This window comes from Zonotrichia leucophrys, chromosome 2 (genome assembly GCF_028769735.1).
Source record: "Zonotrichia leucophrys gambelii isolate GWCS_2022_RI chromosome 2, RI_Zleu_2.0, whole genome shotgun sequence".
NCBI classification, from domain to species: Eukaryota; Metazoa; Chordata; class Aves; order Passeriformes; family Passerellidae; genus Zonotrichia; species Zonotrichia leucophrys.
In genome coordinates this window covers 97,879,806-98,023,984 of record NC_088171.1, presented here as the reverse complement: position 1 = coordinate 98,023,984, position 144,179 = coordinate 97,879,806, and positions in this window count along the sequence as shown.

The following is a 144,179-nucleotide window of genomic DNA, read 5'->3' as shown; positions in this document are numbered from 1 at the left end:
CTGAAAGTAAGTTTTGCTTTCTTTCTAATAGCTTTATCAGACTCATTCTTCTTCCTTTTTTTTTTTTTTTTTTTCTAAATTCATTCTTTAAGTATGGTTTGTGTCATAATCAAAAGCAAACTTTTGCTCAAATGCAGGTCTGGATGTTCATGCAACACATGAAAAAATCATGGACTCTAATGCACTTTTATTAGCTAGTTCATTCTTTTACTGTCTTTCAACCACTGTGACCCAAATAAAAGTTTTATTTGAATGGTTTCTGAGTCTCATTTCTCTAGGCTCTGGTAATCATTTTGCTTATGATACCACAGCCTTATTTAGACAACTTAGACTGTTCTCACTAGGTGTTCATATCAGAATCTTAATCCTTTGGATTCTATTGCCATAGGTTCAACTAATACAATTTAAAAAAATGTTTGGACATCTAGTAGTAAATTAAAAATTACAGACAGAAAAAATAAATTGTTGCAATATTGGTTCAAAATTACTGTTATTATTTTCCATTTATCTATGTAATATCTCTGTTTGGACTTTGAATCGCTTGCCGATTAAAACACTTCTACATAGCTGGATATACTGAAAGCTTAGATATAACTAAGAACTGATCTTTTTTTCATAGGAAATGCATGTATAATTTTATATAAACCACCTAACTGATGAAGGACACAGTCCAAGTCAAGCAATTCATTCAGCTAAGCATGACTGTAGTATTCCTAAACTCTTCAAGATAGAAATAACATTTTAAATATGTTAAGTGGCAAAATTAGTTGTTAGAAGTGTATGGGGGAAAAAAGAAAGCAGAATGACAATTTTAGGCACAGAATCTAATAGTTGCCAAGAAAAAGAGTGGTAGAGGGTTATAAGTTGTTTTGAATATTTTTGTACATTCACATACCTGTTTATCAAAGCGAAAGAAACTAACAATTAACAAATAGTGAATAAAATGGGAATTTTATATCCATTAAAGTTTCCAAACACCATTCATTTGAACTTGAACAAATTGAAAAGATGTTAGGTGATATATTATGAAAGTTTCCGTTTTGTAATTTTTACCATAGGAATTCACAATACTAGACAACTTTTTCTGAATTTATATCAGACTTAATAAGGAGAAAAAAATCTATATCACATACATATAATACATTTAATAAACATTTCCTTCTTCTTTCCTGGTAGGAAGAAGATGACAGATGAAAGTGAATAAAAGAAGATGAAAGAAACAGAATAATTTTCATTATAATGCAGAAAAATTACTGTATTTGAAAGACTCAGTGTCTTTCCTGAGAGTATGCCAAATCCTTGCATATCTATTTTCTTAAAATCCAGGTTTCTCTCCTAAGATTGATTCTTTAGTACAGGGACTGATACAGCAAGCACTGGTAAGACACACTGCTGCTCAGGTTGGTTTACTTCTGAAATTTTTGTTTTCCAAAATCTTGGACGATAATTTAAAACATGGGACAGTTAATAAGAGGAAGAATAATTATTCAGAGGCAAATAGCTGGGAGGATCAGATTTTTCCAGGACTTTGTTGTCATTGAACAGGCACATTTTTTCCCCTTTCTCAATGCAAGTGCAAGTCTTTCAGCCCCAGATTACTGAATTATACAGTTCTGTGTGTGTGTTAATGCACAGAGCTTTCTAGGATAAGTGGGATATCTAGGAGGGAAGGCACAATGATACACTTCCCCACCACAAACAAAGCAGTGCCCCTCTGTCAGATCCATACCAAACATGACCAAGGTCTTCCAGCTCTTTACGCCCACATGATTTGTCACTAGGGAGGGTGGTGTCGCCTACTGCAGAAAGAGTCCTTTACAGGATCATAAAGGCACTCCATTCACTGTCAGGAAAGCATGAATGCCTTTTTTTTCATTTTAAGCAAACATAAATTCCAAACGTATATTTTCCCTGAGCGACTGAAAGCAAGAATTCAGTTCGGATGACCTAATGGCTTTTAGCTATTTGTAATATGCATTATCCAGGCAAATGTTCTCAGACTATGACAGTGTTTTTGTGGCTCGTATTACTGATTCCTTTTAGAAGATGATTTATGTCAAGATAATGTTATGCTTTAACATAGAGTATTTTATTCTGAGAATAAAATTTTTAGACTGTATTTTAACTCTGTTTATACATTTGTATATGGCCCAGGTACACATATGATGTAAAATAAAGGGCTTGTTTCCATAGTTTCCATAGCTGTAAAATGTATAGGTACATAGGCAGCACTCAGAAGTGCAGATGGAGAGATCACAGAAGTTTCCTTATATCTTCATTGTTCCTCCAGTTCCTCTTCCTATCAGCCATACAGCTATTCACTTATCAATCCTGCCACATTCAACTACCATGTTCTTGAAGTTTTCAAGTGATCTCCCATCTTCTCTGGCACCTATTGCAAATGGAAAGATCAGTACTTTACTATGTTTTATAAATGTTTTTCCATCTAACTAATCTCTCCTAACAAGAGTTTGACAATAAGTGTCAAGAAAATAGTTAATGCTTGTTCTTGAAGCCTTCTGAAGTTTTCAACAAAGTAAATATGAGTAGAAGAAGAGTTCTCAATATGTAGCACTTTTCAATAGGAAAATTATATCCTTAAGCCTGACTTTAAGAGCAGTTTCAGACTGTTCTTCAAGCATTTCTCTTGAATAAGCTGTTTCTTTTTGAACACTTGCAATTCAGTAACAACAATAGAAATAGTAATGCAAACCTCTTACACTTCAATTTTTTCAATGTTTTATTCAATCATCTCCAATTAAGACCCATATATATTTTCAAAAGTGTTAGTTAATTTTTCTTGGTTTTGAAAGAAACAGAAGTTGGGAAATCTTGCCTCTTCATAATAATTCAGGTTTTTAAGTAGAGTTGTATTCTTTTTACTCTGGGATTCATTCTCTTCTTTGCCCCAAGAACTCTATTTTTATTTCAGTGACTTTCTTCTCCAGTCATTCAGCTAGAGTTTAAATAGCTTCATCTGGTAAATAATATTGAAGTCTGTAAAAGTCATGGACGATTACAGAAGAGGGTATTGTATAGATGGATCATTGTAACTATATGTCTATTCTCAATGAAAGAAACTTTTAAGCAAAAAAAGTGCATATGGCACAGTATATAGATGCTTTGATCTCTTTTCCACAAAAAATACTGCATATGAAATTCAGGTAGGTCAGCATTTGATCATACTGTGGATCATCACTTTGTAGCCTGTAACATCATCCCATATTAGCCAGTGTTAAAATGCAGTAAATGGAGTAAAAATGCCCATTCACATTCTCCTTCTATTCACCTTTAGTCTTTTTCTCAGTTACATTGCCTAACACAAAATATGAGCTCCAGCTTTTAAAGTTTGTTTTTCAAACCCTGCTTGTTTCTTTGCAAACATAAAAAGTTGACTTTGAACAGTGACTACTACAGGACTTTAAGGTAAAAGTTGATGTTTGGCATTGTTGTTTGCATATCCTAGTATTATGACTAATTTCCTATATTTTCTGTAATGAAATGTAATGATTTGCTCTGCTGTTGCCTCCCTTAAATCAATAAAATGATGATTCAGAATTAATGCACTATATAGTATAGTTAAACACTTAAAGCAAGAAATAGGCCTTGAGCACTTTGGGACATAATCCAAATGGTTGGACTTTAAATGTGAAATAATTACACTGTGAAAGGCATTTTTTCCATAATTGAGATAAGCCCATAACTACACTTCAGTCTTATTATGAAGTTATTCTCAAGAGGGAAAAAATGGATGTGGTTAAATAACATTGTGTAATATGGATTAAAAAAAAAAAAGAAAACTGTGAATTTTCATTCCACACAGGAAATTGAATAATCATTAAGTAAATGCCTCAATTTCAAATTAAGTGATTACTTGTAAGAGTCTCTGAGAATTCATGAATGAATCCTCATTAATGGGAAGCAGGTGGAAGTGAAATTCATTAGCAAGCAGTCTCCCTCATAGTTCTTCATGGTATAGATGTAGGTCACAGCCTAACTGTGCAGTGCAAGAAGAAACTGAAACACCCTTTTGAAAACTTCAGAAATGGATTGCAAGCAAACAAGGTGGAAGAAAACTGATTGTCCATGCATGAATTTAGAAAAAACAAGGCTGTGAAAAGGGCAGAGAAACTTTTTTATCAACATATGCTCATTGAGGGTAAAAACATGGGAATAGAATTTGTAGAATAAATGAAGGGGGAATATCACCATTTACATTGAATCTTATTGTGCCTTCTATGTATTTGTGTAGATGTTGAATCTCAGTGCACTTAAGGATTTCTCTTCCCAAAAATATGCTATTATTTTATGTCTGATTTTTCCTGTGATCACAACATAATCATATATGGGGAGGAATAACTTCAAAGGTGATATCAAAGAATATCCTGCTAACAATCCTTTCAGAACTATTAAAATGGCGTTATATAATAAATGGGGAAGGTAGAAGTAAAGGAAAACAGTCTGACAAATCGCAACGGTGTAGGTTTTTGCAAATAACTTATAGCTCAAGACTTTTAATATTTTTAGTGTTGCGCTCAAACTTTGGGAATACTTATAGCAATGGTTGTGTGAGTCATATGCTCTTTTTTATACTTTGTGTTTCAATAGCAACTATTTCAAACATGAAAATAATACCTGCCTAATGATGTAAAATGCTGCACAGATTATTAACTTTCAAGTAAACATTTTGAAAAAAAAAAGCAACTCAATAAAGTCATTACATAAAAAATAGCACAGCTACATTTTTAGCAGGACCTATTTATTCAGAATCAGACCATTTGCTCTTTCATTTGTCAGTTCTGTAAAATAATATTTCAATATCTTTGCTCTATGTAGCATGCAAATTTTATTTTAAAAAGTCCTGGACAGCAAAGAATCATGGATTTAATCAATTTAGAAGGGACCTTGAAGGTTTAAAGACCTTGGAAAATCAGAGCAAAATAGATGAAATTGCTCAGGAGCTTTTCAGGTTATTTTATTTATCTCTGAAGATGTTGGCTTCACCACCTTTCTGAATCCCTCCTTCACTCTCAGATTGAACAACCTCATGAATAAAACCAAGTTGCCTCTGCCTCTCCTAGTATAATATGTGTTCCAGTCCCAGTTGTCACTGTGGTGCTCCACCAGACTCACTGTGGTATGAAAGCATCTTTTCTTGTATCGGGATCTCAAAAGTAAAAAAGAACAGCACTCTGGATGCTGCTGACATTCAGTTTGCTTTTTACTATGACTATCAAGTCCTGCAAAGGTCTTTCTGATCCTTGTAGAGTTACTCTGTCTCCAGCCAGGGCCCAGGCTACATTTGGTTATTTCAAACCAGAAGCAGAAGTTTCCATCGGTTTTTGCTGAGCTTCAGGGTGTAGTTTCTATCAGCCTGTTTCACCAGGGTCAAGGTTGCTCTGCAGCAGTCCTGCCCTACAGAAAGTCAATCACTTTTTTCTCCCACATCCACAATCCATATGCAGTTTGGTGTCAGCCTTAAAAATTCTTCAGGGTGCACTATCTCTCTCCAGCTGTGTCGTTATTAGAGACACTGAACAGCATTGACCCCTGAGGAACACAGCTTATAACATGCCACAAGTTTGACTTTTTACCACTCGTTGACTTCAAGCACTAGAGCCCAATAATTTAGCACATTTTTGCTGCATTGCCAGCCACCCTTCCCAAGCTGTATTTGACTGGCTCTAAAGATAGAATGAGAGACCAAGTCAAGGCAAACAACATCTGCTACTCTCCCTTCATGCACAGGATCTGTCATCTCATTGTAGATGTTAGGTAGACACAAACTGCTGGTTGCTTCTCATCACTTTCTCTTCCACTGGGTACCAATAAACAGCTTTTAGGAGGATGCATTCCATTATTTTTTGGCTCAGATCAATCATGTCACCTTTAGTTCTCTGGATCTCGTTTCATGCCCTTTGGAAGATGATATTATAGTTTTCTCAAATATATACTTTAGAGAAAATTTATTTATAGTACTAACAAAAGCAGTATTAAATAAATAAATTATATATTTATACTGCAACAAGCCAAATATACTTAAAACGTGGGATAATAATACTCTCTTGGTATTTTGAGCATTTACTTGCTAATGTGTGGTGCTGGAGTAGTGACTAAAGATTCTGACAGAATCCATTCTGAAAACAAGAAACAATTTCTACACCAAAAAACATTAGTCAAACCTATTTAGTGTCTACAACTGGCAAAGTTTCCTCTTAATGCTAAGTATAACAGCTCATCCAACATAATTAGTCATTTTAAAGTACCTTGACACCAGAAAGCAAATGGAAAAAATAAAGCTAAATAATTAAGCCTTGCAGTGTACTCTTCCTATTAGATAAGGGAAAAAAATTATTATGGCTATAAGTTCATTATTATTTTTTTTATCATTACACACAGGTTTGTCTCAGATTATTTAAAAACATTTCTTTATCTTTTATAGCTCAAACAGCTATATTTTATATTTTATAGCTCAAACTGCAATATTTTATATTGCAAATAAAAATTGGTAAATTTTTAATATAACATACAAACAATTGTGTAACATACAAACATCACAATATCTTCATTCAAAGAAAAAAATATGGAGGTTAACCCTCCGTATAAAGTGTCTAAGTGTCCTATTCAAAGTTCTGGCTTCTACATCAGCATAAAATCTGCTCAGAGAGTTACTACAGCTTATAACAACTGAGACTCTTCCTGTTGGTAATTAAATTCCTGCTTGGTGGCATAGTATCTTTAATTGTGAGGGGAAATTTTTCAATTTCTAGCTACACAAAGTTTTAAACGTATTCATTCTTACTGGAGGTGAGTGAACCCATAGAAACCAACCTTATATTTTTAAAATCTTTTATGTCCCATTTCTCTCTACGCACTGTTTTACTTTGTTCTCTTAAACAGGTGTCATTAAGTGCATATCCAAATGGTGTTGTCAATCTGAAACTGTTTGTACTTATATTGACTTTTTATATTGTGGAAATTATTCAGATTATAGCATGAACAGAATATTGCACCAAGATGGATCAAAGTGCTTTTTGAGCCTCATTCTGATTGGAGGAATATTCCAGGAGCTGGGAACTGACAGAATGAAGTTATGAACTCCAATTATTTTTGAAACAATTTTTCTTGAGAAGTGAAGTAATATATATCCTGAATTATATATGCCAAGTAAAGTATGATGCTGAATTGTTTGCTTGTTTCCTGCCCTATAATTTTTTCTTTGTTATTAGTAAATGTGAAAAAGAACAGTATATTACAGTTAGTTTAAAATGTAGGAATTGTTCCTGTAGCACGTAATGCACAAGATGTTCTGCCAGCACAGGAGAGTGATATGAGAACCCTAGGGGGGATTAAAGTGTTTTCTACTTAATTTTTGTTCTTTTTTGATGTCTCAATCCTTGTTTGAAGTATACTGAAATATATTGCAAGTAATTTTCAAGCTGTTTGTGAGTCATACTTAATAATATTTTGGAACAGAATTCAGAATGTAATATCCCAAACTCCAACTGATACAATAGTAATCATCTGAGAAGTTCTGCAAATCACTAATTCTGTCATTAGAACCAGCTGTGGACACCCAAATGTCAGAAAATTAGATTCAGTCCCTGCAGCTTATAATGAAGTATCAAACTATTGCTATAGCTAAGTTAGTAGTATAAGTTTATCAGCTCTTTTGAAAGACTCTTATAACCCAAAGGTTTTCCAACCATTTACACATAGGTGTTTTTCCATATATAGGACAGTTTTCAATTCAGTTGTATTTTTGGATATTCTTATTGCTATTCAAAGAAATAAATATAAATTACACTATGATAAACAAAGGAATGGTAGACTGCTGTAGGGAAAGGAACCCAGATCTTCCCTATACTGAGCAGCAAAAAGACACACACAAGATTTGTTCCCATATACAGGGAAATGTTTAAACCTGAGGAGTTTTACCTTTCTTTTAGACACAACAAAATGGTGTTTTATGATGAAACTCTTCTAAGCAGACAATTTATCAAATTTTCCTATTGGGTCTGTTCCTGCTTAGTTTTTCTGATATCACCCATGCCCTTCAGAGGCAGTATGTTTGCTTTTTCTTTACTTATTGACAGCTGTGAATTGTCTTCCTCTGGTCAATGAGGAGCTTAAGGGGCACATTGGCTCTGTACTGATCCTATGCAAAACCTGGAAGCTTGTACATATTCTTCTGAGCACCAGCAGCTTGTGGTCTCACAGCAAGGCAAGCTAGACTGAATGATGTAGCTCAACATTTCCACGCATTAATGATGCTGTGGTATCTTTCACCTTAAGGATGAATTTGAAATCTTTAAGTTGGTAATGCAATGTTTTGAGTAATATTGCAACATTTTCCAGTATTTCTAGACTTGAACTTTTGGCATGTACTCCAGTATTTAATTCTGGATTAATGGTATTTCCAAGATTTGCAATTTTGTGTACCACAGTGTATTGTAATATGGAAGTACTTCACCTTCTCCAAATGAAGTTCAGTTCCAAAATTAGGTTTCAAGCGCACATTAAGAAGAACAGAAATTAGAACATGAAATTAATGTTCATTACAAGATCTTCACACAAATCAGTGCCACTGACAAGTTTTGAGCAGAGTGAGACTGACAGGACTTTTGAAAGTCAGGCAATTAAATTAACTGGAAGAGATATATGATGGAATTTATACAGCCCTTTCCAGTAGATTTGAAACCTCTAATGCTTATCTCTACCATAAAAAGCACAGTTCATTTAGTTTATTTCAAAACCGTGTATTTATTTTACACAAAACTAAAGTGCAGAATAGTTCATTTAAATATGCAATTTATTTGTTGACATGATCGGCCTCATAAAAAGTAACTAATATTTAACCAAACTTATAAAAGTTATAAATAAATAAAAGTGACTGTAGTCTTAGTCGCTTATGTAAAATATATCACAATTACTTTTCTCTCTATTAACAACTACAGAAGATACTTGGGTGATTACTTATGTAGTGGAAATAGCAAATTTGGATTTGTAATACAAAAGATTAAAAATCTAAAGCAAGTATTCCTGAAACAACCTTGAGATTTATTATTACTTTCTGCCGACTAGAACTGCCACATTAGAATTTCACTACTGAAATTTTTTGTGTCTATACATATTGCAATGTATTTATTGCAAAATAAGAAATGCTGTATGTTGTATGCCTTTAGGTTTACAAAGAACTGTTGCTGTTACTAGGGCTTTATTTACAGCTCTTCCTCTAAAAGGTTTTTTTTCATACATAAAAAATAATTCCTCACACAGATCACGTTGGCATACTGTAGTGGCATATACATTAGGAAAGGTACGTTTCTGGAATCTTCTTTCCTGGGGCTGCTGATGGTACCCAGAACACCCACTGAGCCTTGTCCATTTAGCTGTTCTCATGCCTTGTTGGCTGCCTGCTGATAATGACTGGACTGTTTGTCCATACTTTACTGGTCACATCACTCTCTGGAGAATAAATTTATTGATTCATTGATGACCCTTTTAATAATGCAATTACATTTCATGCTGCTTAACTGATTCACTGCTTCCGTTGATTGTCCATTTATTGATTTCATTTGCTCAGCTAATTTTTAATCCTTTAACTTTGCCTGTTTAATTTCACTCCATTACCTGTGTATTTTACTTATAATGAGTTTTACAACCTAATTGACTCTGTACCTACATGATTTTCCCACTTAATTAATTGTCTGTTTATACAATTAATTGCATGGATTATAAACCCCTAATTAATTGATTACTGCTTAATCACATAATTTCCTGGTGCTGAGCTGCAAAGAATTTGGTGGCCATAGTCACATTCTGCCAATATTTGCCCACATTTAACCATGTCTCCTTTGTCCTCCCTACTTTTCCATCATCTATCACCATCCACTCTACCTTTTTAGTGACACCATTGTTTCACTTTTACTTCATAATTTTAGTTAAATACTCATTAGTCTCTAACACTGCCAGAACTTCTCTTTATTAATTCCATAATAAGCTTTAATTAAATTTTTATTTAAATTTTTCTGCTTTTAATTAGAAGCTGGAGTATGCTTCTGCAAGGAATCTGGATTTAATCACATATTATCATATATTATTCTAAATAAATCCTGGCAAATTAATTTAAATCGTTCAAGAAAAGCAAAACAAAATAAATTTGGAATAGATCATAGGCCCATGATAGCATAGTCAGGAATCCAAGTGTTTTTCCATACAGAACTACCCAGAGGGAGAAAAAAGACTGCTATCTATTTACTCCTGTGAATCTTAAAGGGAGTTAACATTACAGAAAGCAATCTATACCACAGCTCCTCAAAAATTTTGTGAGAAAAATAGATATGGCTTTGAGTGTCTTGAGGAGAAGACAGGAGCCAAACTTTTAGATGTCCTCTAAGTACCTCTTCTTTTTTCTCCCCTTTTTTTTCTTTTCTCTCTACTTGAGGGATCATAAACATCAATGCTTCCTTCCCAGTTTCAGAGCTTTTCACAGTTATGCATCTCACTTCTGGACTGAACCTAGTCTTTGAAGCCGAAAGAGATGGAAACTCCTTTATGTGCAGAAAGAGCTCTACTTTTTGTGCAGACTGCTGCAAATAGAAAATGCCTTGATAATTTGGATGGACTCTGTGGATGTCCCTTTCAAGGTCTGTAGTGTATGGACGCAACATTTCATGCTTTATGAACCACTTTGGTGCAACCAAGAAGAGGTTAATAAGCAGCTAAGTAGACTTGCTGAGTGTCTCTGAGCAGAAAGATTTTACTGGGAATAACTGAAGGGAAATTGAAAAGAATTTGATGAATGAAGAATAAAATTTGTCCTTCAGAGAGAATACTCTGATGCTACTGTGCTTCAAACATCTTTAAACTTCTCTCACCTGCTCTAGTGGGCTAATTTAAAGAGTAAAACTCTTAAATAGAAATATTAGCTGGTGGCATGTCTTCCAAGTTACAGATTCTGCTATCAAATTAAAACTTTTGTTTCTAATTTACTTTAAAAGTATTGTAAACAAATATAGCTGTACCAGCTGGCAACATATTATTTCCCCCACATATAACATGGATAAAATTGACATTTATAACATTGTGCCAATAGGGATGCACACACAAATCTTGTATTATTTACTGAAAAAGGCTGAAAATTGGCATTTCATTTTGTTTGTTTATTGGTAAAAATTATGGTGAAGTGGGCAGACACAATGAATTTGTTAATTTAACATAGAGGGAATTAGGCTAGGCTAAAGCAAAAGGTTCGAAACTACACAAATACAATTTTTGGTGTCTGGCAGGCTCTGTGAAATTTAACTTAGAATACTTAGGGAGATGAAGTGGCTGAGCTTAAGCTTAAAGTCATGTACTGTTATCTTTGAGAAAATTATGAGGAGAGCTGAAGAACCAAGCTTTTGGAAAAGCAGAGATACAGTGTTTAACCTTAAAAAGTGCAAAGCTGTAAACGTATAATCCTAAAGATAGTTTTCTCCATAGCGAAAGAAATAATTTAGATACATCTAGAAGGCAATAAGGAGACGTGTGAAGGACAAAATATTCCAAAGAATCTCTTCTGTTTTTTGTAAGAGGATAAACGACTGTGGATAGAACAGTACAATGATATCATGCATATTGACTTAGCTATTAATACATAGCTCCATAGTAGCACTTTTGAAAATGTATCTCACATGTTTGCATAAGTATATTAGAAGCACATGGATTATTTGAAGTCACTACTGACCAGTATATTTTAAAAATATATTCAAAATAATTTTGTTTTTTTTTTCCTGACAAACTGTGCAGATATAGAATAATTTAGAATATCTCCTATTCTAAATCTGATACCATCAAAATGTCATGAATGTTTTTAAAGACTTGGTGGTGTTTATATTAAATCGGCAAATGATAGTGAATCCTTGTAGGCTTAGTGGCAGACAGGAATAGTCTTCAGAGAGGTATCCATACACTGGAGCAATAACATAAAAATATAACTACAATAAGATTCAGTATCCTACGTGTAATAAAACTATTTTAATGGATGGATTGAAGATGACTGACACCAGATTGTCAAAAATTAACTTCAGGTCATATTAGAGTTAAATTTGAGTATGAAACAGTATTGCCACAATGTTATGAAAAAGACAAATAAGATACTAGGTTATACAGAAAAACTCATTATTTGTAAAATTGGCAATAATCTTAAAATGTTTGGGGGTTTTGTTTTGGTTTTTTTTTTTTTTTTTAAATAAAAAAGTAAAGAGAGTTCTGTGACCAACTTGAGGTATGAACTTTACAAGAAGGCCTAGAATACAGTGAGAAAAATTATCATTCATCTATAGAACACAACTAAGGAAATCATGTGAGACTTCAAGTTTTTAAGTCTAGACAGAGTGAATCAAGGCTCTTAGTTCTAGATCATAAGCTACTCTTCATGTGCTCGACTGAGAGTCCAAGAAATTATGGTTTTATATTATAACTAAGGAAATTTAGATTAGATTCAGACATAGTTTTTCCAATTAATGCTGGAATATTAAAAAAAAATTCTATTATCTAGGATTCAGTTTAGTGCAAGACACTTTTTGGTCTCACTAACTCACTAAAAAAATTGTTGCCATTTTTAGATGAGAAATGGTCATTATAATGGAATTATAATGGAAAAAATTGGAAGTGTTTTGTCAAAGAAATACTAGTCACTCAATGTATTCTTCATTCTTCACTCAAGTGTAATAATAAAAAACTACTTTTCACTTCTAATTTAATGGGGATTATAAATTTTTTGTTTGAGAATATCTAGAGCAGACAGCCTGTGTAAAACATTTTCCTCCAGGCCAAAATTTGAAGTGCTTACTTTTTTCAGCTGACAAGCAAATCACCATGATCTTTTGAAGAAGCAGTCTTACAGAAAATGCCTGGGTACTAAACAAATGCTTTTTAAATTTCCAAGATCAAACAGAGATGGGCAATATACTCTGAATGCTTCAGAGACCTGTCCATGTATTTTCTAAGCCTGTCTTTCCCAGCTCCACTTCTAGCAAAATCAGCAAAGCTTCGTATTCTACACAGCTGACTGGAGAAATGTAATAACAAATCAAGGTTCTAAGAAAAGTGTTTGGGCAAGAGAGGGGCTGGGGTTTTGCTTTCCTGCAGTCTCACAGAGTCAGTAAATTGAAATGCAAGCTCAGAAAGTATAAGGACAGCTTCAAAGACAAAAAGTATTTAGGGAAAGTAGAAAATGACCTTGCATTTTCTCGTGTAACAACATTCCTCCCAGTACCTGCATGCAAAGAAACATGTTAAATACACTTTTTTCTAGTTAATCCATAAAAGCTTGGAACTTGCCTTTGAACACTGCTGAAATCTTTGCTCAAAAAATAGAAAGCCTTCAGGATCCCTTTATAACTACTTAAAAAGTCCAGAGTAGTTTGGATTCAGAGTGCAAATCCATGCAAGCTCATGCGGAGTTTTGGTTCTTTGTAGATAGCAGAAAATATTGTCAGATTATGAGATGGAAACAGCCAGCAGAGTTTTCAGTACACAGAGGCCTGAGATAAAAACAAAACACAGTATTGTCATTTCATAACAGCTTTAATCACACATAGCAGTTTGTTCTTATGAATATGTATGAGACACTGATGAACATGAATGATTGATATTTATGATTTGCAAAGTGAAGAAGCTTATCTACATGCAGATTAAGTACCTCCAAGAAAACTATTCTTTTCTTTCTCCCTCCTGTTTTGGCAAAATTCCTGCACCACTGAATGTTCAAAACTTGTATCTTGCATCCAAAACCAGCTAAAAGCTCATAAGAAAAACAATCTCATCTATTCTTTTCAAATCTTTTACTCCAAGATTTCTCAGAATAATTCGGAAGAATGTATAAAAATTGCTATGCAGAACATTATTTTAAGGTATTAGGGAAATACAGCAAGCAAGGGACAAATGAAGTATGACCGGTTTATCTTTATATTAATTTTAATATATTTAACAGAGCTAATATTGGAAATAGAAATATTATGCAAAAGCATTGTGAAATAATTTTACTAGTTATGATAATGAATACATATATATTGGCTTAAAAGTATTGGTTAAAGATACCTAGCCTTGAAGAAACTGAGCCTTTCCCTGAAATTTCCCTTACACCACATTAATCCATAAAAAGCATAAAATTTGGCCTCTGAAAAGCCCCGAATTTTGCATATTTTATATGACAAATTTGTGAGATTTGTTCATATTTTCCATGTGATGTGGATCTTAAGTTGCCTCTCACACAAGTGCTGCAATTATCATATAGTGCCAAGCTCTGTCTATGATTGCATGTTGGAATAGAAAATGAGAAGTATATTGAAATATTAAAGTCATAGAGATTTGTATTTCAATTAATACATGATAAACAACAGAAAAATATTGGAGGCAAGAGTAAAAAATATTCAGTGATACCATACTTTCTTTTGGAAATAAAAACAAAATTACACCTTGTCTGTACAAACAAGAAAATACTTTTTAAATTGAAAATTATGTGTAATGGTAAACCTTTTTAAATGGCATCATAATAGCAGCTCATTACCTCTTAGCATCTTTTGAATGCCAGCTCCCTCATGGTTTCAGCATTTCAAGGCACACTCAGCTTCAGGAAGCTGGATTAATAATGTAATGACACAATTAAGATGAAAAGAAAGGGACCTGCTGTTCAGGTGATAGGGACTGTGCGTGAGATTCTGCTGCGCCTCAAGATTCACAGGTATTTCTAACAAAAGTTGCTATGTCCTCAAAGTGTATTTTGCCTTACACATGCCCTATGAATTCATCCAGATATCTGAATTAGTTTCCAATGGCACTTATCTTAACAATTAGGCATTTCATTTAGATCCATGTTCTGATCCAAGTCTATGAATGAACTTTATAAAAATGAAATAATGTGTGAATGTCCAGAAAGTGCCCATTTATAGCTGTGAGCGTTGATGAAAAACTTTACAGGCTTCTCGAAATATGATCAACAGATATTTCTTCTAAATGTAGTGGATATTAATGCAGATGTCTTTTACTGAGTGAACAGCTTTTGGTTATCTTTTTAAACCTTTTAGTCTTCAGGTGCAGATATAATGTTTTTACTATAGGCTGAATAATTTCATCTCAAAAATCCCACAAAAGTCCCTTCTGAACAGCACTTTTAAGCTCCTCTGGTTTACCTTGATAATGGTCTAAGAAGTCTTGTACTTGTCAGTAACAAGCATTAAAGTTTGAAGAAGTGCAAGGAAGGCTATTAGAAGTGCAAAAAGAAAAAAGGTGTGAACAAAACAAAACAAGAGCAGTCAAAACCCGATTATCATCAGAGCAAAGAAAGCAGGATGGAGAGCTGAAAAAGAGGGAAGGAGTTCTATTTGCTATTGGTAATGACCTACTAAAAATTTCCATACACTGTATTCAGTACAACAGTTGCAATATTCCAGTCTATTACACTGAAATGGTACTTTCCTTAATTAAAAACAATACCAAAAGCAACACTTTGTTTTTTCAGATTAATACCCCTGATATACCATAATGAAACAACATTATTGTCATCTTCTAAAGCTGATTGTGATTAAATTAATATACATTACATTTAAAGTAATTTAGCACTCAAGACCTTTGTTGTAGAAGTGATCTTCCACATGAATGGTCATTTGCTTAAAAAAATTTAAATATTAATATTGAATGAATGTTAAAAAATATATGTTCCTAATCTAATTGATGGGAAAATATCAAAGGATGGCTTCTTTCTTTTACTCTATTTTAAGGTGTTTAATTACTTTCTGGAGTAAATGATATGGTAGAATTGTAATTTCTACTATTACAGGGAAGAACTATGAGTTCAAGAAGCATTTGGACAACACTCTCAGGCACTTGATGGGATTCTTAGGGTGTCTGGCACATGTACAGGAATGGGATTAAAGAATCCTGTTGGGTTCCTTCCAACTCAGCTTTGTCTATGATTTTATCATTCTATCATTCATACAGTTAATTAGCAAAGCAAAAATATCTAGCTTTTGACACAGAAATATGCTGTACACTTTCAATCAGAAATGTCAAATACTGATTCATATAGCATGTTCAATAAAAAATTGAGGACTATTTTTGATTACTTTTTTATTAGATAAAAAATGGTGTTATGTTAGAGATACTACAAAAACTGTGTATCCGAAGAACACCACTAGGAAGAATAATTATTCAACAAAATAGTTCTTGGCTTTGTTGATTTTTTTATATTTCATATCATGTTTAAAGATTATATAAACATTCTAATAGCTAACTAGGATAATATTTTTTGAACAGGCTTTTAAGCTTGTGTGTTGCAGTTAGTTATTGCATAAAGTATTTCATGTCTTCATTCGATTATTCTCTAAAATTGCATGTGTATATATATATATGTATATATGCATACACCACTGTACTTCAGTCTTTCATGAAAGTTTTAATAGGGCCAGATGGAGCAAAAACACAAGAACAAATTTTCTTTTAGTGAGGAGGGCAAAGATTTAGTGTATAGTGAAATAAGAGTTAAAAAGCAATTAGAGAAACACATCTTAAGTTTTTATGATGTTTGCATTTCTCCTTTTGTATATATATATATATATATATATATGAATATAATCAAAATCTCAACACTGTGTTCTTTTTACTGAGACAAAATTGTGCTTGATTTAAGTTTAGAATTCTTCAAGTAAATTGGTCTATTGTAAATACATTTAAACCTTACAATAACCCACATCTTCAAGAGGAGGACAATCTGAGTTAATATTTTCAGTCGTCACTAATATATTTGTATTTAAGCTGCAATTCCCTGTTAGCCCGTTTTAAAAACAATCAGTTCCAGAAAAGCATTCCCCAGATTTGGCATTTTGATGGCAAACTCTGTGTTTAAATGTGCTCTTATTCAAATGAATATAAAAGTTCTTGATAACATAAAGAAAAAGGGATTGATCATTGGAGCCATTGTTATTACTTCTGTTTTTAGATGCCATTAGCTTTGAATCCACTAATTTTTGTAGATGAACAAAGGATAAGGAATTGGGTTCTCAATGATTTTTTAAATTCCTATGAAAATTGAAGAGTTGTTAATAGGTTTATATAAAACACAGGAATGATCTATTTCTTATGTACATTTGTTATATCAGAGTGCTTTTTATCTGTGAAATGATTAGGGTACCCAAAACCACTGTAGGAGAAACAATACAGAATCTATTTTTCATTTGAAGTAATGCCAGTTATACTCCTTAGGAAGAAATTACCACTAGTGTATAGATTACAATTAAAGATTAAGTTACTTAATTTAAATTTAGTTCTGTAATATCCCCCTGAACTTTTGATTCAAGTGAATAGATTCAAGTAGAATGATAATGGGAAACCTAAGACCCAGACCCATAGATGTTCCAGCTTTTAAAAATATGTAATTTTCATGCAAATATGAAATTAAAAAAGAATCCTGTCAAGTCACAAAATTATTAATTATATTCTCATATTACAAAATATTTACATGACTTATTAACTGGAACAGCATCTATATAAGGAAATTATCAGGGTGCGTCAAGAATTTTTCATTTTTGCAGGCAATATTGTATTAAATATTTTTTGCTCTAAGTGTTCCTTATTCAGCAGGAGATTATATATACTGGAAGACTTGCAGATATTGGTCATTATCATGTATTTCCATGTGATTAAGGTTCTTCACCCTTAGCACATTATAAGACATCCTTGGCTCGTAGGCAGCACTGTATAAATTAGAGGATTCACCAAGTGTGAACAATAGGTCTTAAAAACTTAAACGACCTTGTCTTCACTTCAGACTTGCTAGCAGTATACATTTAAAGCTTGGAAGAAAAATGAATACATATAATAAGGCTAACATCTTCAATGACGACATGAAAAAAACAGGAGAAAATAAATGTTTCTTCTTTTTCCCTTCTCAATGTGGAATGTGAAACCAGCAAAAAAATAACTTCTTCCACATATTACCCACATAACAATAACCCTATATTAAATTTTCCTTAGACAGTTAGTTTGAAAATTAATGGTATGAGTATTGAAACATCAGGAAGATATTGTCACCAATTGTACTAAATAGTATAACTTTCAGCTAGATGTCCTTGATATGCTTCAGCAAACATATTTCATTTTAATATCAGCTTTTAAATCAACCTCCAAGTACATCTCAAGATAACAAAGGTTATAAATTAATTTGCATAATAAAACAATAATCCTGGTGCACATTCAGAATTGCAGTGCATATTTTAATACCATTATACATGTTAGTTTAAAACTTATCATTTCCTGTTCTTTCTAAACAAATTAGTTACCTAAATTAATATGAAATTTTGAGAGAAAAGTACTCTTTTGGCAATATTCTGATCATTTAATACATTTTATGGAGAAGTCAATGATGACTTCATACAGAATACAGTATTATGACTCATATATACAGTGATGAGAAATATACATTCATGAGAAACTATTTAATGAACAGTGCCTATATTATGCCTTTATAACTGAAGTTATTCAATAGAATTAAAACTCAGTTTCTATTTATTTTTCTTCCATACTTCTTAATCTTACTAAAAATTCACAAAACTCCCTGTTTTAAAAACAAAAATATAATCCATAAAGCTCACATACATTGTGGCACCTCTTATGTCTAATATTTACCATGACAAAACTCACTCATTCTATAATAAATTACTTCAGATATAAATTTGGCTCCAACCTTGCCTTTAACAACCCAAAAAACCTCAGAAGAAAATACTGTGAGTTATTCAAAGTAATTATTTTCTTAATTGATTGGAAATAATTTTAGATAGGTTTCCAGATTTTTTAATTAATTTATTCCCTCTGTATCTCAAAATTCAAAGCAAGAGCTTAATATATCATACTCTTTAGGAGATTACTCATGCTTCACCCAAGCAAAAAAGCTATTGAAACAATTTATTTATTTGGTCAGCTAATAAATCCCTTTCATAATTTCTAATTATTCCTGGAGTTATCATAGCCCATGAGACTCTAGGAAAACCAGAATTTTTCTCCTGTGTACTTTCCCTACTCATAGCTGCTTCATTTGTCAGCTTTACCTATTTTTGCCCGAGTGTTAATTGGTAATTTTATTTCATATTTGTGTTTTTACACAATCAGCAGACTTGCTAATATCAGTCTCAGTGACAGTGAACAAAACACTTTTCTTTATTGTTTAAATGTTTTAAATTATTCTTGCTAACACTTTTACAGAAAAACAAGTACAGATTATTAAACTGAAATAAGCAGGTATTAAATAATTGAAATGTGTCTGAAATTATGGTTTTAAAAATAGTGCATATGTCACAGGCATCTTTTCATAAAAATCCTTTCTTTAGGATTTTTCCTTCTGGGAAGCTGAGGCCCCAGAAGAAGAAGGTAAACAATGGTTATCTGCTGCTGTGGAATGCAGCAGGTGCGCCTGTGGTTGGCCCATGTTGGATGTGTACAATTAAGGGCCAATCAAAGACCGAGCTCTCTCAGGGGCAGAATCAGAGAGAGCTCCCTCGTTATTCATTCTTTCTCTATTCTTAGCTTAGCAAGCTTCTGAGAACTTTTCTCTCTATTCTTTGTAGTATAGTCATAATGTAATATATATATCATAAAATAATAAATCAAGCCTTCTGAACATGAGGTCAACATTTCTCGCCTCTCTCTTCACCCTGAAAAACCCTTGCAAGCCCTGTAACATGCATAGACAAAATATAGCATACCATTTCCTGGTTACACTGAAAAATTTGGAGGAAATCAGATGTTCATCTACATCTCAAATAGAAATGCACCACTGATGTTGAGAATTATGCTAAATTTAAGTAGATTAGGCTAATTAGACTAATTTGAAAAATGAGAGGGCTGTTACCTATGGGTGAGGAGGATGATGTGGAGGCAGAGGAAAGGGTGATATGATTGTTAAATGTTATGGGAGAGAGACAAGTAGAAATCTATCAGTCCTGGAACATTGAGCTATTAGATGAAAGTAGGGAAATACTACGGAATATCTCTGCTTGTCACTATGAAACCATGATCTTCATGGATTTTCTCAGGTTCATCTTTTAAAGTGGCCTAAGTGTTTAGACATGGAAAAGCTCTTTGTCAAAACCATTCTAGCATTAACTGCATGTTTCCATTACCTTCTTTATCTTAGGCGTGAAATCTTTCTAACATGCAGATCTTCTGTTCCACCTATATAATTACTAGGCAAGATCAATTTTATCCTGATAAATGTCTGTATGACAACCAGCAATTCAAGTTTTTTCTGTTGCTTGATGAGGGGTAAAAAGGAGATTACTGAGATATTTTCAGGGCATATAAGCCCTTTCCCAAGAACTTGCCAACACAAAACATGTGCAAAATCAAAAATCTGTATCATCTGATATCATAAAGGATATTCCCCCTTCCTGCAATGTTTGTCTTGTGTACAATGTTGTGCTAGTGTAGCTATAAGAGCAATGGAACTACCTACCTTTAAGACACACCTACCTTTAAGACATTATTCTAAATAGAATAAAAACATTTTCCTCCATCCTTCTCTTTTTTAAAATTCAAACTATTTTGACAGCTGTTTTAGAAGAAAGAGTGCAAACCACTGAAGCACTGATGTAACAAAACACCACATTATCTTCCTGAACAGATAGAAATATAATCGTTATACCTTCTTATATCCCTGGGGCTATTCTGTCCATATTGATCTTTAAATAAATGGAAACCAATTTGTCTCTATAAGACAACATTGTTCTATTCCCTTAAGGGAAATAGCTGACTTTTATTTGTTCAGTGTGTAACAAACTGCTCCTAGATGGGACAGAGACTCTGGCTGTCTCACTTTAGAAACAAATGTCTGAACGGCAAGAAGAGAGACAAATCTGTGGTCACAAATGCCTTGCTTGACTTTATATCCAAAGGGAAGAGAAAGTTTCACAGAACTCGTCTAAGTGAGAAGCAAATTTCACAGTATGTCCCTCAATAATTGAGCAAATCTACCAGAGATCAGGTATAGCAGAAACACACATGAGGATATACCTTGCAGTTAAGAATCAACCTCATAGCACTGATGAGGCTGTAAGCTCTTTCTGAGTGCCTGAATGCATGGCTGGAGATTAAAAGTTAACATGTGGAAATGATCATACATGATCTTCCTACATGACTGTGCTGAAATAGGATTTTCAACAGTTGGAAGCTAACGAAATATTGACACCTTTTTGCCATGTCCTACATCCTAAAATCATAGCACATTTTTGTTTTGAAGAGACTTCAAGGATCACGTAGTCTTACCATTCTTATAGTCAAGAATTTCTTCCTAAAAGCTAACCTAGACTGACCCTCTTTCAGTTTGAAGCCATTCCTCCTTTTCTTGTCGTTGCATATCCTTGTAAAGGGTCCCTCTCCAGCTTTGTTGTAGGCCCCCTTCAGGTACTGAAAGGCTGCTATAAGGTCTCCCTGAAGCCTTTTTTTCTCCAGGCTGAACAACCCACAACTCAACCTGTCTTCATCAGAGAGGTTCTCTAGCCCTCTGATCATTGTTGTTACTCCTCTGGCCTGGCTCCAGCAGGTCCACATCCTTCTTATATTGCAAGACAGAGCCAGACAGATTGCTCCAGGTGGGGTCTCAGCAGAGCAGAGTAGAGGGTGGAATCAGTTCCCCTGCTCTGCTGTCCCTGCTGCTTTTCACATTGGCTTTCTGAGATGCAAGCACACATTGCACTCTCGTTCCAAGTTTCTCATCCATCAGCACCAAGCCCTTCTCCTCAGGACTGCTTTCAACCCATTCTTCATCCAGACTATATCAGTGCTTGTGAATGCCCTGACACAGATGTGGGACCTTAGACTAGGCCTTGTTGAAGTTTGTGAACTGTCAAATAGTTGTGGTTCAGCAAATTTTTATGCAAATGGAGAGCAGTGAGGAGCATTGTTCCTCAAGGTTGGTATTGGAATTGTCACTGTTGAACACTTTTGTTGAAGACATGGACAAGAAAACTGAGTGCACCCCCAGGAATTCTGGAGGTGACACCAAGCTGAGTTGTGCAGTTGACTCCCTGAAGGGGTGTGATGCTGTCCAAATGGACCTTAACAGTCTTGAGACACAGGCTTCTGAAAATCTCATTAAGTGCTACAAGGTCAAATGTCTTACATCCTTGATTTTTTCCAATAATATCTGTTTGAAGTAAAAAATCATTGCGCAATATAAAATAGGTTGTAGACTAAGGAAACAAGCAGCAAATTAGGGCACACAGATGAAGCCCAAAATTAGAAAAATTCCAAATCTTAGTTCACAAGAGAGAAAATGAGAAAGACAGCCAACTACTCACAATCTTTCATATTACTGTAAGTTCCACCTTGCATTTACAGTCATTTATTTTAGAAGATGTATAAACTGTCATTACATCTAGTTGGGAGAAGATGAATTTCAGTAGTTAAAGGGAGACAGAACATCCTAGGTTTAGTAAATAGGAATCTGTGAGATATTATTACTGGAAGAATTTATTAACAAAGCCTATTTCCTTTTCAGTAAACTGAATATTTCTTCAAAATCATTTTTAATTCACATTTGAATGACCACTATATTTTATCTGTGGAAAATATGCCTTCTAGGAAATTACTTTGCGATGTAGACGTACATTGTTCTGATATTTCAAAGTGAAGCTATTTAGAGAAACCTTAACTTTCTTGTTTCCAGCTTCCTTTGTCTTCCTCTTACAGTTTTGATTTTTTTCAGAAATATTCTTTCACACACAGAGCTTCATACCTGTGTGGGGTGTGTGTCTGTGTGTGTGAGAGTGAATGACAAATGAAAAAAAATTCATGGGAATAGGTTAATATTAATTTATTAATCACTCTGTTCTTAAAACAAATATATGTGAGTTGAATATTTAACAGGATTGTCACATATTTTTCGCTGCTTTATACATGGAATAATTACTTATCTCTCACAATTTTCTTGGTGGAAATAATATTATGACAGTTTAAGTCCAGAATTTGCTCAAATGCAGCATTTTCAAAATTCTGTAGGTAGTCTGACTATGTGGATTGTCTTCTGACAAACCATTCTTTGACATGAAAATGTAAGCTTCAGCATTACTATTTGCACATTTTATACTTAGTCTTTGCATAATTAGTATATTTAAAAAAAACCAAAAAGCCAAAAAAACCAAAAAAGCAGATAATCAGTGCAGTAATCAATTAACATGATCTTTACTATCTGAAATCACTTTTTTACTGCATTATGGTCTTAGGAGTAAATGCTATTAAACACTGATTATAATTTTCCCATTAACTTCTTTCCCTTTGCAATGTGTTAATATAAACAGAAAGACTGTGCAGCCATAGATCTAGTCAGTACATCTTACTATACGCTTTTTATATTTTTCTATTAGATATTATTTAACCTACTAAAATCCTAGGTTCTATACTTAAACTTACAAGCTTGCAACAACTTACAAAAGTAAAAATATTTTTTTCTGTAGAAACAGACAAATTATTTTTAATCTGTATTCCAAGACCCCCAACTGGATTATATTATTCATAAAATTATTTGTGGTCAATAGACCTTGGCTGGCTGGCAGGAGCACACCAAGCTGCTCTGTCACTCCATTCATCAACAGGACAGTGGGAGAAAATAAAATTAAACTCTTCTGGGTCAATGCAAGGACAGGAAGATTACTTACTAATTAACAACATGGACAAAACCGGATTTCTTCCTCTATTTGAGGTAGAATAACCTGATTTGTTGTCAATTTCTTGTAATGGAGTAGGGTACTCTGACATACTTAGAAACATAAAAAAAACTAAACCCAAATTCACCCATCCTTCTCTTCCTCTCAGATTTGATTTTCTCTCTAATTCTTTTACCTTCTTGACCCCTGCTATGCCTTCCATGTCATCTGAAGCAGGAAAGGTAGCTGTGCTTAGTGCAGAATTCTCCATCTATTCCACTCTTTTCTCCTCATGCTTTTCCCCTGTTTCAGCATGGGATCCCTCCATGGGAAACAGCCCTTCATGAAATGCTTCAGTTTGGGTCCCATTCAAGGAAGCACAGCCCTTCAGGAGGATGCTACTCCCACATGAGGCTACAGCTACTGCTAGAAAACTTCTTCCTCTGTGGGCTCCTCTCCACAAGTCACAGTTCCTGACAGGTGCTTGCTTCAGCTTGCAGTCCTCCATGGACTGCAGTGTGGATATCTGCTTTGCCACGGTCCTTCATGGGCTACACGGGCACAGCCGGCATCACCATGGTCTGCACCATGGACTGCAGGGGAATCTCTGCTCCCTGTCTGGAGTACCTCCTCATGATCCTCCTTCTCTGACCTTGATGTCTCCAGGGCTGTTTCTCTCACATTTTCTCACTCCTCTCTCACAGCTGTTGTACAGCATCTTTTTCTGTTATGCTTTCTTTCATATGTTATCACAAAAGCACTACCAATCTTATTGATAGGTTCCTCTTTGGGCACTGGTAGGTACTTCCTGGAGATGGCTGGAACTGGATTTTTCTGACCTGAGGAAAACTTATGTGGTCTTCCTGGAGAAGCCACCCTGAAGTACCCTCCTCTACCAAAACCTTGCCAATTAAACCCAATGCATTTTAGTCAAGAATTGTAATTGCGTACACTCCTTCCAAAAGAATAATGGAAAATTCATGATTCATGTTCATGGAAATTGGAACAGAAAACAGATTTTGCTCAGAAAATTTTCAGACATAAAAACTCCAACTCAGAACAGGAATCCCAGCATTATTCTGAATTCAGTACTTTCCTTCCTTTGTTGCAGAAGTACAGTTTCATAGGCCTTGTTTTCTACAGATTGTTCAAAACCTTGTGCAACTCAAGGTGTGGAGACAAATAAAGCTTGAACTGTGTGTAAAGATGCTTTCTTGCTTTTCAAATCCAACTCTTCTGTAATAAGCTTGCTTGCTTTCACTCCTAATTATGAAAGTTGTTTTATGCCCTGCTTCTCAAGTGAAATTGAAGCATTATCAGAGAGATAGACTCACATGTGCTTTCACACAATTCCCAGATGCTATGATATACTCTTGTATATTGAAAAAAGGGGTAAGACAAGATAATTTTAAAAAATCTGTTAAAAAAAACCCTCTTTCTGGGTTTAAAGTGTGTCTTCTGGCTTTATATGTCCAAGGAAAGAATATTTCTAGTTTACAGATTTATTTTAATAATTTGAAAAAGATACCAAAATATCTTTTTAACAGTTGCAATTGTGATACAGAGAATCTTTGTTTTAAATTATTAAAAAAATATATCCTTGCTGTTTGGACAATAAAAGGCTCAGAAATTTTCACAGCTTATTGCAGGAGCAGTTAAGAGGAAAGGTTAACTTAATGCACAAGGCCACAGTATGGACAGGTAACAAGCACAGGGGAGGCCATCACTCCTAAACACTGAGGTAGCAGGAGCATTTATTTAGCCTTGGTATGTGAGAGAGGATTAGGTCTTAAATCAACTGATAAAATCCTCTCTCTCCTTTCTATTCCAATGACCTTTTCTTCTCAGCCTGTTTCTCTTTATGTTATTGTCAAGACTCTGCAGGCTCCTGCCTTCTGCTCATCTGTGCTTTGGACAAGCTGAGCCTGCAACAAAATTATCCACTGCAGTTCCTCAGTATTCCACCTTTTCTGGCTCCCTCCTTCATTCACAGAACATTCCTAAATAAAAAAGATAAGGCATGAGTCCATTTTAGATCAGCAAAGGGACAATTAGGAAAACACCTCTTCTGTAAACTTTTAAATATGGGAAAGAAGATAAAATGCATTTAGGCAAGTGAGGTGTAATAGGCATTTTACTGAGTGTACTAAGTCCATATCACTTTTTAACATTAATTATAATTAATAAAAATGAGAAGTCAGGAATACTGATGAATCAATCTCTGATAGAAAAAAATGCAAAATTACAGTCGCATAACTGAAGACATCACATTCCGGACTGGCAATGCTCACACTTCACACTAATATGGTGCCCCATATTAAATATATATAACACTTTCTTATTTGTCAGGCTACTAAAGAAGAGAGAGAGAGAGAAATATCTAGATTTAATAAATCTGCAAAATACAGGTAAATCTACTTGCGCATGTATTATGTATCAGAATGAGGAAGGTAATAAGACACAACAAGTTTTTAGCATTACTGTGTAGAATGCTGCCTGCATTTCTGCAGCTAACACATTTCATTATCGCCTGTTTAAGGTGATTATGCTTCATTTAATATGAATGCAAAGTGTATAATCCTGAATAGGTTTAAAACATTCGTATCATTTTGATCCCACAAAACAATTTATTGCAACACAGATTTAAGAATCTTTTCATTTTCAGAGTGAGTTTAACAGCTGAATGAGAAAATGGAGAAATACAGAGTTTTAAGTTTAATTAACTGTTTTGAGTGACATCAAATCTGATGCTGGCTGCTATGTCATTTTCTTATGTCATCATGAAATACCCATTAGAAATTATTTTATGAGTGCAAGACTTCAGTTGAATCATTGTTTCTAAATTAAACAAGGAAAAAAAAGATACTTAGTGGAAATCAACAACAATTATTAAACAAAGCTACAATATTAAATGTACAATACTACAATTATACTGTGACATAGACCTGTCCTTTTTGTCACAAAGGTATCATAACACAGAAGCTAGAAAAAACAGTATTTTCTTGGATATGCTCAAATTGTTGAAGAAAATGTACTCATCTTCCCCTACAGTTCTTAATTTCTTTACATTGTTATGTCTACATCTGCCCTTTCTCCAGCTGTGCAGCTCCATGTATAGGTCATAAAGTTAGTGTAGCCCAAAGAGAATGTGTTCAACAGGCTCTCTCCCAGTGGGAACAATTATTTTTAAAAAAAGCAGTGGGAAACAGGAAGGATAGAAATTCCCTGGATGTACACAAGAACTTTGTTGCCATAGCTAATAGGGCATTTCAACGACTGACAAGTGGGACACATTTTCTGTTGAACAGAGCCCTAAATTAAATTCAATTCTTGTCTCCCAAAAAATTTTAACTCTTGGAATATTTTTCTTTTTCATGTAATGAGAGGAAAGCATAGGTAGGAGTGCAGAACAGCCTGATTCCGTGTTCGCTCAAATTTTCATCAGGAGGAAATCCATACCATAGCATAAATCAGCTATTACTTCAAAAACTGACCTTGATTTCCTCAGAATAAATGGAATAGCTCAGTTTTCCTGCTCTCTCACTATTGAATATCTCACACTGATTATAGATCAGGCAATGACAAAACCCTTTGGCTTGTGAACTGAGAAGGTCTAGATATATTTTAACCATCTGTGTCATTTTTTGTAACTTGTAGTTAGCTACAGAAATACTTGTAGATGCAGAAATACTTATTCCCTAGCACCAGATTTCAATGATATTTCCTTCCATACAACTGAAAACCATTTTTTTTTTCCATTATTAGCCATTGGGGAAAAAAAAATCCAAAATCAAGCAGGAACAACAAGAAGAAAGGATTTCAAGACTTCCAAGGTGATTTTATCTTATTTAAAATGTACTGCCCTCAAAGATTCTAGAAGCAAGTGTATTTTCTCTTGTCTTTCACTTAATCCATTTATAACCCCATAGTAACAATGAGGAAAAGTTAAAGTCAGACAGTGGGGCAAACCTCTTCATGCATCCTTCGACCCCCACCAACCCTTACAACATCTGTTAAAGCATACATATTTTTCGATGTTTCCAACTTACTTATTATTTTATTAGAAAATTTGTCTTCATACATTTTTTCTGTTGGATGGTTAAAGCACCCCTCCTCTTGCTTAGAGAGTGATTGTATTGCAGACTATTGCATTTGCTCAAAAACATATCTTTACTAGTCATTCACCTTGTCAGCTGGTACTCTAGTAATCAATACAGAACCTTCATAATGACACATATGGTTTCCAAGAGTATTTTTACATGCTTTACTCCAGAAAAAACAAACAAACAAGCAAACAAAAGCCACTAAAAAACCCAACCAGACAAGGAACATATTAAAGGTAAACCCAGGTGAATTATTTCAAATTGCAAATAGTTTTAATGCTATTTTCCTCATTGTTATCAAAGATGTTACTTTTTCATTACTACTTAGTTTGAAATAAGAAGGGAGGTCTTATTTGCTTGAAAGCAGTAAAAACAAGCAGATTTAAAATTTAATTTCTTTTCTTTATGTGTGCAAAGGAGACTGGGTTCTGAAAATAGGTCTGATAGTTAATTTGTCTCCTAACCTCTAACACTAAAATACTCAAGGCAGTTTTCATTTGAGTATATAAATTTGCAAGCCTTACCCTTCTGTAGCATCTGTAATTTTGGGACGCTGGATGCAAAAAGTCGCACTTATGTAACTTTTGGACTGAGAATGTGTATGACGGAAGAATTCTGTCTTGGTACTTGAATTGCTGTGTGTACTTACTAAAGAAACCTTTTACATAGAGAGTTTCCCCTTTGGAGAGGAACACACAACCAATTTCCAGGCAATCTGAAAAAACACATTAATATAGGAGATAATAAAGACCTTTACTCAAGAAAAGCCCAAGATTAGTTATTTTTATATCCTAACTAAAATGAATATAACATCTCGTTCCCAAGTGTAGGCACTTCTGCATATAAGTAATTGAGGATTAATCATCATTACCCCAGAGACTTCGATTAGCTGCGATTTACATAAACAGAAAATCTGTGAAATATGTGAAAGTCTGACTTTGTTCTCAAGGTTGGGAGAATTCCAGTTACCAAAACTGTAAAATCAGAAATATAGAATTTTAACTGCCATGTTGGAAATGAAATAAAGCAGATAATCAAAGTAAATACAGTAAACCCCCAAACATTTACTGCCTAGCAGGACTTATCAACAGTTTACGATGTTGGAATGCTATATACCATGCAAAATTATTTGATTATGCATTAAATGTTGACTGAGGAGTTTACAGTAACTGAAGTAGATTGAGAATTACTGTGTCTTTGAGATTTATGTAGAAGATTAATCTCCAGATACCAAAAACATTGTGAAGACAGAAATCTTGGGGATCATTTTGTCTTGAGCTTTAGCAAAGGACTTGAAGAGCATCACAAAAATACCTTTGGTATGCCCTCATAGACACATTAGTTTTAAAACTACTCTTCTATTTTTTCTCTAATTTTTAGTTTTGAAAAACACTTTTCTAGAAGAACGAATGAGGTTTTTTTTGGTTTATAGAATTCTATAATCTTCACCTGATTGTTCCAAACCTGGAGATGTAACATGAAAGTCACTATGACAACACAGTACTCCCAAATTCTTTTCATCTTGTTAAGAGGAAGCTTATTATTTAAGAGTAGCATATTTAGCTGATTCAGGGATAGAAATAACACAGAGCAGAACTCAAAATCTGCACTATAGATATAATTAACTGACATTTTTATATGTGTGATGTACTGCTTTTACACTGACAATACTTCTAGTCAGTATAATATTTTTTCTAAACAGTTCAAACACGATTGTATTAAAAATTAAACTTTTTATCATGAAAAAATTGCATGGCTTATCCCATTTCCCCTTACTTCTGGATTCTGTGGGAGTAACAGAAGAGTATATGCACTCATGTACATGTATATGAATGCAAGCATTCACCAGCAGAATAATTAAAGAACTGGTGTTGTCTATGTCTTCTTCAAATTTGGGACTCCTTGTGTTTACAGGCAATGACCATTGATGGACCTATTTGAAACGCACACTACTATTTGGCAGTTCCATAAGCTGAATGAAAAAGTAGAAGTAATTACACTGTTCCCAACCCACTGGATCTTTTGGGTGGACATGTCCAGTCCACGCTCTTAAAATGCAGGAAGGAAATAGAAGACAGCTGTATGGATATTCTTTGTTTAGATGGATATTATCATCAACTGTAACTTGTAACAACCTGAAGAGCAGGAAAGTTTTATCCAGAGCTGTAGTGGAAAGAGATATTTCAGTTGTTGCACAAATGCCTTTTCTTGATATCTCTGGCTTCTAAAAAAAATCAAGAGAGGGACAAGGATAATCAAAAAGAAAAGCAATACAAAACGGTTACCTGAAGTGACAAAATGGTCTATTTCTGTATGCTGGTTGTTTCCATAAGACATAAACATCCCTCATGAGGTTTCCATGTGCTCACTTTTTTGAGATTTTCCAGGTCCCTCTGGATGGAATCCCTTCCTTCAGATGTCTCTGCTGCACCACTCATCGTGGGGTCATGTGCTAACTTGTTGAGGGTGCACTTGATCCACTACTCTATGTATTGATGAAAACACTAAACAGCAAGTGGTCCCAGTATGGATCCCTGAGGGAAACCACTTGTCACCCTTGTCCCAGTGTGCCCATTGGGACATTGAACCATCCACCATTACTCCCTGGGTATGACTGTCTAACAAATTCATTGTCCACTGAACTGTCCACCCATCAAATCCTTCTCTCTAATTTAGAGTGAAGGATGTTATGGGGAACTGTGACAAAGGTCTTACAGAAATCCATACAGATGACATCCATAGCCCTTCCCGTGTCCACGATGCAGTCATTCTATCACAGGAGGCCAGTAGACTGGTCAGACAGGACCACATTTTGTTTTGTCAGGAATGTTGCTGCAAGGTCAACTGTCACAAAGAGTCTAACAGGCTCAGCAAATTTGTCAGCAACTGGGTTTCATCTCTTTGGAAGCCAGCTCAGTAATGAACACTCATAAAGAGGAATGGGAACTTGTGGCCAGTAGTAGCTCTACAAGAGTAGTGAAACCACTCACCTCTTTCATACTATCACTTATTTTCCAGTCCCTTTTCCATGTTGTTTTAGGGATTGAGTCTGAAAGTATTTCCAATATAGGATTTAAATGGACAGATAGGAAAAGTTCAGTTCAATCAAATGGATATACTGCTGAGAAGACAATACAGATTTGATTCAGCAAATATCAGGCTTTCATTTGAACCTCATTTCAAGCAGTTCTCTTGTTTAATTTCAGAAAAAGCTAGAAACTATTGACACGATGTAATGAATACATTACATTTAATCACATCACTAACACTGCCTGGCACAAGTTAATGAGCATTCATTTGAGATTTTGGACTCCTTTTTATTTTAGTCATTAAAGCAAATAAACATTGCTATCAGCAAATTGTCTCACTCGAAATAGAGAAATTTTGTGTACTTGAGCAGATCTAGCATTTCATATACAATTTGTGATCTCAGTATTGCTTCAGACTTATGCAAATATTACACCTATCTGAAACTAAGGAATTTGTTCACCTGCATAATATCCTGAACTTCATCATCACAGATTTCAACTTCATTTGCATTTGATACTATGATTTTTCAGTTTTTATTTGCTCACAAGCAACAACATTGTCCTGGTTTTGGCTGGAGTAGCTGGTACTGTGCTGTGTGCTGAATTCAGCATGACAATGATGTAGGTACACACTGATGTTTTGGTTGTTGCTAGGTTGTATTTACCTGAAACCAAGGACTTCTTTTGTGTCTCATTCTCTGCCAATGAGAAAGTACACAAAAAAGGCTGGGAGACAGGTGACACAAACTGAGCAAAGGGATATTCTGCACCGTGGAATGATACGCCCAGCATATAAACTGGGAGAATTACTTGGAAAGGGAAATGATCAAGGCTCACGGATGGGGTCTGACATTGGTCAGCAGGTGGTGAGCAATTGTATTGTGCATAATTTGGTTTTTCTTGGGTTTTATTTCTTCCCATAATAATAGCAATACTAATAATTTATTATTTATTCTTTAGTTTTGTTTCCATTATTAGACTGTTCATTCTTATCTCAACTTTTGATTCTTCTCCTCATTACACTGGGATTGGGGGTGAATGAGCAGTTGGTGCTGCATTGCTGGCAGGGCTTAAATCACAAAAAATGTGAAATTCAAGTAACTGAAAATTAAATTTTTGTCTAATTTCTATGTATTTGCTTTTATAGATCATTATATCAAACTACTCTGTACATATGAAATTTATTTAAAGGAAATTTTCTGGTTTTCTATTCAGTGAGCTGCAACACAGCTTGCCCTAAGCTCTCATGTATGACAGTGTGAGATTCTAGTTTAAGATGTGTTTTAAAGGAATTTCAAGTATCATTGACATGTCAGGTCTTCTTTATTCTTTTAAAGAACTCCTGACAGTGGTCTTCTTAGTGGTCTTTTATTCTTTTAAAAAAGACCACTAGCAGAAACATTATGCTCCTAGTATATACAAGAGCATCAAGTCTAAGCAAAATTTTTATGTTAGGGAAGATTTACAGTTTACACTATGCCTTTTTTTTTGCCCAATATCATTGGTTTAATTAAGTTAAGCAAATCTGTGAGACACTACACAATAGTCATATAGGTGGTATGGTACAATAATAGTTATAGTATTCCGGCAAAAAAAACCCGTTCTTCTCAAGAAAAACCATAATTTTATTTAATAATAATGATTTATAAATAATATTTTATATCTTATGTTATAATTTTCCTTATCAGGACACAGAAAAAGCATGAAAGGAAATTTTAAATAAAAAGTCAGTCTGTCTGGGACAAATGCAAAATTCCTTAAATCTTAGGAAAAATCAAGTAACAGACTTCTCTGTAGGTTTCAAAACGGAGAAGGAAAAGCCAAAAAATTATCATAAAGGAATATTTCTGTTTTAAGAAAAAAATCCAGAAAACCAGTAGGATTCAAGCAGGGTTTTGCAACACCTTTATATCATTGAACTTACAAACAGTCCTTTAGTATATGGAATATTTTTACTTATTTGTTTCTCTACTTAATGAGCTTGGATTATAATTACCTAGGTGTAAACATGCCACTACATTTTGAATAAATGGAAAGGTTATTCTCCAAAGTGAATTCCTTCCAATATGCAGTTAGAAATAATCTATAAATGTGGACTTCAGTGCTGGGTCCTAATTAAAATAATTTCAATAGTAGGGTGAATGTTAGGTCCATGTATTTCTTTCACACATTGTTTATTGGTTAAGCACTGGAGTGGAGAGCTCTCACTAATAATCAGTAAATCATTGCTGATGCCCAAAAAGAGTCCCATCCTTTCCTCTTGCCTTCCTCAATTCTCTCTTGTTATCTTCACTTAGGATGAACAAATTATCAAGGGACATCTCAGGCTGCAAACTCATTATCTCTTCTCTAATTATAGACAAACACACACACACACACACACCCACACACAACTACCAGGCGTTTGTTCCCACTTACGGGATTTATCTGTGTAAGTTCCTGAAAAGGGTGACCTAGCAAACTTAGAGCAGACCTGACAGATTCAATTCCTATGAGAAGAAAAAACAGGATACCTGTCTAGCAAGATTCAGAAGACTGGATTTTTTTTTAAGTGTCAGAGATAGCTAAGTAGGAAGAATTATACAAAGCCAAACAGTTGAGACCAGCCCCTCAACCCATTCCAAAGGCAAAACAAACAAAACAAAGAAAAAATACAGCTACTATTCAACAAAAAATTCCAAAGAGGTGTAAATCTGAAATTTTCCAAACTAAAAATTCTAATATAGACTATTGCACAACTATTCCTAAAATTTTTGCTACTGAAAAAATTAAAAATGGTAGTAGTGGAAACAGCCATCAGACATGGATTCAGGAAGAATTCAAACAGCCAGTAACTTGGCGTTAAGAGTTCAGTATCAAGACAATTAGATGAAAATACATTTAAAAAGAAAAAATAAAAAGAAAAACGAGAATAAAAAATTAGTCATACAGATCTATTATCTAGTCAGGAACTGTCTATATAGGTATTTTAAATAATAATTCCCACCAACAAAACAGCAGTCTTACATGAGCAGTCACTTAGCAAGGTAGATTCAAGATTATTTACTTTTTAAAATTCTTCTCATAAGCTTTTCAATTAGGGATGTTTAAAGCTTAGGTTATTTTGTGGATTAAATGAAGAAGTAAGAAAAGAAGAAAATATATTTATGTGTACTGTGAAAATTGTCAACATATGTTACCAAAAGAGTTCCAAAAAGTTCTATGTTGAGACATGAGGCATTCAACACAAATCTATTAAAAAACCCCACAACAAATAATGAAGTTTTCCCTGATACAAATGCTGAATTTAGGGTGAGGAAAACAAGTGGTTACTATAGAGAGTACACAGATGTATGCAGTAGGGGGAGTAAAGTAGAAGAATTAAAAATTGAGATGAAATCTCATTGCAGTTACAGAGAAATGGTGTGGTAGCTCACAGGACCGGAACATTTTCATGTATGGCTCTGCCCCTTTTAGGTAAGAGAGGTGAGGTGATAGACTTGCTCTTTATGTGAGGGAGCATCTGGAATGCCTCAAGCCCTACCCAGGGGCAGACAAATTAATTGAGAACCTATGGGTGAGAAATAAGGGACTGGATAATATGGGTGATAATATGACTGGATAATATAAGTGGGCAGCTGCTATAGGGTGCCTGACCAGGAGGAGGAAGTTCATGAGGCTTTCTGTGGAAAAAATTGCCCAAGGAGGTCTTGGAACCTACCTCTCTGGAGACATTCAAAACTCACCTGGACACATTCCAGTTTAACCCTTTCTAGGTGGCATTCCAGAGGTCCCTCCCAACCCCAACGATTCTGTCATTTTGTGATCTGTGACACCAAGTTTCCACAGGCAGAAGAAACTATCTAAGCTAAAAGCCAAAGTCACAGGATACACTTGCAACAGGGAAACACATCTGGGACACAGGTGATTGGCTGTCAAGTACCTTTTGAATATTCAAACAGAAAAATATCTGCAATTTAAATATCTTGTTAGATTTAATAACAGTTGTCAAAAAAGCACATTAACATGCCTAGGGGATTAATTCCCAACTTCCTCAACTGCATCTATGTGACTAAGACAAGATTCAACATGTGCTGTATAGTCCCAGATGAATATATTTCCATGTTTTATGCAATGATAATTCAAAACTAGCTGAAATATTTTAAAAATATTTTCCAATTAAAAGACATACTTAAAATATAGAGAAATGGAAATTTTGTACGTCATGTTCATTCACACAACAGTCTGCAAATGTACCAAATCATAACATTGTTTAATCAAGCCCAGCCAACAAACTTCCTTTTGACTGAAGTTTCCCCTAAATTTCCCCTAAGATCTTTGTAAAGAAGTTGATGAACTGTGAGCTGAATGAGAAAGCAGTTTGCTGGGTTAAAACTGTCTGAATGATTGGGCTCAGAGGGTGGTGATCAGATATATAAAGTTTAGTTGGAAGCCAGTAGCTAGCGGTGTACCCCAGAAATCAATATTGAGTCCACATCACCACAAAAAATTGGAGTGCAGAGTTCATCCTCAGTTTGCAGATGGCACAAAACTGACAGAAGTGACAGAGGACCTGCTGCCATAGAGAGGGTCCTTGAAGAAATGATCTGAGAGGAATGTCCTCCAGATCAGCAAGGGGAAGTGTGAACTCATGCAACTGGACACCAAGCTGAAAATGAGCCAGCAATGTACCCTTGAGCCAAAAAACAAAAAGTTAATGCTCTCCCAGCATGTATTAGACAAGGTATTTTCAACAGGTCAAGAGAAGTGCTCCTTCCCCTCTATTTAGCACTGGTAAAATCACATCTGGATTGTTGTGTCCAGTTCTTGCTTCCCCAGAACAAGACAGACATGGATGTACCAGAGAGAGTCTGACAAAGTGCCACCAGGATGAGGATGGGACAGGAGCATCTCTGTCCTGAGGAATGGCTGAGAGAGTGGGAAAGGCTGTTCTGCATGGAGAAGGTTTGGGGGAGATCTAATTACTGTTTATAAGTTCCTGAAGGGAGGAATTGCAGAAGATGGAGCCAGGCTTTTTTAATTGGTGCCCAGTGTGAGGACAACAGGCAGTAGGCAGACACTGAAACACAGGAGGATTCTTCTAAACATCCAGAAGAAGTTTTGCAATATGAGGGCAACTGAACACTGTTGCCTCATAAGTTGCCCACAACAGTTGTGTATTTTCCAGCCTTGAAGATATTCAAGTCCACCTGGACATGGTCCTGGACAATCATCTGTAGGCCTCCCTACTTGAGCAATAGATTGGACAAGGTGACTCCTAAAGCTCCTTTTGAACCTCAACCATTTTTTGATTCTGTCACTGAAGTTTTATTATCTCCCTAATTTTTAAAAAAACACATACAAGATGTAGTGTGTGCGACTAATGAAGTTATCTCTCTATCATAATTTGCTTTTTCAAAAATTTTATTTAAAAATTGTTTTTTAATTTCTTAAATTTTTCTAAATTTTTGGAGAACAGATGAAAGAACAGTAGATTTGACTTTTTTCACAGTAGCTTGAAAGAATAACATGATTTTAGGACAAATAGTAAGATATCCATGTTGGTCCAGGTTGTAAACCATGAAAACTGACATAGCCTTACTGAAGTGGAAGCATCTGACCTTTTAATGCAGCTAATATTTTTAAGGCTAGGTAAATAAATTAAGAAAATAACTCAGAACTAAAGTGTATGGTTGTTCTTTTATTCAAGTACATAACTGCACAGCCTGTGACAGGCGTCAATCACTTCAGGAAGAAAACATAATGGGATCATAAGGACATGCAAAGCAATGTTCAGCAGAACAGAAGTTAAACAGAAGCCTGTTCTACAAAAGCTAAACATCAGCAAGAAAGGCAAATTTTGTAGTTTACAGAACTACAATTACATACATTTTCATGAAAAAAAAAAGATTTAAAATTTTGTACTTAGATTTTGGGTTGTATTTTTTAAAATAAAATTATCATTAAAAACACACAAAGAGGAAAAGTTAAAGACCAAAGTTTCAAGCATTGATACTAGGAGGGTTATTTTAAGTGGTTGGATAGATAGCACTGTTTTCTAGACTAGTTTAACAAATAAAGTTTGAAAGAAGTACCTAAAAGGCATAGAAATTGGTTTGGAAACAAACTATTGACTCAAAGATGAAGATTTAGTTTAAAATAAATAAAACCACAACAAAGATGGAAACTGAAAAGAACCTGTGTCTTTGCAGGTACTGCAAATCTCACTTTTGGTGAGGTGATCATGAAAGTTTTACTTTTGTCACAGAATCATAGAATACTTTGGGTTGGGAGAGACCTTAGAGATCACCTATTTTTTATGCCAGATTAGTTGTGTATCTCTTAATATTTGCCTTTAATAACTGCAAGATGCTTCATATGTACATTTTCTCATGATGACATTATCTACTAGTTTCAATATTTCTTCTTCCTTCCTGGAATTTAGCTTTCATATGCATTTATAGAGAGAAACCACAGCTGTTTTCTACTTTTGCTCTGCCATACAGAAGAAGCCAAATTTTTCTCATCTGTTGCTTTTTAATGATGAGTCTTTTCTTACTCTAAGAATCTAAATAGCACTACTTGGACTTATTTTAATTTACCATCTTGAAAAGAAACAGGTGAGAGTACACATAATCCTGCAATTTAAATTTCTTCTGTGACTATTATAGATCATGAGTATTTTCCAGTCTCAGTGGAAATAGCTTTTCTTTCTTATGTAAGAATAATCAATCATAATATCTAAGAAGTATAGCATATTATTTAAGTAAGATTATTTTGCAATAAGCCATATTAGATTTTATTTCAGCTTCCATTAACTTCATCATTGTAATTATTCCTCTGCTCATTTTTTCCCCTTAATATGTCTGTATCTGTCTTACTCTCTGGGTATTTTTTTTATTTTCTGATATTATTACTCCTGATTTCTCAATTTGCAAAAACTTAACCTAGTTTTTCACATCAATTCATGCAAAATTATAGAATAAATATTTTAAACTCTACACTTTTCAAGGTAATTTTCAAGGCCTTCAAAGAAATGCCTTTCAATTACTTCAGTTAGATTTTTCAGAACCTTTCTGCTATCAGCCAAACTGAATAACCCTCAGTTATTAGTTTCTCTAATAGAAACTCTATTAGTTTCTTAGTTTCTCTATTCCTACAGGTTACTTTTAGCTGCATTTATTGAAGCTTTACTGTTTAGTCTACTCTTACAGCACACCAGCTGTATCTTAAATTGAACTTTACCCAGTTCAAGAACCTTCTTCTATCTCCTTCAGCGTCTGCTAGATATAAAGTCAGCATGTCTTTCAGTAAGTCTGGTTTTATCCCAAATCCATCTGTTAATTGCAAATGGATTTTTAAATTAGAAATATGTTTAAGGATAGAATTTGAACCATTATTCGTCTTGTTCAGATGTCTAAAGTCTAGACAGAAATCTGAAATGCCTCACTTTATTAATTGGAATGCTTATAATGGATCCATAGTAATCCATACAACATTCTGTTTGCAAGATGGATCTCGGAGCTTAGACTACATGCAGTAAATTTCACAGGACTAGAATTATATAAGGTTTCCATTCAGCTGAATAAATTAAAATGTATTTCTGCAGCCTGAAACTAATGCCAAGGATTTATTTTAGAATTTAAATAAAGCTCAGTTTTTACTGCCATTAATTAAAAAGGAAGATATTTTTGTTTATCTGAGATTCTTTAAAGGAAGGCTAGCAAATCAAGCCAGAACAAATAGATTTATATGTGAGCACAAGCACTCAATTATGGAATTGCTCCAGCCTTCATTTCATTTGGTCAAGGTTCTCTTTCCCCTTGAGCAGCAAAGTAGTCTGCTGGCAGCTAATGAGGTGAAAACAAACAGACATAATTAGAGATTGTGTAATTAACATATTTACCACTATAAATACTGATTTGGTGGAAATTACAATTTTGACAAATTTCCAAATTTTAAAGGGGAAAATAAGAAGAATATTTAAAGGAAAATATATCTGATTCTATAGGGTATAATTTAATCTTTATTTTTAATTTATTACTCCTGAAATGTAGCATTTTATGTAATATGTTAATATCTCACCAAGAGATAGATCAATGCACACTGTTTTACCCAGTGTCATAACATATTAATTTTAAATAATTCAGTAATTATCATTATGCTTTTCAGCATATTTTGTTCTTCCCTTCATTGGGAAAATATAATCAAAACAGTCAAACTATACTATAAACATCGCATACAGTCCCTCCAACTCCCATGGGACAGTACATTTACCCCCACACCGGAAAATAAACATGACTCACAGTGGCTCCTCAATGTTATCTTGAAAAATATTCAAAGGTTGAATTTAACAAGTTAAGGTTTACTTTACATCAGTGGAGACCTACAAAGTTCTGAGACCTGAATCGTCTGTTGGAGATGCTCCTCATTTTATCTCAGTTTATGATGTATGGAGAGCCTGGGACATGTAAGATATTAATTTACCTTCCTTCAGGTCACTGAATGGTTCTTGGGCCAAAGGTAAATAGCATGTGGGATATATTATTAACTCTACACAAGACATCCAGGTTTGAAACTTCTTCACATTTAAAAACTGTACAATCAAAGTCTTGGCATTTTTTTCTCTACAAGAATACCCCTGAGAGTTCAGGTGGAAAATTTTAATTAACTCAGTAGGTAACTGCATTTTTTACTCTGATCTTCATTAAAGGCCTCTTGATTATTCTGCTCTCATTGTCCATCTGCAGGACCCCCATTGACAGAGACATGAATATTGCACAGGGAAATAGTGTATGAGGTGATTCTGTGGGGGGGAATGAGGAAATATCCTGCAGATGTAGCAGACTCAGTTCTGTTTCTGCAAAGGCTGATACAGATCTGGAGGAAAGAAGAAGCATGCTGTATAAAATAAAATAAACTGGGTGTATTAAAAAAAAGAAACTGAATGTATTTCTTCCATACTTCTGACTTTTAGTAATGTTACCACAATGATTTCTATAAGGTGCTAATGGCAGAGAAAGTAAAAACTGGAGTCATTGCTACTTTTTAGGGAGGGATCATGAGAGAGAGAGCATATATAAACCCAGCCAATGGCTTTTTAAAATCAAAGTGGATTCGGACATAGTATGGTCATAAGTCCTCACAGAATAGCAATAAATGCCAAAATCAGGTAGGACAAAACATATTTTTGGCTTAATTTTTTTGTCTTTATCAGTTAGGTTTAGGAATTCCTAAAAGTAGACTGTGTCCACATTACAGGAGTGGGGTATTATGCACTTGTGAAAGAGGCATCAGGGATAATCCCCAGTCACAGAGAACTACTGGTGTACAGGTCTTTGACTCTGGTACATCTCTGTGACATTCACAGCCTTACTTTATGCTATGCCTGCATCCAAAAAAATAGTAATTACCTTCTATTTTCCTATGCTCCCTCCTTGACCCCTGCCCCAAGTTCTATTTACATTGCCATCAATACAGTCCAACAAAATCCATGAAAATCTCTTTGTCAAAGAATACACTAAAGACCAAGTAAGAGCAGTCTAAGCCATTTCATTTGAAAGGGACAGGCGTTATTTCAGAAGCTAGATTTGCAAACCCAACTGTAATTCAACACTGATGAAAAACAGAGGAATTGAAGATTGAACAGCAATAATCTGGAAATAGGCCCAGCAGAGAAACATCGTTTTAAAGTAATACATCAGTGAGGGACATACATTTTAATGAGAAAATCCAGAGGCCCAGAGATTAACCTGCAAAGAAATTCAGTAGCTTTCAGATAAGATTTCAAGTCAGACCTGATTTTCAGACCAGACATCTAAATACATCCACATTAATTTGATTTCTTTAAAAAGATTTTAATGAAGTCAGAAGCATTGTGTTTACTTCATACATCCCTATGAAGAAACCCATCTCATATTGCACAGAGCCCTCCAACATTTATTAAAACTTAAATAACAATCTGAACAAGAAATAATCCTTCATTCTCATAGAAAATGAAATCTAAATAATAATGGGAAAGTACATTAACTTGACCTCAAATTTTACAGTTATATTTTTCTACTAAGCCAAGTATAACAATTAGTCTCCTTGGAACACATTGACAGCACAGAGAACAAAATAAGACTCTGAATGGTATCTGATTTATTTTAGCAGGACATTTAGTTACAGAATTTCATAACTCAACATTAGGATTACAAATAATACATGTAAATAATAGTGATGTTATAGTTGGTGTTTGTATGGGCCACCTAACCAGAAAGACCAACCAAATGAGGCCCCAGAGATCAGGGGAAGAGGCTGAAAGAAAGACATAACCTAATGGAAAAGGTTCAGTTCAGGAAATACATGGGCTAATGGGACACACATATAATCTATGGGGCCTGATGCAATTCACCCAGAAGTCCTATAGGTGCTGACTGATGTCATTGCAAGGCCACTCTTGATAAACTTCGGCTGATCGTGACAGATGAGAGAGAGATTCTCAAAGACTGAAGGTTTCCATAATATATTTCCTACTTTCATCTTTTCTGAGCTGTTCAGTGAGGAATATACAAATCTTAATTTATTTATTGCAATAGGCATGCTGAAAAAAAAGATATTTAGAATCAATATAATGTGTCTTGATTCAAGTACTTCCATTCATCTTTATGTTTAAAAAGATTCTACAAAGGCTCTCACAGTTAAAGGCAGTGGGAAGATCTTAACAGTTATCAGTTCTTAGAGGAAAATATATTGCTAAATGAAAGCAAGCACTGTACCTTAGACTATTAATTTCTCAAAAGGAGCAATCATCTGTGGAACAAATATACTCCTTTGATGATTTTTTAATGGCAATGGGTCATACAGATGAAGATTCAATTTTATATTGTTATTAACAGTTGCAACCATTCCACTTCCAGACAATGCACTTTAATCTGGGACTTGCTACTCATTTACATCTCATCTTGGCACAGGCATACATGGAACACTGAAGGAACAATTTAAAATTTATGATGGTTGAGATAAAAGGTGCTCAGACCTTAAAACAAATTTCTGGTCTTCCAGCTGTAAAATCTACCAAATGAATATGCTTATTGCTAAACTTAATATTACACATATTTCTGCCCTGCTCTGTTCATTTATTTCACTCCAATCCCAAAGCAAGAAAAATAATTCTTTTTATTATTATCACTTTTTGCATTTACTTTTGAAAAATTGAGTTATTCAATAAGGAGACACTTAAAGTATAAACAGTGTTCAGAGTCCTTTGATGTTCCTTTCTTGGACCATGTCAAGATTCTCATGCTTAAAAATTCTTATTTTAAGTTAAAAATGTATTTAGACACTTCTGATAATATCATAATACCATATAATAATCCTCTACAGAATATTTCTAGGCCAATTTAAATTCCTATTCACTCTAAAATAAAAGGTGTTTTAACAGCTGGACTCAAAAATACATAACCTATATTATTATTACAAAAGATATTACACTGATATAGAAAGTATATCAAAAGTTTGTTCCACAGAAATTCACAACAAATACAAAATCTTATTAATAGTGATGACTTTAGCCACATAAAATTCTCAATACAGATATAAAAAGAAATAAAAAATAATCTGCTCTTGAACTAAAATTTGTCATAGACCATCAACAGCCATAATTTCTTCTACTCTGAGACTTTGAGACATTCAGAAGATTATTAAAGCAGTATTTATTATTGAGCTTATCTAATTGACCTCACAAGCTGTATTCATTGATAACCTAAAGTAGTATCTTTATTGACAATTTTAACCTATACTAAATCTGACAGAAAATTATGTTTAGAATTTAGTTCAAGGGTGGTTTTGAAAAAAATTCAGAAGAATATTTGTCCTGTGTTAAGGAATCCTTGAGTCTTTCTTTCATGAGCAGGAGCAAAAATGTGGCAATTTTTAAACTCTGGAAAGCCTTTTCTTTCAGATAATGAGCCCTTACTTCTTAAGAACAGAAAAAGGCTGGTGTCAAAAAACCCCCACAAACTAAAAGCCTAAAGGACACATACTGCAGACTCTGATTAAATAGTGTGAAAGTGATTTTTTTGTGGTCATGTCTAGTGAAATTCTTGATTTTCAAAATCCTATATGTAAAAGTTATTAATCCATCACCTTAACTCAAAATGTTTAGTTTTGAAATTCATCTGCTGAATTCACGACTCTTACTGGCATCATGTATTTTCCACATAAAATGCCCCAAATATTCTTCATTCTGTTTGGAGATTTGACATCACCACTTTTTAAAAAAGGCTATGGGATGGCCTTTTCTATGTGTCTGCTTGCTTGCACAGCCATGCTCTGCTACACAATCTCAAATCATGCCTTTGTAAAATGTTGCAGCAATCACCACTTTCTTTTAAAAGAACAGCTTTTTCTTCTGTTCATTCACCAGCTCCATTCAGAGCTCCCCTTGATGTTCAGTTCTTTTCTCTCCCTTAGAGGAGTTGAACACCTTTCTTCCTTGATATCATTCAACTACACCTAGTGATCTGAGCTTCTATGTGATGGGAGGGCAGAGCATACTACTTTTTTTGTGCCATTTTGTAGTAAAGAATAAAATAATTTTTAGGTTAACAAAGCCTGTAAACAAAACCTTAATGCAGACAGCTCCTAGTGGGCAAGAAAATTACTATTTGATTGCAACCTGCAGATGTCCAGTATCCAGATACTATTGCAGAGGCTGAGTATATGTTTTACTGAGAATGAAAAAAGTTGTTTTGTCTTTAAACATATATACACACACACACACACACACATATATATATTTTTCCCCAGAGTCCCTGATGTAGTCTGGCAATTTTTTAGTTTTGTTAACTGTGAATGCACACCTGATTAACAAAAGTGACTGTGAAAGAGACCTGTAAGGGCAACTGATCCCCTATGGTACAGACAAGTTGTAGGTTGAATGGATTACTTTTACTACTCTCACTGCAAAGAAGAATTCTGCCCTTATAAGAAAAAATCTTTCCTTTCTGCTTTTAAACCAAATTAGTTTGCTACTGAGGATTGGCCAATTAAAAATGCCATTGAAGACTCATGTTAATAACAATTAATGAACAGCAAAGGAAGATGTAAAATAAATGAGTTACACTTCAACCTTGGACACAACTTTCTTTCCTGTATCAGATACAGGCATTCTGCATCTCAAACTGCATCTCAAACTATTGCAAGGAATTTTATTCACATTTTCAGCTGGTTTTTTCACAAATTTCATCTCAGCTCCTAAAATCTAGTACAAGGTGGTTTTTTGTTTGTTCATTTTTTGTTTGTTTGTTTTGGTTTTGTTTTCTTTCTTTTTTTTTTGTCACTATCTGCTATGGATGTTGGCAGAATTCCTCTGCTGCCTGCTCCATTTTCTAGGGAAAGCACATTTGATCTCCATGATTTTTAAACACTGCTGTCTTTTTTTTACTGAAGAAAATAACACAAAGCAGGAGTTTTCATATAAGCTTTTTATTATAGCAGGCATTTCATATTTATATGTTTCATTTTCTCTCACTAGATTGCCACCAGTCCAACAAAAAAAATTCAGAGTAGTGTGTGGTTTTTAAACTGATAGCTTCGCTACAGACAAATATGCAGCTTTTCATAAATTAAAAGAAAAAATACCAGGGAGTGATACTTTGTTGTGGTGGTTGCAGTGGTAGGAAAGTAAACAAAACTACAGTGCACCAAAAATCCAAGCATGGTAAAGTGGATCATGATTATTAACACTCTCTGCGCAGCAACAAATATCTGTAAGGGTTCTTTTACCCTTGTAATTCACATTTCTCATTCACAATCCACTTTCAATAGAAAAAAATACTCTGTTATTCCCAAGCCATTATTCTTTCATAACAGACTGTTAGGTAAAACAGGGAGACAGTATGCAAAAAATCTCCCTCTCTCCACTTGTCCTAGCACGGCAGCCTAGTTAAGGACTGATACAATATTAGTGTAAATCTGAAGACTGAGTTTTCCTTCACATTAGAAAATAAGCACTGGTAGAGAAATAAATTTTCTTAAGCAGCAAGAACTTATCACAGTTTATTTCAGCAAGTAAAGTTTCTCACAGGTGCCAAACTCATTACTGCAAATAAAGACACTGCAAGGCTGTTCCAATGGCAGACAGGGCATTATGCATTATGTTTAGGCTGTGTAAGAACAAAGACTGTGTTGACAGTATGGAAAAGAGGAGGAGGTGAGAATTAAGGAAAGTTCCAATCTTTTTCATTGCCATTAATTTTATAAGTGAGTACAGTAAATATTCTGTAAGTATGCTGCATTAGAAGTTGTTCAATAAAAAAGGAAAAAGAGCAGATAGAGACTTTGCAGTCTCTTCCTGATGTTTCAAACAGTACAATATGCTTTGCTTCAGGCACACCCTTAAGCAATTGTTTGGCAAAGACTGTCCAACTCTATTAACAGACCATGAGCTCATTACCATGAGATACATGGTAATAACCCCAAAGAAATTTTATTAGGACAACAAATTATCCTATCTTTGCCTAAAAAATATTCTTGCAGGAGCCGAGAAGAGGGAAGATTTTTATTTATGACTATCTACTTGAAAAGATCAAAACAATAAAAGTGTTCATTAACACATAAAAATCATAATTATCTTCCTTGTAAAATACCCTTTAGCAGACTCAAATTATAAGAATTGATATAGCAAATTGAAACAAGAAAAAAAAATTGCTGTGTTGCTTATTTTGGAATTATTTTCTTACACCCATTTCCTCTTGGTGTCCGGCCAGTTGCATAATGGATCTTTCTAGTGTATGTTATCCATTTCTCCAATAAATCCTTCTTTTATAATGAGGCTGGCATCACTGAATTATGCAACTTAAAAATATTTTCCTTTCTCCTTTTCTTTTTCATGTTTGACCTTCAATTTTAAAGGGAGAGAAAAGCAGGCTTATACACAGTAACACTAAAATCTGCTATGAGTTAGAGGTCTGAAAGGTTTTATATTCATTTGTACAATCTAACTCAATGACTTCACAAAACCTCATAGTGTATAAAAAGAATTCTGAAAAGTCTGTGGATATTGAAATGGCATAATCTGTGTGTTTGTGGTATTGCTAATCCAACTGGAGAAGAAAAGCGCTGAAATCTATTCAAAAACCCATGGGGTTACACTGTGGCTTCATACAATGTTATATCAACTAACTCTAGTTAGCTTTCTTCTGATATCTGTGACTGTGTCTATCTTCTGTCTTGGATTTCTAAATTATTCAACAGAGGCTTCTTAATGCATCTTGACTTTCTAAAACTATCATGTTCTGCCCTTGCATGTACATATATATTTATATATCTATATATATAAATTTATTTAATTTTATATACATAAAATATTCTTAAAACTGGATCTGAGCCCACATTTTTTTCACAACCTAGCTCAAATAATTTCCTCATTATTTAGGAGAGATTACTTCAGACTCTGAATTAGAATATTCAGCTGCATATGGCATACATTCTAAAATTCATTTCAGTTGGAACAAAAGCAGAAAGCAAGGGTGTTTATGTTTTATTTTGTGGGTTTCTTGTTTTGTTTTTGCTTTGTTTTCAAATGGAATATGCAATTCAATGCCATGAGGTTGTTAGCAGTACAAAGTGAATTATTTATTGCGTGCTTTTGCAAATCGATTGGAAATTATTTCTAAGCAAGCCAGTACTGAGAATTTTAAGAGGCAATCACAAGTCATAACAACACAAATGTGAAGAAGTAATGTGACTGATTTGAGATGTCATGCTGCCTTCTTCCTTCTTCCAAAGGTCTTGGAGACTGAAAGTTTAAAAAGCTTTTAGTTGTATCTGTCTTTTGAATATGCCCGTGAGCAATTTCAAAAGTGGTGCCATTAGTGCATGGCCATTTTCTCATGGCCATTACATTCCAGGACTTCTCATTGTGGAGTCTGGAAGATTTTTTTTTTCTAAAATCAGAGAGTTTGGAGCTCTTAATTCTTGCTCTGACCTTTAGAAGTAGAACAGGAGGTACAGTCTTGCCACTAATGAAGGATTTTTAGCAACTCAATTATTTCTCCAAGCATCCTTTAACGATTTTACCGCAAGGGAGACCAACATTTCTTTGATGAAAAAAAAGAAAATAGATATGATGTGTGATATATGTTTGATATCTTTTCCACAAAGCCCCCTCTTTGCACCTGAGAATTACCTCATGAGATGAACAGATTCTTCTATCTAAGAAGCAGTTATCTGCTAATAACTGTCAAGACAATCGGAATTAAGGTGCTACTTCGATTCTCTGATTCAGAAAATTGCTTATGTTAGTGGCTATGAAGTTTCTTTTTTTTTTTTAAGTAAAGAATACTTTTTTCAAGTCTTGTATACTCTAATTGAAGGAAAGTTTACCAAAGTACAGCTCACAATACATATAAATGAAACCTAAGTTGGAAGAACCACTGCACTTCAAGAAGAAGCTCCAGTCACTTATATATGCCTGGCAGAGAGGTTTAGTTATGTAAATTATGTATAGGCAATCATGTATAAACACACTTCACAGTAAATAATTTCACAGCTTCGTAGCAAAAAAGACAGATGTAAAACCAAAAATGAATACAAATTAAAAAGTTTAATTAAGCAGAATATGAATAGGGGAAATATCTTGAAATATCACTGAACATATCAATTACCAGAGTAAAATTCTTAAGTGCCATTGAAATTGGGATTCATATCGATCTCAACAGGATTTCACCTTCAGAGTTTTTCTCCAAGACACCTTTTTTTTTTTTTTAATTAATACTTTCAGTGGTAAAAAAAAAATGAAACTGAAATATATTTTATCTGGACTCTACACAAGGAACTTTCTGGCAGCAACAAGCATTACAAGACTTGACAGGATGGATTTTTAAACCCGACAAAATCATATCAATCAGAGGGCACCAGCCAGAGCAAAACTTAATAACCTGCTGCCTCCTGCATTGATGACAGCAAAAAGAAATCCATAAGCCAGGCAGTTTAAGGCAGCTTCAGTTCTTTCCAAAGCCCTTATAAGAAATACAGGTTCCACTACAGCTGGAAACCAAAACAAGATGCTATGAAGAAAAACTGCACTATATTTTAAATCAGCTAAATGGGTATTGCAAAAAGCCCTGTTCCATGAGAGCTAGTATGAGCAGCCAAAGAAAAATAAAAGTAAACAGCAAAGACCAAAAAATTTGGACTGGCTTATTTACTAAATATAATTGAAAGATACAGGGCAGGATAATTCTCTTAGGATAATTGCCCCTTTCATGTGGAGAATTTGTCAGAGAAGAGCAATACAATTCCTTGTGAAGTGTTATTCTATGGTGAAAATGGCTGGAGTACTGCAGAAAATTGAGGGACACCATTGTCCAGAACATATTTGAAGCATCTACCCAATAATATGTGTTTAGTGATTCTTATTCTGAATTCTAACATGGTATGAAGGGCCATTTGGGGGGTTGTGCATTCCTTTCTCATAGCATTTTGAAACAAAACATGGTCGAAACACTAAAGGCACAAATAAAGGAGTACCACCTTGTCATGAAGTCTCACTTGTCTTTCCAAGATTACTTGGCAAGTCATGCAGTTTTAAATGGAAACTCTGACTTTAGACATAATGCAAACTAGATCTGTATTAGTTTGCAGATTTTTAAAAAGAAACACAACTCTAGACTTTAACCTATGCTTGCTAATTGACAGTCATATGAAAAAAAAAAACTATTTAAGACTCAACAGGATTAAACATAAACTTTATGCAAATAAGAATCATAAGAACCTGTCCTGCCAATATTATAGCATTAAATATCACTTTCAAATCAGCAGCATTTATAGCTGCTCAATATTACATCAAAGAATAGGGACTTGAAACTGCAATCAGAGCTGCTTCCTGTGCTACTGTAAAATTACACCTGTACCTGTCCCGCTCACAGAGAGTCAATTTGTTTTTACTGGCAGATACAGTCTTGTGTTTTAGTTCTAGGATGAGGCTAATGATAATGCACTGATGGTTCAGTTACTGCTGAGCAGAGCTTACACAGAGTAAAGATCTTTTCTGCTTCTCACCCCACCCCACCAGTGAGGATGCTGGGCATGCACAAGGAGATAGGAGGGGACGCAGCCAGCTGAACCCAACTGACCCAGGGGTTATTCTGTACCATATGGTAACATTCTCTGTATAAAAAGATGGGGGAAGAAGAAGGAAGAGGGGATTTTTAAATTTACAGCATTTGTCTTCCTAAATATACCTTGGACATGGTGGATCTGTGCTGTCCTTGGGATGGCTGAACACCTGCCAGGGTAAGTGTTAAATGAATTCTTTGTTTTGCTTTGTTTGTTTGTGTGGCTTTTCCTTTGCCTTTTAAGCTGTCTTTATCTCAAGCCATGAATTTTCTCATTTTTACCTTTCCAATTCTTTTCTCCATATCACTGAGGAGGAGTGAGCAAGGGGCTGTGTCAGGCGCAGTTGCTGGCTGGGGTTGAGGCATATCAATATTCACTGAGATAATACCATAATCAGTCCCCATTGCAAGACTCTAGAATCTGACTGTCTCAATTAAATAACTGCAAGACCATTCTGAAAGACATATTCTCCCCAGAGCATTGCAGAAATGTAAAATGAGCCAAGTGAATTAGCTGCAGTATGTAGGTGGCCTGCTCTCTGCCTCTAGGTATAATTTTAAGAATTTCTAAGATCTACTCAATCAATGCATTCCTTTTGTGGCTCATAACAGCAAAAAGTACCCTTTTTATTTTGTAAAAGTTTTCTCTCATTTTATTGAAAAATATGTTTTAGACTTAGCAGCTGTGCAAGAGTCATGATTTAACATAAATTAGAATATTAAGTAACTAGTTATACTAACCAGTAATTATAAACTAGAATATTAAGACCTGGATTCTTGCAAATGCAAAATTGGTGCAAATACAAAAACTCAAAACAAAACAAAATAATGAGGAAACAACATTCGGTTTGAGATCAGGAGTAATCATTACTTAATGATGACTTAATGACATGGATGAAGAATACTCTGGGGATTTTGGTGTAATGTTAACACTTGATAATTACCTTTGAGCACATTTACTTTTATAGATCAAAAGAGTGCAATATATCCATAATTAATTGCAGAAAAAGGTATCAAATTAGTCCGGATGCTGACATTCATATCCTACTCTCTGGTAGGAAATGAAGCTTTGAAGTTAAAAGATTAGGGTCCCTAAACATTTCTGACTAACCTCTAGAAATACTGCTTTCACCTGACCACATGATGCAATTCCTTCCCTACAATTATTTAAGCAGTGATTACAGCCACATCTGCAAAACGCCTTTATTTTATCACTGTAAGTTATTTGAATACACCTCAGGCATTCAGTCACCTCCATTATAAAAGCACTGTATTGTAGCATCCCTGGGTCTGTGTTAAGAATAGTAGTCCTCCCCTTATTTTATTAGGAATCATTCAAATGGTCACTATATATATATGTATATATATTGCCGCTCCAGTATTCATAGTTTTGTTTTGTTATTAAATTTATTCTTTGATGCCAGAATGAAAAGGCATATACAAAATTAGTGTATAAGCAACTATCATTATTTCGGAAATTAAATACATGAAAGTCAGGAAATTAAATTCCTATTGTTAAATTTCTGTATTAAACCAATTCATTTGTGATCATGTGTGGAAAAGTGATTTCAAGAGGACATCAATTGTACTTTGCCCTTGGTACAATTATAAGTAGAACTACTAAGGTAGTTTAACATTTCATGTTAGAAGAAGCAGTTTTAGATTATCGCTAACATCAAACTTGAAATATACCAGCTTGAATATGTGTTTTAGGAATACTTCTTTTGTGCTCAGTGGCTTTCATTTATCAAGGAGAAGATGAAGACAAAGACAAAGAAGAAGGAGGAAGAGGAAGAGGAGGGGGAAGAGGAAGAAGCATGAAAGGTGACTTAATCGCAATTTGTAGTCACTTCCATAACAGATAAAGAGCTCTTCAGGGAATGGGACAGAGCAAGGACCAATAGTTAGAAGGTAAAACTAGGCAAACTCAAACAGGAAATAAGTTTTCGGTTATTTTAAACTGAGTAATTTATCTATAGAAAAAAACTACATTTGAAGTACAATGACATCCATATTTTTAAAGAAAGGAAGCATGCTATCTTTTTGGAACAGGATTTCATTGCACGGGTTCATGACAAATGCTAGTGAAAAGCTATTTTACTTGATGACCTGAGCTATAAGAGAATGTAGTCTGCAAGTCCTGAGAGGCTGAAGAGCACTCAGCAAATTGCACAGCATGAGTGAAAAGGCCCAAGCAGAATAAGGCAGTAACTAAAGTAATGAAATTCTATCTGACTAACAACATTGATGCAAAGACTTAGAGCTCGCTGGATTTAGAAGGAAAAGAAAATTATATATGTAGTCTTGTAGCACATCTGTTCTGCAAGGTGTGGCAGTCCTAGGAGCCTTCCAGTGTAAGCAGTTTGGCAGGCATGCAAAGTATCTCTGACATTCCCATGCTCTTCCTCTAAATCCGTTGTGATCTTAGCTCTGAGGTTCTACTCAGCTGTCTGTGACTATTATGACTAGTTCATAAGAGCAGAGATAAACTATGATTTCTGAACTTTAAGTATTTATTTTTCTTGTTGATTGTGTTTTTTTTTTTCTCTCCACAATAAAATCACTACAGTTCTCTTCTCACTGCCTGCATTTTCTGGGGATGTGCCTGGCATTTGAAAGCCAAGTTTTTAATGCTAATACTTTTGTTTCTGATAGCAAGCCCCAACATAAATCGACTGTTCTATCTACTAAGTGGACATAATGCTTCAATGTTTCATAGAATGTAACTTCACTTATTTTCATACTTCCTTTAATCCATTTAATGAAACCAAGCAGCATGGTAATGGAAATTCTTTTCAGGTGTAATGAAAGCTGTCAAACATCTGTTCACTCTCCTCAATACTCAAGGTGTTGGACTGCATGCAATCCGCACGACAAGTCTAAACGTCTTCTTAAAAACTTTTCAGACTGTACCCTGAACAAGTAAAAATTCAGAATTCAGTAAAGTTCTGTCTTATGTAGTAACTGTAGGGTACAGCTAAGAAATCCTGCGATGGCATGTGGACACCAACCTTGCTAGAAAGCTACAAGTTGAACTTGTACAAGAGTTGGTCCATAGATAGCTCAGAAAAGTGCTACCACTCTTAGCAATACAGCCACAACATTACTGTGCTTGCATGCATGACAGATCCTGAAGTCCCTGAATACATTCTGTTTGGAATTGCTGAGGGATTAGGATGAAAGAGAGAGGGAAAGCATATGTGCATGAATGATTGTAGGGATAGGGAAAGATGTAACAGGAGCAAGAAATAACAGAATGAGAGTAAAAAATTGTGTCCATAGTATTTTTAGGGCCATTTCACTGTCCTCACTAAATCTAGCCCTTCATAGGTGTGGAGTTTTTTCACCCCTCCCTTACTATTAGTGAATGAATGTGACCATATTTTTTCTGCCTGTTGAGCTTTTCAGTACCTTTCAGCATTTTTGTCTTTCATTGGTAAGGCATTTTTAAATTTCACAGTACTTGATAAAAAGAAAAATTTTTGTTGACTCCATTTTTATTTTCAACTTCTAGTTTATGCTGCTTTATGATAAAGTTAAAATTCTTCTAGATCTCATGCTTTCCCAACAAACAGAGAGATAAGCAGTTTCACTATCTAAGGAAAATAAAAAATAAATAGTTTCTTATAATGTGAATGCAAGCTTACTGTATTAAAAAAAACCACTTGTTTTGATTAGTAATGATACTTTCATTAAAGAGCAGAAATAAAATTCACCCACACCAAAAATGATATATCTATACATATATTGTTTTCCAACACACCTATCTTTCATTTTTTAATCTTTATGTTCTGCACCAATATCAACATTCCATATTATCCACTGTTTGTTTTTCTTTTGTTACCTCCTCATACCTAGAATTGTGCCTGGAGCTTAATTTTAATTCACAGTGCATAAAAAAAGCGCAATACTTTTGTCTTGGTTAATAAGTTTTCTTTGAAGATCATCTAAATTTTCATTAAAGTTATGTTTACAGCATTTTTAGCTGTTTTTTCAAGGAGTATTCATATTTTAGACTTCCAGGGATATTTATGAATCTTTTAATCTATTAATCTTAAAATCGCATCAAGGCTTCTCTGTACGATATGGGTGCAATCAACACAACTAATGATAAGTTGGAAATCTCAGATATAGCCTATCACATAGTATAAATGTGCATATTGACAAAATTATCCAAGTCTTCCTAAATTGCTTACTGCTTGTTATTGCTCAGTGTGTTACATGGAGCTGTGATCACAAGAATAATTGATAATATTTGAAAAATGTCAAGATGCTGGTGGCATCACTTTCAAAATAAAAAGCTGTATAGTGCTTTCTTTTTGCTTTCCTGATAAGAACATTTGCTTTATCTTTAGGAAAAAATATTGTAAACAAAAAATGCTGGAAAGATAATGGAGTCCCATATTTTTTCTCAACAAACTAGCCTTTGATTTGTAACTATGGAAGAACATAATTACATTGAATACAGCAGCATTTTTCTTAACCCTTTAAATGACATTAAATATCATATAGCTAATAATAATGCAATAAATCAGTGAATCAAAATTAAACAACGGTTTTCTGTTGAACACCTATAATATATTTATTTTCTGGGATTTTTCTTCCGGCCAGTCCCAACAATATTCTTGCTTAAACTTTAACATTTCTGCACACAGTTTTGTTGAGATCCAGAAGTACCAATCCAAGCTACACACTGACATCTTGCAATAGATTGAATTCTTCACATGTCTCTGGGTGACTCAGCCCTGGCTGGCTCGGATCAGAACTTTCCCCCCAGGAGCAGAGGAGGCAGACTTGCCTGGGGTTATGCTGCTGCCAGCTTTGTGGCCCAGGCTAATTCTGGATGTGTTTGGTGCCAAGTGTGTCCTGACAACTCTGCTGCACACTGACAATGCAAATTACTGATGCCTCGATGTCCAGCCAGTTCTTATGCCTTTTGGCACTTCAAACTGATGATTATAGCAGATTTGAAGCATTTTCATGCCTTTTCCTTTCCTTGTTTTCTGGAACAAAACTGCCAACAACCTGACCCTCTGATCTTTCAGCTGATAATCACTATGTCAGCTTAGTTTGCTTTTGGACAGTGCTATCATATTGAATTAACATTGTCCTTAGAGAAAGTTTGTCATTTTCTGCTTTGCCATATGAGAGGCATGAAAGCCATTAATTGTAAGTGATTTTAAACATGAAAACCTAGATAAGTAATATCTTAAAAGTTTTGCAGATACTTTCATTAGAACTTCTGTGGAAGAGCAAAATCATTAAGTAATTTTATACTTAAAGACACTATAAAATGTATTACTCTAGAAGTTGAAGTTAACTGGTGGTTTTGACTCAGTTACACTCCGTGATGTTTATAGTCTAATTTCAGAAAATAGTATAATATTTTAGATTCTGTTATATTTAATGGCCACAGTAGGAGCCCAAACTCAACAACTTTATTTTTTTCCCAAGTAAGTTGTAATTTTAACTCACAAGTCACAGTTTGTACCACATAGACAACCAAAAAAAGGCCTCAGCAGTTAAAGTTAAAGCACAGAAGTCATCTGTGGACCCAATCTTTTGTTGTCATAATTCTAGATCTTGGAAAGAAGATAAATTCCTAACAAGGACAAAAAAACCCCTACATTATAATCTTTACAAAGCACCTATATGATGGTATATGTGCATAATGATATCTTTATTATTTTCAGTATTATGTCACAGAATTTATAGGAGAGACAAAAAAATAAAATTTAAAGCAAACACTGTCACTTGATTCCAGGTAAATAAGCTGCATTATTTACTCAATGTTTGCCCTGCTTGTGCCTGAGAGTTGACTGAGCCATTGTGTAATATCAAGAGTTGTCTGTGCTGTTTACAGTGAGGAGAAAATTCATCACATGATATCCTATATACTACTGCAAGACATGACATGACACTCCATGCAAATTTAATACTGACAAAATCTAATACTAACAAAATTTCTCAACTAAAGGGGAAGTAAATGTTAAGTATTAAAATTTGTTCTATTTGACTGAGATAGAGCCCAGTTTTTGACTTTGCTGTTTCATCACTACTATTCACAGATAAGGAGACATGTCATGATTTATAGTTTTTTAAATGTGGAGAATTAATTCTTCTTTTCTTTAATCACCTAGCAATCAAATTTGAAGATTAACAAATATATTTTCATTTAACATACAATCTCAGACAAATAAAGGAAAATGTCTCTAACAGATTCTGAATATATGTTCTTCTACAGACAAAAAAAGTATTGATTAATTGACAGATACAATTTGTCTTAAATACAATTGCTAATTTTTCATAAAAAATTCTTTAAGCTTTCAGTGGATGATAAAATAATAGGCTAGAAGAAATCTTTAAATAAGTACATATAGCAGCTGTTACGACCTTCCCCTGAACTTAAGTTCTTGTTAATAGATCCCTTGGGGCAGATTAGAATGAATAATTGGTGTTTCTAAATATATTTATAGAACAATGTGGTTATGATGGAAAACAAGTATGTAACCATTTTGGTTGTTATTATTATCTATAGTGATATAGAACTACAAAAGCATAAAAATGGCACTCAAGAAAATGTGTAAGGAAAAGAAAGAAAAGGAAAGAAGAGACAAGAGTGGAAAGATATAACCACCTGTACTTGATTGATAGCCATTGGTTGAGGTAATGGTCACAGTCTTTGCCCATCAGGGGTGGGGATAAGTCAGCAAAAAACAAAGTTCAGTGGGTTAATAGACATTTAGATGTGGGTGGAATACCCAGATACCTCTCCTGGGCATGAGGGAATTCTATGCTGCCTTTGTAACATTGTGATTCTGTTGTGACACTGTGGACTCATGGGCAGTCATCTGGTGGAAGGCCTCAGAAATGGGTCTGGGGCACTTCAGAGTGCTGTGATGGTTTATGGCCCCTTCTGAGACATGACAACTGCCTCTCATGTCAGCAGAGCCGTGTGAGTTATGTCCCATCAGAAGGGATGAATACCCTCATGGCTGTGTGTGACTGAGAATGTCCTCTGTGAATGTGACCTTCCCCAGGGAACGGGCAGGGAAAGACATTGGCACAACAAAAAGCACTATCCCACCTTGCAGGCTCTGCTTTTTGTCAGGCTTTTCCTTTATCTGGCTCAAAATAGTCTCCTGTGGTGGGTGCTCACTCCCTCTGTCTTATGCGGATCAGAGGTTTCGCTGCCACACACCCAAAACTCATCTTCTCCCCCTGGGATGTGCAAACATGGCCCCAGCAAAGCTGCCTGCTGCATCTGCAAATGGTTGGTCGTTTTGAGTCATTAAACTTTCACATTTCACTCACTCAAAGTTGCTTAGCATAAAAACCAGCTTTGTCTTTAGAAAATTATATTATTCCTATCCATCTGTTCATTCCATATAAAATGGATAAGCTAAATGCTTTTCACCCCATACTTTTACTGAAAAAAAAAAAGAAATTTTCCCATTAGAAATTAATTTCACACTTTAACTGTATCTGGATCCAAACCAAAATGTGCTGTTTCTGTGAAGACATATAAGTAGAAATTACTTCAAAATCAGCTAAAGGAAAAAAACCCACATTGGAACACTACTATCAGTCTTGAAGAAGAACATGTCATCAGAGATGCAAAGAGCTGATAAAGGGGTGGTCAAAAAAACTCAGACCTGCAGAAGGCATGCCTGAATCTTGACTCAGTGTGGTTAGAGGTAAGATGTCTTTGGTTTGTTTCCTTCAAGTTAGAGTAGGAAAAAAAAAAATATCAGAGCAGTGAAGCAGAAAATAGAAGAGGAGAAAATAGCCCCTTAAATAATGAATATCTGAAGTAATTGACCCCATTAGGCTCTTGGGTGTATCAGTAGCACTTTGAAAGATAACAGTTCTACATCTGTCTTTTGAAGTATGTTTGGTGTGGTTTGTGCTCTGTAGGCAACACCCAACCAATATCACTCCTAGCAGGCTGTGCTTTTATTTTCCATTTGTTCCCTGTTCTGTAGCTTGTGCAGCAATTCAGCGGGACTTCAATCCTGAACACTTACTGGTATTCTGACTTCAGAAGTCATAAACCATCTGTGGGCAATTTTGTTCTAAAACCACTAGCCCCAGTACATCTATTTGTTTTTTTACAGTGACTTGAAAAACTTCTCAAAGCACTATTGACAAAGAAACCAGTTTTGCTAAAACTTTCACATAAATATTCTAAGTGGATCAATAGTACAAAGGCTTGATCAAATAACGAGCAATCAGAAAGTAAGCATAGAACTACTGATTTCTGTAGAATCTGAAAAAATAGCATTCTCTTGACATACATAATCCTTCTTTCTAAAAGATAGATAAACATTTTCATTCTAGTTGAAAGAACCATGGTATACATAGGAGATTCTTACAATACTTCAGGCAAGAGTATGAAAATCTTTTTTTTCCCTTCCTAATAGAAAGTGAATTCTTCCAGAAGTTTGAAAAGTTATAAAGATGCTTGCAAATAGTTTTATTTCCTAGTTATGAGTCACAGGGTGCATTTCAGATTTTCTTTACTGTTTCTTCTGTTTAAAGTTTCTATTAATGTTGAAATTCTACATCTTTTTTTAACAGGATTTCTGTCATGAATGGCAGGAGTGTCTTACAGAGATTTCCTCAGAAAAAATAGTCTGTAATCATCACTCCCCTCACCCCTTGTAGAAGATTTCTAAATCAAGAGCTTCCATTTAATCCCAGCATCATGATGTATTTTATTTCAGCAGACTTCCATGTATAATGACTGTCAATGTCATGCTGACCTTCCCTGTCTTCTACTTCTACCATGGGAGAACAAAATCCTTTATTATTAATAGACTATTTTGAAATCTTCTGCACATCTATCTTGGAATCACAATAAGTCAGTATTCAATGATATATGCTGCTCTGTCTGTCATTTTTAATCACAAACTGCACACTCCTTGTAATAGTTATAGTAATGGTGAATGAATCATGCACCTTGATAATAATAAGGTCTTTCCATGCATCTAAAATAAATGGGAATTTCCCCTGAATTTTAATGACTGTATTTTAATAACTGTCATTCTGACATGTAGTTCACTTTGCATTAGTAGATAGCAGTTATTAGTGGGCATACATAGATTTTTGATTTTAAGGAGATTAGGATCATTAGAAACCGACCAAGCCATTAAAAAATTTGATAAAATACATCAGGATTTTGCAATCTAAAAGTATTCTTTGTGATAAGAATTACAGTCAATTCTAAAAGAGAATGACAACTTGCAGAACGCTGAAGGATATGATGGTTTCCATTGATTAACCCTTTTTTTAGGGGGGAGTTGGAGTTGTGGGGTGTCACTTCATCCCTTCTGGATTAAACTCTTTAAATTAAACAAAATTCAAAAGTAAAATAAATAATTTTAAAAACTCCAACAAACCAAAATGAAATAACAAAAAATTGCAAAACCCAATAAAGATATCCAGTAAAAAAATCATCACTTATCATTTATCTTATGAAAACATATCACAAATACTTCAATTTTACTTAAGAGACCCTTAGCATATCCCAGTATTAGGAAAGAATGTAAAAGAATATCAATTATCTCCAGGTGGAAGTCTCTGCCGATTCACACTGAGCCTACACCCAATGTTATGAAACTGAATTAATGTCAACCACAAAAAAAGAGAAGTATAAGCAAATTGTTAACGCACATTATAGATTGTATAAGGAAAATGTTATATGCATTTAGAAAACAATAAAATAATTTCTATGTTGTTACAGATGAACATGAACCTCATTGACATCTACATATCTTAAAAAGCATTTTTGTTGTGGTTTTAGTGGGGTTTTTTTTGCAAAATAAATTAAAAGCAGTGTAAGAATGGAAAAATCTAAGATTTATTAATAGAATAAAAAGTGAAAAAATATTTCAAGAAATAATTGGTTCGGTTTGGTTTGGTTTTGTTTTTTTGTTTGCTTGGTTCTTTTATAAGCATATGCTTGTGAAAGAGACTATAGGTTTTATAGACGCTATTTTTGGGGAGGGGAAAATGCAGGACACTCCTTCAGAAGATATGAGACAAGAGACAAGTGTTAAGAGACAAGAGGCGAGAGGAAGCATCTTTTTCCTTTCTTACAAATCTATGTAGATAGAATAAACCTGAAAAACCTTTTGCAACAGCAAAGAGCCTTTTGTATTTCTGGTGCATTTTACCAAGGCTTGAGTTTAATGCAATGTTCCTTTTCTCCATTTGGCTTCAAAGGTTTCACTTTTGGACTTTGGAATCATGAAAATGAAGAAATTGGATAATGAAGTCATAATTCATCAGAGAAGATTGTGGGAACCCAAGGCACATGGAATATTTCTCTGTCTGCTCTGAGAGGTCCTTACCCCCAGCGAAACACTGACTTTGATTCTCATTCATGGCAAAAGCTTCCAAGACTTCAAGATAGACTAGAGTCCACAAAAGTGTGAAATGGATTATAGAGAGTAGTGTAGTATGCCGCTTGGGTGAGAAATTTAGGTTTTGGTACTTTTAGCATGTTGTAGATGGGAACAAGATGGAGGGCATAGGGTGTGGTCCCGAGCTCCTTCTTCTTCCTTCTTCTTCATGGGTTTGGATGATGTTCTGAATTGGGCAGAAAAGTCTGAATTGTGGGCTTGGAGGGATCAGTTATAGGGTTAAAAGGGAAAATTATCTAGGTGTCATTTCTTAATTGGATAGTTTAGTCTTAAAAGACCTTGTAACAAGAGACTGCTAGCCGTTTTTGTGGTGTTTTTCCAGTGTGCAGTCTGGTGTAGATGGCATGAAAAACTTTAGATAACAATAAATAAGAAGCTGAAGACTGAAAAGTCCTGTGCATCTCTGTTTCCTGACATAGAACTGCTCCAGGAGGAGCAGGGTTTCTCCTGATGGGGGAACCCCCAGAGAGGGGCCCAGCGTGAGCCCCAGAAACCGATAATGATGAGTATTTGCATGCATTTTAATGAAGACTGTACTTAGACTAGAATACACTTGAATGCTTTGTAAAGCACAGACAAACCAAATTTATTTTAGGATAAGATGGTCCAACATCCAATGTAAATCTTCAAAAACATGGATTATGTGCTATTGATCCTTCATGATGATCCCAGCTCGTGTGCTAGTTTTTCCCACATGTTAATTATACTTTTTAACAAGCCCAGCTATGAGATGATATTTTATATCTGCAAGAGTTTTCACATTATATATCTTACATTAAGTAGAACCAATAATATGCTTTTTGAACATTAATATTTAGGGTTTGTGATAATGGTTGGTTTGTGATAATGAAGCATCTTTTGGTCTAGCTCTAAATCTCAGTATTTATATGTAATTTAATTATATCTATTCCTTATAAATAAGGTTAGGGGAACAAGACTAGATGCATGTTATTTGATATTAAGAATAAGTCACATTCCTTCCTAGCTGCAGGGTTAGTGAGGCAAAGCTAATTAATTAAACTATGAAGCTGAAAACTAATAAACCTCCAGGAGCAAAAAGTATTTCTCTCATAATTGAAAACATGAGCTATTTGTGAGCCAATGGCAATCACACTACAGAGTTCAGTGAATAAAGCAAAGTCCCTAGAAGATTGGAAGTATCAGGTATTTAGCTTCAGAAAAGAAAGAAGAGGGGAAAGATTTACAGAAGAGTATATTCATTACAGAGTATAGTCAAATATGCATTTCAACAATGCCATATGCTGAAATACAAATATGCTTGAATAAAAAGGAAGCATTTATGTAATTGATCTTCTATAACTTCATAATTCTATTTGCACCTTACTTAGGTTCCTTGCATTCCAGAAGATGTAAAATGGATTTCAGTCTGAAGCACTGCTGAGGACAGAAATCCTTGTTTCAGCTGGGCTGTGTTGTACCTATGTCTAAAGAGCCAGTTAGGTTTCTTCTTGCTTGGCTCCAAGGCCATGGTCCCAGAGTAGCCACAGTGATAATGTACACCTCTGCCTTGCTTTTGGAAAAGTCAAACTCACCCCTGTCAGCACTCAGGCACAGTCCCTATGGCCCATACAGCCCACCACTGCATGGTCCATATCTAAAAGCCAGCAGGGAGCTGCTTGCCCCAGCTTGGCTCCTCTGAAAAGTTCAACAGCACCATCCACCTGCACTGGGCACGCAAGGCACACCATGAGTGTCATCTAATCTAATGGAAAATAGGAACTTCTCGGGCTCTTTGCTTCTGAATTTTTCCCTTTATGTTGTTTAATATATTATTAGAGTACAGATTTTGGAACTTGAGGACAACCAGTCTGTATCTGTTTGCTGCAAAGTCCAGTGTTTAGTGTTAGTTTACCACCCACAAAAGCAAAGATACTGTCTTCACAGCAGTTAATGACAGGTTTAGAATTGCAGTTTGAAATACATAGGGAAAGATGTAAAGAAAGCTGAAAGAATGCTGCCAAAGTATAGCTGAACTCAGCAGATCACCTCAGTTAGAAACTACTAGATTCTGACTGCAAATAATTTCCATTGCTGTTGCCTGGACACTTTTCCTTGACAACAGTGAAGAGAGGATTAAAGATGAAAATTAAAATTGAGGATTACCATAAGATTTTTTATATATTTCAGGAGCATATGACCAAGAAAGAAGGATCAGCAGCTAAATAAAAGTTTCAACATGCTGTCATAATACTGAAAGAAAGCTGGTCAAAGGGTAGGGTTGCCAGGGTAGGATGTTTACTTAAAAGTAAGCACCTATGGCCTGTGCAGATGAATAGCTTCCTATACTGAGTTGTTTACATGTCCACAGAATATTTAAACTGAATTCATTGTCTTAATTTCAATGGAATCCAAATCCTGCCATCATTTGTATCCAATAATTTTTTTGTCTGATACATGTTGGATTTTTTTTCCCCCAAACAATTATAGGGGAAAGTGAGTGTGGTGGTTGAGTGTGAGTTGAGTATGATGGGGAGCATGAGTACAGGGAAAGAAAGTGATTGCTGTGGATTTTTTTTCAAAAAAAAAAAAGGGGGAGCTACTATAACAGTTGTCTAACCTCGCTTCAGTATTTTTAAAATTTCCTATATGATCATATCCTAATATGATTAAGTTTACAATGAGATTAAATAGATTAGTTAATGTAATAGGAAGGAGCTCTCACTATTTCATGGGATGGAATCTTCACAGATAGGATGGCAACTAAAATTTTCTTGTATATAATGTTTTATATTCTGTTTTTCCACATCAGTGAATCTTTTTACTGTAACAAGGTCAAGTCATAGGAAGGGAACATCAGCATTTCCCTTGAGACTGAAGAGTTAATGTGGCTATTTAATTTTGTTTCCTATAAAATTAATGTACAGTTTTTAATGCATATGTATTTTAATCTGTCCTTATTAGCAGCATAAAAGGACATATGAGTATAAAAGAAGCTCATATTCCACTGCATCCACTGGAAATGTTTCATACTGTACTCCTGTATTTATTTTCACTAAGTTTTCTAGAGATAAAAGGAGATCAAATGTCCATACTCCCTGTAGAACAGAAAGAAATTGTGCCAATACATTTAAACTAGTATTTTTCACTTAATGATTTATGAAATAGTTGAAGTTTATGAACCAACATCCACCAGAAAATCACAAAAAATCCTTCCTTCCTTCCTTCCTTCCTTCCTTCCTTCCTTCCTTCCTTCCTTCCTATCTTCCTTCCCTTCTCTCCTCTCTCTTTCACTCTTCCTCTCTTTATCCCTTTCTTTCTCATTTTGGCAGCTTGGTGGGGATGAACTTGCAGGTTCTTGTGGGATATCCAATGCTATGTTGTCAAACAGCCTTAAAATAATGGAAATATTGGGTGAAAACCCACCAATTAAAATTGATCAGTTGTTCTGCATTGGAAAATAAAATTAAGGTTATTTGACTGAAACTGAAAACTTAAGAAGTAGTTCATTTAAAGACACAGTGTTGGAAGAAGAGGAGAATAAAATGTCTTTAAAATAGCTTTTTCTTTTCCAGGTTAGATATCAATGTATTTTTTGTTCTTTCCCTTAGGATGGTAAAATCTTCAGTAATCGTTAATCCAAATACAGGTAAAAATTCTTTAGAACAAAAAATGCAAACATTTTTCTAATTTTTGTTCTTAGACTCAAAGCAGGCCCTATTTTCATGCATTTTCCTAAGTTTTTTTACAGATTGTAAGTTTATCCTGATTTCTGAAGCGTTCATTCACAGTAAACTATTCAAAATCTTTTTTCTCCTTTTTTTTTGTTTTTTTTGAAGTTAGAATATTCTTTGTGTAGTTTTAGCCACTCTTGTAAGGAAGTCTTCAAAATTTCTCTGCCTATTAATTCTTTAATGTGTTTAATTGAAAAGCAATAGGATAACCCTGTATTAAAGGAGTTCACTCAGGGCAAAACCTTCAGGAGTTCTCCTTAAAAATAGAATACCTCAACAAAACAACAGAGTAAACACAAAAAAAGTCAGTATTTTACTTTACAAGCAGTGTACCTGTGAAAATAATAATAGGAATCATAGTGCTGAAAAGTTCATAAGAAACTGCATTTGGAGAAACACATGTTGGAAGAGATTGCCTCTCTTACCAGTTTTGTTTGGGCTAGAAACACTAAAACTAGCTGGCAATACTAAAAATTTCAGCATCAACTGAAAACTTCCTTTATATTTACTAAACTTAATGTTTCCTACTATGATTATTTCATACAAACTACATTAAGTATAATATTGGAAAAGCAGAAGAACCAACCATAGAAAAAGAAGCACTTTTCTGATGCTTGCAGTAATGTTATACAGTCGAGAAAAGGCTTTTCTTCATCCATTTTTTCTCTGTTAAATCTTATTATTTTTTTCAAGAGATATCAAAATAATTCTCATGTAAAAAATGGAAAATTAATTTCCTAGCTATATGGTAGAAATTTTTTCCAGTCTTTCAACAAGTGGTTATTTATTCTTAAAATATAATAAACTAATTTGATATTGTTGATTAGAAAGAGAGGGAGGAGAAAATGACACATCATTTTTGCCTCATTATATGACAGTTTCCAGGGCATTATTTTATTCTTTCTGTTTTCATATGTAATGGTTTAAACAAACTTCCTAAAGCCCTCAAGATGTTTTTTTTAAAAGAGAAAAAGAAACCCATGCAATGAGAAAAAAAGCACCTGCTTGCATATTACAGATTTTTTTTTAACCATAAAAATTTATCAGCCATGTGATAGCATCTGAAAAGCTAGCAGGTATCATATGCTTAATTATCCTAGCATATGGTAAAAGAGTAGCTGCAAGAAATTTCTAGGAAAGAGTCTTGGCAGCATGGGAAACATAGCCTCCAGACCAACAACAGTGGAAGGAGGTTAATTGCTCGCTGCAGTAATAATATATGGTCATTGCAGTTCTGGGCACTTATTCTGTTGCCCTCTAGAAAATTTTAATTTCTGTAGAGCCCATACAACTTTAACCTCTTTAATGTAAATTAATATGTACAGATATACAAATAACTAATATGCACAGTTTAGTATGACATACATAATTTATTACAAATAATTTTGTATACATACATAAAGACATACATACATATCTACATGTATACATACATGTGTTAGTATGTATTTGTATAAATACATACAGACTTATGGCTGAGAACTAATATTACTTAATACTTGTTCTTCAGGATGAAAGTAGGAAAAAAAAGATAACACTTGAATGAAATACAGGAAGGGATAAAGCACAAGAAGAAGATAATCAAGGGTATAAATAGAACATCAATGATGTCACATTGTTTGATATCTGAGTCATTTTATCTTTTACTATTGAGGATCTCCTAGAAACTTATCTTAAATAATAGTATTTCATAATTTTTTACTGTTCTCCAGTCATTCCTATGATGATGAGAGCATTTTTAATTTACAAGCAACTTTCTTCTTTTATTCATGGGAAGAAATGGAAGATGGGAGGAAAAAAATTGACGACTTTGAAATTCTTCAAGACAAGTTACTAGATATTTCTTTTCTCTGTTAAAATTAAAAGTTTGCTATATGAAACAGATACACTACTTTTTTATTCAGTTAAATTAAACATTTTGATAGAGCTTGGAATTGAAACTATGATGGTGTATTTGCTTATACATCACATGATTTCTGCTGCCTTTATTGTCTATTGTCTATTGTGCTTTCACTACACATATACACATGGTCTTTGTTTCCATAAAGATTCAGATGACTTGACAGCTCCCTTTAGAGAAGGAGATTTTCTGGACCAGATATCAAGATCAGAAATTTAAGATGATCAGAAAGTATTTGTTGAAATTTATGTGAAGGTTTTCTCTCTCCTGTTAGAGACCTCGTGAACAGCTGCTGCAAAGACTTTTTGTGGTGTAATATTTCTTGAAGAAAGAAGACTGCTATGAAATCTGTCTCAAAAATCATTCTAATGCACTTATCAAAATTTTACTTTATTTGAAAGTACCAGCAATGTGTATTTTATATTTGCATCAATATGTACAGCAGCACGTCACCAAAGCCATGTACCAGTTACAAAACATTGTGTATAAGTCATGTTTGTTACTTTATGGAAGGAGATTCAGCTCTGCTATCTTTCATGGGTCAGCTGTTGACACTGGAAAATATTGTGGACAATGCAGGGGCAGAAGAAATATTTACTTTGTCCTTGCTAGATTAGATTGTTCATATCCCACAGAGTTTTGTGTACTATCGTTCCTTATTTGGGGGTTGTAACATATGGGTCTCCTTCCTGATTTTTAGCACAAATATTTATAAAAATATTAATCATAGACACATTTTAATTTATGGTTAATAATTTTTTAAAAATTAATCAGAGTAAAGCAGAAACCGCCTTCTCCTCTCTTCTCAGCGTTGTATGTAATAGTTTATTTTTGTTAAGAAGCCGCCTATGAACAACTGTGTAATTAGGCATAATGAAATAAAAGAAACAACATAGGTAAAAGCTTTTCATGAGATTTTTCTGGGTGATCTTAGCCCATGTGCTAATTAGTATAACGTAATTCATCATTCTTGTCTTTCTAGAAACAGCTCAAGAATCAATGAGTAAGTCATTACTGGTTCTAGGTTCTGAAAGAGGAGTTGCTATTTCAATAGTAACTCCTCTTTCAATAGTAGAGAGATACAAAAATAAAAGCGACATTGTTTTCTTTTTTCTTTCTCCAGTGCTCACTCTCATTGCTTCAACCTATTCTCTATGTCTGCTCCAAGTCAATTCTGGTCATCTGTAATCCAAAGGTTTTGCACATGCATAACTGCTGGCTGCATTCATCGTGGTTCCCACCAGTTTATAGAAAAGGATTGTAAAAACCTAGGTTTTGCCAGCTATATAAGGGTTTGCATGCAGTGTTTGAGAATAAGCCCTTGCTTATTATACTGGGAGACAGAAAACGTGGGTATATGGGACGTTTTTCAGAAAGGATTTGCTGGACATTGGAAGCTCTCTGAGCTCAGCAGCTTTAGGCCTCTCTCAGGTGTGAACAAAAACAGTAAGCAATTTCTAATAATGACTGTGAACACTTGATAAATAGTAAAACAGCACAACACACAAATGCAAAAAAAAACCCACATTTACTAGTGCTGAAAACTTCTGAAAACTTTTTCTGCTGAAAACATAAATTCAATAGATAGGCTACTGAAATAAACAATGAGGTAAAGTACCTTGGCTCAGTTCTTTATCACAGGCACATATGCTTTACTGTAGGACACAATGAAAACTGCAGACAAGACTGAGCTCCATATTAATCTTTGTGTCGAAAAAGCTTCAAACATGTGTATAACCAAATATGCACTAACACACCTTAATATGAATTCCCTTAAACCATATTTTCAGTGAGCATCACCTTCTGATTTCATTTCAGGCTAATAAGGACAATGTTCAATTTCAGCCCCAAAGCAGCCTGAAATGCAAAATGTTTTGCCATTTTTTAAATTCTTTTTCCTGAAAAAGAAAATCAGAAGGAAATGGATGAAAGATTTCTGGTTAAATAAATCTTTGACTTATTTCCATCCTGTACTCAACCTGCTGGAAAGGAAAACACTATTAATGGCAAGACACACAGATAGGACAACAATCAGGATTTTGAGAAGCATGGTTTTATTATCCATGTCAATACTGACAGAATAGTTACTCATTTTTCTTACAATATGTTTGAAAGAAATATGGTAAATATTTCCTTTAGACAGTTCTGGACTGAGGATAGAAGTGAATCAGAATGTGGAAGAGTTGACAGTCAAAAATAGCCAATGTCTTCCTAAAATGAGACAAGGACAAATAGCAACAATAAATGAATTACATAATTTCTTTATTTATTTTCATAAGTCATGGCAGGGTATAGATAGAATAACTCTTTAATATTAGTCTTGACTTGATTAGTTTATCAAGATCTCAGTATGATGTGCTAAGTTTCTCTGTGTAGGCAAATGAATAACCTGCAGAACATTATTACTTTCACTTGCTATTGAGTTGGGCTGACTTTGAATGCCATATTCAATTTATTCCTCCCTAAGCAGCCTGTCTGCAATGTCAACACTTTTCCAATCAGCTTGCATGAAACTATGGCAGGCACAATGATTTGTTAAATATTTCCTATAAGCAGTTATTACTGTGCTATCAGCGTGCATGTACTCTGCATTACTCATGCAGAATGTTTATAAATTACATTGTCATCATGAACCTCTTCCATGCACTTTGTTTGTCCTTGCTGTCTTAAAATACGCATTGGTTATCAGTCAAAACTGTAGCAAATATTCTACAAGGTCATTCAGTGCAAAGCAGATGTTCATGTAATTTATGGAGATAAACATGTGCTTGTGCTTTATTAGTTTAAATATTAGATAATAAATTAAGAGAAATATTGTCTTGCAGGGGTTCATCAACCTAACTATATGTTCTGCAATTTATTTTAATTTAATTTCAGGATCTTAAATATTTTTTGGTTTTGGCAAGTTGTTAATTTAATACACACATAGTAGTCTATCTGCAACAGTATTTTATAACTTCCACTATAGCTGTAATAAAAGGCAAATGTTACACTAACTGGGATTATTTATCAGGACATTAAAACAAAAAAAGTGCTGACAGTCTTTCATGTGTAATATTAGAAAAGCAAATTTTTTTCTCCATTTCCTACCCTAAATTTTATGGAAAAGTTGAGTACGCAGTAAAAATGTATTAATATTCAGAATAAGTTTCAACTTCTAGGTTCTAAGACTCAATTCCCACTTCGTTGTAAAGAAACCCCTCTCAAAGACCTATATTATTTGGAAAATTAATTATTTCTATTATTGTTCGTTACGAAATTTTTCTCAAAAAAACCTAAAATACACAAAGTCCCAACAATTTATGAGAAATCATTTGTGCCATTAAATCAGGGTTGTTAGTAAGTTTCCTCAAACTAGTCAGAGATATGAATAATAAAATTATTGTTATTCATATCTCTGACTGGTATGAGGGAAAAAAACTCCTCTCTAATAAAATTATCATGTGACATTTTTTTCAAAATTAATAAGAGGTAACTGTTTCTTTTGGGGCTTTTTTTGAAAGAAGTCTTGATTTGAATTCCAGTGCCTGATGATTGCTGCATTACTCAAGTGGAAGAAGAACAGGCTGGTGCTGATGTTCTTTTGGTCTCTTGCATTTAACGAAAAGAAGGGACATTTGATGTGAATCTCCCTCAGGATCATCGAAAGCTTCCAGTGTAAAACACCCAGTACAGCACTGCAACAACTGCAGGTTCTGACATTTCTCCTATAAAGTAGCAAATACCAGCTACTGCTGGATTTTCTGCTTTCTCATGTCACAGTGAGAAACTGAGTTGGGGATGCAACCAAACTGGAGCAAATGCACTCACACACATGAGTGTCTGCACACACAGTTGCACTCACACAATCTTCAACACCCACTTGTTGATGACTTATAGGCACGGGACCAAATATATCAAGTCAGAAATCATAGCAACAAATTCCAGACTTACCATGCCAAAGCTGATCTTTTCAACAGATGAGAATCTTCTTAGTTTGTATGTAGAAGTTGAACAGTTCATTTTTGCCTCGAAGTGGAACTAAGATCTGACTTACAGAGTGGAGTGCATTGGCCAGATTTATCTAGGGTATAAGGGATTGCTCCAAGCAAAATTCACACTGTAACAGACTCTGTGAGGTGAACACAGAGGGCTTTTGACAAACTCCAAATAAATGTTCTCATCAGATATTTTAATTCCCAGTACAACTATTCTTTCACGAGAATTTGTCCACTTTTAAGGCTTTGATGTACACTTATGCTGTTGAAATGAATTTTAAGTATTTGGGTGAAGGAATTAAAACACAAATAATGCATAAAAGCCAATCTTTCAAATTTACTCTGTCTCTGTAAAGACAGCAGCTCCTGATGATTTCCTGTGGGCATTTCAAATGCAGCCTTTCTGTCCTTACTGTCCTATCAAAGAAAATGGTGATGTTCAACATATAATCAGCCAAATGGCTTACTGATTGTTTCTCAAAAGCATGACTATGTTTTATGAGGATAAACACATGACTCAAACACCTTACACGAGGATTAATCTGTCAAGTGGAGTCAAAACCTATTTTTCCTTTCTTTGTCACTTTGTACTGCATGACAAGTTATACATACAGGGACTTTTGTGCCATTGCAAGTTAAAGACACACAACAAAAGGATTTTCTATTACATTATTGGACAGTTTTCTTCCACTCTTTTTGGAGATGTAGCAACAATATTCCCAAACTCTTACTCCCTTTTTGTATTTAGAGGATCAAATCCAATTTCCAATATACAAGAAAAAGGAAATAAGTTTTTAACTTTCTTGTACCCACTAAGTGAGCTCTTCAAAGTCACCCACTATACACAAAGAAACCTGGTACAGCTCACAGGCCCTTCTCATAAAGTAGCTTCAGGAGAGCACCTAGACATGAAGCATCTACTTCAGTTTCTGCTTGTTCACTAGGGAGACACGTTTCCACTCTCACTCACTTTCAGTCTTTTCTGTACACAGTACACATCTGTCTTCAGTAATAGGAAGACTTCATTTTCACCTCTTTCGTTCTGAAATGCCTGGGTGAATTTGCTCCAGAAGCATAAAATATATGTTTTACATGATGGATTATGATTGGACATATTAAAGGTACTGTCAAGAAGCTAGAAAAATAATGTTCATAGACCTGCCAAGTACCATTAATTTTCAATGAGTTTCTATTTTACAATGATTTAGGATCATTTGGAGCAATTTGGGGTATACAAAATGATTCATAATAATTTTTGAGGCTCCCTTGATAACTAACATCTTTCTAATCTTATCAGGACTATTTTAAAAGAATATTTTGATGCATCTCATAATTTATTTCTGCTGTCCGATGACATGTTGACTACTTTCCCAGTGTGTTTTTTTTATTGTGCTTTGCATAGGAGAGGTACATGCACTGACACAGAGTGAAACCAGACAACTACCTGAAAAAGTTAAGGTAAATTGTATTCTATAGAAATTTACTAATATCCAGAGATTTTCCTCAGCAATGGCAGGTAGGAAATCCCATTTCTATCTTACCTGAGCATCTGAAATCTTGAAAAGAAATCAAAAGGAAAAACAGAAATTATAAAAGGATCAGAAAACCCAGCTGCCTGACGAAAGTCATTGCATAATGCAAATAATAATACTGTTAATTAAAAGAAAAATAATATTTATCAAAATTTCCCAGATTAAATTCTCTGGAGTTGATTTCCTCTTTCCTTTTGAATAATAAGCTATTGTTTTTCCTTTAAAAAACTAAAGATCCCACAAACAAATGGTGGTGTGTGACGGTGGTCACAAGGGTTTCAGGATGAGAGAGACGAGAATGTTGATTTCATGTTCAGAAGGCTTGATTTGTTATTTTATGATATATATATAACATTATAACTATACTAAAAGAAATAGAAGGAAAAGTTCTCAGAAGACAAGCTAAGCTAAGAATAAAAAGGAATGAATAACAAAGGAGTTGTGTCCCAGCAGAGAGTGAGAGCAGCTGCTGTGAGTGGGCAGTAAATCCAAACATCCACAGGAGACCAATCACGGATCCACCTGTTGCATTCCACAGCAGCAGATAACCACTATTTACATTTGTTGCTGAAACTTCTCAGCTTCAGCAGGAAAAATCCTAAACAAAGGATTTTAATGAAAAGATGTCTGTGACAGTGGTGGAGTAAGCCAAAAGAGTATATCACTTTTCAAAAGCTTCACTCTCTTGGTTCTTAGGAACAACATTACCAGTATATCCCTTAATCTGTCACCTCAGTAGTACCTTTATCATATGAAGCAGTTGATCTTAAACTTTATTTGCATACAAGATCTTTTCTACATTTCAATTACCTACTGGTGAAAAACCAACATTTTCAAATCCAAAGCCCTGTCATTCATTAGCTTTTCCACTTCCACAGCCCTTGCAGTTAAAAGATGAAGATTGTGTTTGAAGCACTGACATGGTGTAAAATGCCAACATCTCAAAAAGAATAATGGTGTTCATAAATCATTGCCTGAGTAGTAAACCTTTAAGAAGAAAATCACATTTTCATTGTTTTGTTATTCTTATAATATTTTCATAAATTATCAATGATCTTTACAGAAGAATTTAAGAAAAAGTTAGCCTATTTTCAGTATGTGCCCACAATGAAAAAAAGAGACAGGCAAAACTAAGATTTACTCCCATATTTAAAGTAAAGCTAATATATTTGTTCAAGGGATAGGATTTTTTTTTTTTTTTTTTTTTTTTGATGAGTGGACAAGCATACAAGAAAGAGCTTGTTTGGTTTTGTTGCCAAAAATTATAAGCAATTCATCTAGACAAATTACACCTTCAACATTGCATTTTTTATTTTCTCTGGAAATTAAATGCAAACTTTGAACTAAAAAATCTGTATTGTTTAATATCACTGATATTTCAAGAACTATCAAAATAATTCTTAAAAATAAAATACTGGTGTGATATTTAATCTCAAAAATTATAAAATAAAACTAAGCAATTTATATCACACTATATAGAGGTTGCAAGTGTTGATCAAGTAAAGAAGGCAGAGTACAATCTACAGTACATGACTGAAGTCCCATCAACTGATCTTAAACTATAATATACAGAAGTTCTTATGAAATAAATGATTAGTTATTGCAATGCAACAAATAATTAATGGTGCTTTTTTTCATTTTCTCTAAAAAAATGTAGTAAAATATTAATACCAAAACCAGAAACACTTTTTAAAGCATTCTAGAAATGTGTCCTAATATGAGAGAAGCTCATTTGGGATCAGGACCATAATAGTAGCTATTATCAACTATCCCTTGATTTTTTTCTTTTGATAAAAAATGGCATAACACAAGTTAATACAAGCCCCAAGATATTACAGGATTTTTTGAGAAGATATTTAAATAGTTTTTATGCTGAGTTGTAGCTGAAGATTATAAAATTTAACACTATAAAGTGTCATGCTTCTGGATCACTCTACTGACCAAGCCAAATTCTTATGATTTCATGTTTTACTGAGACCTCTAGATCTAATATTGCAATCCACCATGTTGAAAAGCATCAAAGCTCAATATGCTAATTCATGGTTACTAGTAAACCTTGAATAAAGAGAGAAAATAATGAAAACTCTATTTGACATCAGTGTAAGGAAAGCTAAAAATTGAAAAAGGCTTATGAAACATAATTATGTTTCTGTTGAGCCTACGTGGGGTCAAGGACTAAGACTCAAAGAAGATATGGTATTCTCTTTTTGTCTGTTTTCCCACTGAACAGCAGTGATTAGACTAAGTGGACTGACTGAAATGTCAATATTATGTGCTATCCACCTGAAAGAAACTGAATAAAATTTCTAAAGCATTATTTCAATTTTTAATTATAACCAATTATTCCTTTTGGACAAATGGCATAAATCCCAGTGAGCAACCACCCTAGAATATTCTGTAGTGTTTTTAATTACTCATAAACACCAGTTGTTGCTGAGAAAGTTTCCTCTCCTCTATCTCAAGTCAGATGAAATACTTATAGAAAGTACAGTCTTAGATCCAGCCTCTTTTATTTCTTTTCGTAGTAAGCAAAGCAAGCTATATCATCAACAGACAGGAATATTGAAGGGATGTGATTTTACACTGTAATGTGGCAATAGCACCCAGCTGCTAACTGGTGCTATGTGACTATCTAGTGATACGGATTTTAAAAATTTGAATCTGTAATTAAATTTAATATGAAAATGCAGGTCAAACAAACCAGTCACCACTTTCATTCCTTAGGTTTTTCTTTCGGTTAAAGATTTTAAGCATATTGAGAGCACAGATTGATTTTATTTTTAATAAAAACTTCATGAACATTATTTGTAGTTCTCAAATGGAACATGCACCAGGGATTCAGGGTTTATGATGATATCCAAGAATAAGATTTGCTGTTAAATAGCCTTTCATCATAGAAAATGAAATTCATTCATTTTCCTCTGTATAAAGCAGGGAGTGCCATTCTCAGAAGAGTAATTTCACACTGTCCTTCTCTTCCTGAAATAAGGCTATTTCTGTCATTTGTCTATAGTGTTATCTAGTGTGTTTCTAGCTCATACCTCTCTGTTCCTCTCCTTTTTAATTTATCTCTAAAAAGAGATGGCATAAAGATTTAGGAGCCAAAAAATATAGTTTAAAATACTTCTTTCAAAAGACAGCATAAAAGGATGAAAAGATAAAGATATTTGATGTGAAGCATTAGAGGGATTTTGTGATAATTTTGGAGACTTATATTAACATTCATAAGGCAAATTCAACTGTTACATAAAAAGTGAAATTTCTATTCTTTAAACATGCACCAGAAGAATTTCTAGGTAAATTGGTTGCAAGTGAGGTGCAGAAGTAACACTGCATTCATTAGTTTAGGCTGGTCTACAGTCATGCAGGTCTAGGACAGAAGTTAAACTTGTTTATTGTTATTCTATAAATTAATTCAATCTTCTCAGTATGCAGATACTCCTTGGATTGTCATTGAAGGATGGTGGACCAATAATTTTAAAATAAGCCGAAGTTAGCATTCAAATAAATCAACTGTTACTTATAATCCCTTCTGTACTTCTTATCACAAAAAAAAAAAAAATAATCTGTACTTCTTAAAATATTTAGTGAATAATTTGGCGTCTAGGATTGTAAACTGTATAATTTTTTGATGACTACTACAAATAACAAATGACAATTCACTCCTGGAGAGATTCCAATTGGACAAAGGAAGAACTTTTTCACAATGAGAATGATCAGCCATCAGACCATTTTGAGTTTTCTTGTAGGCTTCTCCCAGGCTGTAAGTGACAAGCATTGCCAAGGAAGTTGGGACTCTATTTATATCAGTCCATACCAGTTCACTTGACAGGTGGATCTTATTCTAAATTTGTTTTGCTGCTACGGACAGAGGTTTATATAACTCTTTGAATAGAACCATAAATTAACATACTACATTTGAATCTCCCAAAAAGTAGCTGAAAAATTTGTTAAGGACAGCAGGAAGTAATTTCATTACCCAGATTAGTGAATGAAATAGTCACACCAAAACTATGAGGAAGGATAAGTGCTTGCAAAAGTAAGATATTATGCTATTTTGTAGGTCTATATTCCATTAACATGGTAGCATTCTTTGTATAAGCTGAGCCATGCAAGGGCATTTTATCAGGAGACAAAGACAAAAGATGTTCTACTTCAATATTACTATGCTGCATGCAATCTGTAACACATTAATTTTACATACAAAATAGGAAATTTTTCATATGGGTGTATTTTAATGGATGTTGGCATCAAAATATCACTGCCAAATCATTGGGGCTCTGGTATGTTGTAAACTCACCAGCAGAGCAGACAGAACTGGTTTTGCTCTGTGGACATTAAGATTCCAAGTAATACCCTCAGCCTTGTTTAGCACCCCTTTTATGACATGTTTATTTCTCCAAATCTATTTGCCCTAACCTCTTATGACAGCTTGGATTGCATCCCTATTCTTTCAGAATACCCTCCGCTGCTGCTGTGGGAATTGATTGGCAGGTAATCATATGTGAGAAACCTGGCACCAGAATCCTGCTCAGGACTAAACCTGACACAGCTGGCCCTGGTCTGGTAGCTGAAAATTGTTCAAAAGTTTAATTTCTGGGCTGGGGAGAAATAATACAGATAGAGACAGTCAGTTCCAACTCTGTGAAATACTGATTCTGATCTGTTTATTAATATCTTAAGAAGTGTCATTATGAATTTTTACCCAGGACCTTGAACTCAAAAGAAAACTGTAATATATAGTGACATCTAATTTGTTATAGCTGCAGCAAAGTGCAGTCTTTAAGAAAATAAAAGGTGCTGACAAAACATTAATGGTGGTGAGGAAGTAATATTTTTTATAATCAGTCTTTAAGATTTCTGAGACCAAATAATATTTCTATCTAGTTGTGCCATCATGGCACAATGCTTCTAACTACCCTTCATAAAGGAGAAAATTGCTTGCATGATTACACTGATGATATTAAATCTTATTTGTTTGTCCAATATGTGTAAGACTTTCAGCATTCAGCAGCTAATAGTAAGGATTAGTATTCTAGAATGGATACTGGAATGGCTGAGAAAACAACAACAAAAAACCCTCTTGTAATTAGACATATAAGTGAAAAAGCTTGGTTGGCAGAAATCCAGTACCCATATATTAATGTAAATAGCCATTACAGCAACTTTCTTTATTGCTAGTCTCGTGAGATCTAACAAAGAAAACAATGTGCCATGTTGTCTACTTTGATAATCTTTACAGACAGAAAACTAATTTACAAAATACCATTGTTCTCACAAAATCTCTCTCATATATAAAAAATAAAATGTATTTTCATTTCACTTTTAGGTCATAACAGAATTTCGTGTTGCTATCAACTTTTTCAGTCCATGTTTGATAGTATGATTCCCTGAATTTAGTAAAGTGTGCCAGGCAGAGGAGCAACAGAAGCTTTACTAGGAGTATGTCCTGCTGAATGAGAAATGGAGTAAAATTTAGGTTTTACTTTCTTTGAGACACAAAGATATTTTAAATAACTTAAATCAACACCTTTCCAAATATTTCCCTAAATTATTACTAAAGAAAAAAATTAATATTCTTAACAAAAAGAGAAAAAATATTAAAAAGTGTCCAAAAACTTTTCTAATTAGCTAATCATGTTGCTAGTCTGAAGTAAAGGCGATTTCTGCTCTCAACTTTTGAAAAGTTTTTGCACTAGTAAAAGAAGGAACAAACATCACTGTGCATCTGGATGATCTCTATCTTCATACCTTCTCCCTTCTTTTGTCACTCTAAGAAACCTGTTTCATAAAAGGATTTAAATTTTCAAGACATATCTGGGCTCAGATCAGAACATTAAAAGAAAAAACTTGTTTTGTATTTCTATGTCGAAACCCAGGACATTCCTCTGACTGCCCTGGAGGACTCGAGACCCTGGCAGGGGGCTCAGAGACCCTGGCATGGAGTCAAAGCCCCCTGTGCCTTCAATTTTAACCCATGGAAACAATTACCAACTTTGTGCGAGGAGTTACAAGCCACAAGGGTTTGAGTACAATGTTAGTGAATTCATCACAGGGTGAAAAAGTAGAATTTTGGGGATTTAGAATGGGGGTTCAGGGGGCAAGATGGAGGAATCTGGGCATATCCTGTCTTTCTCCTTCTTCTTCTTGTCCTCCATCTGCTGTGATGGTGGGAATGTCCTGCTCTGCTTTGAGGGGAACAGGCTCACCTTGGGTGCTGGGGGCAGTTTTGGGCACTGCAAGATGAGGAAGTTATAAAGCTATTAAAAGGTCCAGAGGAGGGCAATGGAAATGGTGAAGGTTCTGGAGAGGAACTGTATCAGTGGCTGCTCAGACTGGACAAGACTGATGGGAGACCTCATGGAATCCTGCAGCTTCCTCATGACTGGAAGAGGAGGGGCAGGCACTGATCTCTGCTCTGTGCTGGCCCATGATGGGAGCCAAGAGAATGGCCTAAGGTTGTGTCAGAGAGGGTTTGGGTTGGATAGTAGAGGGTTTGGGTTGGATAGTTTAATCTCTGGGTGAAACTCTCTTTCACCCAGAGGGTTGGGCACTGGAACAGGCTCCCCAGGGAAGTGATCACAGCACCAGCCTGACAGAGTTCAAGTGTTTTAACAATGCTCTCAAGCATATAGTGTGATTCTTGGGCTGTCCTGGGCATGGCCAGGAATTGGATTTTGATCCCTGTGTCCCTTCCAAGACAGGATATTCAATGACTCTGTGATTCGATGATACATTCTTTGGTGTATTTATTGCACTTTGGTAATGAAATGCATTGGGATATAATTTATCATTACTGTAATTCTTACAAAAGTTTTCTATAAATTCAAATTTGAGGAGATCTGTTTGACTTTTTTTTGACATTTTCCCTTGATAAACAACTTGTATAATCCTTAATACAAGGCATATTAAAAAAAAAACCCAAACAAAAAAACCAACAACCTAAATTAATTTAGAATTTGGTGAATTTCAAAATCTTAATAATCGAAATTATCCACTGCATCTTGTCTTGGCACTTGTTTTGTACAGAAATTCTGTACTGGTTTGATATTATTATACAATATCAATCCTGAAGGTTAGTAAGCACTGTGGTACATTTAATCAATGAATTTTTTGAGGGAGGTTTTATTTATGAGTGTGCCTCACCAGAAATACTTCACTATATAAAGAAATCTTCTACAAAGTGGTCTTTCATTTTTGGAGTTGAGCAGCTGTCTAAACAAGGTATTGCAGTCCACAACATGTTCTAAAGTCTACAAAACAAGGCTAGGAACTCAGTCTTCCAGGATTAATTCTTATTTCTTATGCTTTTGAGTAGCTAGATGATTATAAATGTATGGCTAAGTGTGCTGGATTGGGAAGCCAGGTTTCCTGCTCACTGCACATATGCAAGCCAGGTAGTAAATGAACTGACACCAGGCAGCAATCAATATTTTGGGAAAAGCACAGAACCTCCACTCTTTTGCTTCCCCTTTGTTTCAGGTATTTTAGCATTCATTTCCCCCATGGGGCTGTGTCATTGAGATAAAGAACAAGTTCCCTGAGTTTTTGACTGTTTATCTTGATACCAGAAAGAAACCAGATTACTAAAATTCTGCAAAATAGGTATCCATAACAAAATGGAGTTCTTAGTTTATCATTAGAGATAGCTCAGACAACAAGAAAAGGACAGGGCTGGGCGTCTGGTGAGAACAGAGGGGCAGATGGGGCCAGAATCATCATTAGAAAAATTGGCAAAGATATTTAATTTTGTATTCTTTTTTTAATACCTAAACCCAGAAGTGTGTAGAAATGAGCATCTGGGAGAAGACAGATGGGGTAAGGCAAATGGTACAGCTGCCAAAACCATAGGAAACAATAGAGTAACTTGTTTAGAGTTAGACACTACAATAGAGTTGTAGAGAGACTGCTTGAAAGAGAAATTCTGAGGAAAAAAAAATGAGGCAAAATATAAAGCAGCAAGTCATATAGAAATATAGAGAGTAGAAATGGGAAGTGTAAGTTTTGCATTGCTGAAATGTGAGTTGTGTGCCATGTAGAGTGAATTAAACTATAGCTTACAAACTGCTCTCTGGGTCAAGAGTTCAAGTATTACATCTCTGCTCACTGCTTAAATCAATGAGAGCTCTTGAATCAGGAGAGAGTGGTCAGGAGTGTATGATAAACAGCAGAATAAAAGTCATTTCTGCAAACAACATTTAAGAAAACTTTCCAAAATCAACAGCAACAGCACAAACAAACTTAAGCCAACAGCACAAAGAGAATCTTATAAATTATAAAGTAGAGGTTAGAGAAGGCTTATAAGTGTAAGATATTTTCATTCAGGTAAAGGAATACAGAAATACAAAACTTGATAACTCATACCCTTTAATAATGTATTAAACAAAGAGCTGTTCATCAAGAAAGGGAAAATGCCCAATTCTGCAGTCTGACAAATGTAAGCATTGCTTGTGAAGCTTCAGCTGATTTTTTCTGGGGTTTTCACCTTTCTACCTTCTTTTGCTTCTAAGCTTGAAAAACTGTCACCCCACCATCCACCCCCAAATTTTAAAAAGCAAAAAAGTTTTCCTGAATATGATATGTCAGCAGAGAAATCATCTCTCAGAGAAGTCTTACACCTAAGACTTATTATAAGACTGTGGCTTATATTTACCAGGGAATGCAATGCTAGCCTATAAACTGGGCTGGTAGAGTCTGGACATTTGGGATAAAGGCAACCAAAAGATATTTCTGCACTATCATCCAGAGCAGTTACTCTCATTCTCAGCAACAGAGAACAGAAATTTTCTTCAGGACAAAGTGCTTCAAGCAACACAGGAACATAAATCTGATGCAAATATTGCTTGCATGATAATATCTCTGTGATAGGTAAACTTGCAAAGGAGGATCCCTTGGGTTCATCTGAGCATATGTGTAGTCACCCTTATTTTATGTTCATAACCCCACTCTGCTATCAGCAGCACTGCACTAGAAAGTAGGCAGCAGCTTTTGGGGGACAGAGCCAGGGTCACCAGAGCCTCCGTGACCACAGGAATGGGAGACCCAGGGGATGTGCAGCTGGGTTTGTCTTAAACCAAAAGCTGGTCAGTTCATATCATCTGCCTCTGTTTTCCATTCTCAAAAGTGCTGGAATAACAGAAATTATATATATCACACACAAGCTTTTTTATTTTGTTTTGTGTTTGTTTTTTTTAATGCAACACAGCAAGAAATCTGTTCCTCTCTTACAGAAAAGGAATAAGTACAGGCATTAGTAGAAATATGAAAATAACCACTGTGGTCAGAGAGAAAAGGGGGGGAGTTTCTACCACTGTTTACTTCCATACCACCCACCTCCTGTCAGGGTGATGGTTTCAGCAGGAGAATGATGGGCCAAAAGTGGAACAGGGTAACAGAAATGGTTTCATTTTCCTGCAGGACTTTAAACCAGCACAGTAATATAGCCAGAAGAAAGAATTCAGCCACTCCACGGCCGAGAAGATCTGTAGATTAGTATTAAAAAATTTTTTAAAAGCAAGTCCCAAATTTTTAGAAAACATTTCAATTAAACTATTTTGCTAGTTGAAGAGCATTAAGCTGAAAGTGACTCACAAATATAAGAAGGTAGAACAGACTGATATTCCTAAATTTAAAACTATTTCAGCTTGTCTGCTTTCACATGAATAAAGGACTAAAAATAGGCATAACAATGAGAATATTTAATTTTAAATTATTGATGTCATTCCTCTCCACAGCCTGACACCACTATACACACTTGCATTTGATTTTTGTTGAGAAATAAATTTACCTATTGTGCTATTACTACTGAAGGCAAGCCGATTATCTGCTATATTTTTATAATGCTGCCTGCTGCTTTTTATAATACTTTAATAGCCTATGTTATTCTTACTCCTGCTTTCCTGTAAACTTTAGCTAGTTTACCTAGCTAAAAATTAACTTTTAAATATTAGGTTAGCTAAAACAACTACTTAAACTAGAGATTTTCCTTTCCTGAATTCCATCTCAGCTGAAACAAATTCCATTTTTTATGACTTTTCAATATAGATTTTTTTTATGGCAGAGAAATTGAAAAAAGCTTCAATTTTGAATTAGTGTAAATGCAAATATATTGAGTCTAAGTATTTTAGCATTTTACAAATCAGACTTTTTTGGTTTTGGGGTTTTTTCTGTCATGAAAACAACATTTTCCTAATTCATATCATACTAAATACACATAATTTACAAGTTTTCAGTTTATATTTGAACTTTACAGATACCATAACAGAAATTCAGGGATGTATAAGGTTAGGATTTAAGCCATGCATACACTTCATTCTTCCATTACATTACATTTTTGGAACACAAGAGCCAAAATTTCAAAAGGCTTAAAATAGTGACAATTTCTCTTACCCATCCTGTTCTTCTACTGATTTTTCAATCCTATAAGGGTTTTTGTCCTCAAATTAATCAACATAAAAAGGTTTGAAAGTCTAAAGGACTTAGGATTGCCTTATAAGAAGCAATATATAGGGTTGTTTTTTTCATGGAAAAACAAAAACCACTGTTGTCACCTATTAAAGCCGAACAATGGTAAAGAACATTTTAGCCAGAAATAAAATAATAATTTTTAAAATTACATGATCTTTCAACAAAAATTTTTTTACCAATGCCCACTTCCTGTTTTGGTACATGGTCATAAAAACATATTTTCCTTAAAGATAGATACTTGGCGATATATTGGATTTCATGGTATGGTTCATAAACTGATTAGAGATGTCACCCAAGAAAAATAGAAAAGTACTTTGCTTTGTCTTGTTAACTTGTGTTGTAAAATGTCTCCTAGATATTTAAATATGCCTTTTCAAAATAGGCAAACACTAAGCCTAGTGAAAAGGATATATTTGCTTAATTTAATAAAGAAAAAACTATTTGCTTAGTCAAATATATCTTCCATCTTTCTCCCCCACCTGCATCTACAAGCAGACACTTCAAAGGCAAAATTTTTATTCATGTCGCTGGAAATTTAAACTCCAGATGTTTTCTTGCTTAAAGAGGTGCCTACCATACTGAATACCTTCTCCTAAAATGCAGCACTGATTGAGCCTACATCGCAGAAAACCATGTATTGGAGGGGAGATGCATCATTGCTATGTACCTTGAAGGTGTGACCAAGCTAGGTTGTAAAGAACTGATACATGATATCTTCAGATTAAAATCTTAAGGATTTTTTTCAATTTCAGAATTTAAGCATCTTCCTCTATATGCATTTTTACCAACTTTCCCACTCCTTGCTCTTTCAATAAGTACATATCAAACTAGTGGTAATGTAGATATAACAATTTAAAACAAAAAATAAATTAAAAATATATATTTATTAATTTTGAAAAATTATAATGTAAAGGGTAAAAAGCCATGGTGGAATTCAAAGTTCTCAAAGGATTGCCTGAAACAATTGTCTCAAAACTATAAACTCAGGTGCCATAAATGGAATTTCTTTTGGTTGTTGTTGTTGATTTGTGCTTTGCTTTTTGTTTTTTTAAATGAATGATAGTGTAGGGGAGCTAAAATAAGAGCCGGAATGTATAATCACCAGCATTCATTGTCTAGTGCCAGTGTCTGATTGCACAGAGAAGGAATTCCCTTGCCTGGACCTGAAAATTAATCACTGTCTGAAAAAAAATAATAAGGAAGATATTTTGCAGTTCATTTGGGGATTTTCCTTGAAGAATTTGCCATATGAATACAGCTCTAAATACTTTTATTTCAAAGAAATTAGCCCTCCAGCATTTAATTCTATTTTTATTTCACCTCAGGGTGAAAAATTATGAAATACGATTTGTATGTAAAATTGTGTATGCTTAAGGAAGTAACTCTCAATAAATAGAAGAGGAGGGACTGAAATTTAAACCTTTTTAGTCTAAATGGATGAAAGATTATAAACATGTAATCAATCTGTCTGGTTTAGTTTGGCTTTCCTAGCACAAATACATAAAAATCAATAGGTGCCTAAAGTCTGGTAAAGGATACAGAGAAAGAAGTTTCTGCATTGTGGAAATGCTAGTGCTACGGAGACAGTTGCAGTCATTTGGCATGAGATATTCAATGAAAATAAAAATTATACTTTGCTTCTTATAAGGCTGTCCTACCTCTATTAACTTTAATGTTCCTGCATCTGAATTTCCTATGAAGTCCAATACTGGCCTCAATCTTTAATGCAGGGAGGAAATGGAATTGAGGAGTGACATGGGAGTACTTAAAAACATTTTGTCTTACCATATATTTGGACATGTTTTCAGTTGCATGATAGGGGAGTGAGATATCACAAAGTCTTCTGAAATCTTTCCGTCTTCTCCGTTATTTGTCAGGGTCTTTAATGGAGATAAATTTAATATTTTCAGCGATTCATTCTACCGAGAAGATTCTTCATTTAACAATGGTTTTTAAAATTTGTCAATGACTGAAAATGCTGAGAATATTCGGTGACAGATAAAGAACAGTCAAATGTTCCAGGCAACATGGTCTCTTCTACTGTCTTGTAGTTTTAAATACTTTAATCCAAGCTATGTATGTTACAGACACTGAGAAATTTCCTTTCTTCGTTGGTGAACCAAAATTGACTTTATTTGCAGTTGCAAGTTTTGAAGGGTTGCACACCTGATCTTGGACTTAGAGGTGGACATAAATTTTAAAATCCTCCAGTACTCCATAGTGTCTAAAGCAAGAAGAGCAATGAATAACACATATGGAAAACATGCTGAAAAAATTCATATGCAAGAGTACTGGCAACACACTAATTTCAGACAGCAAAAACTGTATGGACAGCATAACACACTATTAACTTGCCAGAAATATAAACCCACAATAAGCCCCTTTTTCTTTTTTCCCTTTTCATCTGCCAAAAGGAAAAAGTTGTGGGTTTTGGTGTTTGTTTTTTGGGTTTTGTTGGGTTTTTTTTTTGTTTGGTTGGTTTTTTTTTTGTTGTTGTTGTTGTTGTTGGTTTTTTTTTTTGTGATGTTTTGGTTTTTTCTTTTTCCAGAACATTTTCACACTGATTCATAAATATCTTTTTAATCCCCAAGAACCAATTTCTCCCTCCTCCTTGACTGAATAAGTAATTTAGCAGCTCAGCCATCACTCTACAGAAAAATAATTCCCCACTTCTCCATCATTACAAGGACTTTGAACCCCGTACATTTTGTACCTGCCACTGAAAAGTCTGCCCAAATCACAAGCAACTGCTGAGCCATGATGTGTATATCTGCCAAAAATTCAGAACATATGATGCAAATATTTAATGCAAATAATTTTTTGTGAGATATGTTGAAGAAATTGTGATATTATTTGCAAATGGCAGTTGCCTTTTTTAGCTTAGTGGCCCATATTCATATTTTACAGTAACAATAATTGAAGACAAATATCAGAATATATGTTTTATGCCTACATGTTTGTTCTACTTACTTTTCTGTTTTAATAATATAGTGGAGATTCTTAAGAATGCTCCATTTCTTCCCTTCTTGTAATATAACTTTACTTTTCTCTCTCTGTCTCATATAAGTTTTGTCAATTTTTTCAGTTATCACCATCTGCAAAAAAGACATTGAAATCAATTTATGATATCAGGTTTTTATACTTTCTGAATATAAATGGTTATTTAGTGGATAGTAAAACAAGTTTCATAGGATGAATCACAGAAAAAAGACTCAAATGTTTTAAACAGTTGATTTTTTCAAATGTCCTCAACAAGTCTGTTTGAAATGAAACACAATAATGTTCTCTGCCTACCCTATGCTATTAACTTTTGTGTGGGCGTATGTATAATTTTACAGATTTCCACAGGAGATTTAGAAAACAGGTCAAGGTGACAGCAACTCGGTTATATAATTTCCATTACAAAACTCTAAACCATAGAAAAATCAAGCTGAACTTTTATCAAAAATTAAAAAGGACCACAAAGAAATTGATTTTTGTGTGCATGTTTAACCTGAAGTGTTAGAGTTATGGATTTAAAGACACAAAAAATTTTCTTGTGAAAACATGAATCTCTTAAAGCACAATAGCCTTTTTCAGAAGACATATAATAGAAAACTTTCTCAGCTCTTCTTCCTCTCTGCTCTTCTTCCTCTCAAACTGGCTGAATGAACTGCTAAAAATGTATGAGGACAAATTAATTATAGTTGGAATGGACTTTAATTACTTATAATTAAGGTCCATTCCAACTCAAACCATAGAATGGTTTGAGTTGGAATGGAGCTTAAAGACCATCTAGTGCCAACACCCCTGACATGGACAGGGACACCCTCCGCCAGACCAGGTTTCTTAATGCCCCATCCAAGCAGGCCTTGAGCATTTCCAGAGACAGGGCATGCACATCCTCTCTGGGCAGCCCGTTCCAGTGCCTCATTACCCTCACAGTAAAGAATTTCTTCTTTATATGAAATCTTTCTCCGTCTTTTTCATAAGATCCTTTTTATATCGCGAAAAGTCATGATAAAGTCTCCCTGGAGCCTTCTCTTCTCCAATAGTGCTTTATCTTTCTAAACCAAATCCCCACACAGATGAATAGTGTTCCTATATTCTTCCCCAGGGACACATTCCTGGTTCCTCTGTCTACGCATTTTCTTCTTATTCTCTACTTTGAGCAGGACGTCCTTGTTGAGCCATGCTGGTCTTGGACTTTCCTTGTCCAAATTAATACACCTGGGAATTGAGAGCTCCTGTGCGCAAAGAAAAATGTTCTTAAAGAGCTGACAGTTCTGTTCAGCTTCATTGTCCCCTTCATTGGGCTGTTTCCCTGGGGAGTGTCATCCATTGCTGCCTTAAAAACCAGAAAGTTTGCTTTCCTAAAATACAGCGTACTGACTCTACCCTTCACAAGGCCCATTCCCTTAAGACTTGGAATTCCACCAGGATATCATGGCTACAGCTCAGGCTGCCACCAATCTTGACATCCCTAATTAGTTGATCTGTGCTGGTGAGCAACAGGCCTAGTAATGCTACTCTTTTGGTCAGAATGAAAAATTATTCTTGACTACCTCCAAGATTGTCCTGAACAGTTTACAGTTTGCTGTGTCACTTTTTCCGCAGATGCAAGGCCCCAGTTGTACATTTTGTTCCATCATGGGTCAACAGCAGCAATTAGGTCATAACATCCAGCTCCTCCTGCTTCCTACCATGCAGTGGACATTGGTGTGGAGGCCCTTCAGCTGGAATCTGAAGGTGACTGTGTCACCTTTACAGGGGAACATGCCCTAATTTCCTTGAGGAATTTCACAGCTGTTTCTGTGTTGGTTTCTTATATTTTAGCAGCCTCTCTCTTCTCAAAAAATCTTGACAGGCTATCATGAATCAGTGGTCTGGACAGCTTAAAGAATCACTGTAAACATATTGGAAAAAAAACAAATTTTAATATAAATTTGTGAAAGTGCAACTTAACAGAGTTCAACAGCAAAGTTCACTCATTTACTTACTCCATAGATGAAGCATATGCAGGAAAATTGAAGTAGAATCAGTTTAGGATGATTTACAGGGATAGCAGGGATTCAAAGGTGTGAGCATGTAAAGGATATAGTACAAAAAGAGAAAGGTGCAGAAGAGGTTAGCAACACTTAATCATTAACTGATTTAACATTTATAAAGTTATTCAATAGGATTTGCTAGAGTTTTAACAATGACTTTCTTGCCCTTATCAATCCACATGCATACAGCCAGGCAGCAAGACACATCTTTATTTGTGCCTGTAAAGGTACCTATCAAAAATTCCCATTGGGTGCAGGGGAACACTCACATCAAGCCCTTAGTGTTTCTCACCAGGCAAGGGTTGCACTTTGAGGAGTTCCAGATCTTTTCAAAAGTTTCATAATGATGGTATCCTTTCACTCAGGCTATGATTCAGGGGAATAATTTGCCATGGTTAAGAAGTTTAGTTGTGAACCCTTCATTCCCCACGCTGGTCAGGCAGCTGATATTGCAGTATGGTCAGAACTGTTTCCACCTTTACCTTGCAAGAGCTCCTGATCCGGTCAGGGGATCACACAACTGGTGTGGTAAAGGGGCACTTCACCATTCAGCTCGTTTGGTCAAGCCTTGTCACGAGCTCCTGAGATTCCAGAGCAGGTCCAAGGAGCAGGAGGTTGGGGTAGGGGGAGCACCACACATACAAGAAGTTAATAGGCATTGACTGAAACAAGCAAGATGTTCATAGGCATTGATTCCTTAAGAAAGAAGAATGTCACCAGTGTGTGACAAGATTTGGAACTGAACATTTTGCATAATGATATTAAGAATTCTAGGTTTTACCAGTAGCTCAAACAAGTATAAAACAATTTTTAAAAGGTGAAGATCTTTACATTATATGTCTATGTAAATCTCAAATATAGATATAGAATTATATAATGTATTGTGAGTCCAAGTACTTGCATTTTTTTGTAATTAGAAACCAAAACCAGGATTATGCAGCTTAGCTTTCAATAAACAAGATCCATTTGAAATGTTCAAATGCTTCCTCTTCTTTCAGAAAGTACAAACCAGTGAAGGACATTTTCATGAATTTGATTAATTCCACTAGGAAGTTTTATACAACACCAGAATTAATCATATTATCTAACCTGACTTATCTTAGGAATTTTGAAATGCATGGCTCTGCAAATATGATTTCTTTTAAATACAGCTCTTGAAAGAAAAATATTTACTTCACTTTTTTGGAAAAGCAGCAGAATAAAAAAGGTTAGCAATGAAATATGCATAGGCACTAACAAAAACTTTCTCCCAGCATGGTTTATTAGCAATTTTTTTATGTCCTACTGAAAGAACATATGACCCAAGCTTGAACTCATTTCGATCAGAACTGATGATACATTGCAATAATCTGGAAGCATGCTGTGGAAAAACTCAAAAAAGCAGAAGGAGAAATCTGGCCCTGTTTTTTGGCTTGCTGTGAAGACAGAACTAGGGAAAGATTTTTCTGCTAAAGCTTAGAGGAAGAAAAAGAATATTTGAAAGCTGAAATATGAAACAAGATCTGACCTCTTACCTTCCCCAGCCTGAAAAAGAGTCAGAACAGACCTGTGAAGGTTCAAAATTTATACCCTAGGGCAAGTTTTTCTTCAAATATTTCAGCTACAGTAGAAATTTTCATAACAAATGAAGTGGTGAACCAGACAGTTTTAGGTATGTGACAGTGTTTTCAACACATTACTCAGTAACTATACTAGCACCTTGGAATTCAATCCTTTCTTCCAGAATATCCCATTTAATTTCAGTTTTTAAGAAGATCATGATGAAAAGAGAATTTATCTATTAAAAGATAAAGATTTTTTTTTTTAAAGTCTGTACTAGAAATGCCAATTATTTCTGTTTCTCATACATCCAGACCTTTGGTAGGCAGCTAATAAAACAGCTTAAGAACTAAGAATTGATGAAAGAGAGCATTAAAATTTTAGGGGTTCAACTGCATTCTCTGCATTCTGGTTCAACTACAGGAATGATCTCATGCAAAGGCAGTTAAGAACTTTCACTTTGACTACTTCTTCCCTTATCTCTAAGAAGGCAGACATGCTGCTAAAATCTAAGATTGGGTACAGCTATTTTCTTGTGCCTATGTGCAATTTCTATGAAGCGCTCATTTAATCTCTGAATTTCATCAGTGTCAAAATAGAAAAAACTATTTTTATTTTAAAGCAATTTAAATAATTAAAAAACTAAGAAAATAAAAGATTGAAATAGAAGTTCTTGCATTATTTTTTCTCATTTCATGAAATTATGACAAGCTATACAGCAACACCTTTTATCTTCCATATTGCCACTAACCTCCTCTGGCTAAATGTGCCAATAAATACTCAACTCAGCAGAATTCAGAAAAAAAATCATACAATAGAAGAATAGAACCCATAACAGTTTCAGGAATTGCTTTTCCTTGAAAATGCATTAGTCATGTGTTTATTTCATTCCTTCCCTGAACTCAAAAAACTTCAGTTCACAGCATCAGAAAGTCAATTTATGCATCATACATACTCAGTAAATGCATGTCCTACCCTGACAGCAAGTATATATCCTGGGGAAAAAATTAATTAGAAGTTAAACCATAGCAAACGGGCATCAAGATGCACTTATTCAGTATGAAAAATAATCTGAAAAATAAAGTAATTTCTACCCTCAACTTCTCATTCATAGACTTTTACTAGTGTAGTTAACAGTAAAATAGTTTTATATGATTGGTCACAATGTACAAAACATTTTAGCTAAATATTTGGCCAAATAGATGGCTGAATCATAAGCCAGCTAAGCCTTCTGGGCAAGGAAGTGATTTGCCTTCTTTGAGAGTAGAACATGCCCATCTCTAAAAAACTATGTGCATTACAGGTGGGGTTTGGAGGAGAATAACTAGAAAGGCACAAGTGTGGAGTGTGCAAAATGAGACGTTTCCAAGGCAGTGGATCGCACCCATTGCAAGCAGGGAACACCGGCACGGGCTGATATCAGAGGCATTGAGAGTACAGGTGACGCCACAGGGACACCAGAGGCCCAGCACAAAACACTGAGAATATCTTCTGAACACTTAGAGCCAGATAAAGCAATATTCAGGGCAAACGAAGCTAAAACAATATATGCAAAACAACTCGTGGTAAAAATGAGAGGGAACAAGTAATAAAGTATAAAAGAAACAGACTAAAAAATTTGAATAGATGAAGACCATAGAGCAGAGTTTCTGCCACCTTTAATGACACCATTTTTCAGCAATACCACTGCATATCTGCCATAATGTTTTTCTCAGTGCATCTCTTTTTGATTCATCTTTGAACATATTTTGCTATTGAAACTAAGGAATAAAAAGTGAAGTACTATTTCTTGATAGCTTAAGTTAATTAAAATTTAAAAAGCAACTTTTATGCTTGTGTTTTTGCTCCATATGGGAATATGACAAAAAGGTTTAATACAGCAGCCAAAAGTCAGAATAAAGTTTTATGCAGCACAGACAGCAGCACTAATCAGAACAGTGATGGAAAATAGATGGAAATTAGATCTATTAACCTAATGGCTTTCTCTCACAATAGAATATTCTACTTGCACTTTTTCTGGGGCAGAAAAGACTGATGACATTTTCACCTGTCACAAGTTCTGAATTGCACTTCTAAAACTCTCTAATAACTCTTGGTAATGGAGTAGTTCTGGGCCCAGTTTAACCTGCCTGGTGCACCTCATCAGGGCAACAAGGTGGTTTCAAAGTAGTGGCTGGTTACTAAAGACACCAAAACCTTCTCATATTTTTTTCAGTTTGGATGGTACTTTGAGAAAGGTGTTTTTTAATACCCCCCTGGAGTGTGGTGAATTTCCAGTTGGACAGAACAATGGACCTGATGTGTAACTCAAAAGAGTCCTATAGGAGATAAACACAGAGGGTTTGTTCATTGACATAGATGAGCTCAAAACTTTCCAAATTAAGCAGAGAAGACAGAAGTGAGTGTTCCTTCTCTCTGCTGTTCAAGTGCTAATTTCTCATGCAGCCTGGGTAACAAACTGGCCTTACTTAGGCAAATTCAGTCTTTCTTTTCTTCCTGCACCAGAGTAGAAAGACTCCCTAAAAAGAGTATGCTAATGTTTAAACTGAAAAGCTTATAAAAATCTTGTTTCAAGATCGATGGAACTATTTTACCCAGAGGAAAAATTCAAATGATCTATTCTTTTTGTAGACTTGGCAGGAGGGAGGGAGAGAAGGTCCTTCATTAGACATTTCTGAGATACGATCATAACGTACAGAAGCATCACAATAAATTTAATAGCTAAGAGAACACAGCATTTCCTTTCCTTCCAGTTTTGCCTCCTGCACTTTATATCTCTGGGGAAATAGCTGAATATTATTTAAGGAAAACTGTTTTCTTTTTCTGCTTTAAAAAAAATTATTTATAAAACCAACAGCAGATAAAAAAAAAAAAAGAAAGGTTGTTATGGCACATATGGATCATCATGCAAATTAACCTAAGAAGACTAAAGTCCCTGAGCTGGTATTATCCATGGTGAAGATGCATTACTGCTATTTTTGATTATAAGAAATGATAAACAAAAAGGAAGACAATCTGTTTTCCAAGCTGTTTTAGAACTCCCTTTCTTTCTCAGGAAGAAGTTGATTGAAAAGACAAAAATTCTTCCTCTCACTTTTTGTAATAAATAAGCAGGAAGGGATTATGTTTTATTCCCACAACAATCTCTATGCTTAAAAGTAGTGGAAGGGTATTTATAATTCCAGTATTTTGAGGATGTTTCAAAATGTGTCAGCATTATTTGAATATAGCTGCAATATTATCCTGTGGACAGTAGTCTTATCTAGCACTGAATTAGTCAGACAAAATAAATTCAGAATTATTCTACACTCTTTCAGAAATGTCAAACATTAGCATATGCACTTGCAAAGTTCAGGTACTGTTATTCTATGTCTTGCAAAATCTGTTACTAAAAAAATCAGACAAAAGGAAAGAACTGTCTAAGTTCTTGAAAATAATACTCCATTTTTTATTTTCCTTCTATTTATTTCAGCACTGTTCTCTTGATCTTGTGGTCCTAGTCCACTGAATAGTTCACCTCTGAGTCTTTGCCTTCCTTTTTGAAACAAAAATATTAAGAGGTAAGAGAATACTTTCATGACTTCAAGTGTAGCCTGTAGGATTTCCATGAAATCTGAGACAGAGCAGAGCCACTGAGTTGTGCTGGGAGCACTGTGTCCTGTGCCCTATTTGCGAATCCAATTTATTGTTTAAAAGGGTAAGGGAATTTTCTGCTAATAAAAATGCATTTCAGTCCTTGTTGGGATTACTTTTATCAGCAAAATCAACAACAACAGAAATAAAGGGAAAAAACCCCTTTTAAAAACATTTTTAAATCCCCTTGTTTATTTCACCTAGATATATTCAAATATAGTAGGAAACTGAATTAAGTCAATGAACCTCAGAACACATTAAACAAATACAAATCCTTTTAGGTGTAACTTTATTTGCCTTGTATATAATTTCATAGAAAGACAAATATCTTCTTGTTCTCTTAATCTATCCTACAGAACGAAAGTAACTATTCCTATTTCATTCTACCTGGAATTTGGGTTCATTTAGTTTTCAAATCACTTCCAGAATAATAATATGCAGCCAGCATGGCCACCTGGCAGTGTAGAAAATTAATTTGAAATGAAAGCTGTGGTCATTTTAGAGAATTATGGATGCCAAGGCCCTCAAAAGCTGTTTATTTCAATTTACTTCTCTCTCATCACTAAGAAAAAAAAATGTTCTTTTAGACAAATTTTTAATTTCCTTATTTGCAGAGACATCGCATATATGGAGCTCAGACACAGAAATAGCTCATCAGATTTGACCAAGTGGTAGATTATTTACAAAAAATGCATTTGGCATGAGCATAGATATAGGAATTCTTTTGCCTTTGCGTTGTACCTTTTTCCACCTTTTCACATATTTTCACATGTTATTTTTGGTTAATACTTATGCTCAGTTAAGGAATTATCAGCAATGTAACACTTCAAAATAGCAAAGATGAGTGGGTGTCTCAAGAAGTGATACAAATTAATAGATTTCTGAATGCCAAATTATAGCGATGACTTTACATTACTATACTGTTTTTGCTGCAAAAAAAAAAGCTTTATTTTGCTTGAAAACAAAAATGTAATTTTCAAAATTCTTCCTCAGAAAATGAGTCATGTTTAGGGGTGTAAACAAGTGATTAGAAATCGTATTCTGGATGTTCAGCATGCTCCTGGAGAAAGGCATAAAATGTAGAGCATTAAAATTATTTCTTCTCTTTTTTTATGTATGAAGATATTGTGAATGGGTTTAGTTACAAAGCTGAAAAAAAAATTGCCTTATATGTGATTAGAATGGGCTTCAAGAAGAAAACTATGAACCCCATAGGAAACAATTCAAGGTCTAAGTATAATCTGCAAACATATATACTTTCTGATTAAAAATCCAAAACAATCCCAACCCTCCCAAAATTGCCTTTTTTCCTCTATTAACATCAAAACAACGACTGGACCCATGGAAAAATAAAAGCCTGTATCAATCCTCTGTTTTTCTGATTTGAAAAATTTATTTATGTCAATGTATTAGGTAAGTATTTCTTCAGACATTACCAATGCCGACTTATCTCTTCCTCCACAGCAAGATTTAATATCAGTACTGTGACTCATTGTCCATAACTGAATGCAAGGCACATCAACCCGACCTGGCAGCAATGCTTTTTTCTCCTGTCTGCTTTAGAGATATTATTCTCTCATAAAAGCCTTGAAAATAGCCTATCAATTTGCATGACATTAAATAATCTTTTTGGAATTGCTGCATTACAAAATACTCAGCTGCAGGGTGCCACTTAAGTAATTGCAAATAAAAATACTTAAAGGTCTGGTTTATATGGGCTAGAGACACTGTAAATTCACCTTCCAGAGTAAATCTGCTGTGAATCAGAATCTGAAGTCTGTGGAAAACAATGGGAAAGTGTAATTTCTGTTTTATTCGCTGTATCTTCACAGCTTTCTTTATAATCTCCTGTTCAGAGATCTAGATGACACAGTGGCTTACTACTCTGATTTTTCATGTGTGAAACGACACAGGAGGTAATCTGACGTTCCAGAAAGGAGAATGCATTTGATTGTCTGGAAGTTGTCTGTTTGGCATGTTTGCGCATGTCACAGAACTGTGGCTTGTTTTATTGCAACTATCTATCCTGATCCAGGATAAAACTCATAGTGCTGTGGCAGGAGTGTTGGAGGTCAGATTATTTCTGTGTAGAAAATACTGGGGGGCAATTTTAGCCCTTATTGGGCTACATATCATATTTTGATCAATACATGTTTTTCAATATGTCTTATTATGTGCACCTAAGGAACTCTGAAGGAAAGCCTTTCAGAGGGAAATGATGATTGATCAAAACAGAAGGTTTGTTGGGATTGATCAGGCTCAGCTAAGCATTTATTCAGAAGGTTTACAGGTAGGTGCAGGAAGACATTTTAAGCATGAGAAGATAGTACTCTTGAAAGCATACAACATGCACTTCTGACAGCACGATGTTGAGGGTGCTGACCAGTCTCCGGGGGATGTGGTTTTTTATTCAGTCTTGTTCCACAGAAATATTTGACCACTCTGTGCCTGCAGGTATGCATGATCCCTAAGTAACAGGGAAAAAATGAATTTATTTAGTATCTTAAGAAATTTTAAAGGATCATGTATGACATCTATATGACAGAGATTAATGGGAAAATAGAAATTTATTTTGTTGAGTCCTCTGATTTTTTTTTACACACTGTGTATCATTTCTATAGTAAATATATAGTCTTGTAACTATTCTGTAGTGTTATTCCCTCACCAAAAATGTAAGCCTATCTTTGCACTTAGACAGCTGTTATGCTTTCTGCTTTCTCCATTTGTTCATATCAAGACTTTATGATAGACTCGTCTACCACAGTTTCTTGTAAGAAAATCTCATTATCTGAGTATGTGTTCAGTCTTCCAGTGAGAATCATTTGCAGTAAAACCTCTCTCATTTTTTCCAGATATTCATTTATATAAAATAGAGCCAAGTCCCTAGTTCCATGGGGACAGACAGGATTTCTGCCTAATTTTGTTCTACTTTTCTCCTCTATAAATAGTTAGTTGCTACTTCTGTCACTTTGGCTACCACAGGCATTAATATGCATTTTCTCCTACACCATTTGCACCACTTTGATCTGAAAAGGCCGTGAGACCACCCATGGAGTTTTTAACATTTCCAGCAGCAAAAAGAATTTGCTATCAAACCACCTCTTCAATATTATTGATTGTCAAATAAACAAGAAAATTTAAGTGCATAAAAATCACAGTGTTTAAATGTCTTCTAGTACACCCTGTAAGTGTTCTAGTGGTAATGCTTGAAAGCCCTTTGAGACTACTATGAGTCATGTTCTTTCACTTTGATAGCCTCAGCATGAAAGAAAGAAGCTGGAAATTAAATAGCAGTAAATGCAATGCTTTTATATGTAATGCATAGTGTATTTAACCTGTGTGCGACATCCTACTCTTAAGGGAAAGGGAACACCCAAGTTCATAAATGCCCATGGTTGAAAGACACTCAGAGGATCTGCAAAAACTCAAAGTTTTATTAGTAAATTACTCACTTGGCCTGGAAAGTGGTGTGTTAGTCATTTATTGGAAACAATCCTTGGTTGTCTCCACAGCCATCCAGCCATCAGTGTTTGAGACACACACATTAGTCCCTTATTTTCAGGGATTCTACAGCTGTGCAATTCACTTCTATAGGACTCCAGTCAAATATATTTTAAAACGAGTTAGATGTCTAAAAGTTGTACATTAAGCAGTACTAGTTATTAATTTAGAAATGCTATTATTATTTCTCAAACCTCAAGGATTAAATTTATTCTGAATTGGATTTAGGAAGAAGTATACTTCATTAAGTATACTATAGTTTAAACATATTTTGAGTATAAGATAAGTTTACTTCAAATACGCTGCAGTTTCCATAATGCATAAGATAACTGGTACAAAAAAAAAAAAAGACTCTCCTATAAAGATGAATGACTATGCATATCACAAAATTACAAATTAATAAAAAGAATATAAATTAATAATTTTTGTTTCTTTGTTTCTTTCTATTACATTCAAAGAGAGAAGTTAACACTCACTGAATATATTACCTGGAGTAGTGGCTTGTATTAAAGCCTCTCCACACTGTCTTAGGTCTGTAGTTCAAAGAGGAAAAAGAGCTTGGGTTTTAATTCCAGCTCTAATGCTGCTTTAGCATATTAATATGATCTCTTTAGGGACAGATGTTTTAATCTGATGTAGAAGTTAAGCTTTCATATCTAATTTACAAATAAATGCTGAAAGTTACACATAGACAGACACCCACATGCACAGAGGGTGACTCCCAGAGATCCTCCAGACTGAAGTTTTAACTTCTATAACTGCTAGGTTACTTGCAATTAACCATTTCTGGAAAAAACATGAACAGCAAAATACACTTTTATAGCAAACAATGTTATGGCACATCATTTCCTTTTCCCAGATGGAAAATTAAAGCACGATGGATCTCTTATGCCAAATACTACATAACAAATCTTGTAAGAGCAGTAAAAATAGAACAGAGAAGTGTCAGTTTCGTGCTTTGGTTCCTTGTTTTGATGACAGTACTTTCCTGTAGAAAAATTTTTCCTTCAAATTAAAAAAATAAGAAATCCAAACAAACCAAGGCTGAAGCCCCGCCCCCCACCAGTTTTAATTTTGTTGAAGACGATATTAGCTGAATCAATAAAAGTGATTTTTATTCTAGTTTTATCCTTCTGTGAATTCATGTTTTGAAGATAATATAAAAAAATTTAAATCACATTTGCAGCCAGACAAAATTGCAAAAAAGCCTAACCTATTACTTCAAGGTAATGAGTCAGAGTGATTCACAGCAGCCTCTTGGTTGATTCTGTATGAGCCAATCAAATGAAAGGGCACAAAAGCCATTCACAGTGAAGATAATCCTTAGTTCTGTTGCACAATCTGATGCCATTAAAATTCGTAAGAGGAAAGCAAAGGAAGCATCAAAGGCAAAGTTTTTGCCCTCCCTAGCCCCCAAATTCCACAACACAAATAGCAAAACCTTAATATCAAACAGGACCCTGCTCCAGTGTGGGCTTCCCACAGCGTCCCAGCTTCTTTTGGGAGCATTCACCTGCTCTGGCCTGGGCTCCTCCCTGGGATGCAGGTGAATCTCTGCTCCTCCATGGACTGCAAGGGCACTGCTGCCTCACCTTGGTCTGCACCACAGGCTGAAGAAGGAACTCTGCTGCCCTGCCTGGAGCACCTCTTCCCCACCCTCTTTACTGCCCTTGGTGTTTCTCTCAGATATTCTCACTTCTCTGCTGCTCTGTAACTCTGTTATACCCAAGGTGTTACCACCAGCCACCTTGACCAGGGGTGTGCCCACGTTGGAACTAGCTGGCATTAGCTCTGTTGGACATAAGAAAAGCTTCTAGCAGCTTCTCACATCAGCCACCTCTGTAGCCTGCTCTACCAAAACCTTGTCACACAAATCTAATGCTCTGGTCAACAAGAGAAAAAAAAAAAATATCTAAGGTCCCACATTCAGTCCCTGTGAGAGGGCTCTTCATGAACTGCTGGACAGTGACCTCCTCCATGGAATCTAAACACCAACAGAGGCTTTATACTGAAATATAGATGCCTCAGAGTTGTATGGAAGCAGTGATAATGGCAAATATTTTGCTATATAGAAGTCCTGTCCTGAACACTCCTGACTGAAAATTACTGCAAGGTAAGCCAGCATTCACCAGCCTGGATCCTTTCCTTAAGGTAAATACAGTCAGTTTCTCAGTGAAAGCTCAAAAATCACCATTTTATTGCAAGCTAAGGCTTGAGTTGCTGATTTATTATTTTACTTAATTTCCAGTGTAACACATTAAACATCACAGGCAGTGGATAACAGATTTATGAAGCAGTTTCCCTCTGAACAGGTTTTCAGGAACATGTCAAAATATGATAAATGGAGCATAATGAAATACAGTTGTACCCATCTTAAAGCTGTTTTCCTCTACTGGGCACCTTTTTTCTCCTCTTCCTCCTTCCTTCCTTCTTTCTTTCTTTCTTTCTTTCTTTCTTTCTTTCTTTCTTTCTTTCTTTCTTTCTTTCTTTCTTTCTTTCTTTCTTTCTTTCTTTCTTTCTTTCTTTCTTTCTTTCTTTCTTTCTTTTCTTTTCTTTTCTTTTCTTTTCTTTCTTTTCTTTTCTTTCTTTTCTTTCTTTTCTTTTCTTTCTCTCTCTCTCTCTCTCTCTCATATAAAATCTCACTTATTCATTTCCACTGTCTATGAGATTTTTATTTGATTGACCTTATAATACACGGTCCCTATTTTTGAAGGAAGTAGAAATGCCTCATCCAGGATTTCCTTTCCATCTTTTTCTGTTTTCTTAAATGCTTAATCCAAAACCTTAACATGGATACAAACTAAAATGTCAACTCGTAAGAGTTTCATCCATGTTCATAATTTAAGTTAATGTTGTTGAGAGAATAAAATAATTCCATATATCTACATTTGTTATGGGTTCAGGATATGTGTCAAGAAGCAATTGATATAAACATTTTTTTAGAACTATTGTACATGTCTTGGTTTTTTATTCTTGTTCTCCAGAGAGTAGCTCATTACTTCAGCCTTGAATTTCAGCCTATATTTAATTTTTTCATGGCAAACATCATCCTTTTAGGTAAAGAAGAGATTTCAGATCTGAAGTATGCATGGTTGCAAGGTTCCATTTTTTAAAAAAGTCATATCATTCAGAAGAAATAATTCTGACACTTTTTATCCTCCTTATACATGATTCCAGGACATAAAAATCAAATAATGTAGAAAATGTAGAGTTTATAAACTGAAGATGGTTTATGTAATAGGTCCACTTTTGTCTGTTCCCAGATTTGATTTAAAGAAATCATGATCTTCCAATAATTTTCCAAAACTCAGGGGTTTTAAAATTTTTTCTTCAATATGCCCACTAAAACAAAGTCTAAAAAAGCAATCCCTTTTTATTGAGTGACAGAAAAAACCTCTAAATTTTGCATTAAAGAGCATTGAATTGATTTATATGATTTTTACATTAGTCAGTTTTATCTCATTTTTTCTTCCTAGAAAAGCCTGAAAATGTCAAAGGATCTCTGTTCATATCCTGATCTGACTCTGAAGCCTTTAAATAGAATCTTTATATAACCTTGCTGTAACATTTTTTACTGCTCCCTCAGTATAATGTGACCTGTGTCAAGCTTGGATTATTAAATTATGGCTTCTTTGGGGAGTGTTTATTTGTTTGTTTCCTTTGAGTAATTTATTTAATCAGTATTCTGTGTTGTCCTACTTATTGAACTAATATTTCAGTCGCTTCTGTGAAATACCTTATGCTGTGTTCATGATTCCTCTTTCACTACTTTTGAACAAGACTTATAGCCCACATGAACATGACTTACAGCCCATTTAGTGCATATATTTCCAGGCTGAATTCTATATTTTTTGCAGCTTGTCGGGGTGGCCAACACTTAGTGTTTCTCAGAGTTCCAGATAAAACCTTAGTGACTATTCTTAAAAGAAAAATCATTGATTACAGAGGTGTTTCTCAGGGTTGACAGAAGTCCCTGAAATATATCCAGGTCTGAGAAAGATCCAAATTGACTTCTGTGAGACTTCCTGGTTATCTTCCCCTCTTCTTTCACATCCTGCTATTGCTGTAATCAGATGACATAGGCCTAACTAATTTATTCTTCCTCTGTAGCAATCTGCTTTCTGATTGACAAGTTCTCCCCACTCTTTAGGGTAGTCTCTCTTCTTCTTTCGTAACTTTTTTCCTTTTGATTTGCCTCTTTTCTCTTCCTGACTTATTCATGTGGCCACATTCTTCAGCACATCACCCTTTCTTAAGAGTTTGCCCTCTAGACTCAGTAAATTTTTAGAGCTGAGATTGGACAAATAATTCATCTTCCTTTTCTGTTAGAAACCCTTTCTGACTTCGGTCATCTCTCCTTGGTGCGATTTTATTTCTAAGATCTATTTCTCCATGAACTTTACCTGTCAATATTTCATTCATAAATAACTCGTGTCAGGTAGCCACTCAAAAACAACGTACATCCAGCACTGTTGGCATCCCATAACTCATTTTGTCTCCTCCATTTTTCAGGTTGCTTTTGCTGCTGCCTCAGGTTCTATAAACATCTTTGTCTAGTTCTCACATTTAAAAAGAAAAACAGTACTCCTAAAATCTGCTCCTCCTGGCCAGGATATTTCTCATTTTCTTCTCTCTGTGTCATTGGACCTTTCACGTTCAGAGGGCAAAAACAAAGCTCTGCTCCTGAGCAAATGGCAAACTGCTATTTTAGATTGAAGAATTGTATTTCAGCTGTACAAAGAAACCTCTGAACAGATTCTGCTCAAGGAATTTTCAGAGGAATAAGCCTATGAATGGAGCAAATGCACAAGGAGAGAAAGGTTTGCTTAATATTTATACAAAATTGTTTATATTTTATCACCTGAAAATATAATTTTGAAATAACTGTAATTTTTAGGGATTCATTTCAATCTGTGACTATGCTTGTAAGGCAAAAAAGACAGTAAAGGAAGAAAAAACATTAAAAGCAGTAATTTAAAGAAAGAAAAAGCAATGGAAGCAATGGAAGAATAATGGTCCTAAAACTTGGCTCTATAAGAATACCTAAATCAATCCATACAAGTAGGCATTTTATGACTTTTTTTTTGCCAGATGTTGTGCAAGAAAACCAAAGATACATGGTTATTATCTTTACCAGTTATTTGAATGATCAGATTGAATACATCCTTGGTCAGGAGTGTTCATCTGCTGGACAGGCTGGATCAATGGGCTGCAGCCAACTGTGTGAGGTTCAGTAAGGCCAAATTTCAGGTCCCACTCTTGGGTTACAACAACCCCAGGCAGTGCCACAGGCTGGGCACAGTGGCTGGAGAGCTGTCCCGAAGAAGAGAGCCCGGAGGTGCTGTTTGACAGCAGCTGAACATGAGCCAGCGTTGCTCAGGGGACCAAGAAGGCCAAGGACATCCTGGCTTGTACCAAAAACAGTGTGATCAGCATGGCTAGGGAAGAAATTTTCCACCTGTACTCAGCAATGGTGAGGCCACACCTCAAATCCTGTGTTGAAATTTTGGGCCCCATGCTGCAAGAAGAGTATTGAGGTGCTGAAGCCTGTCCAGGGAAGAACAAAACTGGGAAAGAATCTGGAACACAAGTACTATGAGAAGTGGCTGAGAGGGCTGGAATGGTTTAGGCTGGAGGAAAGCAGGCTCAAGGAAGACCTTATTGATTTTTACAAAGGCCTAAAAGGAGGTTGTAATGAGGTGAGTGTTTGTGTCTGCTACCAAGAAAGAAGTGGTAGAATGAGAGAAAATGGCCTCAGGCTGTGCCAAGGAAGTTGTAGATTGGATATTTAAAAAAAACTTCTCCAAAATGGTTATCAAGCACTGGAACAATATTAATGGAGTCACCACTCAGGTGGTAGGTAATTAAAAGATGCATGGATGTGGCATATAGGGACATTTTATAGTGGTGGATTGGGCAGTCCTGCCTTTACTCTTGGAATTAATGGTCTTGTGGGTCTTTTCCAATATTAACTATTTTATGACTCTACATTTATTGTTTTTGTTCATTCAGCTTATTATACCATTCCTCATTAAATGATTAAAAACAATCTCTCCCTAATTTTGTTAGAGTAAGAGGCTGAAGTATTTTTCCAGAAATAAAAATCAAGCAGCAGACTGATCAGAAAAGCAGCCCTAAGTTGTTAAAGTATAGATAAAGAAATTATGGATTAACAGTCCTTTGGACTATTACAGTGTGAACTGAAAAACCCTAACTGTCTTCTAATGTGGATACCTGGGCCAGACTGAAAACTTCTCAAGAAAAATCATTCTCATGGGTTCAAAGACTAAACCTTCAAATACTTAAAGTTTTACTCAGGAATTATTCCATTGACTGCTCAGCCTTAAAGGACTGAAAATGTACATGCTGTTTACATGTAATATCCCAGATATTATAAATTGCATTCCAGAAATTATTTGGAGTAAAAAAAAGTTGTTTTATTTCATACAATTTTGAAGCTTCAAAAAGCTTAATTATCTTCACATTTTAATGAGAACATCAAAGGAAATCCCAGAATAACCCATACCTCAAAGAGCTGTAGTAGCTGGTGCAAGATTATCAGCAATCTAGTAAAAAATGGAAGAAAAATTCAGAGTTCAAACAGTTCCATGACAAGCTGCTTGGGAACAACAGTTCTTTAATTTTTAGTCACAGCTTTTAAAACGTTTTATTTTCAGTAGAAGGAGTACATCTCTATCATAAGCAGAATAAATTGTATTTACCTTGGAATGTGGTCTAATGTATGAAAACATAAATATTTATTAACACATTAATGCAAGGGCTGTGAGCTTTCTGGCATCAAGCCATGCTAAGCTGTGCATCTGCACACAGAGAGGACAACACATTAGCATGTGCATGCTAAACCTTCCCCCATTTTTCCTCCTCCTTTGTTCTCTGTGAAAACTAATTACATTTTGAATTACTAAGCCTCTTTTGCACTTTGTTGAGTAATAAATGGATAGTTAGTCAAAACTGAAAAATTGTGACACTGCAGGGTGAGTGTCAATTAGACCATTTTTTAATTGCCCTTCAGCTTGCCGGATTAACTTTAATTGATGTCCCAGTAATATCCCCTGTTAAATAATTTACAGTGGTTTTTGACTCCCCAAAGCATTACTTAATGCCTTGCAATTATTAAAGAAGCATGCACTATCAAATTGGCCAGATAAATTAGTTGAAAAAGGGTGGGATCTCTTTCATGTTAGGAAGTGTACACTATGGACACAGATTTTCCAGTATAATTATCAGTCTGGAGGTTTTGGATGTTTGTTACATGGAAAAAACCTATTAAGAAAGATACTTTCTTTCTTTCTTTCCAATTAGAAAGAAAGCATATTTGGTCAAGCCAAATTTGACTCACAAATGCCTATTTCCTTAATTATAATATATAGCTCAGTGCCACAGAGGTAGATTGTTTCATTATTTGATTTTAGCAAGATCACCCTAATGTACTTCCGGAATAATCAGAATCCAATAAATAAAAAGACTGACAGAATGTTCATTGAATAAATCCAAATGAGGCAAAATGTTTGAATATCATATACTTCATTTCTTAATACTTCTGTACTGAAAAATACCTCTGAGTAAATATTAGGACAAGAATTACATGAAACACCAAATGCTCATGGCAGGAATTTAGTGACAGAATTCTGCTTTTAAATCATTGCTCTTGGAGGTACAGCATAAGCTATCAGATAGAGCTGAGATTCTTTTTCCAGTGGAGAAAGAAGTTAGAATTTCTAACTTAAGAAGTATCATGATACTGATTACGTAGATAAGTGAATTTCAGAACTCTCTCCTTTGAAGAAGATATGCACCAGATATTTTCCAAGTTTAAAATTCTACCTAAATTTACCTAAGGTATTTTAATAATCATGACTAAAAGAACAATTTATTACTCACCTTACTATTCTTCAATTAAATCTGAAGATAAAGCATATAAGTCAAGATCGATTTTGTACTACTCACTAACTGAATCAAATCCAGAGATGAGGGATCATCTCTGGATTTGATTCAGTTAGTGAGTAGTATAAAATTTATCATCCAATAGACAAAATAAGGGCCTGACTATGTTTTCACGGACATCAATCCTTTTGAAACTACAACTATATTAATCTTAGTTGCATAAAGCCTGATTTATACTGATATGAAAGGGAAAATGCATTGTTTATTTTGAAGTGTTATTCTTCTGATTGATTTTAATTATGCAAATGAAATGTATGCTTGCCAAAGGCAGTTAATAGATTAGCCTGGAAAATTATGGTTAGGACACTGCTGAAAGCAAAACAGCTGGAGAGCAGGACTATAACTACACCTAGAGCTCAATGAGTGTTAGAAGGATTAGATATTTGTTCTTCTACAAGAGCTAACAGTTTCTTAAATCAGTAAAAAGTATATGGTTTAGTGAAAGTCTTTTTTTTTCTTTGTTTCATTTGTATTCATATCATCTTTTCTATCAAGCTTCTTTCTGGATGCAGCAACAAACACACACAAGATTACATCTTGAAATTACATCACTGAACTGCAAGTGACTTGTTCCTCTTCTCTTTCCATCCTGTTCTTGTGCACTGGAAGCAAGATCAGCTCTTAGAAAGTCACCTTTGGGAAACACAAATCTGGCATCAATAAGCTCATTTGTATGACACAAAAGATTGACCTGTTTTCATTAAATCATGCCATAGTTGTCTAAAATCTCACTGCAGCTAGAAATGTTAAGACTGATTTGCTGCTTATGTGTCAGGAAAAAATGTCTGTCATAGCATGCAGCAACATCACCTCAACAAAACACAGAGACTGACCACTGGCTTCCACTAGCTTTGGCGTTTTGTAACTTTTTGTAACTTTTTGTAACTTTTTGTAACTTCTTTGCTTCCTTATGTACATTTTGTTGAAGACTAGTTAGTGCTGTCACACTTTGTATTTTATTCTCTTGGAGCAGAAGAAAGACATGAAGTGAGAAGGAATTTTTCAGTCTGTCACAAATGAACAGGAAAAATGCCGTCAGTGTAATGTAAAAGACTAAACCAATTACAGATGTCATTTTGGTTTGAAGAGGAAAAAGGTCAGGGACTATGATTGAAATCCTCCCTAACTGAAACATGGCAACCTAAGCGTAGCTTTAGCATAACATCTGAAAAACATTTCAAAATAAAATCTGAGCACATGATGAATGTAAAATGCTGATCTGCTTAAGTCAAGGAGAATTCTGACAAGATTTTACCTTCGGCATTTTCTCTGGAATTTGCTTCCCGCTTTGGGAGCACATTAATTTTACAGTCTTTTCACATGGCATTCATGCTCCAGTTTAGACAGTGTGTGTATAGACATGCATAGTTATGAATTCTGCTTCTGGGTGGGTTTTTTTTGGTTGGATTTTTTTAAATTGATGGATGTTTCCTTTTACTAGGTGTCTTTTTCCCAAGTGTCTTACATGACACTGTTTTCAAGGGGGTTACAACTGAGTTCAAGATTCCACAAAGTTTATTAATGACAACTGAGAAGTAAACTGGTTTTTCTATGAAAAAACCAAAAATTATTCTTTTCCATATGTAAGGATTGTGCTCCATTTATCTTCCCAGTGAAGTGAAAAGTTTGGCTGAGATGAGGAATGTTATATTTCAAGTGTGGTCTAAGTGCAGATATTTCTTACTAGCAGTAGTGTTGCTTCATGGTTTTAAATTTGAGAGCCATCTTTTTTAATATACTGAGGTTACTAGAAGTCAATCATATAAGGATGAGCTTATACAGGAATCTTGATCTGGGAACTGGGAAGGTATTGATATTGTGAAACACAAATATTTATGTGAACTCATTTCTGCCCTCTTTTCATAAACATCTGGCAATAACCTTGACTATATTTGTCACTCATAAAAAAAGTAAAATTCATTATAATACAGCAAGATGCATTTACACAATCACACGTAACCTAATTTCCACATGTTAGCAAAGCAGTACTCCTCAGTTAAGCAAGTGCCTGCTGAAACAACCATGCCAGGAAGTGAATATTATATATATCTGGTATTGGCAATGAATAAAAACATGAGTCAATTACTGTAAGTCTGCTACTGAAAAACCTCAATTTTTAAAGCACATTTGTCCATACCTTTTCTAATTGCTTTTTGAAAAACAAAAGGCAAGTTTTCAATAAAACTTACCAAAAATACATTTGTAAAAGTTATGAAAAATGCAATAACTTTGCAAGTAAGAATGCATGCAAGTATTTTCTAAAATATGTTTGATTATTGACAGTGATTTCTTATCCTTTAGATTTGGCATACTTATATTGTTGACGGGAAGTTCATGCCAAAGTTTAAAACATCTAAATGAAACAAATAAATACATTTAAAAATCTTCTGTTTAACAAAGCAGGAAAACTTTTGCTTCTTATAAAAAAATACCCTGTACTATCACATTTTCTTTTCAGCCATTTTAATATTAGGAGACTGTAACCACATAGTATCTCAGTTTTATAGACCTCCCTCATGAGAAAAATAGAAAAAAATAGTTCTGACATATAGGAATTATTTTGTATAGTGAAAATGGTAGGTGTCTGTGCTGCTTGGAATTTTTTGTTTTTTAGATAAAGCAGGTTCTCTTTTCTCCTAATATAATCTTTTTTTAAAACCCCTTCCAAAACATAAAAACAAATACCTCCCCCTCCTCCTTGTTAAATACTTATTTTTCAGAAGAAATGGTTATGAGGTTCACTGGGAGGCTGGCCCTGCATTTCATCAAGGTTCACTTTTTCTGGTCTATTATGTTAATAGAGAGTTCCTTTTTCTTCTTCTAAGTGTCATTTTCTTTGCAATCAAAACATCAGTATGTTGGTAGTAGCAAGGGAACTTGTGGGGAAGTTCTGGATAAGCATCTCAAATTTTGCTAACAAAATGAGGTAAGTTGTTTCCCCAAGAAAAGACAGCAGTTTTCCTCTTGTGAATTTCCTCTGATAAGAGGTCACAGCAGAGCATCTCACAATCCCAACCAAGAGGCATGAGGACATCAGTAATATGGACAAGGCAACTCAACAGCTTTATTTTGTTAAACAGTATCTGGAAGATTAAATTGTGGCAATGGACCAGTTTTGCCTTCATGTGCCCTCTCCTCCTGTCAAGCACTGAAAAATTTTATCTACCCTAAAAGTAGGAGATATTCCCTTCATGATACAGTCTGCAGAGCAGGGACTAGTTACATGCTACTGGTGTGTAGCATCAAACCTCCAAGCAGCCATACCACTAAATTACTAGATGCTGTTATGCTCTTCTTTCATGCATGCAACACATCCTATGCTCTTCTTTCGTGCCTGCAACACATCCTGCTGTGAGGTCTGTGCCATTGCTGTGGGGGCTCCTATTGCCTACAGCAGGAAAGAGGAAGGAGGTCCCCCTTATATAAAGCAGGAAGGAGATCCCTGCCATAGTGACATACTGCCCTACCAAAACATTACGTCCTGAAACAAGTTTATTACTATGTAGTCTGATGTGAGATAAGCATTAGTCTTGTAAACAAATCAGACTATAATCCCTGCAGTAAGCACTTTGATGCCTTCAAATTTGCAGTAACCAAAAGCTCTCTTTTATAGAATATTGAGAAGAAGGATGCTCATTTGGACTCTTCAAATTACAAAAGGATGTCTTTGCTGATGTCAATCCTTCCCTGATGATTCACCCCTCATCACATATGCAAAAACAGTATGTATGTGCAAATATGTCAACACCTGCATGATCAAATTCTATTACACAAACACTTGGTGTATCTTCCCAAAAGACACCATGTTCTTCCAATCAAGTAGAGGATAATGACAGAAGTTTAAGTTCTGAAGTTATGGGCTAAAGCATTTAGGCAGTTCTGGAAATACATAGGAAGTTCCTGAATTCCATGACACCCTTTGGAAAGGATACATGCTAGAGCAATTCTTGAAGAACTGCATCTAGTCAGAAGGTGCACACATTCGAGGTGTTCATGAAAGATTGTCTCCTTTGGGAAGGACCCTACGCTGGAGCAGGCATCAGTACTGGAGAGTCTGGATAGAGTTGAATTCAGACACAAAAAGAAGCAATGTTTTGCTTTCTCTGATTTTTCCTCATCGTGTCGATTCACAGAAGATGGATAACACATTAAAATTAGGTGGTAGACAGGAAACAAAGTATTTCAAACCTCTTATCCAAGGGAAAGAACTCTCTCAGTCTATCAGAACTAATAAATAATAGTAATAAACTAATAAAAATAGGAATGGAACCATTACTGCCAAATTTGAGAGTTAATCTTTTCCCCTTCCTCCCTGCTGCTGCCTGCCATCTGTACCCTAGCCTTCCTTTTTAAGTAATACTCCAGAATTATCTGGGCAGCACTCACATTCTCTATGCTCCAGGTATTGAAGTCTACATAAGATCAGATATCTACTAATGAGTTTTAACCCAATAAATCACAAAAACCTGTCCAGAAAATCCCAATGAACCATTTATGGTCAAGGGCCTTTTGGCAGATACTTGGTTCTTGGATATGCACATAGTACTGTCACTCCAAGCACGTTCCTACTATCTGCAAGTATATACTTTTCTCTTTCCCAGCATGATGGAGAGAGGAAGCTTGATTGTCTCACTGGGAGACAGGGTTAAGGGCTAGAATGATAATGTATGTTTCTGGGAATTACTTACTGAGGAGGAACTACCACACTGAAAAATCAGCTTTTCCTTTAGCTTTGAGAAAGAAGGTCTTCAGTCATGCCAGTCCTAACAGAGATAATATCAGAGTTTAGATTCTGCTGTAGTCACATATTTGTCCTTCTAGAATGGTTTAAATATCATCAAGGCAGTTAAAAGAGCAGAATTTTATTTTTTTGGTAGCAATTTGGTCTTTACATTATCACGCAAGAAAGCAATAAATACTGGTGCTCTTCAATTTTGAGCAAAAGTACATTATATGGCTTTCAACACTGTTTATGTTGACATTGAAAGAGTACACCATAAGAGGATCTGACCTTACTGCTAAATATTGGGGGATTTTTTTGCTTATGCAACAAAATATTTTGAAAGCATACTAATTAGGCCTAGTTATGAGGGTTACATTAATTATAGAAATGTTACACACCAGTAGTATGACTAGAAAGCTTTTAAATTATAAAATAAGGCTATACCCAAGAAATTAATTGCATAATCTATATTAATTTACTTGCTGTTTGAGTTACTAAGGGGTTTATTTTATAATTAAAAACCTTTACAGGATATTACTCCTATGGATCATTTATACATATATAGTGAGAACTTACATGAGTTAATTTACAGATAACCAAAATCACAGCATTTTCTACAGAACAAATTAATTCCAGTAAAATAATTAAAACCTTCATTAATTATGTTGCAGTGGTCAAAATAATGCTCTTTTAGCTCTTGACTCAGCAAAAATGTATTAGCTTTGTGCATAATGGCACTTCCATTCAGATTTTACTGATTAGTATTTAATTATTTAAAAAATGAATGAAAAATAGCTATTCTTTAGTGTATCTTGAGTTGAAAGGAAATTATAAGTGCTCTTTTTGAGAAAAATATGTGCTTCTGTGTTTTCCATCTCCTGCTGCCTTGCAAGAAGTAAGAGAAGCAAAGTAAGGGTGGATACAGCAACCATAGAGCTGCTCTAAGTTGGGCAGCTGAGGTAAGTGTGGCCAAATCATTTGGTCAGAAAAATCAAATGGTGCATGCTCAGCTCAACTACCTCTCCTCTGCCTGACTGCATTACTTCAAATAACTTGCTGCCCTAAGCATCAGTGCCAGTATGGAATTTGTGACCAGTCCACGTGATTCCAGAGGCATCAAGAGGTGATAGATGGGACTGAGGCATCCTGTTCAAGATGAATTCAGATAAGTTTGTTTTCTGTAAATGTGGGTTTATGTAAAAGGGATCCAAGTGGCAGAACTATTTATCAAACACACTCACTTGTATGTCATTATTTCGGAACAGTATTGACCAATTTACTACTCCCAGAAAAGGAAAACCAAAAGCCTTTCTGCTCCTTCCTCTAGTGGCAGATGCAAAAGGCAGAGGCTGTGGGTTGAGACAGTTTTGCTGTACTGGAAAATATTACAGGGATATGCAGCATTTTTAATGAAGGAAAAAAATCCTTCTTTGCATTCAAATATTGCAAAGAGTAAACACATTTTTTAATGCCACTATAACCAAAACCGAACTTTGTTATTACCATCATAAAAACTTTACTCATAAAATTAATACTTAAAGGCACATAGAATAGCTGAATTTAGATCTGAAAATTTCAAAATTAAATTATCAATCTTTGGAGCTAAAGAAAGAAGTCTATATTTAGTTTTTCTTTTTTTTTTTTTTTTTTTTTTGTTATGTTTCTTTGGTTTTGGTTTTGTTTTGGGTCAAAATTGAAGAGCAGTCTGTTTTCCGCAATTAAAATATTCTTTATTTTGGATCTTTTTCAGACAATATTTTAAATAAGTCTTGTTCTTGTTGAAGAGGAGGAGAAGAAGAAGAAGAAGAAGAAGAAGAAGAAGAAGAAGAAGAAGAAGAAGAAGAAGAAGAAGAAAGTATTGTTATCCTGCTAAAATTTTTGACTTTCAAATTTCTTTTATTTTTTCAAGAATAAGCTAGTCTGATAACCTATGCAACAATGTGGGCAAAAAAAAAATACTTTCAGAATTATGGTTGGAAACTTTCCTTATGCAGAATGAATATCCAGTGTGGTATTCTAGTTCTTATATAACTAGGACTCAGTTTTGTGGCAAAAGAAAATGGGAAACAATGGTAGACTTTAAGCCTCTACTTTTTCTATGAAAATTTTTTTAATACAAAGCAATGATAAAAAAATCTAATCCCAAATTTGATCAGAAATGCTGCAATCCTAAATATATATTGATGCTTTTTTCTAAAAGTTTTGTTTGCTACAGGCCTGATCACAGGTGCTGCTCCACCAAGGTGAAGGATGTTCCGTGTACTGCAGGCAGTCTCCTTTGTACATGGGGAAAACGGGAAAGGTTACACTGGGGCTGTGATTCCATAACCCAGTGCTGGAAGCCATTTCCCAGCCAAGACACCTCATATTAAGCTGATGTGTAACCCTCTCACAATCCCGAACTCAGATTCCAGCAAGGATATTGCTGGAATGACATAAAATAGGAAGTAGGGATGAGATTCGCATATCCCAAAACATCAAGCATGATACAATGTGAAGGCATTAGAGGGGTAATTAAATGAAATAAATGAACCACTAAGGAGATGTAGGCAAAATCAGTCAGTTTTCCAATTCTCTCTGTTGTTTTCTGTTCCTCTCAAGAGGGATGTATCTGCATTTGCTGTTCAAAATTGTAAGCTCTCTAATGACAGTGTGCTGCACTACTGGCAAGAGTTTAGAGGCTGCAGAAAACCATATTTTATGAATTTATTGTTTATCCATATTTAACAAAACATTTGGAATGGGAAAAAGTGGGAAAGTGAAGAGAAGTATCTGCCAGTGAACACAAACACTATATCAGGGCCCTGGAAGGTTGTCAGTGAGACTTATATAACTTTTAAAAATATGAGCCTTAAACCTCACAAATGAAATTAATTTCAAGTGCTACAAAAATATTTTTATTGCAAACCAAGAATGAGAAAAATCCAGAACTGGAACAAAATGTCTGAATGGAAGAGGTCCCTGCTGGTGAGCAGAGGTTGGGTCCTCTCCAGCATGTAAAGTCAGAACACCGGGACTGGACACAAGTGTCTTGTACAGTTGGATTTAGCCAAATAGGTTTTGGTAAGCCTTGGCCAGAATGCCAGGAAACACACCAGGTAAACACACTGCCACCATTTACCCCATGATCCACAGCTTTGTTCAAGAGCAGCAAAGACTGAAACACTAATTTGAGAATTCATCCTACCACAAGTATGAAAAGCAGACTTTGAATTTCCAATGTCTCTGCCAGCTGGCAACAAACGGAATTCAAGACGCAAAATGCATTATGGAAATCAGATAAAGTTAAAAGGAGAAAAAAAGAGGCTTTCTACTTAAAAAGGAAAGAAAAAATTACTGAGTTTTAATGTGAAACATTTTATAGTCCCACTACTAGGAGAAAGTAAGTCACTTTCAATGACTTTTGTCACTTTTTCAAATACAAGGAAGCTTGTAGAGCTGATATATTTATAAGATAAAAGATCTGGAAAGAAACACTGACCAATTGCAAACACATAAGGGAGGACAATTGCAAGTACTAACCAAAATAAAACTAAGAATTTTTAAAAATATTCTTAACTTTCATATGACAAAATGTTAACCCCATGAACACTTTTAATGCTGTGTCTTTGGCTTTTCCTTTCAGCTCTTCATCAGTTTTGCTGCTGCTCAAAACACTCAACCCCACTTTGAATAAGTGTTCAGTGTTGAAATCCACATAATATAAGCAGGATATAAAAAATATTGGAATATGTCCCAAGATGGGCAAGAAAGACGGTTAAAGTAGAGGGTATGACTGTTCAGATTGCAGAAAAGCAGGTGGAGTCAAGAACTCATTGGTGTCTAATATTTCCTCATGATGGGGAGCAAAGATGGAGGTGTTGATCACTTCCTCTCGTGTCTGGTAGCAGAACATAAAGCAATTTTAAGGCTGAATCGGGGGATTTCAGACTGGGTTTTAGGAAAAAGGCCTTTATTATCAAGCAATGGAACTGCTCCCTGTGGGAGAGGTCGTGGCCTCAAGCCTGTCAGTTTTCAAGAAACATTTGGGCAATGCTCTTAGACACGTTGTTTAATATTGGAATATGAATCCCAATATAACCAGTTAGATTGTGCCTGGGTCAGTGTGACCCTCGCTGCTGAGCCAAAGACGGCTTCTGTGGTGTTTTACCCCAGAGATACCTTGGCTGCTGTAGATTGCAGCAGGGCACTGGTGCAAGTCCAGGCTTATCAGGAACACCGTTTACCTCAGGAGAGAGAGCTTCTAGCGATGGTGAAGAGAAGAAAGGAGAGGATTCTGCTGGAGGGTTGCCAGATGTTTATTCCATGGTTACAGAGGTCTGAACCGGGGCAACTGCTTCTAACAGAATAGAGCCCGCATGGTCTCATTAACCTTTTAAGCTCCGGGACAGGGGAAGGAGAGGGGACAGGTGAGCTACCAACCAGGTGAAAGGGGCAGGGTCTCAAGGGACTAGGGACACCTATCCAATGTCCCCCAGGCCTGAGGGACCAATCACACGACGCCTTGCTGGAATCTTAAGCCTGATTGACAGGACTCACTCAGCAAGGGGGCGAGGGGAAGGGAGAGAGGCATAGGCACATCTGGGAAGGGACCCGGAAGTTTAAAACAGGACATTGCAACACACCGCAACAGTTTAATATGTAGGTTGCCCTGTGTGGAGTTAGGAGGAGGACTCAGTGACCATCATGATATTCTTCAAGTTCTTCAGGAATTTTTCAGCAGTTCCAGAAAACTTGTGGACATACTTTCCCCCTTAGCTGTAGCTGTTGGAAAACCAAGCTGCATTCATATCCTTTACTTACTTTTCCTAAATGGCATGCCATCCAAAGCTACAAAAAACTGTGTTAATGTGTTTCAATGGTATTTTAAATCCTTAATTAAACTGACATTTGTCAAAACTTAATGAAAACATCAATGCAAATTTCTGTGCAATAAAATCTTGCACTACAAAAAAAAAAAAAAAAAAAAAGTCATATCACCCCTAAGATACAAGTGCTGTTTCCTGAGTTGCTTTGAAATTCGTTTCTTCTATTTCACAAGAGGCTGACCTCTGAACAAAGTCTGCAGGAACTGTGATCAATATACTCAGGTATATTCAGCCTGCAGCACTGAAGAAAGTGAATTATCAAGCAGAGCAATTTTTTTTGCATCTTGAGCAAGCAAAGAGAGCTTCGTCTTGTCACTTAACAGGTAGGATAGGTAACACTTTGAATTAATAAATCCATGTTAATGGGCTGATGTAATAATTCTCAATTTTGTTCCAAAAAATTCTTTTGTTACATGTTACTCTGCATAGCTCCTCAGAAACATACAGCTAGTAGTAAATGAAAAGAAAGATACAAAAAACCAGAATTAATTGCTTTGACAGGTTGCAAAAATAGTACGTACATATTCCCTCAGGGGTAGGTTCTTAGGTTCACACAATTTTCCTGTCTCCAGACAAACAGTTCATTCAAATAATGTTATGTATCATTACAGAAATTTTATTTATGTTGTTTTGTTATTCAGTAGTACAATTTTAATTCTGTACTATTCCTATATGTTTTTTAGAATATTATACTTGTCTTTTTTTTCATATATTTCTGCATTGTTCTATGGGCATAACACAGTTTTTCCTATTGGGGATTTAAAATTTTTTTAGTTTTTAATCCTACTTCCAGAAAGTTACATATTATTACAAATAGAATTTGCTGAAAAAATTAGAAAAAGACAATGGGAAGATTATTTTCCATGAGAGGGAAGACAGTTCCTAGAGTCATCAGTTTTTATACCCATTTTCAATTTTTATCTTTGAAAAAATTTGAAATTATGAATTTACCTTGTTTTTTTTTAAAGCAGGAGCTGAGGGATACCTGTCCGGTTTATCTCCCCCCGAAAGGTTGTGGTGGTTCGTGGTCCGTCCAGGGACGCCAATATGTCAGGGTTTATCTCGGCTGTTTGAGGGGCCTGGGAGGCCCGGAGGTGGCCCGGAGGTGGCCTTGAAGCAGCCCGCGTATCAAAGGACGAGAAGAGGCTTCAGTTCTTCTTTCTGGTTTTATGTTTATTAATTGTTTATCTAAAAGATGTTCTTTCAGCCGAACAGAGATCTGCACAGCAGTCAGCCATGGGCACACTGTCTCTGCCCTCCCGGGCAGCCACGTATCTTTATACCCTTTGCTACGTATACAATATTTATCATTTTTCCCCAATACCATCTATTCTTATAACTCGGTGTACTCTTAGTAATAACCAATAGAAAGGTGCCACCGTGGCCAAAGAAGATGGAGGAGAGGAGGAAGAAGGAGAAGGACAGGACACACCCCAATTCCTCCATCTTACTCCTCTAAACCCCCCTGTACATAAATCCTAAACCTTGTGTCTCACTCTCTAATTAACTAATCTTTCCACCCTTCACCCCGGTGAGGCCCTGTGAAGCCCTCATCCTTGTCGTCTCCTGTGTAGGGTTAAAGTCCAGCTACCAGACACTTCTGGCAACATTCCAGGACTCCCGAGACCCCTAAGCTGGTCTCGGAGGCTCAGCATCTCAGGACTGAGATATTGAGATCCGACAGATACCAAACTAAATTATTATTTCCAGGTGGAAGATTGAAAATTACATTGTGCAGTCATCAATGGACTGGAACAGCAGCTCTGCAAGCTGATTCTAAATCTACCTGTGATGCTAAAATGATCAAGTATTTTTAATGGTTTGTCTTCATTCCCACACTTGTTAAGTCATCCAGGAAATGATTGTCATCCAAATATTAATTTGTACATTCATAGCAGGGTAACAATGAAAATTAATCTGATTTTGCCTAAAGTAAAAATTTACATGATGAGGAAGATAGAAGAAAATAGCACATAAATTCCAAATCTTAGATTTTTCATACTCCTCTGAAGAATTATTTTTAAAAAATATCATTTCCTAAACTATTCAAATGGTGGATAAGTGTATTTAAACACAGGCAACATATATTCTATAAAACATTGGGACAGTCAAGGTGATTAAAGATCAATATTTCTGTGTGTCTTTCTGACCAACTGTCAATGTTTGATTTTTGGCAATCAAAGAAGTTTTATTTTGACACCATCTTTAGCACTGCAAAGTTACAGTTATTTATGCATAATGAATAATTGAAATATATTTGGATGAGCCAAAAAGATACAAGTAGTAATGTTAGTTGTTTACCTTTCACATATTTTTTTACAAAATACAAAGAAAGTGCAAAGTATGCTGCTTCACCCTCCAGTTCTTCCCATTAGTCTTGTTTATCACTTGTGCTTTAGGAGGACTGTCTTTGCTAACAAACTGTATGAATAAAAGGATTTTTTCAAATATAAATCCTAGTGCTGAGTTCAGTTAATATAGCTATTCACACAATTTTCTTTAAAACCTTTTTAATTCAACAGTATATAGCTCATTTCCTTTATACCCTGAGTTGCAAATTACCTGAAGAAATCTCTTGCTGAAAACGACGGTAACTGCTAATATAAAATCAGTTTAAAGTCTTCTCTTAGAAGGCTCTGCTTCTTCCTTGAATATAAGGCAATTGCCAGCTGTGATTATCTCATTCACCTACCTAAAGGCTAAAGTTGCCTTAGGTGACAGCCAAATTCTTCCTGCTTATCTGTGGGACTAGCATCTTACTCTATAACATGCTTATTTTCCCCCACTGACAAGTTGTTGACTCGCTGGGCAGAATGAAGAGCGAGTGTGGCGATCGCGCATCAATCACCTTCCATCACATTCCCTAGCCCAAATGTCAGTGATTGCACAAACCCGCTCTGACAGGCATCCCGTCCGGACAAACAGCTTGTCAGTTTTCTAATAGGATTCAGCTGCTCTCTCACCATAAGCTTCAAAACCTGAGTCACTTCAAATATTCCCCAGGGGAAATGGGTGAAATTGAACGGACAGAGAAGGCACGGGAAGGGTGGGGTGGTGTCATTTAGGCAATTTTGGAGTAAATTACAACTTTCAGAACTTTACTTTTGAAAATTATTTTGCTACAACAAAAAAGAGAAGAATTGCAAATTCAATACTGACTATAACTGACAGCTGTTGTGGTAACTTCTTTTAGCAAAAGCATGGTTCAAGAGATGTCCCTGATGCTGAGGTCATGCCCCTTATTTAGGAGACAAGCGACTTTGAAAAGCATTTGCATGAAGAAACTAGGAAAATAACCTTTCCTATAGCAATCAATGCCCACAATACTCATCACAGTGACATTTGAGGGATCAATTCAATTCAAGGTATGTTTTCAGACCGAGGATCTTTGCTCATTGGAGAAGTACATATCAGAGTACAAGAATATATAATGCAAAACTATCATGTTTTCTTATTAAATGCAATACATAAAGAACTACTTGTTTTGCACAGGGACACACTTTATTTCTACATTGGGACTTTAATAAGAAAGCACATAATACTATATTGTAGCCAAAAGCTGAGATTTATATCCTTGAAAAATCATTAATAAGAAATGTTTTGGAAAACAGTGCAATTTTTTAATGAAACTTAAAAATTATTTCATCTCAGTTTTATATTGATCCTCTCATAATTATAAACACTGAACTTTTAGAAAAATCTAACAATGACAGCAAGACATTTCAAGAAAGCATAAATCCAAAAGTGTTAAGTATAAGTTTAATCCTAGAAAATTTTATTGATTCTGAATCATACATAAATGGACAATTACATGACCAGTTTGGATGCCTAGAAATTTGGATTAGTTTACTAAGAGCTGCAAATGAACGGCTCAAGAGGTTGTTACCAGAATACAAAATTATTAACAAAAAAACTCAACACTAATAATCATTACTTAATCCTGTACAGGTCCCGGGGTGGTGACACAGAATTGTGCGTGTGCAGCTCACATTGCAGGAGCAGAGTCCAAGCATAATGTTAAGAGCATCTCAGAACCCTGATGCTGCACGGTGTTTGCACTCTACTGCCATTTGGCCATTGTGGTTCCATTCCTTCCACTACACAAGGTAATTTTGCTGCCCTTTGTCCACTGTGTGGCTTAGACCTTATGTCTGCAGGCATTTCCCAGTCACATCAACACCTCCATTTTCAAAGACAGACAATCTCAAATCACTGAAAAGCTACATATATTAAGTGAAATTCCCCCTCCCCCACCTACTGTACTATTTATCTTTTAAAGGGAGACCAACTGAAGCAGGAAATTAAACAAAGTTCTTGGGAAAAAAATAGCTAAGATCATGAAAAATATATACTGATATTTTTCAAATTACTCTTATAAATGAAGTGTTTGCTTTAAAACATCCAAAAAATTCTAATCTCCAGCATTTTAGTATAAAGAACAAAGTACAAATCAAAGTGGAAAAAAATGCACCTTCATACATCAGGGAGAAAAATACGTGTTGATAATGGAATTATTTCAGAACATGCACATAACCCAGAATAAATTTGAAGCTGCTGTGATTCATTGACACAAACACTTATTTTTCTGGAAACAATCTTAAAAATTTTACTATTGATTTGTCACAAGCAAAATATTCTGAAGACAGAAGACACATCATAAAACTACTCTATAAAAGAGATGTATTAAAGTAGTTTGGATACAAATTTAGCATCGAAGAAACACAAAAATGTAAAAATTGTAGAGTGATCTAGAATCTCCTCATGTATCACCACTTTAGTGAACACCAGTAGTAGCAATGACATAAATACACACTTTTGTGTGAACTCAGTTGACTGCATATGGGAAGGCCAGAGAATGTGAGTGTAAGGATCTAATCATGTGATGACATGATCACATGAAAACACGATAATTTAGTGGGAGCTTTTACCATGACAAGCTCCCAAAATTCCATGTTCTCATATATAAAACACAACTTTTCAAGGAAATCGTCCTGGTTTCCTATCAGCAAATCTTAGTACACAAAGACCACTTCCACCAAAATGGCAGTCTCCAAGGACTAAATGGTGACTCTTGTTAAGAATATTTTGAGTCTAGTTTTAAAATTATTGTTTCATAGGCTGGTTATTAAGAATTTTGACCTAATCTGTAGAGGATCCAAATGATTAAAAGTCTAGTTAACTAGAAATTCTGCATAATTGAAACTATACTTATTGGCAAAAGTTCTTTACAACAGTACTCTAACTATTGCTGTACATAAAAATAAGCTTTGTTCACTGTTAAAATATTTATTTAATAATAAAACTCCTGTTGTAACTACAACCATGTGGCCAGTCCTCATTCTACCAAGGAGCCCTAAAATATGTATATATGTTATGCAAAACATATATATGTGTACATATTATAAATAGCATATATAAATGTTTTACATAAAAGATGTAGATACATAGATATGTGTGTGTGCATATAAATATTTATCTAAAAATATATATATAGAGATATGCTTTATATACACATATACATACATATGTTAGTGCTCTCTATTTGATCTGCCGCCACAAGTTCAGTTACTTTCTGGAGCTACAGATCAGAGTATTCAGCTTATAATGAAAATTCACTTAAAATTCTTCGTTTTCTTGTAGTTGAAAACTACAAGGCAAGTTCATGAGAAGCATTCAGTCCAAGCCCTGACCCTACACATCAATGAAAATAAAATTTCCAGGTAAAAGCAAGTATTGTTCTAGTGTCTAGGAAATGACCAAGAAAACTCTGGTGCCAATGTACTTAATTTTTAATTGGGATAAATGTTAAGTGTCTACCAAGAACAGACTTAAGTTGCAGGCCGGCACTAAAGAAAGGTAAATGGAAGAACAAACTAAAACTGAGAGAGGGAGAGGAAAGGCAAGACAGATGTGCAGGCAGAGAAGGTTGTGTCTATTGGCTGATGATAGGGAAGTCAGAAGCTTTGGGATAGGTGGAGCCTTCTAACACCGTTGCATCCCTAGGGAATGCAGGAGGCCGTTTGCTAAAAGAAAAGCAAATACAGTAACATGTCATCGCTCCTAGCACTGAGTATTAACAGTGGGAGATCAGTTTCACAGGACTGATTTTCAAGGGATCTTCATTTTGATGAGATCTTTTTCATTCCTTCCCTGTAGGACAGAATTATAAGATGCAAAATCTTGCACCTCAGCAGGTTTGTTCTGTCTCTAATGAGATAGAAGGGAAAACCCTGTCAAGACTAATACCTAAAATGAAAATGATACAGTACTCTGCATGACAGCTTGCCTTGAAGATGTAAGGCATGTTTTATTTTCTTTTTTCTTTTCTCTCCATCAAATTCATTGTCTATTTTACTTAGTAATATGATAAAAAATGAAAAAAAAAAATTGAGTTTAAGTAGCCTTTAAACTTACAGACAGTTTTAGCTATGAATTGGTAACTGTCCTTCTCCATTTACTGTTTTATACATGACCTGACCACACGATCACAGTAACAATTTGAGTTAAATCTCAGCCAGAAGTCATGAAGAAAAGTTTCTTTGCAAATTTTTTTCAAATTTTTTCTGCTCAAAACACATATTTTGTCCTTATCTTGGAAAACCAAAGTAAGACTCTAATGGCTTAATACAGCAAAATTACATATACACAAGCTGTTAACAGCATTAATTCTAATGTAAAAAAGAATAAATATTATGCTTTATATGGTGTGTATATATACATATTACACACATATGTACCATATATATCTATATATCTGCTGTATATATGGTTTCTCTACCATTCCTGGAAATTATTATTTTAAGTAGAAATTAATCTAAGCATTTTAAAGTAGCATTTTTCTAACTAAGATATTTAACTGCTAAAATGTAGGAACAGACCTCATCTAGAGAAAAAAGCTAGGGTGTTGGCAGGTGTTTTTTGATTGTGTCTAGTATTCTGCAAAAAGTATAGATTTGGCATAATGTGCAGAACTGGCATGAAATGCTTTCAACACAACTTCTATCAAATATATTTACTGATTTTATTAACTGCTCTTATACTCAGTGTTTGTCTACAATTAAAGAGGAAAACTCAAATTAAAGCCTGAAGTAAAGGATGCCATTAACAACAGCTCCACAGTTAGGAACACTGAAAATCCATATCTGAACAATGACAGAAATCCATTTTATTTCAATACTGTTTTACTTTATTAAGCACTGAAATATGCAATGTAGGAATATTAGAGATAAAAACCTACCTTAGTAAGCAAGAAAATCCAGGTGAAAGGCATGGACCTGCCCCAGCCAGAACTCATGTGAGTGCCTAAAAAGAATCTGGAATCAGGTCGGACTCATAGATGTTGGTAGCAGGTTAAGGTATGTGTTTGTACAGACAGACAGAAAGAAAGGCATAATGTTTAATAAATGATAGCCAATACATTCTACAAAAAGTAGGAAAATTATTTGGCAAAATTTTTGCATATATCTGTTCATATATTGTCTTGTCCAGAAGAACAAAACACAAAACCAAACAGGAAATCATTGGATTTTATGCGCTATTGAGTATTATGAATACATGAAAAGTGAAGAAAATAGAACTTCATGAAACAAAACTTTATCTAACCTTTCATTTAATATTCAAATCTTTTGATAGGCTTTAGAAATGTCACAGAAAAGTTGGCATTTTCTGTTTATTACTTAATGGCTTTTTCTGGCTTCAAAAATGCAGCTTAATGAAGCTCTAACATTTATAGGCTTTAAGATCTTTATTTGTGTGAATTTATTGCATTTATAAATTATATGAAAATAAAGTCTCCTCAAACTGAAGTGCTCTAACAGAATGAGTAGTTATTCTTGAACAAAGGTACAGTAAAAGGCTTTAAAAGATAAAAAAAAGCTGAGTCCGTCAAAAAATATTGTGGGGAGATAAAGACCCTGCAAATTTATGTCAATAGGAAAGCGTCTCCAGAGGACTGTTAAGTATTGCTGTGGTCCAGGGAAGGTGCTTCACATGACTGCCATGCAATGTGCTACTGGTTTGCAAACACTTGGTCTGGCTGGGATTTTTCTTTGCAGTAAGAAAATAGACATGAGAGATAAATAAATATCTCAGTTTTGCTGCTTGTACTTTCTTGACACTATATTATAATGCCAGCACCAATGGAATATAATGACCTGTATTGACTCAGGTAACATAAGGAGGAATAGATAAACCCTTTGCTACTTCTAGGTAGTAGAAGTAAATCAAGTAAGCATATATAAATCATTTCAGATTAAAGGCTACAGAATTTTGGTGCAGTTCCAAATTCCTGGATATGGTGGATTTCTTGGATTTCACACAGAAGATTAAAAAATTTCTCACACTTCTCTTGGACATACTGATATAATGTAGGAATTTTGACTCTACAAGTCTGCCTCTAATTGAACATGTGTAATTTCATTCTTTAATTGCTGAGAACCAGAAAAACTATGCTTCTCATTCCACAGTATAACATGAACGAGCTAGATAGGATTTCGTGTAAAGAAAGGAATGCATCTGAATCTTTGCTTATAGCATCTTTTTTTTTTTCATTCCAGTTGATATCATAATAGGTTGAGATCTTATTTTTAGGCAAGCACAGTCTTTATTGAAATATCTCCATGATTATTGTTGTTAATGCAAAGAGAGATTCATGTATTGGCTACAAAATTTATCTTAAAAACATCTGCTAGGAAAAAGTAGCCATGATAAGAAATACTTACTTATCCAATAATATTTTTAGCCCGTTCTTATATATATTTATTTTTAAGGGCAGAGAAAATGTTAAGGAGGAAGAAAAGCTATCTCTTAGGTAAAAGTCCTGGAGAACCTTAGTCACTGTCTAGTCTTGAAAAATGTCAGAGTACACTACCCCTTTTAGTTACACTAATACACTGTCCCTTTTAAGTGAATTTAGGGCAGAAACTTGTGCCATTTTTTTATTATTTATCCCCTGATTCTTCCCAAATGTATGCCTGAATCCTGAGAGCATGGGTAATCTAGGATTGAATAAACGATCTTTTACACTTACCATCACATTGAAACAAAATTAAACATCAGTTTGCACACTCATATGGGCAATCAAAGTGCAGGTAACTATATAAAAAAATTCTGAATGTTCAAAATATACTAACTACTGGTTTTCAGTCCTCACCCCCCTAAAAAGGTGTGCGTAAGCTGTCAAACAGGTTTTTGGTAATTATTTGGCAATGCTGCAGTAGCACATGTATAGTAACAAAATTAACTTGTGCAATTTAAAAAAATGTTTGTTTGGTTGGTTTGAGAATACCTATATGTAATTAACTCTTAGCTCATAAACTTCTGTGTTCTGTGCATAAAATGCAAGGAATTCTGAAAAATGACAGACATCAGTCTTCTGACCCCATATATAAAAGCCAGTGAGTGTCCATCAATGAATGAAACAATTTCACAGAATCATGGATTGACAGAGCAGCTCAAGCCAAGGTGTGTGTAAATTCAAGGCCAATGTAATTCCATCTGATACAGGGCAGAGTCCTTCCCAGTCAGCGGCTCACTCAGAAGGAGCAGACACTAATACACAATTCTAAATATCCAATTTGTTTTATGAGAAGACCTAAAACAAGACTGGTTTAAATTCAATGGCCAGTTAATGTAACAGTTTTTTCCTATGATGATATTTTTTTAAATTATAGCTTTAAAGCCCAGACACACGGGAAAGCCATTAAAGTAAAACCTATTGTAAGCTCCTATAATGGAAAAATATCAGCCAAGGAAAACAGAGAAACTTAATTCTCCTTCTTCCAATAGTAATTAAGTTGATTTCACTGAAAGGAAAAATAAAAATAAAAAAAATTAAGAAATAAAACCATGTCATCTTGCTACTATTGTGAAAGAAAATTAAATAACAATATTAGTTTTTACTTTAATGTTCAGTTGAAAAATATTTCTATATTGATTTTTGTATTATTCACCCAAATAATCTCTCTCTTGGAGATTTTTTTTTATTTTTAGACCATATTTCCTATTGCTCTACTAAGAATCCATACCAAGAGTTATACTTCGTTTAATACTGAACTAAAAATAGTGCAGTAATTTGATCTCTAGACAAACAAAATGGGTAACATAAATATTTTTTCTTGATGTTAAATGTGCAACAGTTCCCTTTCAAAAAGTCATCAATCACTCTAGCTCAAAACCAGTTTAAGCAGTTGGGCATCAAAACACTTAAGGTCCATTTATTGCTTATTACTTTAGCTATGTTTGACTGAACAGTCACATTAGAATTACTATGGGAAAGATATGGTCTTTTCCTCTTTCTTGCACTGGTGCACATCTGATTGCTGCTAAAAAAACAGACACAGCAGAAAATTACTCACTTTTTCATTTTGTTTTTCTTTTGCTATTTAGCCTCCTGAGATGGTTCACAGCAGGATCAAATAAGAAGCAGCTGAGTTGCTCATAAAATACAGCCACATTTATGGGAATATTAAGCAGAAACCAAGGAGCAAAGAGTATTTTTTTTTTTTATAATGATACCAGAAACATTCCTACAAAGCTAAAGCTTGTTGTGATTTTTATGAAATCTCCTTCACTTGGAGAATCATTTTTGACCAAGAACATGATGACCAAAGTCATGTGAAAAGCTGTCCCTCCCCATCTTGAGAAAAGTTTGGAAGTTGAGTTCTTCCACAATACACCTGGAATATCTTGTTCTAGAACTCCTACACTATCACTGCCACCTCTTCTACACTATGACAGCACCACAGCTACAGATTACGTGTTTTACCTAAATCAGAGTAATATAAACTAAATCAGAGTAATATAAACTCAAAAACAACTGGTTGGAGTCTCACTTACATTAATACATCATCATGAAATGCAACCATGTGAGATCATTATATTCAAACCCTTGGAAAGTTACCATTCAGTCAATAAAAGCTTAAATATAGGGATAGGGTTTGTCATCAAAGCCCAATTGCTAATATGTCTCTAGTCAGCTGTCTTCACAGGCCTCTTTCCATTCACTTCATGCAACCACAGTTCCCAGAAATGTGAATCTGCTTGCTACCAATACTCTTCCCTCCCTACATGGGAGCTACTAATTTTGATATATGAGCAATTTTAATAAATATATGCTTCTTTTTTAGTACTAACAATGGTGACCCCAAAAATAATCTTTTCAGAGCATTCCTTACTTTGTGAAAATATAACCCCATCATCATCACACTAAAAAATTTGAGAGAAATAAAAGAATCTGAACAAGTTAAAAAATATGAGAATACCAATAGCATTTTTCTGATAAAATTTAAGAATCTCTTTGAAATTATGAAAAAAATCATAAGTATCTTCATTTGAAAAAGGAAACATTTATCAATTTAAAATAAAAGAATACTTTACTATATATAAAATAACTTTTAGTGTAAACATAGCTGCAGGTGCTTATTTTTGTGTTGCTGTCTTTTAACCACTCTCTCATTGAATAAAAATTAATTATACTTATAGAAAAGTCAAAAGTATTTATTCTATTTGTATACATCTCATTTTTACACTTAGAATTTCTAATTAACCCTAAAGTTTCTTTTAAATCTGTTCGATTTTTGTTATTTCCTCATTGGCACTATTGATTGAATCCAGATTTAGGGAGTCCTGTTTGCTTGATGTGCTGGACACAAAGATTTGAAGTGAGTAGAAGAACATTGGCATGTACTGCACACTGCTCTAAAGGTTGGATCCACCTCCACAAGCTGTGTTGATACTTTATTGAATACTAAACACAATATCAATGAACAGAGTAATTTCATGAGTTATAACCAATATATAAAATGGATTTTGAGTGTTTCAAGAAAAAGAGACCTCTGTTTTCCTTCCCACTACTGAAGAAAGTCCTGAGAAATTTTATGTGTCAGCTTATCCAAAGGCAAAACATGCAATCCCTTACAAGCATCTTGGTCCTTACGCCCTAGGAGGGATTTTAAACCAGGTGTTCCTCTGCTTACAAATCCTGTGAGGCGATCCTTTCTGGTATCATGTCTACAAGGCAGGCTCCACACACAATATTTGTGGTATTTAGGCACCAAACAGTCCAACAACTGCTTCACTCCTTTGTGAAAGCTCTTTTTTTCAGCTTAATGGAAAGGTTGTGCATTATCCAGTTAAATGTTTTTGCACAGAGAGGCAGACCCAAGGGTCACTGCAGTAAAGGCACATTTCCCTTACTATTTCAGCAGCACTGTGTTTATAGCACATGGCACTGGCTGTGCTGATTTCTTGCTCATTCCTTGCAGTCAGAGGAAAGATCAAGGGATCCCAGACTCAGCTCATCATGGCCTGTCAGCTCCATGGCACAGGTGAAGATCCTCAATTTTACTATGGTTGATCCCCAGCCCAGATCTCCTCCCCCATTCTTCCTGACTTTATCAGAAACACTCTTGTTCTGACTCTCATGCCTTCTGCTTTCTCAAAAAGCACTGTTGTTTCCTACTCCAGCTATGTATAGGTTGGATTTCTCAGTAGAGAGATGCAAAGTGAATCACGATATTGAGACAAAGCAAGAGAAAAATGGCAACAGCTTCTGCTGAAGAGGCTAATAATTTCCATATAAGGTATAGGAGAAAATGTTTGATCCAGTTATTTTGAGGCTAAAAACCATATATATTGACATTCTTTAATGTTACACATTACAATGCCAGCCAATGGCCTAGACCAACATTTTGTAAGCATGTGTGAAGAGAATGAGTGATCCAAAATGTTTCTACTTGCACTTTAAACTGTTGACACCCAGATACATCAATTCTCTGTTTCAGCCCACAAGGCCATTACTTCTGAGTGGAGAGCTGCCCATCTGCAAACCGAGCAGGACAATAAAAAAAGATGATGATATGCTTAATCCATCAATATTACAGAACCAAGGGATGAAAACAAGAAATATCAATGAGACAAATGCTTATCAGACAAATCCTACCAGTCTTATTTTATCCAACCTACTTGCCAGGCTGTGTCTCATAAAAACTAGGGAGAAGCCTACCCCCCTGTTCTGCCCAGCCTGCTCTCCAGTGCAGCGTTATCAAAACCTCTAGGTGACTTCTGTCAGAAGGCTTTGTCCAGAGGGGTTTTCTAAAGTTATTATAACTCAGAAGGCCAACAGAATTCAGTGGAATGAGAGTAAGAGTGACATGAAGATCCCCACCCTGAAGAGGGCATGCTATACAGGGAATAGATGAGGTTTGAAATAATTTTATTTTTCTTCCATCTTTCCTAGAGTTCATTGTTCTCTGTTTCAGCAGTTCCCCCTCAAAAAAAGTATACATATATAGAGGTTCTGGCTCACTAATGCAGCAACATCATACACCTCTTCTGAGGTTTTTATAGATGGCTCTTTCAGGTAAAAATTAATATATCTGAACTACTTTTACATGTAACGTTTAATTTTTATGTATTTATTATGGTCCATTTGGGAAAAAATAGTATAAGTGACTGACTTTATTACACATGTATATTTTGGGAACTTTTAAAATATGTTTTTTATCCCTTTTTAAGGCTTTAAATACACTGCCATGCTAGTTGGACTAAAGAGGTTTACAGCCTTTACTAAGGAAGTGGGGGTTATGACTAATTAAATATTTCATCCTATAAGACAGATTTATTTAACTCTAATCAGTTTGACTAAAATCACTGGAGTTGGGGTGAGACAGCAATTGCTGTGTTTGTTATGTAATGAATGGAACATCACACAAAAAATGCACTGGCTGGAAAAGATTCAAGGGTAAATCACACCTAGGAGCTGACTTTGTGCCTGGCTCTGTTCTTTAAAAAAAATGAGAGGGAAAGGAGAAGGGAGAATGAGAAAGGAGGAGGAAAGGGGAAGGGGAAGGGGAAGGGGAAGGGGAAGGGAAGGGAAGGGAAGGGGAAGGGAAGGGGAGGAAGGGGAAGGGAAGGGAAGGAAGGAGGGAAAGGAGGAAGGAAGGGAGAAGGGGGAAGGGGAAGGGGGGAAGAAGGGAAGGGGGAAGGGGAAGGGAGAAGGAAGGGAAGGAAGGAGAGGGAAGGGGTATATTTTAAGAATTCTGCTACATCCTAAAATGATTGTTTCTTTTTTTCTCTCAATGAGTAGATATATGCATATATGTAGTCCTGCAGTTTCCTAGTCCCTGTTTTTTGGCTGCTCTTCAAGGCAAAGAATAAATATATTTAGCTGTCTAAATTTATTCTTATTCTGAGGTCCCAGAGTTAAAGTTGAAGACATAAATATATTTCTAAAATTTAACACTTCCTTATTATTATTAACTTTCAATATAATTCTTGATGTTTCTGAGATTTATATAAATGCTGAAGCTCTTTTTTAATGCTAATCTAAATTTTTAGCCTCAGTGAATCCATTTGGAATATTTTATACAGATAAATGACAATAAGGGAGTCCTGCAGATTAAAAAAAATTATTTTCTTTTTTTATGAGTACAGATTTTAAAGCCAGAAGGGGCCATTAAAATCTTCTAAACTTTCTGCGGTTATGAAATCCATAGTGATTTGCACAGCTTCTTTTCTGAATAATAGACTCTTTTAAATCAGTCTTAATTAAAAAAAATCTCCAGAGATAAAGAATACACCATACTTACTATTTCTTGACTTATGAATTTCAGCGCAGTTTTCATTCCTCACTCAGGATTTTAATTGCAGTAATTGTGCTCCAGATTTATATGTCTGCTTCATATGATATAAAGGACTGCTTCTTTCTTCTGCCTCATATTTTAAGAAATCCCTAAGAATATCTTGTCTATCAAACACAAAAGCTAAAGTTTTATTTTTTCCATTCCAAAGTTAAGGTTTCAAATTAACAAAATATTTACACATTTTTATTGAACCACTGCCTTTGTGTTTGTTTGAATTCAACTTTGCTGTTGATTCTGTTAGAATTTATCTATGGGTCTTTCTTTGTTTATCTTTTAATTTTTCCAAGTCAAAGGGAATATGACCTTAAAAGCACTAATTTTAGTGTGCCAAAAATTACTTCAGAATTTTATAAATAAAATCAGGAAGAGTTCTTCTCAGGTATTGACTGGCAAACACATAATTACCATATCTCTAAATACTGTGTATTTCCATCTTATCTGACTCTCTACAATATAATAGGAGAAAATACTCAGGCAGAAATACACAAAGCTCTAGTACACAAGCAAAACTTTCAGGACCAGGAAATCAGTGAAAAAAAATCTCAGCTTCAGTGACAAAATCTCAGCCTTTTTAATTCTTTTTACAGATGTTACCTACATTTATTATCTCTAATGATGTCACATTTCTCACTTCCAGGCATTCTTTGATAAAACAGTTGACCTCCATTTTAAAAAAGGTAAAAGATCTTATCTATATAGATATAGATATCTATATCTACTTAGATAGATAACTGAAAGTTTAAGCTTGGCTTCCAGTCCAGAGCAAGTTGCTCATGTTGACATAATAAAATTTCAAGGAGAAAAGGTGGCCTGTGATGCAAATGTCCTTATAGTATAAATCTGATCCCAGATTACATTCAGCTTTAGAAAGTCTATTTTCTAGCTTCAGATGTCATAATACAGTACTAATCCGATAAACACATAGGATTCTTCTTATTTTAAAAATAGGGTCTGAATTTTTAGTTCAGTTACACAGAAATTTAAGTTTAGTCTTTGTGCAGCTTTATACTCAAAAACGAGCTAAAATATCCTGATGTAGCTTTGGAGTTGTAAATACTATTCCTTCAAGCCCAATCTAATTTTCAATAGCTCTTATTCTTAGAATATTCCACTATGATATTATCATTCCATGATGAAAGGATGACCTATTATCATGTGCTTAAGCCCCAGAAATATGAATAGAACATCTGATTTGTCATCTGATCACTGCCATATCAATGGCCCAGTGTTAGGTTCAGTGTTGCTGATGGGACTATCCTTTAAATTATAAGTCACAGCTTTCTCCTGCTGGCTGTGCACTTTCCTTGGTTGGGTATGAACCTCAACAAAGGATAGCCCATGCACTGGCAAGCTGCCTCCATAACCCTTCTGATGGCATCTCTCTAACATGCCAGCTTCATGGCACTTCCTTGCCTCCCAGGATAAGAGAAAAAACAAGTGCAACTGCCACTGTCTTGACTTCAGAAATCAACACAGACTCTGTTTTTGGGAGGTGGTTGGTGTAGAGTTTGGGTTTGGGTTTGGGTTTTGGTTGGTGGGAGTTTTTGAGGTTAGGAAGTGTTGTTTGAGGGCTTTTTTGAAGGAGGAGTTTTGAGTTGTTTGCAGTTTTTTTAAAGAAAATGGTATTTCCATTTTATAGTTTTATGAAATTTGTGACTGGGATTTGATCCAAAAAAAAAAAATCACCTGAACTATCAAATAGTCTATTTCCTTCCTATAGCTGAAAAATCAGACTTTTTATACATAAACTTCAATTGTTGAAGACAAATCAGTCATTATGGTAATAGTTCAGACGTAACTGAAACAATAAAGGGAAAACAAACAGAAAAGTAAGAAGCCTTTCTATAAGCAAACAACTTATTTTTTGTTTTATTTTCTCTTGAAGAAGGTACTTTGAGGATTAATCTGACAGCAGCTGGAGTTAAGATGCCATATAAACATAAACATGAAATATTTTCATAAGGTTTTAAAGGGAATTTAATCTAATTGTTCTTGAAATTTATTACCTATTGGATTTGCATTCTGACTCCAAATGAGCAGCTTATTTTTAATTCATTGGATTCATCTATGCTTTTGTATTTTTAATGTGAAGGGTAGAACAGAAAAGATTCAGTACAAGCAGATGCCAGTTTTAATATAATGTTCTCCTACTTTGGGGACTTCACTCTCTGTGTGGGTTAGCCAGTGAGGCCACTCAGACTTTATAATTGACAGTAAATAATGCTCTTGCAGTCATCTACTTCCATTTGCTAAAGGAAGGCAAGCCATAATAAAACCCAGTCAATTCAAAGTACTAGAAAACAAATGAAATACTTTAGATATATCAAATTACTGTTCAGGAGCAAAACTGAAACCCCCTAATAGAAAGCTGATTTTTGAAGTGCATATATTTCTTAGCATAGAGATGTAAACATTATTTATAGCATGCCAACCAAAAGCCCAAGAAGGATGAAAACTGCATGAAAAAGTGATGAAAAAATCAAATACAGAGACAGTGGAGCCTGGTCAGCACCAGTAATAGGCATCCACTTCTCTGGACAACTTTTTCCTGTGCCTCAGCACTCTCACAGTAAAGAATTTCTTCCTAATATCTATTCTAAATATCTCTTCTTTTAGTTTAAAATCATTCTGCCTTATCCTATTACTCTCCGCCTACGTAAATGGTCACTCTTATTCTTTTTTATATTTAGTGGAAGGCTGCAGTGAGGTGTCACCAGAGCCTTCTGTTCTCCACAGTGAAGAATCCCAGTTTTCTCAGCTTCTGTTTATAGTACAGCTGCTCCAGCCCTCTGATCCTCTTTGTGACTCTCCTCTGGACCCACTCCAGCAGGTCTAACAGAAATGAGGGGCTCGGCTGAGGCAGATGTCATCCATTCTCCTGCAGCAACACGACACAGTGTGCTTTGGCACCAAAGACAGGATCTCTGACTCAGCCTGAGCTATCTCACACAGTAGCAAAATAATCCGGCATTCAGCTAAGTACTACCTGAAGACATGTTAGATAGAATCGTCATAGAATTATTCAGGTTGCAAAAAACTACGATGTCATCGAGTCCATCTGTAAACTCAGCACTTCCAGGTCCAGCCACTGAACCATGTCCCTGAGCACCAGGTCTGCACATCTTTTAAATTCCTCCAGGGATTTGGATTCTGCCACTTCCCTGGGCAGCCTGTTCCAGTGCTTGAAATATGGGGATCTGCACAACTATTCTCTGGAATTCAGAAGTTCAAATCCAAATCTGTAAGCCAGACCTGCCAGATGCAAATTTTCACAACTCCTCAGATATCAAGAGAAGTATAAAACAGAGAAGTATTTTTGTCACTGGTAGGCAAGTCTTTATGTTGTAATCCTTTTTTTTTTCTCTTCTAATCTATTCTGTACTTCTGGATGTTAAAGGACATAGATATGTTGTTACTGGAATACATTCACTTATAAAAAGTTAACAAGGGGACTTTTATCCCTCATGTATAATGATGCTCAGTCTTTTTCTAATTATAGTGAGTACTTTGTACCAGAACCTCTTGGGATATTTCCCTCTTTCCAAAATGAGCACTTTTATTGTGTTGAGTAGATTCAGATGTTTTTATAATAATTGCATGATTTTTTCCTTTCTTGCTGTGGCACAGTGTTATTAGCCTCTGTAAAGCTACCCTCTGGTGGAAGCTGATAACATAAATGAATACTGGACAAAGTCATTTTTGGGGACATAGTGATGATATCTTCTTTCAATTGCCTTTTTTTTTCAAATGAGTACATCTAATAATTTATAAATAAAAACCCATATAAAATATATAAAGTGGACAATGATTTTCCATTTGAAATTCTACATCATAATGAAAATTCCCAATTTTGTAGTTTCCAAGATTTGGCTTGATTAAAATATTTTTTGGCTATAAAATGTCTAATTTATCTGCAATAAAAATGACAAGAAAGAGGAAAAACATAAACTGTATTTGCCTATGAATCAAACTCACAGAATCATATAGCATACAGAAGTTTAAAGTCAGTGAAATCACAAGTATCTTATCAAGGCCCATTTTTACCTTAACATGAGGCCTTCTTGTTGAACCTAACTTGGTAGAAGGTATTAAAAAAAGAGTATAATACCAGCAGGATTAAAAGAGTCAGAAGACAGTTGTCTCCATAGTGCTGAGCCAGAAGCGAGCTAGTAAAAAATTTAAATTGAGGAACAAAAAACCCAATTAGAATGAATTCAAAAACCATGGTTGAAACACTTCTTTGCTTCTTGCTTCAAGTCCTCTCCTGCTGAGAGTAAAACAACATGCCAGCAAGAAAGGCACGGAGAGCAGCTGGCAGTGCAATAACATACTAGAACTGTCAATGCCATCCACATGGTTCTCCACATGAGGTTTTTAGAGGCTCCTGATACAGTAATCTATAATGCATTGAGAAATAAAGATATCCCTTTTCAAGGCTATTCTCCACTGAGGAGAAGTATAGGGTTAATGCAAAAATAAAATTAAAAAAGCAGCACTTCTCTTATATGTCTTTTGACCAGTTACTAAGGAAAGGACATGGTAAAATCAGAAGCTGCATCACAGAATACTGTGAAAGGGGTCATCACAAAAAATCATGCAAAAATGCTGATCTATACCTGGCAAAATTCTTTGGTTTATATCCAGTTAAAAAAAAAGAAAATCAATTAGAAGCAAAATGTTAAATAAGATTTCCACAAGACATTATTTTCTTTTCTTTTGTGTTTTTTTTGGGTTTTTTGTTTTTTTTTTTTTTACTTTATAATTTGCTTTAAAACTTCTACTCTTATAACACTTACATCACAGAATCAGAATCACAGAATATCCAGAGCTGGAAGAGACCCATTAGGATCAATGAGTCCAACACCTGGCCGTTCACAACAGCATCCCCAAGAGTCACACAATGTGCCTGAGATCACTGTCCTAACACTTCCTGAACTCAGACAGGTTTGGTGCTTGTATGATTTCCCTGGGGAGCCTGTTTCAGTGCTCAACCATCCTTTAGGTGAAGAATCTTTTCCTGGTATCTAATCTAAACTGCCCTTCACTCAGCTTCATGCCATTTTTTCCTAGTCCTGTCAATGGTCATGAGGTGGAAGAGATTGGTAGCTGCCCTGTCGTGGGGGTAAGATGTTGAAGACTGCAATGAGGTCTCCCCTCAGTCTCCTCTTCTTCAGGCTAAACAGAACAAAGTGACCTCAGCCATACCTCACCCAGCTTCCCCTCTAGAACCTTTACCGTCTTCATTGCCCTCCTCTGGACTGTCTCAAATAGCTTAATGTCTTTCTTATGTTGCAGTGCCCAGAACTGCATGCAAAATTCAAGGTGAGGCCACCCCAGTGCAGAGCAGAGGGGGAAAATCCCCTCCCTTGCCCAGCTGGTGATGCTGTGCCTGATGCACCCCACAACATTTTTGGCCCTCCTGGCTGCCAGGGCATTGCTGACTCAGGTTCAACTTGCCATTGACCAGGAGCCCCTGGTCCCTTTCTGCAGTGCTGCTCTCCAGTCTCTCATTCCCCAGTCTGTCCATCCATCCAGGATTGCCCTGTCCCAGGTGCAGAATCCAGCACTTGTCTTTGTTAAACTCCATACTGTTGGTGATTGCCCATCTCTGCAGGGTCTCTCTGCCCCGGGAGAGTCAACAGATTCTCCCAACTTAGTTTAATTGGCAAACTTGCATAGTATTCCATCAAGTCTTGCATCTCAGTCTTTAATGAAGATGTTGAAGAGCACAGGACAGAGGATGGAGCCCTCTGGAACCCCACTAGTGACAGGTCACCAGTCTGATGTCACCCCATTCACTGTAACCCTTTGTGCCTGACCCATGAGCCAGTTGTTCACACATCACTTAACACAGTTATCCAGCTGTGTGCTGGACGTTTTGTCCAGAAGGATCCTGTGAGAGACAGAATCAAAAGCTTTGCTTAAATCCAAAAAGATTACATCAAGTGGCTTCCCTAGATCAACTAGGTGGGTTATCCTGAAGTAGAAAGATACCAGGTTCGATAAGCAGGACTGTCCTCTCATGAAGCCATATTTGCTGTGACCAATGACTGAGCTGTCCTCCAGGTGTTTTTCAACACCTCCCAGAATAACCTTTTCCATGATTTGAGTGAGCAATGAAGTGAAACTGACTGGTCTGCAGTTACTGGTGTCCTCCTTCTTGCTCTTCTTGAAAATCAGGACAACTTTGACCAGCTTCCAGTCAGCTGGGACCTCTCTGGATTCCAAAAACTGCTCAAAAATCATTGAGAGAAGCTTTGCAATGACATAAGCAGCTCCTTTAGGATATGTTCAGAGGGCAATACTCAATATTAAGGGCACAATTAAGACTGAGGAATCTTGTGAAGAAATGATGTATTATGATGCTTTAGCAATTTAATTTATAATTTCATTTTGATTGTAAATATATTAGTTGAAAGCTTTTCTATTAATTTTGTTAGCAGTGTCCAACCATATGGTACATTTAGATCTAACTTTAAAAATAAAATAAAACACCTACAGAATTTCTACATGAAGCAAACATTTATTAAAGAGGTTTTTGTCCTCTCTGTCTTGAATGAAGTGGATTTTGTTACTTCATATTTGACCAGGCTCTTTGTAGCGAGTACTTTTGCCTTTTATATATTCACATTTAGGCATTTCTTCTCTAAGGTTTTAGAGAATATGCCTTATGTAAGAAAAAACCTTAAATGTCAGCAAGACTTTACCTGCAGTACTTTCATATGATTTTACTTTTCTTCTTTCTTAAAAAATGGAAGTGATTTCCACATTCCTTAACATACAGCACTGGTAAAAGAAGGTATGTTGGGCAGCCAGGATGATAGCCAATATTTGACATAAATTTAAAACAGGAAAGATAGGTCCCTTCCCAGATACAACAAATTGTGACTAAAAATAAAACATGAAATTTCTTCTCGCTTGTTTGAAAACAAAAAGAATTCACATTTTCAAGACTTTAAGAAGTTTTGCACTTATTTCAGAGGAAAAAAATAGACTTTATATTTTGAAAACATTTTTGTAGAAAGATTTCTATGAGGCCAAGGAATAAATTTTCATATTATTACAGAATTCATTTAAAATGCATATTTTCTGAAGGCAGCCTCTGTTTAATGCATGTTTTTGGCAAATGCTCTTTCTCTTTCCACATGTCTATTCAAATTCTCCACTTGGCTTGTGCTTCTTTGGGGTGTGTTTCACCTTCAACATTGTCAGAGTAGGTATAAAATAAGCAGAGTTTGATTTCTACTCAGTAAATTACCTCTTCATCTTACATGGGCCATAGAATTTCTGCAGGAAGGAATCCACATAACTCAAATCTATCACATACAAAAAAGACACCTCTTCCCATTTCGCCTGCACAGATTTTAATGAGATAATTGTGGTAGGTTCACCCTGGCTGGATGGACAGTGTCAACCAAAGAGGCTCAATCACCTTGCTCCTCAGCTGGATAGGGGAGAGAAAATGTAACCAAAGGTTAATGGATTGTGATAAGGACAGTGAGAGATCAGTCACCGGTTACTGTCACAGGCAAATTGGACTTGATTTGAGGAAATTAATTTGATTTATTGCTAATCAAATCAGCATAGGACAATGGGAAATAAAACCAGTTCTTCCTGGGACCAGCTTCTCTCCTGAGTTCTCTGCCTTATCCCCTCCAGTGCCACAGAAGGAATGGGAAATCAGAATTGTGGCACTTTTTTCTCCTCAGTAGGAGAACTCTCCGTGGTCTTCCCCTGTCCCAGTGTGGGGTTCTTCAGCCAGCCTCTCCAACACGAGTCCTTCCTCATGGGCTGCAGTTCTTCAGAAGCTGCTCCAGGCCTTTCCCCAGGATGCAGTCCTTCAGGAACAGGCTGCTCCAGTGTGGGTCCCCTGCAGGATCACAAGTCCAACCAGAAAACCTGATCCAGGGTAATTCCATATCGGACATGGGAGAAGCTTATAATGTCCTCTCACAGGAGCCATCCTTGTAGCCCCTCACCTCAAAACCCTTCCACAAAAACTAAATAAACTCATGAAAATCTGTGATCTCCAGTGTCAACTTACGATTGCAGACAAGCTCGAGAATTATTTTGGTCAGCAGTTTCTTGTTTAACCATGATAAAATATTGTACTTTAAACTATAGCAGGGGCATTCAAACTAAAATAATTTCAGCAGTTTCTACAGTAAATGCTGATTGGATAAAAATGTTATCTGTCTTTAGCAGCAATGAGTAAAAACGCAAATTTAAGGACACAATGAAATTTCTTATCAGTTTATAGGAAGAAAGAAGCAGTATACAATAAATAAACAAATAATCATTCTCTGATTTATCACAACTCCACCTTGACAGCATAAAAATATCACAGAAATATTTTATCTATTCAGTTTTTTTTTGTTATTATTGTTTTTTTAAACAGTAGGGAAATTTTGCCATCTTAAATCTCAGATTCAAAAGAGAATCCAAGATCTAAAATCATTTTGCTTCAATCCATGGATTCATAACTCCATTTTTTTGGCTGATACATCAAACAATGTGATTCTGAACTCTTAGGACCTTAATACCTGCCTGCTACAAGGACATTAACAACATATTCAGTACAGTTTGCTAGGCTGTCTTCAGGTCATAGAGTCCAAGTTCTGTCCATCACTGTTCTGCTGACCTTTAGCAATTTGGATCAAACAGCCTGGAGTCAATATCTTCCATTATCTTAGAAGCAATCCTCTGGGATATCTGGTCTACAAGTAAGAAAATCTAATAGATGAAACCCTGACAAAATCACATCAATAAATAACATCCCTACTCTTGGCCAGCCTCAAAATTTGGGCTGTATTCCTCTTGAAGTCACAGATAAACAGCAAACAACACTTTACAGTACACATCCTTTGAGTGGCTCAGTTCGTTAGAGCATGGTGCTAATTCCACTAAGGTTCTGGAGTCTAATCCCATACAGGCCATTTGCTTAAGACTTTGACTTGATGATCCTTGAGGGTGCCTTCCACTTCAGAATATTCTGTGAATCTGAAGTTAAATATTTGTATCTCTTGCTACTGCCTAGTACTGGGTTTTTTCCTGGTTGAAATTGCATTTCTTGCTGTTCTTTACCTTAGTCAATAGGTGGCAATGCCTACTCCAGTACATTTCTTTCATGAGTATTTGTGATGTTATATATTCTCCATCTTTATATCAGCCTTCAGTCAAATATTTCCATTCCACAAAAAAAACCCCAAACAAAAAAATCCCCCAACCTACCGATCACACACCTGTCTAAAAACAAGAGTCTCTGTGACATTAACTTCTACTTTCAGAGCCTTCTTTTAGCATCGTTTACCACTAGGAACTACTGGCGTCTGGACATGTTCTTAGCCTTCTTCCCCATATTCTAATTAGAATTTTACCCAAATTACTGTAAATTAAGATTTTTTGGTAGCAATTCTTCAGAGACTGCTATCTTTTCTATGATACAAAGGTAATTTTGAAACACCAGTTCCAATATATTCTAAGAAAATAGTCAGACATGATTGTATTTCATTATAAATAGTTTTCATAGGTACTAACCACAGCAGTAATTAATTTTCTGAAGGTAGAGAGTCCTTGTAAAGCATCTTTGCTAATATTGCAAGGAAATTTTAAAGAGGTGTGTCTTAAATGGCAAGTAAGGTACTTGCTCCTTTTTCACTCTAATGGTGATTTCCATAAATATATCCACATAATTTTGGCACTAATTTAACCCTAATAGGTCACTCTTAAGAGATCATTCAACAAGACTTGTATATTTTTCCCTATAGAGCTTTACATAGCATCAAATATTTACCTAGCCCCTTTTGTAATAGTAACAAAAATAAAATGGTGTGAAGAAGACTGGTTATTTTTCCTTTCATGTGGTAATGGAAAGTTGCTTTTGTGGCTCCAGTGAGTCACACTGAAGTGAGTTTCTAAACAATAAACAACAAACTATACTTTTTTTAAAGTTAAATACTATGTAGTGAAGTAATAAAAACTAAACAGAACTTGTTTTTACCTTGAGAGTGGCCTGCAGAACAGGAAAGATCTTGAAAATTTAGTGGTTTCAGATAAGTTTCTCAATTCCAAGATCAATGAAGACAAGCATGGAGTTATTACACTCGGGCTTAGCTGTCCAGATTTCTGTCAGGGCCAGTTTAAGCAATTACCAAATCTTGGTTGTTTGCTTCAGTCTGTGTTGCTCTTCTACTTGTGCTACAGAGCTAGGTGTAGGGATGCAGAGTGAGCTGATCTGGATTAAAAGTCATAGTTTTGGAAGAGTTGGTGATAAAAGTCAGAATCAGTCTCCTGATTCCAGTACCAGCTATAAGGCTTCACTCACTTTGCTGGTGAAGTCCTTGACTGAAAATTTGTAGTGTAAATAATAATAATAATGCATTTCAACATTTGTTATAGAAGTAAGCAGATTAACAAAAATCAGTGGAAAATTGCTTCGGAGAGATTTTTCACAAAGTGTTAGCTCTGAGTTACATTGCCATTGCATTTTTCTATTGAAACAGAATAACAAAGGAAGACAGTAGGAAGGGGATTCAGCTGGAAAGGGGCATCATCCCAAAGTCAAATCTTGTCTGATTCAGTTCTTCATGCTTCTTTGCACTACTGGGGCAAGGATGGGCACAACAGCAGAAGCCTGCAAGCAATACCCTAATCTGTATATAAAATAAAGACTTTGGGAAGAGGGGAAGCTGAAAATTAAATGTGTAAATGAAGGATAACAAAATAATAAATAGGGATAACAAATCACTGCTAAATGACAACTATTATTATAATGGAATGATTTTGCAAAACAGTGTCTGATATTGATTTTCTCACTGATACACGTAGGAAACAATTCACTTTGCTCATAAAACACAAGTTCTCAGTATATGTTTGGGCCCAGTTTGAGGCATTCATTACATTTCAATAAGAGTATATATGTATTACATCTAGGAGAACACCAAATATATGTATTACACAGGAGAACCCTGCTTACATCATAAGCAGTTTTGGAAAAAGATCTCAGTAGAAAGAGAAGGCAGAAAAATCTTCAAAGAAATTTGCTACAAATTAGAGAAAGTAGAAGTGTTGTTCTACCTGCAATCATCAATGAGATCACATATGCTTAGACATACGAGCAGTAGAAATTAGGTGATATGGAAGAAGATATTTTAACTTTAGAAAGGAAAGGAAAAAAATTGCAATAAATTACACTGAGAAAGCCTTCCCATTGAAATTTTAGATACATTTTCACAGCTTCAGAGCAGGGAAATGGATTAGATGTTCTTTTCAGATTTCTTTCAGCACAAAATTTTTAGGTTTCTTTCCACCCTCTAAGAAATCATACTTTCCAACTCTGCTTCCTCCCAGCCACTTTAGTAGATCCAGCTTTCATCTTTAAATTCTCCAGGACAGGACATACTGTAGCAAGTGAGAACACAGACTTCTACTGAGGTATTGTAATAAATGCCATTATTTAAAACAAAAATACCAACAAATACTCCATCACTATCAACAAAAACCCCCAAACCAAGTATATCTTATTTCTTACTTCCCTTTATACTAAAAAATCAAGCTACAGCAAAACTCCAATGGTCTTGGGTGTCATGTACCACTAATAAAAAAAAATCACTAAGTTTAGAACTGTGCTTCCCATAAAAACCATGTGAGGCTGCAGTAACAAAATCAGTTTCTTGAGTGGTGAGACTTCTGCAACATTAGGTCAACAGAACAGGCTAGAGGAAAAAAATTGGGCATAGAGCAGAGAAGAAAAATCTTTATCATTAACAAGTCACACACAATTACACTGCAATGTCACAGCTCTTAATATGTCATCTCAAGTCAAGGTTACTGATAATAAGAATACTTTGCCTTTGGCAAGTTGTGGCAAACAAAATAATTTTATTTCTGTTAAAAATAAAAGGTTCTTTTAACTTTTTTTCAAATCAGCATGTAACATTGATTTTTTCACCTCTATCTCAAAATATACCAACACTTTGAAATGGCAACATATTATAATGATAGTTTCCATAACTGTGGTGAATGGAACAATACATGAAGTGGTGAAAGGGGGATAACAAAATATAATCTAGTCCTATTCATTTCAGACCAGAGACACATGGTTTTCTTTTTTCCAAATAAAAAAGAAGATCAAAAGTAAGAAAAACTAAACAATGCTGAACCAGTTCTCATCCCTTCCTACAGTTATCCTTTACAGTGGAGAAAGAAAAAGAAAAATACAGTCAAAATACCTGCAGATATGAGTCTAACAGTTTAATAATATTTCCACAGAAAAGTGCATAGACAACAAAAAATAAGTTTACCAGGTTCTGATGTATAAGGAATATGTGTCCAAAGAGCTTCAAAAGAAAGGAAGGAATCCGACCAAAATGATTGTGCATATGCATGCATACCTGTAGATGTAAAGAAAAGTTAAAAAGAGCTATGTAGCTCTCCTAGATTGAACAGAGTTTGTGAAATTTCTCAAAAGGAGCACTTTTGCCTAGCAAGTTAGCATGTGTTACCCTCAGGAGCCTTAATAGAGTCTAGAAATGCATAATATATCTCCATGACGCATCAGGAGTTATCCTCATCAAAATCTTTAAAAATTCCTCCTTCCCCATCTTTTCTATGATTCTAAGGTGTTACATGTAATGAGAAACTTCCACCTGTGAATTTGGCCCTAAATGCTTCTGGGTGACTGCTGCTTTCACAAAACTATAAAACTTGTCAGATATCTTCATTCTGTGCAAGTATCCTGCATGTCAAACTGTTATTTTAAAAGTTGATGAGTTCTGTTCTGACAGAGCTTTCTTTTGATATTGCACACATCACCAGGAAAGTATTTTTTCACCTAAGCTACATTTTTTTAGGCGCAAGTGCTGTTCAAAAGCTTCTTGTACAAGCAATTTAGATCACAAGGTATCAAAACATTAGTCTCAAACAAATAATATGTTCAAAACATACACTCAGAAGAATGTATTTCTTCATACCTGGGTAACTCCAGTGTCATGAGAAGACATGCTGGCACAGTACTGTGGACATGCATTGCAGGCTGTGGCCAGTAGCTCAAACTCATGTCAGTTCAGGGGTTTTTTAGTATAACTGTGAATATATCTATGTGTATTTTTTCCAATAACACTGGTAAATTTTCATTTGATCTTGAAATTAAAAACAAATTACACATAGGTGCTTGTGTTATTTACCTAGTTAGGAAACCTTACAAAGGAGTACCTTGAAGTTTCTCTTTTATTTATTGTTCTAGAAAGACAGGTATTTATATAATCTCTGAAAAGTCTTCATATTGTGAAGTATTACAAAGTCAGCAAAGATCGATGATGATGATGATTATTATGGTTGCATTACATTTCATCATCGTTCTCTATATTTTTTTTGTTGAAAACCTTACACATAATGCCATTCTGTAATCAAATTTGTAGTTTGATAACAAAGACAACTTACTGTCCAAGGTTATGTGCTAATGATCAGGTATATTAATCTATGACAGAGCTTTAAAACTGTATTATAATAAAGCAAGTACACTGAAAAAAGTACCAAGGCAGTAGCAAGGACACCAGCATGACAGATTCTACAAGAAGGCACAATGGACATAAAGAAATTAGGGAACAATCCAAATAATCAGTAAATCTGTCATTCCTAAGTAGTTTAAATTAATCCATCCAATTTACACAAACCACTAGTCTCACTTTATCTCGTAGCAATTATCCCAATCTTACTGATGCTCTTGTGTGCTAGAGGAAATAACAATCTTCTGTCTTGCCCTGTGTCTTGATAAACAAGCAAATTATATCGATTGTCATCTTAATGGAAAATACCAATGTAAAGTCCTCAAGGTCTTTTATCTTATGGAAAAGAGGTGAGAAATGCTCTATAAAGCTCTTTTGTCTTTGTTTTTCAGTTGAGAAAGAATATTTTACAATAAGCTTAAAAACCTCTCACAATGTGCTTTTCACTTCTGTAATTCAATCTTCTTTCAAACATGAAGAAAATACATGGTCTTAGTTTTGCCATTATTTAGCTAGGAGATTGAAACAAATATACAGCCTTTTCATGGTAGTGGCAAATTTAGCTCTAGTCATAATTATACAATGTATTTTATTCCTTTGCAAAATCAAGACAACTATAACATTTCAGAAGATTGTTTGTTGCAGCAATCAGCATCTTAAGTATTTGATAAGAATTTTTTTTTTAATTCTTTATCAGACAGTGAGGTGTCTGCAATATCCACACAAGGAGAAGAAGAGGGACATGTACTTATCTCTCCTCTCTTGTGAACAGTGACAGGACATGAGGAAACAGCATGAAGCTGAGTCAGAGGAGATTTAGGATGGACATCAGGTAAAGGTTTCTCACCCAGAGGGTTGGGCACTGGAACAGGCTCCTCAGGGAAGTGGTCACAGCACCAGCCTGACGGAGTTCAAGTAGCATTTGGACAATGCTCTCAGGCACATGGTGTGACTCTTGGGGTGTCCCACACAGCACGAAGAGTTGGACTCAATGATCTTGATGGGTGTCTTCCAACTCAGCATATTTGTGATTCTAAGTGATTCTGTTTCATGAAATTTTCCTAACTACGATTTTTCACATTTATTAAGTTGTGAGACTCAGAACTTTAGAACAGCATCTCTTTGGAAAGGCAATCCTGAATGAGCAATTGATGCAAAAATTCTTAATATCATGAGATAATGGGTAGGAAGCTTGTGGTGATGCATTTTATCACCATCACCAGCAACCACCTCCTCTGTGATCTGAGAGTTGTTTGCTCAGTCTTGATGAGCAGCACCTGGGCTAAACTTCTCTTGATCTTAGCAGAAACACTGCTCCCAGATACTAGTGCTGTCTAACAAGCTCCTGTTTCTCTGTAATGAACAGCCTTGGAAACTTATTTTCTTGCCTGAATAACAAATCAAGTGGAATAATATTTTTGTTATCAAACCTTCAGAGAAAGGCAGTGACTTGGATTGTGGCCAGGATTGAAAATTGTTATGGCTAAAGCGCACTCTCTAGCAACCCTGTAAACAGTGGTCCAAAGTGAAACCCTTGGAGCTCTCCCAGACCACAGCAGGTTGCAAATAGCATTCTCCCTCTGAGTGAGGCCTCTCAGAGCCACAAACAACTCAGAGCCACAGCAAACTCTCAAGTTGGCTGTACTCAGAGAATCACCAAATGACCATGATAGATATTGGGCTGGTACTCCCAACTCCTCAAATCTCCATCCTTCACCCACTGAGAAGCCACAAAGGCATCTGAAGTGAGAACTTCACTGAATTCAAGGGGAACTTTTTCACAGGTATGTGTCCTGTACAGACTCCTTCTGTCTGTGTGCATGCAAGAGTGAATATATTATAGCAAATGTGCCATGAGGGTTGTTCTCCTAGATTCTTAAGTATTTCACACTTGTAGTAAGTCAGATCTGTAAATGAGTTACTACAGTGATAAAATAAATTCCATATGAATATTTTGCTAAACTGTTCAGCTTCAGTTATCACTTAAGTATTGTTAAGTGAGGTTAAGTTTAAGTCCTGTTGGGCCTTTAGGCATAAACTTTTGTTCAAGCTCAGTTTAGCACAACGCTCTGCTCTGTACCTTGTGACTCAACAGGGAGGGTCTTCTGTATTCCTTTTTATCCTTATCCTTTCCTATCCTTTTCTCTTCCCTCCTCACCCTCCCAGCCTCCACATAGAGAGTCTGGAGTTTATTTCAGCTTAGATTCATTGATTTTGGATTTTTGTTTGCTTTTCCTTGGTGCACTTTAATCATCTACTAAGTAATAGGATGAACCTTGCCAGTAAACTTTGTCATGCTTTCAATTTTATATTAAACTTGGTTTTGCTGATACCTTTGCCAGTGATTCTTGAAGCGATCTTAGAACAGGCATTGGTGAAAAGTCTAAGGCAAAGGAAAAAAGGTGCCAGAGTCTTGCAGAGCATGCAATAGAAATGTCAGATTAGAAATGCTCAGACCCGTTTCACTTTCTCCTCCTTACTGTACATTTTACTATTTTTCAGAACTCATAGAAGGAAAAAAATAATAAGTAAAAAAATCAGTCACCTTTACACAGGTCAGACTAGAATGCCTTACTTTTTGAACTTTTTTAAATGAAAACACAAACAAAAGAGAAAAACAACTACCTAATGCCATAAAATAAACTAGATTTTTTCCCCAAATCATTGTTTCAATCCTATTTACCAGATCCAGATTAATTTTAGGCTGATTTTAGGCTCCTCTGGGCTTGAAATCCCCTAGCGTTAGATTATATATATAAAAAAAAAGGCTTAAAATGGCAAGATTCTGTGCTATTTATTTTCACTTCTGGCCAAGCAGAAGAGAACAGTGAGCTGCCAGGTAAACTCAAATACAAACAAATTACTTAAAATCTCATTTTTCCACCTGGAAAAACCAAAGGAGAATAACAAATATATTTCTTGTTTAGGAGGTTACTATGCCCCACCCTCACCACTACTGCAAAATGAAAAGAAGGCAACAGATTGCTATCAGACCTGCTTAACGTCTCAGTTGATTTCAGTCTTACTGTCATAGTTTCACAGTCAATTTAACATGGCATAAACTGGCAATGAGGCCAAATAAACCTTTCCCACTGATCCCTTCCTCCTTCTTATTTGCGCTGGCTTCTTTTGATGAGGCATAAGAGTTAATGAGGTCATTGAACACATGGGGGTAGGAAAATCATTTATGGATTCTTGTGCTGCCATGAGACAGGGAACAAAGCAGTCTGCAATGGGCTTCCAGTCAGGGATCAGAGATGCTGAGAGCTGAAAATGACAGGAATTCTGCTTGTAGATATGTCTGCAAAGGCTTGTACTGTACTAGAAGCACTGTACTGTGCTGTGTCTTGTGGTCATGCTAGAAGTCCTCTGGTAGAGGCAATTGGTACAGGTCACTGGAATCAGGCCACTTCACACACAGCTACAGTTGTCACATGGAGATAAACAGAGCTTTTTAAAAGAGGTATGATTATTCCTTATGAGGGGACAGGAAACAGTATGAAACACTTGTCTACACTTGAAGGCAAGGTTGGAGTGAATGGGCATTGGTAAGTTTGGTTTAATAACACACAGGGGAGTTTTTACCTCAGCTTCCCATCAAAAACAGTAAGCCTAAAAGCCTATTGCTAATTTGAAAGTTGTTCAGTTTATCAGAACTATTTACAATTGGGTTGCTCAAGACTTCAGAAGGTTTTCTCCACTTCTCTGTTCCCATAATCCACTAGTCTTTGGCTGCCAGCACAAGTGTTCAGCTAGTAGCCAGGAAAATAAATGTTGCAAGAATAATAAAACTGTAAATAACCAAAAAAATGGGAAGATTTATATAGATATTTAATAAAATAAGGAATGCACAAAACTAGTCCTTTCATCAGATTTGAGTATGGAAGC